General features: G+C 41.1%; 8 protein-coding genes and 1 long non-coding RNA gene across 19 annotated transcripts; 4 read left to right on the plus strand and 5 right to left on the minus strand.

The window, feature by feature from the left end:
* Positions 1-256: 256 nt before the first annotated feature.
* On the minus strand, positions 257-8130 carry LOC105891640 (cAMP-dependent protein kinase type 1-like). The gene is made up of 6 exons (XM_031558814.2): positions 7442-8130; positions 7080-7268; positions 6657-6837; positions 6211-6340; positions 1770-1877; positions 257-1536 (listed from the first exon to the last, which is right to left on the minus strand). Exons 1-6 carry the CDS (start codon positions 8022-8024, stop codon positions 1096-1098), a joined length of 1632 nt encoding a protein of 543 aa, XP_031414674.2. The 5' UTR covers positions 8025-8130; the 3' UTR covers positions 257-1095.
* Positions 8131-9245: 1115 nt separating this feature from the next.
* On the minus strand, positions 9246-44922 carry LOC122128613 (GTPase IMAP family member 8-like). Its single transcript, XM_042702944.1, has 5 exons — positions 44766-44922; positions 33375-33437; positions 10729-11430; positions 9522-10298; positions 9246-9256 (listed from the first exon to the last, which is right to left on the minus strand). The coding sequence occupies exons 1-5, from the start codon at positions 44920-44922 to the stop codon at positions 9246-9248; spliced, it is 1710 nt and encodes a 569-aa protein (XP_042558878.1).
* Positions 44923-49373: 4451 nt separating this feature from the next.
* setdb2 (SET domain bifurcated histone lysine methyltransferase 2) lies at positions 49374-72834 on the plus strand. Of its 5 annotated transcripts, none has more exons than XM_031558730.2 (12): positions 49374-50042; positions 50324-50442; positions 50542-50655; positions 53682-53777; positions 53907-53997; positions 60847-61629; positions 63575-63744; positions 64027-64262; positions 69851-69884; positions 70036-70217; positions 72293-72381; positions 72486-72834. In XM_031558730.2, the coding sequence occupies exons 2-12, from the start codon at positions 50409-50411 to the stop codon at positions 72544-72546; spliced, it is 1890 nt and encodes a 629-aa protein (XP_031414590.1). In that variant the 5' UTR covers positions 49374-50042; positions 50324-50408; the 3' UTR covers positions 72547-72834. The 5 variants fall into 5 exon arrangements, with proteins under 5 accessions (XP_031414590.1, XP_031414593.1, XP_031414592.1 ...); XM_031558733.2 differs by having other exon boundaries at positions 49374-49924; positions 50311-50442; XM_031558732.2 differs by having other exon boundaries at positions 49374-49924.
* Positions 72835-79311: 6477 nt separating this feature from the next.
* Positions 79312-97694, plus strand: dusp27 (dual specificity phosphatase 27). Its single transcript, XM_012823341.2, has 6 exons — positions 79312-79427; positions 86613-86737; positions 87900-88039; positions 89967-90198; positions 91342-91559; positions 94457-97694. Exons 2-6 carry the CDS (start codon positions 86634-86636, stop codon positions 97072-97074), a joined length of 3312 nt encoding a protein of 1103 aa, XP_012678795.2. The 5' UTR covers positions 79312-79427; positions 86613-86633; the 3' UTR covers positions 97075-97694.
* Positions 97695-99764: 2070 nt separating this feature from the next.
* cd247 (CD247 molecule) lies at positions 99765-110585 on the minus strand. Its single transcript, XM_031559066.2, has 8 exons — positions 110375-110585; positions 104511-104611; positions 104357-104404; positions 104128-104199; positions 102622-102657; positions 102350-102403; positions 102057-102089; positions 99765-101910 (listed from the first exon to the last, which is right to left on the minus strand). The coding sequence occupies exons 1-8, from the start codon at positions 110430-110432 to the stop codon at positions 101839-101841; spliced, it is 474 nt and encodes a 157-aa protein (XP_031414926.1). The 5' UTR covers positions 110433-110585; the 3' UTR covers positions 99765-101838.
* Positions 110586-113048: 2463 nt separating this feature from the next.
* creg1 (cellular repressor of E1A-stimulated genes 1) lies at positions 113049-122038 on the minus strand. 4 transcript variants are annotated; one of them, XR_006151502.1, is made up of 6 exons: positions 121675-122038; positions 120250-120369; positions 118845-119046; positions 118587-118604; positions 115374-116376; positions 113049-113257 (listed from the first exon to the last, which is right to left on the minus strand). XR_006151502.1 is itself a non-coding variant. In XM_012823254.3 (5 exons), the coding sequence occupies exons 1-3, from the start codon at positions 121951-121953 to the stop codon at positions 118852-118854; spliced, it is 594 nt and encodes a 197-aa protein (XP_012678708.1). In that variant the 5' UTR covers positions 121954-122036; the 3' UTR covers positions 115590-117985; positions 118587-118604; positions 118845-118851. The 4 variants fall into 4 exon arrangements, 3 of the variants coding, with proteins under 3 accessions (XP_012678708.1, XP_012678707.1, XP_012678710.1); XM_012823254.3 differs by lacking the exon at positions 113049-113257 and having other exon boundaries at positions 115590-117985; positions 121675-122036; XM_012823253.3 differs by lacking the exon at positions 113049-113257 and having other exon boundaries at positions 115590-116376; positions 121675-122033.
* Positions 122039-122075: 37 nt separating this feature from the next.
* Positions 122076-128354, plus strand: LOC105896555. 4 transcript variants are annotated; one of them, XM_031559064.2, is made up of 10 exons: positions 122097-122114; positions 122353-122446; positions 122699-122948; positions 124535-124654; positions 124876-125108; positions 125274-125411; positions 126965-127158; positions 127414-127493; positions 127796-127879; positions 127983-128354. In XM_031559064.2, the coding sequence occupies exons 3-10, from the start codon at positions 122762-122764 to the stop codon at positions 128126-128128; spliced, it is 1182 nt and encodes a 393-aa protein (XP_031414924.1). In that variant the 5' UTR covers positions 122097-122114; positions 122353-122446; positions 122699-122761; the 3' UTR covers positions 128129-128354. The 4 variants fall into 4 exon arrangements, with proteins under 4 accessions (XP_031414925.1, XP_031414923.1, XP_012678776.1 ...); XM_031559065.2 differs by having other exon boundaries at positions 122076-122446; positions 122746-122948; XM_012823322.3 differs by having other exon boundaries at positions 122077-122446.
* A 6529-nt stretch (positions 128355-134883) lies between these two features.
* LOC105896514 (keratin, type I cytoskeletal 13-like) lies at positions 134884-138207 on the plus strand. Its single transcript, XM_042702923.1, has 7 exons — positions 134884-135365; positions 135588-135670; positions 136091-136247; positions 136522-136683; positions 136986-137111; positions 137533-137740; positions 137908-138207. The coding sequence occupies exons 1-7, from the start codon at positions 134895-134897 to the stop codon at positions 138066-138068; spliced, it is 1368 nt and encodes a 455-aa protein (XP_042558857.1). The 5' UTR covers positions 134884-134894; the 3' UTR covers positions 138069-138207.
* Positions 138208-142192: 3985 nt separating this feature from the next.
* Positions 142193-143263, minus strand: LOC122128585. Its single transcript, XR_006151454.1, has 3 exons — positions 143223-143263; positions 142322-142399; positions 142193-142225 (listed from the first exon to the last, which is right to left on the minus strand). It is a non-coding gene; the product is annotated as an uncharacterized LOC122128585 (long non-coding RNA).
* Between the last annotated feature and the right edge of the window lie 470 nt (positions 143264-143733).

Genomic DNA, 143733 nt, shown 5'->3' on the forward strand with positions numbered 1-143733 from the left:
TGTGAAACCAGACATGTATGACAGTATACATTCAGCTCTTTTTACTCAATCATGTTTTGTTTATGTTATTATTGTTTATGTTTTATTATTGTGCTTGTTTACGTATTATTGTTTATAAGACTCGTGCATAATGTTGCTTGATGGGTTAGGTAACCATATTTAGTTTTGGGACTTGTATGATTGTGTGAGTTTGGGACAGTAAGCAGGCTCACAGCGAGATGATTTTCCATAGAATAAAGCAGAGAGCAAACTCACAAAGAATATATATATTTATTTGTCAAATGTAATGGTGAATTTGGAATATCATGAGGAATGGTTTGCTTGAAAGTAGCTGCTTAAGAGGTACTGTACTTTAAAGTTCCGGTGTAAAGATTTGACTTCTGCACATCATGGAAATAATGGTAACATTATTTTCATGTTGGAAACATTTTGTAAAAAATATATTTGTCTGTAAAAGGGAAGGCCTTTGGCATTTGTTTTCAGATTGTGATCTGCTAAACTCCATCAGAATTCCATTGTGCATATTTAATTTACATATACATTTGCTAGACAGTACAGTACTAAACATATACATTTGCTAGACAGTAGAGTACTAAAAATTTACATTTGTGCTACTATCCACTAGCTGCTAAGGTCATCATGATTGTATAGGAAACATGTCTGAAAGACATCATGTTAAAATATATATATACAAAATCTACTCTATCTACGATCATACAAAAAAGCGATATGACACAACCTGACAAGCCCTTTTAATGCTCAGACTTTAAACAGCTGGTATAAAAAGTGGAATCATCTTTTTTGCCTAAACCTGTCAAACACACACAACTAAGTCCTTTCCCTGTCCTATGTGGCATTTGATTGTCCTCATTATTCTCCCTGCTCTGCTTGGTTTGATTTTACTGAATGGAGACATTTGTATTATTCACCATTTACAGAGCCCAGAACACTCACAAAGAGAGACTTTTTCAGAATGCACTTGATTTACATCTGGAGGAACGTCATTTTTATATATATATTCAACAATAATACAATGCTTATACATATCAGATGCAACAGCTTAAAAAGAACTATTGATCCTTCACTCCTGTCTTCCTACCATTTGTACCCATATCTTTTGGTGAGATCAACTTTTGACTTCAACAGAATCACCAGGTCTTTGGCATTCATGCGAGACTTGGGTTCATATTCTATCAATGGTTTCACAATGTCATGAAGAGTAGGCTGTAATCTAGTCAGAGCAAGAGGAGGTTTTTTTTTGTAAAGAAGCTTACGCAGCTCTTGAAGGCTGCTGTTAGACCAGGTCTGAGAGTTGGTGAACATCTCCAGAAGAGTGATGCCAAGAGACCACATGTCTGACATGGTGCTGCAGTTCTTACACTTTACTAGACATTCTCGTGCCATGTAGGATGGAGTTCCTCCCAGTGGACCACAGAGAGCCCCTGATTGACGGCTTCCTGTCGTCATGGACACCGTTTCCTTCAGGTTCGCCAAGCCCCAATCAGTCAGGTAGGCCTTTTGGTTGTCTGCTGCAATCTTGTAAAGATATAATTAGAAAGTATTTTGTAAATGAAATGTAAACTTTTAATTAGAATTAAAATCTGAAACAAAGACTTTCCGATCTGTTTTGCTTCTCAGGTCTAAAACCTTTAGATCTGATATGGCATAATTCTAAAGCTGAATAGTGTTGAGAATAAATATGAATATGAGGTAGAAATTATATAGTATCCCCATCCCTTAAAAAAGGAGGGATGGTTCAAGGTACTAACCATTACATTCGCTGGCTTCAGATCTTGGTGGATGATTGCTTTTCCATGTATGTACTCAACAGCCATGGCAATATCTACAGCCACAAACAGCTTATCCTCATCCTGCAACTTAAAGTGTTATAGAGCAATATTTTTAGGAATTCTTTACTATGTTGTAATATTATTTACAGGAAGAAAGTCTGTGAACCTGAAAATCTGCATAAATGTCACCTAAAATGTGACTTATACTTCATCTAAGTCATCAAAACTGATAAAGAGAAGCCAATGGCATAGTCATCTATAGTGGCACGGTGGCTCAGTTGCTTGCACTGCTTGCACTGCTGCCTCACAGCAAGAAGGCCATGGGTTCGATTCCCGCATGGGGCGCTGTTGGCTCTGGGGGGCAGATCCTCCCCAGAGTGCACAGTGCTCAAGTGGGCTATCTCCCGGGCCTTTCTGTGTGGAGTTTGCATGTTCTCCCCGTGTTCACAAGGGGTTTCCTCCACTAAAAACCCCAACAGTAAAAACATGCAAAATAACAGAACTCATGTCCATCCCTGACCAAAGATGGACAGTTCACTTCACTTGGTCCCCGGGCGCTGCAAAGCTGCCCACTGCTCCTGGGGGGTCCTTGAGGAAGGACGGTCCAGGATGGGAAAAAGCAGAAAATAAATTCACCGCGACCTCAGGCCTACCTGCGTGTGTGTGTGTGTGTGTGTCCTGTGTCGCCTCCATATATGCACGTGTGTGTTCCAGTGTGTCGTGTGTGCCATTAAAAACCTCACAAAGGACAAAGGTCTTAATTATCTACAAAACAATTGTCTACTCATTGATTCCTCTCTTGACCAATCCAACATGAAATCAACATGGTGTGAAAAAGTTTGTGAACCCTCCCTCCAGTATCTGGTGTGAACCCCTTGCACAACAGTGACTATAATCAAACATTTCCATGAGCCATTCAACAGTCCCACACAACAGTTGAAAGTCATTGTCCTTCTGAAAGACTCTTGTTGGAAAATGTCCTGCCGCAATGCCAAAATCATAGTTCTTTCAATGGTGACATGCCCTCAACTCAATTCTCAATTCATCAGTCCACCACCAGGTCGAGACCACAGTAGAAAGTTAGGGCATCCATATGTGGAGTGAACTCAACAGAGGGTGATTTTTTCAGAAAGACAACTCTACACACACAAGTATGTCTACCAAAATGGTTAAGGCCGTTTTGCAATTTGGAAGGACCAGGTCAAAGTCTAGACTCCAACAGAAATGCAGTGATCATGAACACGAGGCAGGGAGGTCCTGCAAGAAAGCCCATTAACATCACGAGTACCTCAGTATGGAAGAACGGTTGTTCACACCAGTTATTGGAAGAAGGGTTCACATACTTTTTCACCCCATGGTCAATTCATGTGGGATCAGTTACTCCTAAAGAAATAATCAAATAGCATGTTTTACATCTATTGTAAATTAATTTTCTAATTGCTTCTCCTTATGTGTTTTAATGTCTTAGATTAAGAACTGATTCCCTCTCCTCTCATATCACTGTTACAAACCAGCTCCGCTGATAGGCAACGAATGAAGCACAAGACGGAATGGGCTCGTTTCTAGGGGGTTTCAATAAACAAAAAGGCGATATAGAACAGAGAATTTCAATTGCAAAATAGAACGACGAGGAAGGCCCGAATAGCGTGTCAGCACGCAGTTGAAGGAGAGCCCTTCTGGACGGCGATCCCGGCCTTAAAACCTACCGGGCTCCGCCCACGGCTGACAGGCAACACCTGCACACAATCAAAATAGTAGGCAAAGTAACAGACATAGAAATAAGGTGAAACAGCAACCCCTAAGACAGGAGGACGTAACAATCACATTGCTAATGCTTATAATAATACTGATAAAATTGCCATATTGCCTACTGTAAATCTACTACCCAAAGGTATCTCCTTATCTGTTTCTGAAATAAATGTCTACTAACAAAAATGTTCTCTCTCCCTTGTAGCATGTTCCAATTGCTGATGGAAGTGGAAACATTGCTCCTCACCCCCACTACTCCTCATCTACGCATATGGACAGCCAAACTCTACCCACTCACTCTGTTCTTTTTCTTTCTCTCCTAATCCAGACTATCTTCGCTATGGGACGTTGCTGTAGTCTCTCCACCCGGTCTACCCGTAGAAACCCTTGGCCAATTGCACCCACCGCCACCGCACTGCCGTACACTTACTCTACCTCATACCCTATGCTAGCATTTATATACAATATATATTATTGCCACCATCAACATGTTTCTCTGTTCCTACTCCCCTTACCCCTGTAACAGTAAACCTTTGAGCACAGTGTATACCCACTAAACTGGTCTTGTCTGTATTATGTATTTACCACCGGATGTCTGTATATATATTATGTACACCTACCAAATGTACAACACCTGTTGTTTCCCCATCCCCTTCTGCCACACAACCCCCTCCCCCCCCCCATCCCCCCCTCCTATCTCCACCCGGCCGACCTCAAGCAGATGGGTCCCCCTTTATGTGCCGTGGTTCTGCTTAAGGTTCCTTCCTGACTAACAGGGAGTTTTTTCTTGCCCGTGTTGCCATTGTGCTTGCACTAAGGGGGTTTCAGGCTCTGGGCTCTGTAAAGCGCCTAGAGACAATTGACCGATCGCCAGGGCCCCGCCCCCTTAGTTACTGTTGCTACGTCCGACACAATTCCCGGAACTGTCAAGCTAAAAGCCATGGCGAGTACGGGGACAAGCGCTATAGCTGTCAGTGTGAGTGATGATTTTTGGAGTAATACCTCCACGATATCCTCCAGATCAAGGCAAAAGGGACTGCAGTATGCAGTGGAAGTATATCCAAAATATTAAGATCAACAACGAAGTGGACACAACAATAATCGAAGCAAAAGTATACAGGTCTCAATAAAAAAAAATGAGAAACCCTACGACCTCTTCATTAAATGCAACCAGCACAAACCTTGTAGACTAGTCATGTTATTTCACCACTGGGTAAGATATGTATATAATATTTCAAGCTAGCTAATAACCTACAAAGATTCTTTATTCTTATTATTTATTCCGTCTCTGGCGAGACACTCTGGTACTGGAGGTATCTATCGATCTAGCTAGCTAGGATGGTGACAATCTAGAGAACAGTACAGTAACGTACCAGTGTGGATCAAGATAGCTGCTAGTGACGTTATTGTTCAAGGGATGTGTGTGCATGTTGCTGAAAGTATTTCACAGTCACTGTAGTGATAACTTCCTTGTAAAATGATGATCCTGATGTAATGCTATGGCTTTGTATCAGATCACCAGGTTATTGCTCTCAGGTTGTGCCTTATGCATACCTTGGGATACTCAGGAGTAGGTTGCCCATTCACAAAATGCCACAAAGATTAAAATAAAACAACTTCATAATGGCCTTTTGTTCAACATTGATACAGTATGTTAAGCTCGAGCTAGTCTCTCCAACTAAAGTGTTAATGTTAAAATCAAAATGTTAATGTTACCGTCTGTAAAATTGCACACTGAGCTATCCTAGCTAGCGATGTTGATGTTACCGTCTGTAAAATTGCACGCTGAGCTATCCTAGCTAGCGATGTTGATGTTACGTCTGTAAAATTGCACGCTGAGCTATCCTGGCCAGAGATAGCAAACGCCAGCAGCATAAATACAAAGTGTTCGTTAAAAGTTCTGTTCAATGTTGTATCAAGCATAAATACAAAGTGTTCGTTAAAAGTTCTGTTCAATGCTGGCGTTTGCTATCGCTAGCTAGGATAGCTCAGAGTGCAATTTTACAGACGGTAACATTAACATTTTGACGGTAACATTTTGATTTTAACATTAACACTTTAGTTGGAGAGACTAGTTATGTACTTGTAGTGGTAATAATACAAGTTGTCATGAACCATAACTGTTTGGGGATGTTCTCTCAACTAGACAGTTAGTTATCATACCTAGCGATAGCGTAGTTCGCTAGATAGATATCATAGCTAGCTGCAAGCAGCTTCATTTACTTTGGAGCAGACATATGTGTGTTTTTCGATATATTGAGGTGGGAGTGGGGTCTCCCACACTGTTTAATCCACCGTCGGCACCTTTCCTCTTGTGTTTTGGGCTTTGGAAATGCGGAAAAAAAACACGCATCCCTCTAATCTCTATGTCAGATCTAAAAGTCCCGTAAGCACACTGCTTCACCATGCTGCTCAGACCTCAAAGTTGTCGGACCTTCTTCTCTTAGTAGCGGTTGCTAAGGTATGATTGGACGAGGGCCGTTCTAGGGAGGAGTTTCGCGATCGGTCAATTGTATTGTTATGGCGCTATATAAATAAAATTGAATTGAATTGAATTGAATTACACTTTAAGTCATATTTATGCAGATTTTCAGGAATCTCTAAGGTGTTCTCTTACTTTCTAGCATCACTGTGTGTATTTCACCAAACACCCAATATGATAATGCACTACCTTGATGGGAGTGTCTTTGTAAAGCACCTCCTGCAAGTTGGCTCCATGGATATACTGATTAGCAATGAGGACGTGTGTCTCACTTCTGGCTACAGCAATCATCCGAACGATGTTGGGGTGAGACAAACGCCTGAAGAAAGAATTGAATCTAAGGCTTTTTTTATGCAATAATACTTTAGGGACAAGAACTGATGGCTAATGATCATTCATACAGCATATCTTCACTGTATCTATCAGAATATTTTGTTGTTCAGATGTCTTAAATCATCTCCAGAATGACTGTGAAATGCGTAACAATCAAAGCTTTAGGTTGATTTTGTATAAACTGTATTCGATTACTGATTACTACTACAACAGAATACATTTTAATGACATAGAGTACAAGTCCCACTTCAATGTAAAACACGAAGGCGTACGTACAAATGTATACACACATCTGGTCTTACCAAGGTATAATGAATTCATTTGTAGTCCTTGGATTGTCTCTTATTTCTATCATCTTTACAGCAGCAGGAGTTCCCTGGTATGATCCTCTGTAAACTGTTCCATAGGAGCCACGTCCGATGCATTCATCATAATTTACAGTTATTGTCGACTCATCCACAAATGGAACTTTTCTTTCAAAGACTAAAAGAAGTGGGTACATGACAACATACAAAGGATTATATTTATAAGAATTAAGGATTATTATTATCAAACATATGTACTGTACCACTTACAACTGCATATGGATTACATATTTTATGTGTAAATGAGTAATTAATCATTTTATGAGGGCTAGATTTGAGCAACTGAATTTTACTGATTTGTATTTGATAATGGAGGATACTTCAACAGAAGGTAACTTGGGGGGAAAAACTAAAACTAACCTTTCCGCTCAGCACATGGTGCTTTTCGATGTTCTGGTCTCAAGGGAGGCTTCTGTTGTCCAAAGCCTTTGGCAGAGCCAGCAGCACTCAGCTGCTTAAAGGTCTTTATGAGCTCAGATTCAAGTCCTGATTTAGCAGAGTCATATCCACTATCTCCCCTTGAGTAGTCATCAGGTAGGCCTTCTCTAACTGTACAGACAGGGGAAATATGGAAATAATAACAGTCAGGCACAGTCAATCAATAGTATAGCACTATGATGAATTTCCATATAATATCTGTATTTCATATTATGTTAAACTTAAATATACATGTATGCAAATCATAAGTGGGGAATTTTCATGACGTGAAAAAATATACTGACAATTAGGACGGCCACCCATACTCCACCCTCCACTGTTTCTTGCCACCATCTCTTCTATCTTCTCCAGCAGCTCTGTCACCTGGCCACCATCGCTCTTGTTATTCTCTACAACATGATACCTGTTCCCACATTTCTCTACAACCCACTGCAGAGCCTTTCCTTCTCTCTGGATGTGCTGCTCAATGGTTGTGCTTCCCAGCCAGTCCTCACAGATGAACAGCACTATAGTGTGACTCCAGACTCCAAAACCCAGAAGCTCCACGTGTTCCTGCACTGCTCTTCTGTCTGTCTCTGTGAATGAGTGGAGCGCATAAATGACCAGCAGTACAGCATGGGGTCCTGGAGGACACAGAGACACACTGAGGACAATCTGTTTTTTATCACGTTTAAGGGTTTCCACTACAGTTTGATTGTGAATCCATCCGGGTGCCTCCACTACAGTGATGTGTCTCCCTGCTGTTTCTCCCTCTCTCTTCACACACTCATCTATTTCTCCTGAGGTATTCAACTCCTCTCTTCCCAGGATGATGTTTCCTGGTGAATTCTTCCAATTCATTCGGCTTCCCAGCAGTACAATCCTCATGTCTGAGATATGTGGAGCACCACCTGGAAACAGACATCATGACACTGCTAAAGACACTGAACATCATGCAACATCATATGAATGCACCTGCCTATGGTTTTACTGTAACAGAATAATCATCCACATTGTCAAATGAACTCTGATCTTGTGTGTGTTTTCATGCATGTAGATGTGTTTTAGGGTTGGTTGTTTTGTGTTTCCTATAGCAATGAGGGAGATCTGGTAGCAGTTGCTTTATGTGTATAAAAGAATATTACAAACATGAATGTGTATTAATGTGTGTGTGTTTGGGGGGGGGGGGTTGCTTGTATGTATGTATTTGTGTTTAAAGAGGGAGAAACAGAAAGATAGATAGATAGATAGATAGAGCGAGAGAGATAGAGAATGAATGAAGTAAATTAGAGCTGTGGTATGTACATTTGTATGTCTGAGAGCTGAACATGTCTCTCACCTGATGATCTGAGAGTCTCTCTGTGCTTCTGCACCTTCCTCTTCCTCTCCTCTGCTCTTCTCTCATCTCTCTTTTTCCTCATCATCAGTTCTTTCAGAATCTTTGCATCAAAGTCAAAGTGATGGCCTCTGTTTCCTGCCACCATCTCTTCTATCTTCTCCAGCAGCTTTGTCACCTGGCCACCATCACTCTTGTTATTCTCTACAACATGATACCTGTTCCCACATTTCTCTACAACCCACTGCAGAGCCTTTCCTTCTCTCTGGATGTGCTGCTCAATGGTTGTGTTTCCCAGCCAGTCCTCACAGATGAACAGCACTATAGTGTGACTCCAGACTCCAAAACCCAGAAGCTCCAGGTGTTCCTGCGCTGATCTTCTGTGTGTCTCTGTGAATGACTCGAGCGCATAAATGACCAGCAGTACAGCATGGGGTCCTGGAGGACACAGAGACACACTGAGGACAATCTCTTGTTTATCACGTTCAGGAGTTTTCACTACAGTTTGATTGTGAAACCATCCGGGTGCCTCCACTATAGTGATGTGTCTCCCTGCTGTTTCTCCCTCTCTCTTCACACACTCAGCTTTTCGTCCTGAGGTATCAAACGCCTCTCTTCCCAGGATGATGTTTCCTGGTGAATTCTTCCAAATCATTCGGTTTCCCATCAGTACAATCCTCATGTCTGAGATATGTGGAGCACCACCTGGAAACAGACATCATGACACTGCTAAAGACACTGAACATCATGCAACATCATATGAATGCACCTGCCTATGGTTTTACTGTAACAGAATAATCATCCACATTGTCAAATGAACTCTGATCTTGTGTGTGTTCATGCATGTATATGTGTTTTAGAGTTGGTTGCTTTGTGTTTCCTAGCAATGAGGGAGATCTGGTAGCAGTTGCTTTATGTGTATAAAAGAATAATACAAACATAAATGTGTATGATTATGTTTGTGTTAGAGGGGGGGGGGTGCTTGTATGTGTGTGTGTGTACTTAAAGAGGGAGAGACAGAAAGATAGATAGATAGATAGAGAGAGTGCGAGAGAGAATGAATGAAGTAAATAAGAGCTGTGGTATGTACATTTGTACGTCTGAGAGCTGAACATTTCTCTCACCTGATGATCTGAGAGTCTCTCTGTGCTTCTGCACCTTCCTCTTCCTCTCCTCTGCTCTTCTCTCGTCTTCCTTTTTCCTCATCATCAGTTCTTTCAGAATCTTTGCATCAAAGTCAAAGTGATGGCCTCTGTTTCCTGCCACCATCTCTTCTATCTTCTCCAGCAGCTCTGTCACCTGGCCATCATCGCTCTTGTGATTCTCTACAACATGATACCTGTTCCCACATTTCTCTACAACCCACTGCAGAGTTCTCCCTTCTCTTTGGATGTGCTGCTCAATGGTTGTGCTTCCCAGCCAGTCCTCACAGATGAACAGCACTATAGTGTGTTTCCAGACTTCAAAACCCAGAAGCTCCAGGTGTTCCTGCACTGATCTTCTGTGTGTCTCTGTGAATGACAGGAACGGATGAATGACCAGCAGTACAGCATGGGGTCCTGGAGGACACAGAGACAGACTGAGGACAATCTCTTGTTTATCACGTTCAGGAGTTTCCACTACAGTTTGATTGCGAAACCATCCGGGTGCCTCCACTACAGTGATGTGTCTCCCTGCTGTTTCTCCCTCTCTCTTCACACACTCAGCTGTTCTTCCTGAGGTATCAAACGCCTCTCTTCCCAGGATGATGTTTCCTGATGAAACCTTCCAATTCATTCGGTGTCCCAGCAGTACAATCCTCATGTCTGAGATATGTGGAGCACCACCTGGAAACAGACATCATGACACTGCTAAAGACACTGAACATCATGCAACATCATATGAATGCACCTGCCTATGGTTTTACTGTAACAGAATAATCATCCACATTGTCAAATGAACTCTGATCTTGTGTGTGTTCATGCATGTAGATGTGTTTCAGGGTTGGTTGCTTTGTGTTTCCTAGCAATGAGGGAGATCTGGTAGCAGTTGCTTTATGTGTATAAAAAATATTACAAACGTAAATGTGTATTAATGTGTATGTGTTTGGGGGGGGGGGGCTTGTACGTATTTGTGTTTAAAGAGGGAGAGACAGAAAGATAGAAAGATAGATAGATAGATAGAGAGAGAGAGTGTGAGAGAGATAGAGAATGAACTAAGTAAATAAGAGCTGTGGTATGTACATTTGTATGTCTGAGAGCTGAACATGTCTCTCACCTGATGATCTGAGAGTCTCTCTGTGATTCTGCACCTTCATCTTCCTCTCCTCTGCTCTTCTCTCGTCTTCCTTTTTCCTCATCATCAGTTCTTTCATAATCTTTGCATCAAAGTCAAAGTGATGGCCTCTGTTTCCTGCCACCATCTCTTCTATCTTCTCCAGCAGCTTTGTCACCTGGCCACCATCACTCTTGTTATTCTCTACAACATGATACCTGTTCCCACATTTCTCTACAACCCACTGCAGAGCCTTTCCTTCTCTCTGGATGTGCTGCTCAATGGTTGTGCTTCCCAGCCAGTCCTCACAGATGAACAGCACTATAGTGTGACTCCAGACTCTCTCACCCAGAAGCTCCAGGTGTTCCTGTGCTGCTCTTCTGTGTGTCTCTGTGAATGAGTGGTGCGCATAAATAACCAGCAGTACAGCATGGGGTCCTGGAGGACACAGAGACACACTGAGGACAATCTCTTGTTTATCACGTTTAAGGGTTTCCACTACAGAATAATTGTGAAACCATCCGGGTGCCTCCACTACAGTGATGTGTCTCCCTGCTGTTTCTCCCTCTCTCTTCACACACTCATCTATTTCTCCTGAGGTATTCAACTCCTCTCTTCCCAGGATGATGTTTCCTGGTGAATTCTTCCAATTCATTCGGCTTCCCAGCAGTACAATCCTCATGTCTGAGATATGTGGAGCACCACCTGGAAACAGACATCATGACACTGCTAAAGACACTGAACATCATGCAACATCATATGAATGCACCTGCCTATGGTTTTACTGTAACAAAATAATCATCCACATTGTCAAATGAACTCTGATCACCAATATAATTCTAGAACACTGCAGCAAATTACTGAGAAACACATTTCTTTTTTTTTGTCATCCTGTAAACAAATAGTTATAGTTAGAAAACAAAATAAAAATGAAAAGTTTGAAAGGGCATAAATAGTTTTTTAATATGATATAAAATATGTCTTAGTGACATCTACAAATATTTAAAATACATAGCTTCACATACACCCTAAAGTTCAAATTCATAACCAGGTCTTTTTTGGACTTAAGTTTAGAACAGTACTGCAAACGTATATATTACATTTAATATGTTCTTAATGTATTTCATTAGTATTTGTTATATATTTTGTAAATAAATATTAAACTATTTGACTTTATTTAAACTATAAATATCAACACTACTAAACCATATAGATAACCAATTTTTTTTGCTAATTCAATTGAAAACACCAACCTCTATGCCTCTTCAAATGCATCCTTGTGCAATACATTTGTGGAGGAGATGAAGGTGTTTGTGGGAATAAACATCCTCATGGGTATCTATCATTTACCCTCTTATCTTGACTACTGTTCATCTGATCCAGCCTTACAAGTGTCCACCATGGCAGACACCATGCCACGAGATAGGTATGAGGAGTTATGCAGATACCTACCCTGTTCAAACCCAGGGATAGCAGACTCTGGTGACAAGCTTCAGAAAGTGAGACCATTACAGTTTATTTCAATCATTTTCACACTTGGTTCAATACCATGTACACTTTCTCAAAACACTTAACACATCCAGCATATCAGTAGACTATGTGAACTAAACTGTGGATACTTTTCCATTGCTTAGATACAAAATGCAGTCAATGACCACTTCTTCCGAAATTCATGGATACCTGTCTCAGTCAATGTTCACCACCAGCAAAACGCTTACTGTAACTACAGCATTTTTTGCAGATATTTAGATACTCTGTTCAAAACAGTTAACTTTCAGTTCAAAACCAGACAAAATTTAGATCACTGTAGATGGAAATATGCTGTATTTTCACAGACAAATTAAATTATACACTTGAAATAAGACAGATTTTGTTTTGCTGATGTATTAAGAAATGTATTTAGTTTCCATCTTTGTTTTGTTTGTTTGCAGCTTTGTTACCACATATACTGCAGTAAGGCATTTGCATTGAAATGTACATGTATGAAGGAAAAATATAGATGTATGTGTCACTGAAAATATTCTCCCACTATTACTGCTGCATATGAAAGTCATGGGCCATCAATGAGACAAAGTGACCCAAAAAGGGAACTACAACAAACACTATCCAAAGTGACTTACATCTTGCATTGGCCAGGAATTGACAACAACCCTAACCACTGTACCACTGATCACACCTGGTAATCTTGCCACACAAAACTGGTATCTACAAACCAACAGAAAAGGTTGTTCTTAGTGTCATGACAAAAGCTTGCCTTGAAATATTTGTGGGATATGGGGGATTTTAGGGGTGGACAAGATGTGCTAAAGTTTTTTTGTAAAGATTCAAGGCAAGGGAGAATGTTGTAGTACTGTAAAAGTTTATAAAAATGTCACCACTGATCAGTATTAGGGCTGCAGGACCCTTCTAGTGGTAGTCTCATGTGTTTTACTTACTGTACTGGGAAAGAAAAGTGTCTGCTCACTTTTATTGTGCTAGTGTACCAAAAATATTAAGCATTGAGGCATATAGCTGAATTTTGTATTTATGGGGGTGGATGCCTTCTGTTAGATTTCATTGAAATCGATATTTGTCATAGATATTTAGGATGCACAAATGGTCAGTCTACAGAGACATCAAAGCTGTCTCTTAATCCCATTAGGTCTGGTTCCTGCCATTTGTCTGAGAGCCATCAGCCCTGCATCCTGGTCCTTTGTTTGAAGCCAGCTAGTTGATTGCCAAACTAGGTGTGGGACAGACATATGTATTAAATTAGGGTGAGAGTCCTAACCAGATTAATTAGCAGTCATCCCTTCAGTTCTGATACCTACCCCCAGACACACCTTTCCCCTCCCATACCTAATGTTATTGTTTACATGTTAATTGTATTGTATAAGAGACGTGAGGCTCGGCTAATACTTTGAAAGATTCCTCTCGTATACCTCGGTATGCGAAGTTGATTGTTCAATTTGCGCTGGAATAAACCATTTCTTGTTGAACACTTTCCCGAGTTCCTGACTATCTGCAAATCCGTAACCTTGGATCTAAGACGAAATTACGAGATCTTTTATTTGGTGTTTCCACCCAGTTTCAAGAAGAAGGAAAAAAATACGGTGAGAGAATATTTTACATTTCTACTTCGCTGAAAAAAAGAACCGAAAGTTGCTGTGTACGTTAGATCCATTGAGCAGATATAAGGACTTGTAAAAATTGGGCCCATAAGTGAACGTGTGTTTTCCGAGACAGATCACGTATGAGTAAGTGGTACATTTATCCGTAATTGTATGCACTTTGGTTTTTGCGGGACAGAATTTCCCGTGTGTTGTATATGTTAAAGGTGCTTGTATGCCCTTTTCGGAAAAAACATACAAAACGTGTAGTCCTGGCGCAAATAGTTTCCAGTATTGATTTTTGCAGGGTGAACGCAGAGTAAGCTGCTCATTATTGGATAGGTTGGATAGCAAGGGTACTACCGTTGTGTTTTTTAACTTAACTAAGTGAAGTGGAAGGCTTCAGCTGTGTTTTTGTGTTAAAGCTCGGTGTTTGGTGATTCCTGACAATTAACTTAATTAATACTTGGAGGTCTTGTAGAATTAAATCGTTTTCCCGTGTTTTACAGTGTGTGAGACTGTGATAGATGAGGTAACTGATTTTGGTTGCATAAAAGAGACGTTTTGTATTGAAGAGGAATAATTTGTCGAAATCAGACGTTTAATTTGAAAATTACGACTGAAATCACAAGCGACCGTCTGTTGGCATAGTGAGGTTCATCAGGAGGAAAGATAATACCCTGAGATCTAGTTTTTCGTGTTGTGGCAAAAGCCAAAATGATTGGAAAGAACGAGAAAGTTAAACAGAGACCCACCGATACTAAGGGTGGGCGAGATGTGCCTGAAATTGATGAAGGAACCATAATTACGTCAGTAAAAGGGTTTCTTAATAACTATTTGAAAGTAGATGTGGTACAAAGGAAGATAGAAACAAAATATGACATTGTGCCTGACGATGATAATCTGTGGCCTATTGACGATGCAAAGCGCGCGTGGGGAAAAATGCAGCGAATGTCGGACAAAAACAAATTGCCGTATGCTTTGATAATTCTGAGTCAAGTTACGCGTAAGCAAAAAGCTGCCCAGAAGGCTGAGACAGAAAGATATTGTCATGAGGAAAAGGAGAAATATGAGGAATTGTCTAAGGAGTTGTCAAAGTTGAAGGCCGAAAAGGCTGAGACGGATAGACAATTACTCGTGGAGAAAAATAAGGTCAGAGCGCTAGCAGAGGATGTGAGATCGCGGAAGGCAGAGAAACTTATATTGACTCAGGCTGCGCGATCTGGGAAAGGGATGAATGTTTCTGATAATATGACGTTACCTGGCGAGACTTTGTATCCTTTTTATGAAATGAGAGAGGCTGCTCAGACAGCAACACGAAAGATGCTGCAGCCAGCCATGGCACCCCACACAGACAGTGATGTGTGTGAGGACAGTGATGATGAAATGGATTTGGATGGTGGACCAGCCAGTTTGCGACCTTTGACAACCAGACATGCTGGTGGAAATGTAGTATACAGTTATAGACCGGCAAAACCCCAGGACATTGATCTATGGTCTAAAGATATGCAGCATCCTCGTAAATCGGGGATGGAGGCGTGGTCTAAAATAAACCGGTTGCGCAACATTTATCGTTTACACCCATTGGATGGCGTAGCGATGATGTGTACTGTTCTCAATGCCTCTGAGACAAACAAAATCAGGCGGGTTGTTGAAAGTGGGCTAGGAGACAGCCAACAGAAGATAGATGAGGGCTGGCAGGCATTACGTGAGTTCATTCAAAGTTCCACTAATGCAAGCACTGATTGGGCAAAGATTGCCGCTTGCAAACAAAAGATTAATGAGGCTGTGGATGATTTTTCTCAAAGATTCATTGAAACGTTTTTAAGACATTCAGGCATGAGTGGTTTGACAGAGGAAAATTTTGGTACAAGCGACAATGGGGCGCTAAAGGCTAACTTGTTGCATAGCCTGAATCCAGAGGTGAAACAGGCTGTTAAGCTGACCACACCTACTTGGGAAGCCACCAGATTCACCTTAGAAATGCTAATCAATGTGGCAAGAAGGGTGGAACGTGGGGTTGAACAAAAGCTCAGATGTGTCAACACCTGGGATTCAGATTTGGAACAGGAGTGTATGTTGAGACTTTTAAATGCACAAGGGCTTAGGAAAGCGCCTGAACATCAACACTACAGATCACAGTACGCACCCAGAAATAGATCATATGATACATGTCATAAGTGTGGAAAACATGGCCATTGGGCAAATCAATGCAACACACAGGGAAGAGGTAGATATACCCCTCGTCTTAACCATCACAAAGAGACCATGACATGGAGAGTGATGATGATGAAAATATATTCAGTAGGTTTGCGAAGTTGACGGATCTTCAGAGACAGACCATCATGTCTGCGGTTCCGGGAAACTAAGTCTGCCCTCCTTACGGTGTCTTACGGCAGCTGAGAGTCAGCGGCTTGACAAAGGTGATGTGTGTGTGACTATTGAGAAAGACGGTCTAGGTTTGTTGCCAGATGGAAAATCCCCAGTTGACAGTGGGCTGTGCCATGTTGAGTGGACAGTGCCAGGTTACTGTGATGGGGTAAGAGAGAAGGCACAGGAAACTGAGGAGCCGCTGGTGCCTGAGGTCAGAACACACATACAACCAGAGTCAGTGGAAGCTGCAGGCGAAGCTTTAGCTGAGGAAGTTATAAAAAGAACTGTAGGTTTGGGGGGCCGAGATGTTTGTTCCTATAATGCTAACCTGAAGTGTGAGAAAACACACAGAGCATTGTCACCTTCCCACGCTGCAGTAACGGTGAATGGGGAACCTGAATGGAACCATTTCACCCACTGCATAAAAAGCATGCCCCCAGAACAACCATCTCTGACGGGGCGCAATGATTACGGGTAAATTCAAGTCATGCCCTTTGTGTTAATCATATCATTACCTTTAGCAATAAAGAGAAAAAAAAAGGGATGTCTAGCTACGGCTCACAGCTTGCAGAAGACAAGTGTTGCCACACGATTGTGGAACAGTAAAGGAATTTTCCCAACGTGGTTTTTCGCCTTTACCTATGAGCTAAGTACTTGACATCCACACCGAAAAGAATAAACACACCATGAGAAAGTTTTGACCACTACACTATAGGAATATTTAACCACTACACTATGAAGACATGTGTGTTTGTTCATGCTAGAACAATGTTTGACTATGTTTAGTTGTATTGTTTATAACTTTTATTGTGATCATAATGTAAGATTGATTGATGATCATAGGAGGGGATTGTTAGATTTCATTGAAATCGATATTTGTCATAGATATTTAGGATGCACAAATGGTCAGTCTACAGAGACATCAAAGCTGTCTCTTAATCCCATTAGGTCTGGTTCCTGCCATTTGTCTGAGAGCCATCAGCCCTGCATCCTGGTCCTTTGTATGAAGCCAGCTAGTTGATTGCCAAACTAGGTGTGGGACAGACATATGTATTAAATTAGGGTGAGAGTCCTAACCAGATTAATTAGCAGTCATCCCTTCAGTTCTGATACCTACCCCCAGACACACCTTTCCCCTCCCATACCTAATGTTATTGTTTACATGTTAATTGTATTGTATAAGAGACGTGAGGCTCGGCTAATACTTTGAAAGATTCCTCTCGTATACCTCGGTATGCGAAGTTGATTGTTGATTTGCGCTGGAATAAACCATTTCTTGTTGAACACTTTCCCGAGTTCCTGACTATCTGCAAAACCGTAACCTTGGATCTAAGACGAAATTACAAGATCTTTCACTTCTTTACATCATGGATAACCGACTACCTGACAGGACGGCCGCAGTTTGTCAGACTGGGGAGCTGTGCCTCTGACATAGTTGTGAGCAGCACTGGCGAGAGCCTTCGGCGACTGGAGCGAGAGGAATGGCCTTCTTCTGAACACCAGCAAGACCAAGGAGTTGGTCATTGACTACCGCAGGACTAAGCCATATCTGCAGCCTATTAACATCCAGGGCAAGGACATCGCGGATGACAAGCTGAACTGGTCGGCTAACGCAAGTGCACTCTACAAAAAGGGTCAGAGCGGGTTGTTCTTCCTGAGGAAACTCAGGTCCTTTGACATATGCAAGGAGATGCTGCTCATGTTCGATCAATCAGTTATGGCGAGCGTGCTCTTCTATGCTGCAGTCTGCTGGGGAGGCAACATGTCAAAGAGGGACACTGGGCGGCTGGACAGGCTGGTCAGAAAGGCGGGCTCAGTGGTGGGGCTGAATCTGGACTCACTGGGGACTGTGGTGGAGAGACGGATGCGGAGCAAGCTCTTGGCCATCATGGGCAATGTTAACCACCCCCTCCACCATATCCTGGCAGGACAGTCCAGTAGCCTCCGTAGCGGGCGGCTCAACACGCTACGCTCTCGGACTGAGCGTCTTAGGAGGTCCTTTGACAAACATACAATACAATACAATACGGTTATGTACAGTGTAGATGGGATGTATAGTGCAAAACGTATAAGGAAAAATGTATAACGTAGTCATATTTAGAGTTTTATGACAGCTAGTGTGTCAAACCATTACGGCGTAGTGTGTTGCCAATGGTTTTCTTGGTGACTGTGGTCCCAGCTGCCTTGAGATCATTCACAAGCTCCCCCTGTGTAGTTCTGGGGTTATTCTGCACCTTTCGGATGATCACCGATACCGCACGAGGGGATATCTTGCATGGAGCCCCAGACCTAGAGTGATTGACAGTTGTTTGGTGTTGCTTCCATTTACGAATAATCGCACCAATAGTTGTCTGCTTCTCACCAAGCTGCTTGCCGATGGTTTTGTAACCCATTCCAGCCTTGTGCAGGTCTACAATCTTATCTCTGACGTCCTTGGTCAACTCTTTGGTCTTGCCCATGGTGATGAGGTTGAAGGTGTGAAGTATGATTCTTTGGATAGGTTTCTTTTATACACGTCACCAGTTGAGATCAGGTGTACCTTGTTAGGCCTAATGAGGACTAATCTGTGTGCTTCTTGGGCACATAACTGGTCATTGGGAGCCAGAATTCTTGCTGTTTGCTTAGGGGTTCAAATACTTATTTTCTGCATCAAATACAAATAAAGTCATAAATGTTATAAAATGCAGTTTTCTGGATTTGTTTGTTGATATTCTATTTCTCACTGTTAAAATACACCTACCATTACAATTATAGATCACACATTTCTTTGGAAGTGGCCAAACTTGCGAAATCGGCAGGGGTTCAAATACTTATTTTCCCCACTGTATATGTATATACATGAAAATAAAAACAATAAAATGAAGTGTTAAAAACAAAGACCTATAGTCATGAATTAAAAGCTGAAGAAAATAAAAGTTTGAATTCCCTTTTTAAAAGAGAGCACTGATTGCGATGACCTTAACTTAAGGTAGGCTATTCCAGAGGGTTGGGGCACAGTAACTGAAGGCACCATGTGCAGCATTGGTGTTTATTCTGGGGGTCGTGAGAAGACATTTACTTGAGAACCTTAAGCAACGCGCTGGATCATACAAATAAATCAAATCGGAAATATAGGGTGGGGCAAGGCCGTTAAGTGATTTATAGACAAGAAGGAGTATTTTGAACTCAATTTTTTGTTTTACAGGGAGCCAGTGAAGTGCCAGTGAAATTTTATTTATATAGCGCCATAACAATACAATTGTCTCTAGGCGCTTTACAGAGCCCAGAGCCTGAACCCCCTTAGTGCAAGCACAATGGCAACACGGGCAAGAAAAAACTCCCTGTTATTCAGGAAGGAACCTTAAGCAGAACCACGGCACATAAGGGGGGACCCATCTGCTTGAGGTCGGCCGGGTGGAGATAGGAAGGGGGGATGGGGGGAGGGTTGTGTGGCAGAAGGGGATGGGAAACAACAGGTGTTGTACATATCCTGCATTTGGTAGATGTACTAATATATATACAGACATCCGGTGGTAAATACATGATACAAACAAGACTAGTTTAGTGGGTATACACTGTGCTGATAGGGTTACTATTACAGGGGTAAGGGGAGTAGGAACAGAGAAACATGTTGATGGTGGCAATAATATATATATAATCAAGAGCTGTACCCTGGAGGCCAACTGAGTGCTAAAGACATTGAAGAAGAATAGCATGATCGACTGTATCAAATGCAGCGCTTAAATCAAGGAGAACGAGAATCGATATTTTTTGATTGTCAGTCGCAATTCGAAGGTCATTTAGGACTGACTAGAGCAGATGTTTTACCCTAAACCCAGATTGATAGGCATCAAATATGGAATTTTGAGACAGATAGGTGCAAAGTTGCTTATAAACAACCTTCTCTAGAATTTTGCCTAAGAAAGGCAAGTTAGAGATAGGCCTATAACTCTCATAAGCCAAGGGGTCAAGCGTAGGTTTTTTTAGAAGTGGTATAACAATGGCATGTTTGAGGCAACCAGGGAATGTTCCAGATAGCAGGGAGGTATTGACAATATGAAGTATGTCAGCAGCCAAGCAGCTGAAGACTTGTTTGAACAGTTTAGTAGGTACAGGGTCGAGGGAGCAAGATAGATAGATAGATGGATAGATGGATACTTTATTAATCCCAAGGGAAATTTAAGTTGACTTGAATAGGGAGAAATTACAGCATAACATGAGGAGAGGGGAGGAGAGAAAAAAAAGGCAACCCCCAGACTATGCTCCTAGAGGAGTACAGTGTGGGAACAGGATGGGGATGGAGATAAACCAGCGCAAACAAGCAGCCATCTGGTCCTGCTGCCATGATAGGCGCACAGACAGCCCCGTCTGTCACACTGGGGGAACGAAGCAGGCAAAGGCGTGGGATGGGGGTCGTGGGGTGGTGAATGCATATCTGTAATGTGTACGTGTGTGTGTATGCATGTAGAAAGTTCGTGTATAAGTAGGCCTGGATTGTCGCCTTCCCCCAGGCCCAATCAGACGGATTCTCAGTTTGCAAGATTGTCGTTGCCATGGAGACAGCCTTGAAAAGGTCCTGGACAGAGACAACAATCCACAGGTGTCTGTGGAAAGGGGGAAGGGAATGCAAGAGAGTCTCACTGCAGCGATCTTCAGGGGAGTTGTTGTTCCAGCAACGGCCTTGGCCAAGGCCCGTGCTGGTTGAGGGGGCCGAAAGCCGATAAGATTGGGGTTGTTTGGTCTTGGGAGTAGGCGCCAATTTGCTCGTCTACTCCTATTCCGTCCGGTCTCCGAGTTGCTCAATCATGTCGGGCAGCCTTAGTGGGCTTTTGACAGCTGTCACCGTTTCATTCATTTTCCGATAAACCAGGGTTCCGCCTAATCCACTCAGCAGAAAGCCTGTAATCATGGTTCCGAATAGGTAGATGTCAATGTCCTCCACGGAAAGGGCCGCCAGGCACACGACTCGCCACTTCTCCCACGCGTCCATCGAGTAGCCAGCTGCGAACGTTCCGGCAGGACAGTCAGGTTCCCCCGAACCCAAGCTTCTCGTCGAGAAGATGGTGTCAATTGCGTTGAGAGACCAGTTGATCAAATCCATGGTTTTTAGTTCGAAGAGCGGTGCGGAGAGAGTCTCTCAAGTATAGGACAAGACAAGACAAGACGATAGGAGCCAAGCAGGGAAGGTCAGGGGGAGGAGAGGGAGAGAAAATGCGACTGCCTTCGAAGAGAGCCAAAGAAGAAGTAAGAACAAGTAGCTGAACCTAATTTTTGGACGACTTCTTCCAACTCAGCAGACTGTGTTGTTAACTATGCAGCAAATTGAATTGCCTTTATCTGGTTATATTTGCATTTTGTCTAATGTGATGATATTGTCTGTTTGAAGGCTTTTTTTGTGTGTTAAAACCAGAAAGCTCTTTATTTTTGGCTTGGGATAGCCTTCTGTTAATTTTGTACAATAGGCTTGACATAATCTGCAGAGGATAAAATAAAATCTGCCTCCAAATTAATTGCACTTTCATGGAGACCAAATCTAAGAAGTATCGGTATCGGTACTCGGTATCGGCAAGTACACAAATAAAAATACTCGTACTCGTATCGGTTTGTAAAAAAGTGGTATCGGTGCATCCCTACTTGTAACCCTTAATAAATAACTTCTTATTATTATATCATAAATTCTGCGTGGCCTCCCCTTTATGTTTCGTGCCTGTGAGATGGGCTCGTTACAATAGGCCTAAACTATCACAAATAAAATCAGTAGAGACATTCAGATTTGGGTTTGCAACAGAGACCTGACTCAGGTCATAATGTGACCCAGCAGCATTACTATAAGCAGTAATAAAAGCCTCCAGAGTGTCTTTCCCAATGTTGCGCCTTAAAAATGTCTTTTGGCCAGATGCATGTGTAGTTGGCCAGGCGACATTGAAGAGGATACAGAGATGATCAGAGATCCCAACATCTAAGGTACTTGTTATGGAAATGTCTAGGCCTTTAGAAATAACAAGGTCTAAAGTGTGACCATGATTGTGAGTTGGTACAGAAATGTGTTGTGTTAGCTCAAACATTGACAACAGATGAGTAAATTGCATAGCATTACAGTCTTCTGTATTATCAATGTGAATATTAAAATCACCACAAATGAGAATACAATCGTAGTTTGTCACAATATTAGATAGAAACTCGCCAAACTCAGAGATGAAGCCTACTCTGTTCTGCGGTGGGTGGTAAATTGTGACCATTAGGCATGAGTTTGGTGGCTTCATTGCAATAGCTAGGTATTCAAAGGTGGTGAAGGTACCAAAAGAGACATCCTTACAGGCTAACACATTGGAAAAAAGAGCTGCCACGCCACCACCTTTCTGACTGGAGCGAAAGCAGTGTGAGAAGGAAAAGTCAGATGGTGATGCTTCAAGAAGTTCATAATTGCCTGAGGCATCCAGCTATGTTTCAGTGAGAAAGATACAGTTCAACTTGTGGGATGTGATGATGTGATTAACAATAAATGTCTTCTTGGAGAGCGATCTAACATTAAAGAGTGCCATCTGTAGGTAGGGAGAAGAACTAGAATTGTCCATGTCAATAAAACAGGGTTGAAGATTGAAGATATCATACAGTGCCCTCCACAATTATTGTCACCCCTAGTGAATATGAGCAAAGCAGGCTATAAAAAAAGTATGTCTTTGCTGTTTATCCTGTTGGTCTTTCACTCAAAATATTCACAAAAATCTTACCTTTTCATTGAAGTAAAATTATTGAAAGAAAAAAAAACTGTTGAGATTAAATAAATATTTTTCCCCAAAACATGTGTGCCACAATTATTGGCACCCCTAGAAAAATCTTATAATCAAAATCTAACTGAAGTATATTTCCAGTCATGTTTTACATTTTTAAGTTCACCTTAAGAGGTCAAACATGACTTCCTGTTCCACTGGCGTACAAATATGAAGTGACACAGGCCAAATTCCATTAGTCATTCATCACTATGGGAAAGACCCAAGAACAACAGTGACGATGTGCGACAAAAAGTTGTTGAGCTGCACAAATCAAGAAATGGACACAAGAAAATCTCTAAACAGTTGAAAATACCCATTTCCACTATCATGGAAATAATTAAGAAGTTTAAAGCGACAGGAGATGTTAAGAATCAGCCTGGAAGAGGACGTGTGTGTACATTGACCCCACGCACCGTGAGGAGGATGGTTCGAATGGCAAAAGAATCTCCAAGGATCACAGCTGGAGAATTGTAGAGGTTAGTTGAGTCTTGGGGTCAGAAAGTCTCCAAAACTACCATCAGACGCCACCTACATCACCACAAGTTGTTTTGGAGGGTTGCCAGAAAAAAGCCCCTGCTGTCAATCAACAACAAACTAAAGTGTTGTTGTAAGTCAGACTTTCAATGGGACCGAGTTATATGGTCAGATGAGACCAAAATGAAGCTTTTTGGCAACAAACATCAAAGGTGGGTTTGGCGTAAACAGAAAGATAGCCATTCAGAAAAGCACCTCATACCCAATGTGAAGTATGGTGGCGGATCTTTGATGTTGTGGGGCTGTGTTCACCAACCTCATCACGCATTATAGGAGAAAACTCAGAGCTGTTATCTTGGCAAAAGGAGGCTGCACAAAACATTAAATTAAGGGGTGCCAATAATTGTGGCACACATGTTTTGGGGAAAAATATTTATTTAATCTCAACAGTTTTTTTTTCTTTCAATAATTCTACTTCAATGAAAAGGTAAGATTTTTGTGAATATTTTGAGTGAATGAGGATAAACAGCAAAGACATATTTTTTCATAGCCTGTTTTGCTCATATTCACTAGGTGTGCCAATAATTGTAGAGGGCACTGTATATAAAGGCTAGAATTCTTACGGCGGAGTCTAGAACTTCCTCACAGGCAGCCGTCTTGCCACATGTCAGCTCGCTCCCCCATAACATTGTGTTGGTAGTTGTATGTACTTTTTAAGTAACCATAACTTGCTCAATTTTCAACCGATTTTTACGGTTTGGTTTGTTATAAACGTCAGAGATGTAGTTATGACACTGCATACTTCTGAATAATTATGTTATGTTCTAAAAAATATCCAAAAAGCATCCAGAATTATAACCACGTTAATAACCAAACCGTTTGTAAGAAACCAAACCATTTGTAAATCCGTCAAGATTTCAGCAAGTTATGGTTATTTAAAAAGAACATACTGATGGAGATAATTTCCAAACACTGTTAATGACTTAAGAATATAATAATCAAGTGCCTTGTATTATGAATTACCTTATATGAATCATTTACTTATGTAAGCAGGAACATGGCTTTTCTGTGTTTCTGCGTGTGTGTAACTTAGAATATTAGGTGCCACTTAGTCTGCACATGTACAAGAGCATGTTTAGACCAGAAGTGATAAGAAGGGTCGAACTGTGCTTCTTCCGACCTTGCAAAACTTCCATCCTTGCCTCGGACATCAGAAATCCACCACGTGATTATCCCTGTTGAACGCTCAACTTCTGTCTATATAAACTGTGGGATATTTTCATATGAATAAGGGATAGTTTTACCAGATACCTGTTGAATGAGTGTAAAGATTAGCTTTGGGTTACATTTCAGATGAGGTAGAGATTTAAAATAAGAGGGCGTAGCTTAGAGTGACCTAAGGTAAAAATGGGTGTGGTATTATATACCATGGAAGTCTTTGATTTGGGTGGGGTCAGAATGGAGAGGTCAGGTTTAATTGGCTGGATTGGTCAACCAAGCAAAACATAGATGGGAGGTGCTAATTACAGGTTTAAAGATGTTGGCGCGAATGTAATGTGGCAGATCTATTTCCGGAATACATTTCTTTGCTGTGGCTTAATGTACTACAGTAAATCCGTTGGAACAACACGTCCTTTGTCTTGACTTTCTGATTGTGAAAATAGTTTAAGACTTAGTATTGGCCACCACAAAACCTTGTGCGATGTGTTTATCATGGCTTCACTTTCAGCCTTGTGCTGGGAGTGAGCCCAATTGCAATTGTTGTTTGTCTAATAAATATACTTATATGCAGCTCCGGAGTCCTGAGGTAACTAGGGTTAAATAATAGTAAATAGGGTTACACCTATCATATTCCACTACTAACACAATGTTATGGGTGAGCGAGCTCACTGTGGCAAGATGGCCGCCATGTGCGGACGTTCGACTCCGTTGGCCGGCAACCCGGACGAGACATCTAGCCTTTATATATGATATCTATGGTTAGCTCTCCCAAAAGTAGCCAGAAGTCGCTAGATGACATAATCAACTAATTTGCATTATATGCAAGTAAGCTAAGCACAGCAGTGCAGTGGCAAAGGGAGTTCAAAGGTCACAAAGTGAGAAGCAGTGATAGGGAAGCTATTTTAAAGGCATAGCTTTTTTAAGCTAGAAGAAGTTGAACTACAGCAAAGCTACCAATTACGTTACACTGGAAGAAGTTGAACTACAGCAAAGCTATCCTAGGGAGAAATCTAGTTTGGTTAACTAAAGCTACTTAGAAAAAGTGGTTCAAACTAAAAAGTATCAAATCGGCAATGTACACGTGTTACATAATTATAACAAAGTATAATACTCAAAAGTCACATGCCAGCTAAAAATCCCCCTCAATTGAGTTTGTTGCAAAATGTGCCTACATGTTCACAAGTCATACATAAACCAAACAAATAAAATATCCTATCATTCATGAGAAAGTGCGAGAAACATCAGCTTTGATTTTGTATAAAATGTCCATGTCCATAAACTAGAGCCCAGATGGGAGTATTGCACAGGCACTACACTAAGGTCAAGTGTGTGGAGGAGGCTGTCTGACGAAGGCATTAGTGGCCTGCTCAAGGGGGGATTAAATTACAGTAGAGAAGTAATGGTACAAATTCATGCCTTTCCTTTTATGGCACAATATTGGTTGTAGATTCAGTAGTTATAAAAGTCATTTAACTACTTGAACCACTATGCAAATATGAATGTAGCTGAACTACCAGCAAGCTACTGCAAAATGTAGTTGAAATAAAAGTGTCATTCCATGTAGCTCACTACTCTCCAACATTGGTGAGAAGAAGTACAAGTTTCATTCCATGTAGCTCACTACTCTCCAACACTGGTGAGAAGAAGTACAAGTTTCATTCCATGTAGGTCACTACTCCCCAACACTGGTGAGAAGTACATTCAGCTTTTAGTAAAAAAAAATTAAAGCACAGCAGTCATTTTAGTGCACAACACAAACCATCCCATCAGTTTTCTGTGCACGAATGAATGTGCTCTTTTCAATATATTGTGGCCCCATACTAACCAAAAATGCACCAATGGTGTTGGTTTTGTCCAGGGCCGGTCTTTCCTACAGTGGGGTTGCCTAGGGCGCCCCTCAGAAACTGCGCCCAGCAAAAAAAAAGGGGGCATTTTATTTTGTGTTTGATGTTTGTTTGTATTTTGCGCCCCCTTCTCTATCTCCAACCAATATTTTGACATTAAAAAAAAAATCTAACAAGGGCAAAATGAGCCAATAATCGAAAGAGGAAGGGGTAGCCTAGTACCTCCTTGGTGTTGTCTGAACATGCTAGCACATTGAGGCGTATGGTTAGAGTGTGTGTGTCCAAGCAACTTCGACGAAAGAAATAAATGAAGAGGCAAAAGCCATCTGGGGCGCAATTCAAGAAGAAAAGAAAGGAAGAAGAAGAGAAACGTGCCAAGGAGAATCCTGTTCTTAGCCAAGAATGAATCCCAAATAAGAAAACTTTAATGAATGCCAGAATTGCCCCGGGCACTTTAGTGGAGTTAAGAAGAAAAGATGCACCTTATCATTGAAAGCCTTCCTACTCCCTGTCACATAGTTCTTTAAGGATTTTACAGAGACGGGTATATCAAAAATAATATGTCCATTTATTATACATTATACAAAAGAGACATAAAATTATTAAAATATTGAGGGCCAGCCAGTCATAAATTACACCAGGGGCACATATATAAAGCCAATAGCTAGTGCAACAACACTAAAAATATCTTACTCGTTGCATAGCACACCCATTAAGGAAAACAAACACGGCAACTTGTCAACGAGGAAGACTGGTGAAAATCCAAGTGTTGTATTGTCAACTTTAGCGAATGGATTGTATGTAATCTTGCTAGCTAACGCTAGCTAGCCAGTGACGTGTGACGTTCCTTGTTATTGCCATTCAGTCGAAACATCAGGCTATCTTTAGCAAAACATAGTGCAAGTTCAGCTGTACCGCAATTTGCATCATTTTCGTTGGGTCATGAAATTGAAATTTGAGTAATTATAACAACTTTAGTTTTGGTGTAGCGAGCTAGCCAGTTTAGTTAGACATGATTCAACTAATCAAGAGCTATGCATCTTGGAATGAAAAAAGTATATCAGGCTGTCCAAATACACCAAAAGGCTTAACCCTTAAGAGGCCCAGGCCTGTTTGACTTTTTTAGGAAGTCTCACATGCCTTGATGTTTTTGTATATTTCCCCTAACTAAAAGTATTGATGCACAAGTGGCATATATGATTATGTTATAAAAGACATCAGCAATAACAACATTAGAGTAAAAGGAATGTAGTAAAATAAAATTGTATTTAAATCAAATGTAAAATCACCCTTACTAAAACCTTCATTCAGAGCTGCTCAGAATTTGTACAAAAAAACATTGAAAAAATGTTCGGACCGAGACTTTTGAACTCTGAACCTTGTAAACATAGGTGTTGGCTATACATATGTGAGTTTAGCATTCAGAAAGTGTGTGTGGTTTCACTACTGCATATTTATAATAGCAGAGTGACCTGTGCCTCTCCAAAATGTGTGTCCCTACAAATGCATATTGATGAGTTACCTGGGACACCTCAGACAGAGCACTGTAAACCTGAACAAGTTCAGAGTACTTAAAACTTTTGATGTAACCGATTACATAATAAAATTTGAGTACATATATTATTATTTTTAAGTAAACTTAACTTAAAAATGATACATCGGCTATACTGATTTATTTTGTTATCGTTTTCAGAATTTTTAAGTTCTCTGAACTTATATTCAAATATTTTTATACTTAAATCTTTTAACCTCTATGTACTAAATTATTTTCACTCAACAACACAAAATAAAATTAAGTTTTAAGCCTTAAAAATCAAGTTCAGTGCACTTAATATTGGTGAAAGAGTTCAACTTAATTATTCTCAGTAAATAATACTTAATAAGCTTACTTTTTTTAGTAGTTAACTCCGCTTGATTATTCTGAGTAGGTAATACTTAAATAGCTAACTTTTTTTAAGTGAGCACTACTTATTTTCAAGTATTGACCACATATACTGATTTTCTGGTTCTGTTTACAAACTGACTTTAAGCTGAAAGTTACTCTACAAGAAACATTGAAATCTATGTAAGATTTCTATTAAAAAGAGTGAGATGAGAAAAACTTAAGAGGTATCACATCATTTATATTTCTTGTAAAACAACTGACAAAATAAAATATTACATCAAAGCTTTAAAGAACAGCGTTACAAAGTTAACAAGTCAATAACAAATCCTTTATTTCAACAAATAATTTTTTAAGGTGAGTAAGGACGGTTTCAGAGGTTTGTTGTCATCCAGACACATAAAAAGGTTCTGTATGAGAAGGTGTGCGTGAGTTTTTGGGGATATTCTAAATTGAAAGCATATGTCAGGCCAAACAACAACATAAATGCCTCAGAAATCCTCTGCACCCAATTCAAAGATGTTCTCGCAGCTGATGGGGTCGGGACCCGATGTAAGGAGAGCAACAGGAGCATCATCAAAATATGGCTTCTCTTCCTCCTGCAAAACACCATCAATACAATTACCAGGAGAGTTTTTTAGATTAGATTCAACTTTATTGTCATTGCACAGAGTACAAGTACTGAGGCAACGAAATTCAGTTTAGCATAGAGAGTTTCAATGGAAACACTTACAAAAAAACTGGCAATTAATAATACATAGTATCAACCAATATTAAAGTTTCATCACTGTTGTGCAGTTAATCCTAGACATACCTGAAGGTCATAAGCCTCGAGGATCACCCGTAGCACCTCTGCTGTCTTGCCAGTCCGTGATGCCTGTACACAAAAATATCTCCTTTGGTTGACTCCTCTTCTTATATGTCTACATCATAGCTTGCTGCTAACACTTTTATCCATCAGATCCATTAAAACACATAGAAGCTAGCTAGCTGCTAAAATGTTACATATAACCTTAGCATGCTGATATGAATTATATGGTGTTTCTGTAGAACATGAGTTGTTTTCAACATAAACAATTGATTGTTGTTTACTTTGCACATGAACATATTTGGGCGGAAATAAACCACTAACTAGCTCTTTAGCTCTTTAGCTTCCTAGCCGCCAGCGCCAACAGTCGTGCAACTGAACTTGCTACTTGACAGCCAAAACGTGATTACTCAATAATAATTACAAAGAGGGAAATTCGCCACTTCTTATCAAAATGTCACTTGCTCCCGCAATTTTGTCGCAACAAACACCTAAAAAAACACTGTTTACTTACCAGATAAGGACGCTTAGCAGCGACAGGATTACAAAAATATCTCCTTTGGTGGGGTGACCAGACGTCCTCTTTTACCCGGACATGCGTCCGGCAGTGATTGCAAAATCGTCCAGGATTTTGCCTCGTCGGATATTTGTGTTTCTCTGGGTCCTTCACAAACTAGTTTTTACGCCCTTACAAGTTTAGGAAAGGGTATATCCCTTACGTTCCACCTTCTAGCGCAAGCGCTGACTGTAGCGAGAACTGTCATTGGTCGACCAGCCTCTCAGTGTTGCCAGATGCACGATAATTATCCTCCAAAGACGATCATTTTGAGCATTTAATACGATACTTCACCATTTCCAATCTGGCAACACTGAGCACCGTGCCGCTTCCACTAGTTGCATTGTTTACAACAGCACATGACATCTGCATGTGGAAAAGGTGTCAAAATTCCGTCGCGGGGGGAGGGGGCGGGGTCCTTTGTATGCTTGTACACACTACCACGCCCCTCCCCGCGACGAAGTGTCCTCTTTTTCACAAACTCAAATATGGTCACCCTACGAAGTTGGTTGACTCCTCTTCTACAGGAGGAACATGCTTATAGAAGTCTAACTGATACTATACAATTATTAAGTCTGCTGTCTCCGTCTCTCATCACAAGATCTCTGATTCTGTTCTGAACTAGTCCTGCAACGACGTTGATGACGTCAGACGTCACGTTTGAATGAAACTAAAAAAATATGAGTTATCAGGCAATGTTTACTCAAACAAATACATTCCAATACAATTCAAACGTCTTCACTTTCTCAGAAAACTAATACATTTAAAGTTGGGTCAACTAAATACCAGGTTTTAAGTACTGAATACATAATGTTAATAAGTTAGTAGAACTGTTTGGGTTTACAGTGAGGCAATGGCCATGGAATGTCTTTGTGGCCCACTACCCCCACAGGTTTTCCCTGGTTTTGGTTTTGATATAGTAGGACCTTTACCTGCAAGTGCCAATGGCTGTGATAACATTGTTCCTCATCACCATAACCATAAGTACATACACACATATAAGGTAACTTAGCTCTGTCCACTCACTTTGTCTCTTTTCTTCCCCTCCTACTCTATTTCCACTGTGAGATGCTGCTGCAGTCTTTCCACCTGATCTACCTGCAGAAACCCTCTGTTTACAGCTGCCCATTCCCACCAAACTATTATGCACAAATTCTCCTCTGCTTATAATACATACTGTATGCCAGCCTATTTACCCACAATATAAACAAATGCCATCATGACATAGTTTTCTGTTTCACTGCTCTGCTTATCCTTATCATAGTACCGTTATGAGCTCACTGTACACCCACTACGCTGTTCAACAACCAATGGGGCGACAGTGGTACAGTAGGTAGAGAAGTCGTTTAGTAATCAGAAGGTTGCTAGTTCGATTCCCTGTCGAAGCGTCCTTGAGCAAGACACTGAACCCCTAATTGCTCCTGATGTGCAGTGTGCCATCAGTGTAAATGTAAATGTGTATACATTGTAAGTCGCACATATGTAAGTCGCTTTGGATAAAAGCGTCTGCTAAATGCAATACTTTCAATGTTGGCTCTCTCCAGCTTTATCTGCTATTAATTCTGTATGTTTCATGTATACAACTTCATCTACGTTTCATGGAATCATGTATGTATCATGTACATATGCCATATGTGTGCCAATATGTTTCATCCTCTGATACTAGATGAATCCGTCTCTATTTCTCTACCTGGGCCGACCCTAAGCAGATGGGTCCCCCCTTTAGCTGAGGTTCTGCTCAAGGTTTAGTGCTCAGGCTCTGTAAATTGCCGAGAGGTAATTTCAATTGAATTGAATGGAATTGAACTGATGAATGAATGCATAGCCACTGTCACTGTAGTACAGAATGCGTTCAGTCTAGAACTAAACTGTTTGTGGGGATCTTTTATTCCATTGTTCTCACTCAGTCTTGACCTCTAATTTCTGGTAAACTCTTCATTTCCCTGTGCTAAAATAGCCTGCTATAGCTGTGTGGTACCACAGCAGCACGTGTCATCAAAGTGCACATCCACATTTCAGTGGATATGATTTGCTCATGTGACACACATTATGCCCTGATACTTGACATGTACCAGACCATAGATACCATGACAGACTTTACACTCCCTATATACTGCCCATCATTATTTCTACTACAGTGTGTGTGTTTAGGCAGGCAACCCAACGTCAAATGGAACAGTCAAGCAGAATAGCTATTTCTGAACTAATTTATAAACTCTAGCACATTAAAGTAGCACAAAGTCTTTGTGGAACAGGTAAAATGGGGGTGTGTCGTTAAATGGCTAGAGGACTGTCCTGAGCTGAGGACAAGGTTTTGAAGTGTCCTTGAGTCCACTGGACCCTGATGTATGAGTTCATGCCATGCATAGCCTCCTCCAGTGTGTGAATGGGTAGATATATCACTACTGGACTGTATAGAAATGCTGTGAGTAGCTATATAATAAATGCTGTGAGTAGCTATATAATAAATGCTGTGAGTAGCTACGTATATAATAAATGCTGTGCGTAGCTATATCATAAATGCTGTGAGTAACTACGTATATAATAAATGCTGTGCGTAGCTATATCATAAATGCTGTGAGTAGCTATATAATAAATGCTGTGAGTAGCTATATAATAAATGCTGTGATGGCTATAAAATAAATGCTATGAGTAGCTATATAATAAATGCTGTGATGGCTATATAATAAATTCTGTGAGGAGCTACGTATGTAATAAATGCTGTGAGTAGCTATATCATAAATGCTGTGAGTAGCTACGTATATAATAAATGCTGTGAGTAGCTACATATATAATAAATGCTGTGAGGAGCTACATAATAAATGCTGTGAGGAGCTACGTATATAATAAATGCTGTGAGGAGCTATATAATAAATGCTGTGAGTAGCTATATAATAAATGCTGTGAGTAGCTATATAATAAATGCTATGAGTAGCTATATAATAAATGCTATGAGTAGCTATATAATAAATGCAGCACAGCCAGGAACAACCACTGAAAGCAGTAATAAGTTCCCAACAAGTGCCTGTTGCTGTCCACATGCTCTGCCGTGGCTACGCTCTACAGTTTCACTGCAATAAGATGGTGGCTTGATCACGGAGGGCCAATCTGGGGCCTGATGGTGTTGAGATTGATGGGATTCCCCATTATGCCACAACTCTGCTGCAGGTTAGAAACATGTCTACATTTGGCTTATTAAATATGAATGCGACTGCAAGACCTGGCATTGTGTGTCAGAGGGATTTATATCCTGGTCTACCCTCTTGAAGGTGTGTCTTCAAATGAGAAATAACAACCGCCAATATACGGAAATATACGAGTTTCCTATACTCTATTTGTCACACATTTATTTAGGCAAGTAGTCATGGACAAAGATAAAGTTAGAGTTTGCTTTACCACGATCATTTTCATTGTTGTTAAGCCAGAATCCTTCACATGATAATGGCAGCTGTTCATGTTTACATGCTTGCCTGCCCATTTGACAAAATGAGATAATATGTTTATTTTGTTCATTCATTGCCTGTGGTAGAAGTGCCAATAGGCAGTTTACCATTATTTACTATGACTTATAGAACGGTGATTGAAACATTGTAACCGGATCTGCTTAACTCGTTCAAGCAAAGTCCCCAGTTGAAAGTACGTTGATTTACCAGATTTTGTAAAAGCGCTCATCTTCAGTGGCAGGAGGTCAGTTTTGCGGTGGTGGTGGTGGTCTGCAGGGAGACAGACCACTCTTCATCAAAGTCACACTTCTTAGAACAATTATGATGGCTTTTTCAGTGTTTACTGAAGCAATATCTAAAATGCCTGTTTCACATTCATTCATTTTCAGTCCTGAACTACAGAACTGTTCATATTCAAATGTTTTTTTAATCTACATTTATTTTCCTCATATTTTAAAAACACAAACACAAATATTGACCTTTTTACCTTTATCTGAATTACGGCAGAAATAGGGATTCACATTCACAGAAGTGCTCTAGAGGAAGAAAGAAATATTGACAGTAAGCCTATATAACATCATAAAATCAGTAAATGTTAACAGTAAAAACAAAAAAAGATAGCATAAATTACAGGACCTAAACATGATGGTAAAATATATGAACGTGGGTGGAAAAAACGGAACTGAGTGTTATCGTGTTAAGTGGTGATTTTTCAGGTTTTCTATTCGCCTTAGACATCTCATGTTGACAGCCGCAGATTCATCCAATTTTCCGATATGAAAGACATGTGTCAAATAAACATACAAAACCACCGAATGTCCATGTTTGAGGGGGTTGCTACGGTGGCCGAGAGGTGTAAACCAACATTACAAAATCTGAAAAACTTTTACAAAGCTTGAGACAAATTTACATTTTAGAAAACATTTTTACATATCATAAAACAAAATTAAATTACCATAACACATTTACAAGTCCCGAAACAAATTTACATTTCAGAAAACAAATTAACATTTCAGAAAACAAATTTACATTTCTGAAAACAAATTAACAAGACGCAAAACACTTTTACAAGTCCCGAAACAAATCTACAAGTGGCGAAACAAATTTACAAATGACATTAACCGGAAAGGGAATGTACCAACTCCGTGATTGACATGGAAGTGATAACGGAAGTGCTCAATTTGAGTTGATGGTGTCGCTACACGATGGTAGTCCTTTGGGGGATCGTAAGTCCCTCACATTGCGCATGCTCAGACACAAACGGTTTACGGCATAAGGCTCAACATCAACATCAACATATCTGGCTTGTCTTAACACATAATGTAGGTTTATTTAACGTAATATTTAATAATGTTGTAAACGGTTTAAACGTCAACATATGGGGCTTGTCTTAACGCATAATGTGGGTATATTTAATGTTATATTTAATTATGTTGTAAACGGCTAACAGCATAAGGCTCTACGTCAACATATGAAACGAAACTAGGGAGATACTTTTTGATCCTCCACCTCATCTGTTTTGTCCACTGTGACATCTTCTTTGTTTTTAAATAAATGGTCATGTTTTCAAAAAACTGGCTTTCGTCGCTTTTCTCCATGATTGAAAATGGATCTGTCGTTGTGACGCATGCGCGCGCGGCTTCGCTGTCGACAGCAGTTGACAGTGTCGCAAAATGACGCATGCGCAATGTGAGGGACTACGATCCCCCAAAGGACTACCATCGTGTAGCGACAGATGGGTGGAGTTCATGGTGAAAAAGCAAACTGAATGATGCACGGTTATATCGCAGAAAGGATTTCTCCTCTACAAACGTCATAATTAGGGCAATACGACTGGAACTTCGTGGACCTAGACAGCTGTTTGGTTACCGCATGATGTGGCAGGTGCTCAAAGAAAAGTACAATCTGCGAGTGAAAAGGGATCATGTAGGCCAGGGGTACTCAATTAGAAACCCAAAAGGTCCACTCGCCAAAATTCCATTCAGGTCAGGGTCCGGGACAGTGACGGTCAAAATCCAAAAACATAACTCCAACAAAAAAGTTCAAACTATGCACAAAAGGTGATGTGGTCTGGCCTTATTTGTGTGAAAGGTGACACCTTTTTGTGCGTTAAACTTGGGCATTAAAGATGTGAAGGCCAGGCGGAGGCACTGATGTAAGTGTTCATTAGTGAGTGTGCTCCTGTACTTGTTTTGCACCATATTCATGGTTGATAAGGCAGACTCACAAACAGTATGTTGAGGTATGCACGCTCTTGTTGTGTGGCTGATCTAACTATTAAACTGCATGTTGCTTGGTATGATGATTGCAGTTGGTTTATTTTTCTGGCCCTTACCTCAGAGATCTGGGGGTAATTTTGTTCGAAGTGTGCATGCTTTGATTCATAGTGACGTTTCACGTTACCACTTTTGACAAGGGCAACCGTCTCGTTGCAGATTAAACATATCGGTGTTGTGCTCCCCACAGGCAGCACAAATGTAAAGGCTTCTTGTCAGTCCACTCTCTTAAATTCGCGATTTTTGGAAACACCTTTTCGTTTTTTGTCGGGTTTAGAGCACGCCATAATTTTTGTTTGCTGATAAACAGATAGCGATACCGTTCACAAATCGATCTGCCCGCGTTGTTGCCATTGACACACACAACCTGCGTGACCCACAGAGCTCGCGGCCAACATTGAGTGAGTGAGTTGTCATAGTGATGTTATTATTACAGCTCCTGATTGGACCTCTGGATTGGACACGGAAGATAGAAACCACATCGAATAGGAAAAAAATATATAGCACGAAATCACGCAACAATGAAAACTCGCTTGGATCATGATTTAAATTAAAATTTTGATTTTGGCTTCGGTCCACATTTGATTGCGTCTGGGTCCGGATCCGGACCGGGGTCCGCCTATTGAGTACCCCTGATGTAGGCTAATGAATTTGCTCTGGGAGCTCAATCCTCGAGGGTGCCAATGCTCAAAAAAATAAAGTCTTTTCAGAGACAAGCTGATGTGTACACCATGTAAACATGACATCATGTCCACGATTACAGCGTACGAGTGTCCCTCATTAAAATATTGTATGCACTGCTGCGGGATATCTGGTCCTTCAGTCTGGTCTGCTCCATTTAAAAACTCTAAAGACCACACGAAAAACAAAATCGCGTTAATCGGCTCATATGGTTGCCACAAAACGGGCAAAACACCACTCTGGCTGTAAATCTTGGGTCACCATGAACTCCATCAACTAAAGTTGAGCGCTTTCGTTATCACTTCCATATAGTGATGTGTCGTTCGTGAACGATTCGTTCATTTTGAACGAATCCTTACAAGGACTCGAGAGTAACGAGTCCTTTCAAAAAAAGATTCGTTCATTTTCTCGTGGCCACGCATTGGGACTTGCATGGGCTCAGCCAAGGAAACAGAAATGATTCGTTGAATGCAGGTCACGTGGGAAATTATCCTTCTGCCAACCAAGTGGTACCAGTGCTGAGCCTATGCAGGTCACGTGAAAAATGAACGATGAACGATGAACGAATCATTGATCTACTCGCTACCAGTGCTGAGCCTATGCAGGTCACGTGAAAAATGAACGATGAACGATGAACGAAAGATTTACCCGAAGACTCGGTTGGCAGATGAACGAAACATTGACCCGAAGACACGGTCGGGAGGTGAACGATTCGTTCATCTGCCGGATACAGATCTTTAGATCATTTTTTCACGTGACCTGCATAGGCTCAGCACTGGTAGCTAGAGAAAACAGAAATGATTCGTTCATTTTGACTGGGTCTTCGGATACGGATCTTTGGATCATCTTTGTGTTATTATTTATTATATGCAAAGAGTCAATTATTAATACATGTAACATGGTGCAATATTGGGATTTTGGGTTATAATAAAAACATTTTACATCACATTTTATTTGGCATTTCATTCAAAGCGACACACTAACTTCTAGATGGCTTGCAGGCATGGCCGGATTAACCATATGGGCAACTGGGCAACTGCCCAGGGGCACCAAGACTCCAGGGGCACCAAGCAACCGATGTATTTTTTATTAAAAAAATATATATAATTTAATTTTTTAATTCTGACCCCACGTCAGCACAATTTCACCTTCTAAACACAATGCACAAACTCAGCGAAAGAGCCGCCAACAGAACGATCAAGATGAAGCGGCAGCAATTTAGCAGTAATGCAAAACGATAGTTGAAAAAAGATAAAGAGTGTAGAAATGCGGACCCTTTGAAACATTTTCGTTTGCAAAGGTTTGAACAGTGTAGATCTGTGTTTTTCAGAAGGCAAAGTGTGTGTGTGCTGTCTGCTCCCAATGGTTCTGAAATGATAGCTCGTTAGTACTAGTTTGAACAGTGTAGGCTACGTGTGTGTCACTAAATGTATAAACCTCCCCGATGTTTTTGATAGCCGTCATCACTTCTTGTTAGTTATTTAAGTTTTGGAAAGCTTTGTGAACTGCAATGCTTATTTGCAGTGCTGTGAGTTGGTTTAATGATAACTGAATCCAACTAACGTTGGATTGCTTTTTGTAATGTCAGACTTCATTGTTTGGTGTGCTATAATTGCCATGAAGATTGATAACTATTCTATGCATTGTTAAGAAAGTGTTATTAATGTCGCCATATACTGGTTGAAAGACGTAGGCTACTTGGCAGGCTTCTGACTTGTTTTTGGGCGAGTTCGATTCAATAAATAAAGCTTGATTTGTTTTGTAGCCTACATGTGCTCATGTTCTCCTTTTCTGTGTAGAGTCTGTATATCCTACTTAAGTACCACAAGTAAAAGTATAAACTTTCTTATGATTTAGACGAATAATATACCTGTTGAGATTAGTAATGATATTTCATTAAGGTCAACAAAAGATACTGTAAAACAATAGTTCTGCACTGTATTAAGTTATGATTTCTAATAACATAAGTTCACATTAAACATAATTTACAGCATATGCATTAATTAGCCTACTTTGGCAAGTTAGCTGTGATATAAGCGGGGTAAAGCAAGTGAGCACAGTGATAACCGCACTTCAGGGGGGTAAAGGTAGCATCCCCCTGTCTACGGTTATTTTCTTATAACTGACTTGCTCCCAGTGCATTATTCCTTACATAGCTAACATCAATGTATGGAAAATGTAGTGGAGCCGTATTAAGCAAAAAGTATATATAAAAAACAATCAACTAAAGTACAGATACTCAGAAATAATACTTGAGTACAGTAAGAAAGTATTTCTACTCAAGGACCAATACACCCCGGTGGATAGGTATGGTTTGTGTTCTGCGGGGTGGGGGTACGTGGGCACCAGAGAGTCACTGTTGCCCAGGGGCACCATGAAGTCTTAATACGGGCATGCTTGCAGGTCACCTAGTGCAAAACTGTGGGGGAGGGTGGAGAAGGGCCACGGTCCCCTTGGAGACAGCCATGACTGACAGCTTTTGTGTGGCAGATCATATTTTTTAAAGAAAACCTCTATTAAATACAGTACAACATGACAGTTTGTATGGTTTTAAATTGTCATTTATTATCACACTGGCATTTAATTATCACGGCAAACAATTACACTGCACTAAACTGTAAGTGTAAATGTAAAGTGAAAATAACAAAACCAGTCATTATGACTTGTGAACGAATATAATTCACGTTTCTATACTAAAAACAGCGGTCACGCGAAAGAGAATAAGGTAACTGTTTCCTCTACTAAACCAATGCAGGTCACGTGAAAAATGATCTAAAGATCTGTATCCGGCATATGAACGAATCGTTCACCTCCCGACCGTGTCTTCGGGTCAATGTTTCGTTCATCTGCCAACCGAGTCTTCGGGTAAATCTTTCGTTCATCGTTCATCGTTCATTTTTCACGTGACCTGCATAGGCTCAGCACTGGTAGCGAGTAGATCAATGATTCGTTCATCGTTCATCGTTCATCGTTCATTTTTCACGTGACCTGCATAGGCTCAGCACTGGTAGAGAAAACAGAAATGATTCGTTCATTTTGACTGGGTCTTCGGATACGGATCTTAGGATCATTTTTCACGTGACCTGCGCTCAGAAGAGGAAACAGAAAGGATTTGTTTACCTCGTTCACTTTCGCGTGGCTAGGTTTAGTAAGACGTGAATGATATTCCTTCACAGGTAATAATTACAGGTTTCGTTATTTTAACTTTTTAGTACTTTACTTAGAGTTCAGCGTAATAGTTATGCCGTGATAATTGAATGCTAGTGTGAAAATAAAGGATCACTTCAAATCATCCAGACTGTCATGATACATTATTTTAATGCAGGAATTTATCTTACCACCACCCCCCGAAAATGAACGAATGACTCGAAAAAAGATTCGTTCATTTTACTGAACGAGATTCAAAGAACCGAGTCGGTAAAATGATCCGAACTTCCCATCACTACTTCCATAGACATTTCTTAATATACTGAAAAACAAAATGGAACATCACATTTGATTTTGAATTAGAATATAGGATTGATTTATCTGCGGCTGTACACATATCCAACAAAATATGGTTATACCACCGAAAAAGTGAGTTAACACGGTAACCAGTTAACTGGAAAACCGACATTTAGTTCTAACAATTCGCTTTTAAAGCTGCTAAACAACAAACACAAACGCAACGTCCATGACTTCTAAAGAAACCAACGCTAACAACCAATTGACTGATTAGATTAGTGAGTGACTTCAATTATTTCAATAAACCGATTCTTAGCACCAAAACAACTCCATGGCACAGGTTAACAAGGACAACATTTGACCTACAAAAACGTGGACTAATGGCTGTGGCTGAGTGTCGCAATTTATGTTATGACGACCTGCCTTCTGAAGCTCTTTTGAAAATGCGCACGCTACAATTTCAGCTGATACCCACTTTTATTCAAATTATTAACACATACAAACTGTTGTCACAGAATTTCCTTTACAGTCACATACATTTAAAAAAGCTTTATAGACTTAAGAAGGTATTGGCCTACTTGTACTACAATAGGCTTACATCCCAAACTAACCGTTATGGATTCATGTTTGGAGGAAAGAGAATGCCATCAATAGTCCACCTGCCTAATAGAAATCAAGTAGAAAACATTTGACCTAAAAAAACGTTGAATAACTTACTATGAAGTGTCGACATTCTAGTTATGGCGACCTGCCTTCTGAAGCTTCTGAGTAAGTGAAAGTAAAAGAAAAAACTTCCTGGTAGCCTATGTTCGTGTTTTAAAGGAACATCTTGTAACAGTTTTTCCTTAAAATAGCAGCTTCAAAATAATTTGGCATTTGCATAATGGGGCTTTAAACATGCACCTGTCGTGCAGGGTGACCACCTCCAAAAAGACAAAAAGTGGGACAAGTAGTATGTTTTGGTGGGGCAAGGTGGGACAGACGCGGCAACTTAAGCATTGATATACATAGCCTATATCTTACCAAGAAATATTTGTATCCTGCCTGTAAACATTTGATAGGCCCTGTGTTTTTCATCCCAAAAACACACCAATGTTGCAAAGTAATGTCTTTATTGAGACATTATCATAGGTCAACTCAACTGTCAAAACAAAAGCACTGACAAAAGCAGTAACTCAGGCCTTTCAACTAACCAAGTAAAGTATGCTCTTCCAAATTACTCCACACTGACACAATCAAACTAAAGGCACAGTGACCCTAACCCACAGTGAAAACTCTGATATCAAATCAATACAAAATTATGTGGAATCAGTGGAAACATTTCTCAAGCTAAAATCTCAAACTGGCAAATAAACAAAGCTAGCTGTAATTTGAAAAAAGAAAAAGATTTCTTTCAGACTGTCTTTTCTCTTGCCAATCAAGCAGGTAGGCAAACAGCCTCTTCCAGTACCATGGATAGCACATTGCTGAAACACAGGAGTAACAACACACCAAACAAATATTACTACCTAGCAAGATAGGATGCTATTGCTTACACAATTTTATATTTATTCTACATTTTAGACAATGGAATAGTGGGCATCATTTTTCGAACGCAGTTAAGAAAAAGTTAAGAAGAAATTTGTTCTTGACTTGAAACTCACTCTTGATAAGATGCCTCATCGCTATCCTCATAAAAGTCAAGCACATTTGTTTGCAACCCCAGCTCTGGTGTCTTAATGCCAATGGAAAAAGTCTGACACTGCCTTGATTTAAGGCATCTGAGGCCACTGAGAACAATAGTGTGTGCTTGTGCTTGTCACCTGGGAGTGTGGGAAATCAATTCCCTTATGCATTTCTCTACTGACACAGTGGCAAGGACGTTTGTGACGATGCACGCCGACTTTGAGCGGCCACAAGACACATTTTCTTTGCGATATCTGAGTCCGTGAAAATGACAGAGGCCAGCTTGTTACTGCAGTCAGTGGTTCTATATGAATGTGCATGTTGCACTGAATGATAGACGCTGGTAACTTCAGCTGCTGTGACTGTCTGACTTACTGTCATGCTTTGGATTTAAGAGAAACGACTGCATAGATTTTGACGTTTCTTGTTATGGCATTATTTAATAACTGAATTGGTTGCCATGGCGCAGCAAGTTGCAGCCTGTTTTAGCAGCCTGTTTTAGCAGCTCTCCTGCTAAAAAAAAAAAAAAGCTCTCCTGCTAAAAAGGAGTTTTCATAGTATTGCTTGGCCAGTTAGACGTAATTTTTGAATCCGGACAGAAAAACGGTACGACCAGCATTGTTTAAGAACTTAATTGGTTGCCATAGTGCCGCCGCGAGTGGCAGCCTGTTTTAGCAGTTCTCCTGCAGGTGGACCATGTGTGGCATGACAATATGGGAAGTGGAGCTAGGACTAACCAGAGCACATGAATGACTACGCCACCCTGGGAGTTTCGCCCAGGGAAATAGTTAAGATGGAAACAAACAGGGGCACACAGGTTTGTGAACTGAGGAAGCTGGAGACGTGATTCCATAAATAATAAATATGTTTTATTTAAATACACCAATGTAAAGTACAAAACACACAAATTGGTAGCGGGAGGGGACAGACAAGGGACAACACAGATACATGAACAAAACACAAGCTGGACTGAGGCTTACCAGTCAGGCAGGGTTATTAGGAAGCGGGGTATTACCTCCAGGAGGTCACATCAAACGTGCGGTGCTCACACAAAATGCACACACACAAACCTAGTGAAAGGTGAATCCACACATAAATTGATCAAAACACACACAGGAGATACTACCACCACTAGGGGAGGAAGGATGGACTACCTAGCCTTGGGCACCCAGCACAGGCAATATATAGAAACAAAACAAACAGAGTCAAAACAAAAGCAGCCAACTAAAGGTGGATACAAATAAGCAGAAAAGCACGAAACAGCAACAATAACACACACACACACACACACACACAAGCAGCAGCAGCGCTTGTTGATAGCAGCTGCTTGGAAAGGGGACAAGACGTGAAGTAAGACGCACAAAGCTAACACCAAAACAGCTACAAGTAAAACAGTTACAAGCAAAACAGCAGCGTTGTAAAACCGCCCAGGCCAGTGTTTCCCAAACTATTTATATTCCCCTTATATTCCCCCCTTATGTTTTTATATTCCCGTACCCCTTCAGACATTCAATCTCCAGCTACGTATCAGCCCCCAAACCCCCCGCACTCACATTTTTAGTTTTTTTGTTTTGTTTGTACGAGAATATTTGTATCATTAACAATTACGTTTCACATGTATAGTCATGATTCTACGAGGCACCGTGATGTCATGAAATAAATAAAAGGACTAGCCTACACCAGAATGCTGCGCTCGTCTAGTGAGCGTCGTTTCAGACTATTTTCATTTGTAGTTCCACGTTGGTGGAACGAACTGCCTAGCACTACCAGAGCAGGGGCGTCCCTCTCTACCTTTTAAGAAGCTTTTAAAGACCCAACTCTTCAGAGAGCACCTCCCTTCCTAACTGGCACTTCGACTAGTGCTTAACTTGCACTTACAGCAGTTACTATTCCTGCACTTCGTTTTTATTTTCTATTTCGTTTTTCTATTTCTGATGTAAAGTAGTATTTATTGTTACACTAAGTCTCTATTGCTCGTAGCTTGACTGTTCTCTCCCTTGTAAGTCGCTTTGGACAAAAGCGTCTGCTAAATGACTAAATGTAAATGTGAATGTACACGAACACTGCAAATGTAAGTGAATAAATAAATAAGCACTAAACTCAATCACGTTGATATACCTATAGTGGAATAGAATGGACACATCTACATCCTGCAACGGTCCACCTCTGCACCGTTGAAGTTAGATCTGCGTTTACTCGACGGTGCTCGCTTTCCGCTTTGACGTGACTCGTTTACGAGTTGCTTTCGTGTAGATTCAGTCGATTCCGACTGCACACGTCATTACGGTTGCGTGCCCTTATAAGGAGCTGGCGGGGCGTGTATGTATGCAAATTCAGGAGCACGAGAACGCGCTTTCAATTTAAGAAAACTCTTCCGGTGGAGCACAGCTCAGAACACTTCTGCTGCGTAGGAACACATTTTCTAGCGTTCATGAATTTGTCGGATGTCTTTTTCTTACGTTGTTTTTCCGAAGCCCGTAAGAAATATTTCAGAAGAAACTTCAGAAAATGTTCAAGAATGAGGCCCAATGTCATTACAGTCCCTGTTGGTGTAATGGTCAGGCGTCCAAATACTTTTGTCCATATAGTGTATCTTCCTGCTCCTTCGTCAAGCTCCGGACTCCTAGCTTCCCGTGTTTGTTCCAGCTCCTTCGCCAAGCTCATGGTTTAGTTCATTCTGGTTTTCCTAAGTTTAATTCCTATCATGGACTGTTTTTCTGTTTACCCTAAAGATCTTCTGTGCGTTGTGCATTTAGTTCCTAATTACGGTTTAGTGCTATCTTCTGTGCGTTGTGCATTTAGTTCCTAATTACGGCTTAGTGCTATCTTCTGTGCGTTGTGTATTCTGTTTCTTGTTCGTTTGAGTGCCATCTCCAGTCTGTTCAGTTTATCTTCAGTTTTCTTTTTGCCTGTTATCTGTCTCTGGCTCAGTCTGTGTCTAGCCTGATATCCGTGACATTTTGAATTTTCAGATTCCCTATACTTTCATAGTAGATCTTGGATTTCAGACAAAAATATCAATCAGTGTATGCGATTTATTTTCATCTGTTAAGAAAGTTTCACTTGAATTATAGACATGTCTCCCTTCTTCCCTTTTCGTCAAAGATTCTTGAAAAGGTTGTCTTTAAGCAGGTTTCTGATTTCAAAGATTCTTGAAAAGGTTGTCTTTAAGCAGGTTTCTGATTTCCTGCCTCGGCCTTTCTGGTTTTAAGAGTGGTCATTCTACTGAAACCGCTCTATTACCTGTGACTGAAGCAGCAAAGGCCAATGCTCAGTCATCAGTTCTGATTTTAAGAGTGGTCATTCTACTGAAACCGCTCTATTACCTGTGACTGAAGCATTTAAAGTAGCAAAGGCCAATGTTCAGTCATCAGTTCTGATTTTAAGAGTGGTCATTCTACTGAAACCGCTCTATTACCTGTGACTGAAGCATTTAAAGAGTGGTCATTCTACTGAAACCACTCTATTACCTGTGACTGAAGCATTTAAACTGGTTTTAAGAGTGGTAATTCTACTGAAACCGCCCTATTACCTGTGACTGAAGCATTTAAAGTAGCAAAGGCCAATGCGCAGTCATCAGTTCTGGTTTTACTCGACTTGTCAGCAGCCTTTGACACAGTGAACCATGACTTCCTCCTCTCTATGCTGTCCAAATGGTTCTTGTCCTTCTCCCTGGATGACGCCACCATATCTGCTTGAACTTCTGCATGCCTCAGTGATATTTTACTTGGATGAGGGACCTAACTCTTTCAAATACTGAGCACCTGGTATTCCCAGTCAATCTGGCTATCCCACAAAATATTAACATCCAACTTGGTTCATCTTCATTGAATCTAACTAAAACTTAATAAAACTTGACTGTTATGATTGATGACCAACTTCATTTCTCTGAGTGTGTACCTTCTGTCTCAAGGTCTTGTCGGTTCACACTATAATATTCAGAAGATCAGACCCTATCGCATATAATATCTTACACAACTTCTTGTGCAGGCCCTGGTTATTTCTAAACTAGTCTATTGCAATGCAATTTTAACAGGCCGGCCTGCATGTGTAGTGAAACTGTTGCAAATGATTCAGAATGCAGCAGTGCATTTGGTCTTTGATAAGCCACGGAGGACACATGGAACTCCTCTGCACGTTGCCCTTACTTGGCTCCTTGTAGATGCTAGACTTCAATTTGAATTTCTCACTCTCGCCTACAGGACAGCCACTGGATCAACACCTGCCTATTTAAATGCTATAATTCAGCTCTACTCTCCCTTTCGATCACTTCTCTCTTCCGAAGAGTGTTTTTGTCTCCTCTCAGCCTCAAGAGACTGCAGACAAGACTGAGTGATAACTCAGTGGTGGATTGATCTACCTAATGTTGTCCATACCAGCGACAGCCTTGGTACATTCGAAAAGCATTTAAAAACTCACCTTTTGAAACAGCATTTGACCAATTATATTATAATTATAATTATTATATATAATATAATTATATTATATATAGATATATATATATATATATATATATATTATTATTATTATAGCAACAATTGATGTTTACTTTAAATTATATTAATAATGATAATGTTTTATGGATTTAATTTCATAATGCTTATTACTGTAATGTTTTGAAAGTCAGTTTGGATGAAAATATCTGCTAAATACCTTAACCATAACCATAACTATAATAACTGATGAGCTCCATTTAAACTCTTTGATCAGACATTACTGTCAAAATTCTAGAATTCATCTGCATCACTCATGACATCATCGGCTGAGAGCTCTACTTTGAGAATTCTACTTTGAACACTCTACTTTGCACATTCTACTTTCACTCACTTTGACTTGACTGACAAAGATACAACATTGGAGAGCGCTTTCTGCCTGCTATTGCTACCATTTAACATTGATTCACTGTTTGGAAATACCATTTTGAATTTTGAACCTCGTGATTTTGTGTTTTAACATCTGGTGAGGCACAAAAGAGTACATTTTGTAACAGTGAGAGTAAGAGGAATATATTGAGTTCATTAAACTGCTGAAGATGGAGTCGCGTTGTTGTTTCGTGGATGCCCTGAGGGCTGTATTTTCCAGCATCAGGGACAAGATCCGTAAAAGAGGAGTGAAACAGAGACGGAGAAACTACCGTATCAGTAAGATGCAGGCCATAGAGAAGATGGACCAGGAGAGGGGCAGAGGACTGAAGGCGACACTGAGACCTGAGGTGGAGGTGGTGAAGTTTAGAGCAAAAACCAACCAGAGAAGATCTCGACTTGTGGCCTCAGGATGGAAGCCAAGGGGGGGAGAGGGAGAGGTGACAAAGAGCAAAGTCCAGGAGAAAATGGACACCACCCTCCAGGCTTTCCAGCCCCAGAGAGTCCAGCTAAGAGCCCAGAGACAAAAACATCTGGATGACACCAAGAAATTGCTTAAGGAGGACATGACTGCTGAAGTCCTACAGGTTCAAGTCGAGGCACCAGTAGACACAAGCAGCGGTCGTGGGAACACAAAGACCAATACCCTGTGTAAGAACATGGAGAACACATAGTAGAAGGAAGTACTGTAATTCAGTAGTGATTGAAAGGGTGACTGATCATATTTTTCCTTTACCCTTTCTGCAGCCTGCTTACCCCTGAGAGGCAAGAAGGCCTGTAGCCAGAAATGGCAAGATACGGTCCTGGAAGGGATAGCAGTGGTCCAGGACAACATGGGGAAGCGTAAGTGAAATGGAGTACAATAGTAGAGTAGAGTGCATATATCTATGGCTGACCATATTTTCCTTTCACTTTTTCAGAGGGCTAATCTATGATTGATAATATCTTTGTTTGACCTTTGTCTGTAGGCTGCGTACCTGTAGACTGCACCCTGACAGGCAAGAAGGCCTGTAGCCAGACATGGCAGGACGTAGTCCTGGAAAAGACACCAGTGGTCCAGGAAAAAATGGGGAAGCGTATGTAAACTTGAGAAAATGAGTAAAAATAGAATATACTATCATGTAGAATACAGTAGGGTGATGTGGCAATATAATCAACACATGCTTTAAGCCATAATCTATGATTGATCATATCTTTGTTTGACCTTTGTCTGTAGGCTGCGTACCTGTAGACTGTATCCTGACAGGCATGAAGGCCTGTAGCCAGACATGGCAGGACGTAATCCTGGAAGGGACACCAGTGGTCCAGGACAACATGGGGAAGCGTAAGTGAAATAGAGAATACACAAATTTGCCAAAAATACATTTTTATTTTAGTTACATGATAATGATTATCAGTTATCAAATGATCAAGTTACACTTCTCAGCTGCCTTTATATGATTAAACCAGTATTTATAATTTTGGGGGATTAACACTAGGACATTAATTGTACATGACTGCTCCGATAATGAAATATATTTGACATTCATCAGAGAGCTCTGTCTGTGATGGTGAGGAAGAACGTATGGAGAAGAGGGAGCAGGAGATGAGCCTGGCTGAGCAAGAGGAACCTGTGGAAATAAGTGAGTTTAGAACAGAGATTGAAGGAAGAACTGATTTGGCAAATGAGTTGTTCGGATAGAAAGAGAGACAAGGGTGTTCTTAGTCAGCCATTTGTGAAAGCAGTCTTACATACATGTACAGGAAACACACTAGTCTGTCACTGAGTCTTGTTTCATATGAGTGGTAATTATACAGGCAAGAAGTTTAGTTGTTTAATTAATTAAGTTTACAGGCAAGATGTTTGGTTGTTTAACTGAGGATTTATGTGAACCAAGCTGTGCCGTGAAATGTATTTTGAATGAATGTCTTGTGTTTATGAAAGGCACTGACTCAAGCAGCCCAACACTGTCACAAGTGCAAACTGGAAACACGGATCGGGGAGAGGCCCAAGGCATGACCTTGTTCGACCTAGCAGAAACTCACTGCAACAACTCTGATCGCAGTGAGTCAATCAGAATGATTACAAGAAGCCCAACATTTTCTTCCCCAACCCAGGGTGCAGCACTTTGACTGCAACTAAGTGACACTCTGACCATTTTTCCGATGTCTTGAAAATGTAACAGGGTGGCTGGGCCCTGTCAATATGGACGGGTTGGCAGAGAGAAGGCTGTCTGATCTTACCTATGAGCAAATTAACGACTACCTCAGCTACAATAACATGGGTAAGTAAAAAAATACAAGTCATTGCAAGTATAAAAAAATTGAAATAATTAGTTCTACAGATGTAGCATACATTGTGTCTTTTTTTTAGAGAGAGAGAGAGAGAGAGAGAGATCAGTGAGTTGAATTAATGCATGTACTCTTTGACATTATGGCACAGAGTATGATGCTGATGATGGACATCTGTCTCCATACGCCACACTGGATGACTGCAGTGAGGCAACGGGAGGCTACTCCTACATCTATTCAACTTTCACATCTTTCAAATGAATTTGTGAATAAAAACAGAAAGGGGATGGACAGTGATGGGGACAAAATGCTATTATTATTATTATTATTATTGGATTATTTTTGTTGGATTATTATTATTATTGGATTGTTATTATTTTCATCACTAATAGCTCAAATAAAGTATTTTATCCAATAAAAATATTTTGGCATTGCACTCTTTATTCAAACAGTCACACTTGTGTATGTGTTATACCCCTGAAATGAGTAGAAATAATAACAAAGTGATACAGAGATTCTCATCAAAATGGATTTACAATACCAGTGTGTCTCAGGCTGACTGAAAGTTAGGGTTCACAAGGAGGCAATGCTCGACAGTCCATAGTTGCACCTTGCCAGTGTGTAAACGGTCCATAGATACAGTCCATCAATGGTGACTGGCTACAGTAATGGCAATGATGATTGAGTTCATTCGGATTCAGCCAGAGACAGATAACAGGCAAACGGAATCACAAGGTAAACTTAACAGACTAACAGATTGCACTTAACTTTACAGGGAACTAAATACTCGAAGCTCAGAAGATCTGATAGAATAAACAGACAGTCCATGGTAGGGATCAAACTAAGGAACTGCTTGTACAAGGTGCAAATGTAAACGTGTGTAGGAGTTGCAAAGTCAACAAAACAGCAGATGGCGCTACAGGTGGCATCTGCCTTCCATTCAGCTTATCATATGGCTGGTGAATCGTGTGACTAGAGAACAAGAAAGTTGATTTTCTCTCACTTTTATATTAGTCAGAAACGATTTGAATTCGGTTGTTTAATTTTCTGTACATCTTAGTTATCATGTATGATTATAGATAGCTCTATCTTCCACATTAAGCCTCCCAGAGTTATATGTTTAGGTATGGACATGGTTCATACACCACGAGGTTTTGTAGCTTTTTTGGCCTTTCTCGGACACCACACTTTGTACTAACGCGAGTTGGGGATAGGATGTCAGAGAGGATATGAAATTCTATTCATAACGTCAACTAAGGCTAAATGTTTGCCGCCATCGGGAACAACTATTAGAGAGTTATCTAAGGTAGCAGACAGTCCGTCTCTAAATGCTGAACCAGTCCACATCCTGTCTACGGTTTTTAAAAATTAACTACGTATACAGTCTCTTAAGATATACAGTCAAGACAAGTTAACTTAGTGATGCTTGCAGTTGTTATTGGAATGTTACGTTAGCTGACGTTAACTAGGTAGATAGATAGATTGTCCTTGGTGTGCAAATGCTAACGTGGACGTAACGTGAAACTAGTTCGCTGGGAACGAATTACAGCATTAAACAGTAATTAACATACATTTTGAGAACAACGAATAGCTTTGGCTAAATTAGTTATTGGTTGCTAGCTGGTGGATAAACTAGCTCAGAGCTTTGCACCATATGAATTACAGTTTTTAAATGGGTGAGTGTATGGTTATTGTAGCCGAATTATTTGTAAAGTAGTCTCATTACACATTTGGAGATGTATTTACACATCTACAAATCAGATTACACACACGCAGATTGTGAATGCACATTTGCAGATTCCTGTACCCAGTTGCACAACTCTCAACACATGTGCAAATAATTCTGCTACAATAATAATCCCCATATAAGTGGCATTTGTTAGCTAATGTTAGCCATCAATAACAGTTTAACACCTGACATTTGGTAAGATAACTGAAGTGTAGTTTTTACTGACAGTTGATGCTCTGCAAGACCAGTAACACTACGTCGAACTACATAAACGAAAGGTGATCAACAAAAAGTCGAGCTTCTTTCCCAAACAATGGGTGAGGGGGAAATAGCATTACTTAAAATCGGTGAGGCAAATACATTTGTTCATGTTTAAATGTTGAAACATTTAGTACAGACTTTATACCAACAAGCCATCGCCTTTTATTTCAACATTTGCATTGCAGAGAAAGCGAAAGCCTTTTGGAGAAATGTGGACGTGGACAATGTGTTTGAGATGTTACTGCAATACCTGGTACACCTTAGAGAGTTAATCAAGGGGAACACTGCATCAGACAAAGGTAAGCACAAGGCATAGCTTTCGAGATATATCTATTGTACATGTGTTTTTTTGTATGTGGGTAATTGACAAATATGCAGTAGAAAATGTTTTTTTTTTGTGAAGAAATAATTCAGGCTATTCAATGTTGTGTGAAGTCTGACCTTTGGGAAAATATAAGGGGTCACTAACTTTGTCACCGCTTTCCGTGTGTTTCTTTATTTAACGTAACTTTATTTAACTGCACCGTAAATGTGTCCTATGGTGTGCCAAAACAAATACAAAAGTATGTATACAAATAGTGTTGAGAGGGATTCATCTTCATTGGTAAGACACTTCACATAATTCACACAGTTAATATAATGGTATTTATTTAATATAAAATTGATTGTGAATAACGCTATGTTTCCTCATGACTTGAACTTTTTCAATAAATACAAGTCAAACCTTTCTGTCATCCTTTTAAAACTGTTATATACCAGTACACCAATTTAAGATGAGTGATAATATCTCCCATAATGCAGTACCCAACGATGTATTTATAGATATTTGAGCTAAAAACAAATGTTTAGTTCTTTTATGTGTCACTCCATAGGACACTGTCACACTAGATAGAAGAGGTACATGACATGACATGCATACTTGTGTCTGATTTTATTATTTTCTTTTTAAATAATTTAAATAAATTTATGACATGTACCAGTTTATGCTATTAAACCTGTTAAATTTGAATACATTTTCAGTGAACTATAATAATGTAAAGCCTATTCTTTAATGTTTTGGCTACTCAAAACACAAAAATCTATGGTGGCACAACCCTCCGTGCAAAAGTATTAAAAGTGATGTTATAATACATTCAAAATAAAGTTCTGTGGTATGATTTTATGTTTGAAACCTTTCAAATAAACCAAATTTAAAATACTAATAGTTTTAAAGTTGAAATTGAAAAACGGCACAACCGTAAACATGGGACTTTTAGTCTGAAGTGAAGAGGTAATAACAGTAAACAGGATATTCCATCATCCAGAGGACCCCAAGTGACCTTTATCAGATGGTTCAGGAACTGAGTCCCAGCAGAGCTTCAGCCTAACCTCCAAACATTGATAGATTGAAAATGGTCAGTTGAGATGCACATCAACCCAGAGCATCCTCAACACCACAGAGAGGACCAAGCTGCAACATGAAATGAGAGGAAGCTAAATTGTGCGGTAAAATGCACCAAATGAAAAGAGAAATGGAAGCGGCCAAAAGAGAATCTGAAAAAATACGAAAATGCATAGAAAGATTAAGGGGAAAAGAATTTAAGAACAAAACAAAACATACAACTGAAGGGAACAGATCAGGGAAAGCAAAGAACCCGCCATCCAGAGAAAAGACAAAGTTGTTGACTTACTCGAAAAAAAAAAATCCTCTCCTGAGAAAAGTTTTACAATTCTTGCAGCTAAATTTTTCACGCAGTCTGGCACAGAAATCGTAAGCCATGATGTGCAAGGCCCGTTGTCTGGCTGACTCGCATGAACATTACCCATCCATTGTACCATACTGCTTGTCGATGTGAACACCTTTATACACACTGACACGGTACATGTAGGCCTACATTCCCATAAACACACATTGATTAAGGAGAAAACGTTTATGATATTTTAGAGACAGAAAGTACATTTCATGTGAACAGCACATTGTTTGAATGTCAGAAAACACAACACCAGCCTGTTTGGTAATCCAAGGAAGGCCTGTAAAGAGTGCTGTCTGGGAAATATGAAAGTTGAGTCTCAACGATTCATTCCCTTTACCCTTGCTCTGCTGGCTGGTAGGCTCCGGCGGCTCCTCTTAAACTGTGTTGAAGCTTTACTTGCGATTGGGAATTTTAGAAAACGCATAATGTCCATAACTGCTGATTGTATAACAGAAAGATAGCTAGCTGAATCACTGAATGCACAAAAGAGAGGGAACTTGTTGCATGTCACATGACACGAGTGCTCAAAAATGAATTTATTACAAAACCAAACATAATATAGTTCAGATATGGTGGATGTATTTGAAGTAATTTGCAGTCATTGGTGGGATTTTTGAGTGTTCAATAATACGTTATGCAACATGATCTTAAGCTGGAATTTTGATACGTGCATTCTGATGTAGTCTGCCTTCTGCTGAATGAAAAGCATTAATCTCAACACCTCAAACAGGTCCTCATAAATTAAAAAAGTAAAAATAAATGTGTAATTTGGTGCGAAGTACGTGGGCAAGCAACCGAAATGTGTGTAACTGGAGGCACGCTAAAAAGGACTTTACCGTGAATGGAAGAATATGGCCCAGTCACCAAAACAGGGTTTAAAAGTGAGTTTCAAATTAGTGATCTGAAAAAGGTCATCTGTTTTCTTGGTTGTAGTACTGGTTCAGTGTGCGTTCCTTCTTTTTCCTCTTCATACACATAACGCAGAAGTCATTGCTTACCCTTGAGCCACACTTCCACAAGGGTTGGCAGCGAGGGAGTGGATGACTGAGTTCTTGTTTAAATATATTAGCCAACCAGAGTGGAGCTAATTACATATTTAATATTTGAAACCAAACTAAATGGCCGCTGACCTAGTCACCTACTCTACCACTTGCATCTCCAGTTCAGGGGAGAAAACCTGCCAGGATTTTGATTAGTCAACACATGTGACAACTTGCTCCCTGGTCACCGTGACAACTTGCCCTAACTTGCATTTCTGCTAATTATTTTTGGATTAAGTTTTTTTTTAATAAAATGTTGTGTGCCATATTTCTGGGTCTCCTCAGTTTAGGGTAACCTTGATTTAAAGGTAAACTCAGAGTGGTGTGTCACATAAAGTAGTGATTTCAGTTTTCTGATAGTGCCCTTAGTTTTGGAGGAATTAACAGTTTGACAACTTAGCCGTGTGACAACTTGCCTTGCTCTCCCCTCTTTGGGCACTCACCCCCAGAAAGTATTGAATATGCACTGATCCACTTTTGAAATTGATGTTTGCCTTGTTTCTACCGTCCATACTTCATGTTCATGTGTTGTGCTTAATGTGTTTCTTGTAGAATATGTCCAGGGCATGAATGTACTTCAAGACCTCGAAATGAAGGATAAATTGAACATGAAACATTATGCAATTGAGGAAGTTGTCATCGGCGAAGGTGTGCCCTCCAAATATTTCTACATATCTTGAATGACATCTGCTCTGTCTCAATAAGCAATTGATATTCATTGGTTTGTTGACATGAAGCAGAAACTAGTTAAACACAATGTTGCTTTTTGGTTGACAGAATTATTAACAAAGTCTGATTTGGGCTGTTCACAACTGACGTTCAAGGAATCAAGGCAGTTGGAGGATATACTTCCTGAACAGAATATAAGGTATTATTTTTTACAATATTTGGAAGAATTATTATGTAAATGACTATGACTCCTCACTCCTCACTTGTTAAAGGTTGGCAACACGTTTGGCACAGTGTAGACAGGGTGGTAAATTCCCCAAAAATTAGTTTTTGGTTTTATGTTTACCTCCGCCCAAGGAGATTATGTTTCGGTTTGGTTTTTACACAAAAACTAACAGGCAGATTTTCATGAAACTTGGTGGATGGGGTGGAGCATGGGCCATCATAGGGCGGATCCAGGATGTTTTCTTCACTTTCTTTAACACTGCGAGAGAGAGGCGTTAGCAGAGGTCTGCGTTCTCCATGCTACCAACCACACAAACACGCAGACAACTCAAAAGAAATGAGTCAGCAGCTCATACTTTGTAGTAATTCTGTGCATGGCCAGTAATAAGTATGTTTTCTTAGTTTGCTGTATGTTCTGGTATGAGCCATTTACTGTATGCCTACTGCTTCCACCTCCTGCTCTCAAGCGAGTAGGAGGCTTTTTGCACTGCTCCAGCATGAGATTTCCTTTCCTGTCATTTCCATTCTTCCTGGATTCTTCTATTTAAATTTGAGTTACCAGAGTTAGTGAAACTGGCAGGTATTGATATTGGACCTCATTCTCGAACCCAGTTAAGAAAAGATGTCTTAACTCCACTTATGAAGTTCCTGGGACAATTCTGGCATTCATGAAAGTTTTGTCATCTGGGATTCGTTCTTAACTTAGAACAGAATTTAAGAACGCTAAATAGCAGTTGTAAATCGGCCAGTTTGGAGTGCGCCCATGTTCTTAAGGGCTGAATTTGTGAGAAATCGTTGGTGATTGCGTTCACATCAATTCTGCAGACATCCTCAGATTTAAATAATAATAATAAATACGAGAATATTTGTTTCATTAACAATTACGTTTCACATTTATAGTCATGATTCTACAAGGCATCGTGATGTCCTAAAATAAATAAAAGCACTACACGAACACTGCAAATGTCAGTGCATAAATGAAGAGGTACTAAACTCAATCGTGTGGATATATCCATTGTGGAATAGAATGGTCACATCTACATTCTGCAACAGTACCTCCACCTCTGCACCAGTGAAGAAGGTCTGCGTTTACTGGCCGGGGCACCACCTGTGTTAGCTTTCCGTTTTGACATGATTTTGTCTCAAGTTGCTTTCGCGTTGCCTGTGGATTCTGTTTTGCGCGCAGCTCTGTGGTTGCATGCCCTTAAACAATCAAACTAAATGTATTCCTTCACCCAAAGATCCAGCCACTGCGGCAGAGCTCTGAGCTACTACAGAGGAAAACTATTTTGGAATCAAAGATCAATGCCATTTTTTCAAAGAGGGATGAGCTACAGCAACATATCTCTCAGGGAATGCAGATGAATGTGTTCTGACAAGCTGATATCACTGCTGATGGAGCAGCTGAATGCAGAGAATGTGTTCTGACGAGCTGATATCACTGCTGATGGAGCAGCTGAATGCATCGACCTACCCAAGCCTAATGGCAGTACTTATTGGAGACACAGACCCAAACACCCCAGATGCTAAGAGGTTATTTATTACCTCAACACTGGTGAACTCAAATGTAGCACAGCACCTGAAAGGTAGGGACAAATAAGAAGCGGCTCCTACCACCTGTTCAATCCACGAACCGAATTCTTTGTGACTCCACTGTCAGACATGTAGATGGAGAAGAGACGATTACATGCTGCCTTCCAAAGGCAGCCATCTCTGATTTTAGGTTCCCTAAATGAGCTAGGAATGCAAACTTTATCAGTGGTGCACTTCCAGCACAGGGAAGTTTTGTGTTTTCCCAGCTGCTCAGCCTAAACATCTTGCTTGCAAACACATGTTTTTCAACTGGGATGAATCTCAGAGACAGTTTCAAACTATTCTGAAGTAGCAGAGAACATTTCAGACCAAGTAGAACAGAACTCATTTGGATGGGGACCAAGGTCTTTTCTCCCTCCACTCCCAACTACATGGAAACCCTCTGATGCGCACTCGGCAGCTGTACAGAGTGAACATGAAGAAAACAACAAGAGATCTGTGGAACCAATATCTGCCCCAACACGCTGAAACAGAGGTGGGCCAACCATGCAAGAGGGTGACAACAAGGACATTGCTGGAAGGATGCAAAGCCAATCATGAGCTCCAAACCCCCCAGGATCTCAAATGGAGATTGGGAGCACACAGAAACCGATAGCATTGGTGTATAGTAGCTGTCATTATCGCCTCCTAACGGCCGGTTTCCATTACAGGCGAAATTCGCTTCACTCTCATTGGGGTTGAATGGGAGGCGAAATTCGCTTCACTCTCATTGGGGTTGAATGGGAGGCGAAATTCACTTCACTCTCATTGGGGTTGAATGGGAGGCGAAATTCGCCCCCTTATTTGGCAAAATGAGAGCGAGTTGGCCTTGGCAGGTGAATCAAAGTTGGCAAATCTTTAACTTTATGCAAATGAGAACCACCTGAAAGCCAATCAATTCGGCGTGTGTATTATTTGGAAGCCTACGTTGTTCACAGGGGCGGGAGTAATATAAAAAAATCGAAAACAAGATGGCGGAGTCTCGGGAGTCTGTTACTGGGAAATATTTTATGTGAATAAAGGTGTCTACACCACTTTTTACATGTCTACATCGACTAGGTTTGTTTATATGCTACACGAATGATGTCAGGGCAAACAGAATATTGCAGGTCTTAACTGAAGCAATCAACCATTATTGTTAGCTTGCTGCTAACACTTTAACCGAAGATCCATTAGAACACATAGTAGCTAGCTAGCTGCTAATAAGTTACATATAACGTTAGCATGCTGATATGAATTATATGGTGTTTCTGTCCCAGACCGGGTCATTTAAAAATGGAGGAAAAACTCATAACCGCCATGGCTTCGTTCCCAATCGTGTATGATGCCTCGCTGTCTGGCTACAAGGACACTTTGAAGAGGTCGGATGCGTGGAAGAAGGTTGCAGAGATTGTTGGTTCTGATGGTGGGTTTGATTTTTTTTTTATGCATGCATTAACCAAAAGGAGTCTCTGCTTTAACATAGCAGGCTATGTTGGTCGTCGTTGATGTCATGGAATGGCTTTTGCATTAAGTGTGTTTGAAATGTTTGAAATGAAGATTTGAAATGAGAAAAGTTGCAGTGTGTAGGTTTGTGTTCAGATTTATTCCTTCATTTGGCGGATGGCCAGTGCTCATTGTTAAACCCTACCCTGACTGCATAACAATAGAGGTCTATGGTCTGACCACATGAGCACACAATGACCAACTGTAGTTACATTAGATTAGATTGTTGTCATTGCACAAAGTAAGGGAAACCAGTCCAACGAAATGCAGTTTAACATCTAACCAGTAGTGCCATCGTAATAACGTGCTCACTTGACAGTACTTAGTCATATACATACTAATGCGATTTCTACAGTAAAAATGATAAATTAGGCAATACATAAGCAAGCATTATTCTTGACAAAGTGCATTGTGGCTTGAGGTAGTCAGACAGTCCATAGTCCATGTGTAAGAGAAGGACAGAATGATGGATGAGGGATGTGAGGCATATTGATTTAATATTTCTTCCCTCTCTCTCCCCCTCTGTGTGTGTGTGTGTGTGTGTGTGTACATATTTTCTCATAGCTAAACAGTGTGTGAAAAAATGGAAGGGTCTTCGTGACTCTTACATGAAGGAAAGAAAGAAAGAAAAGGAGAGGACCAGGAGTGGCGCGGGGCGGACTGACCAAAAGCCATGGAAACATTATGCGGCCATGGGTTTCCTGGCTCCCTTTGTTGAACACAGGCTCACCTCAGGTCATCTTAAAGGGCTCTGCCTAGGAGGAAGCCGATCCTGTGGCAGCCAGGCAGCATCCCCTTTCACTCCAGGCCCACAGGAGAGCCAGGATGGGGAGGAACACACATCGGCGGATGAGGCAGAGGCAGTTGAGGCTAGTAATTCCCCACTGATGGCCCAGGTGCCCCCCAGACCCCCGAGTGAGGTCTTTGGTACCTTCAGCACCCCCCCAGGACCACCTGGTACCTCCAGCACCCCCACTGAGCCACCGAGGAAGAGGAGCAGAGGATCCAGGGAGTGGAGCAACACCTCCTCTGAGGACAGGGAACGGACTGCAGCTGAGAGGCAGACAACCCCAACCCCAACCCCCCCTCTTGATGATGATGATGAACTGACTGCAGCTGAGAGGCAGACAACCCCAACCCTTCCTCTTGATGATGATGAACTGTTCTTCAAAAGCCTAATTCCTGCACTGGAACGCTTGCCACGACCCAAACAGTCAGAGCTTAAATTTGCCTTTCATAGAATGATCTATGAGGCTGAGCAGGCGCTTGAGGCAGGGCTCTGGTCACAGTGACTGGGGCACCAAACTGCATCTTTAGTTGGCAGCGCTCTGGTCACAGTGAATGGGGCACCAAACTGCATCTTTAGTTGGCAGCGCTCTAGTCACAGTGACTGTGGCACCATACCGCATCTTTAGTTGGCAGGGCTCTGGTCACAGTGACTGTGGCACCATACCGCATCTTTAGTTGGCAGGGCTCTGGTCACAGTGACTGGGGCACCAAACTGCATCTTTAGTTGGCAGCGCTCTGGTCACAGTGAATGGGGCACCAAACTGCATCTTTAGTTGGCAGCGCTCTAGTCACAGTGACTGTGGCACCATACCGCATCTTTAGTTGGCAGGGCTCTGGTCACAGTGAATGGGGCACCAAACTGCACCTTTAGTTGGTGTCAGTTGCCTTTACCTGCGTTCAGTTCAGTTATGTTGGGTTGGGTTGGGTTTTGTATGTTGTGATGTTTTCTGACGTGGCAAAAACAAACATTATGTTAATGTTAATAATAATGTTCATATACTGTTGTGATATTGTTCTGGAGTATGCATGGCACTGGCAGAATGGATTTTCTTCCGAGACTCAACAGTTTCAGTGAGCGAGCCTGACGTACACTTTTTTATAAGATGAATATTTCGAAATAAAAAGACGTTAAAGATAATCAAACTAATGTCTTTCTATCATTTACTTATTATAATTAGCAGTTACTGTTCTCTTGCCTACATGGCCTTACGTGTGATGTACCCCTTTAGAAGAATTCATATTCAAATTCTGAGGAAAGCATAATATACTATTGTTGTACAAGTCCATGGTTCACATTACGGTGTTATTATACTATGAAATATATGTGTTATTACACTATAAAATCTTTGAACTGACCAGAACCTTGTAGACCAAGTACATATCTGTCCCCATAAGGTAAATTACAGGTATACAACATTTTTAAGTAGCCTTTTTAAACCCGTACTTGCTCTATGATTTAAAACATATGTTTGTGCTTGCTGTGAACACATGAATAGGCTGTTATGACTGTAAGCAACACACCTCAACTATACTCAGCATTAATGAGAACTATCAGAGTGTAAATAAACCTGTACACCATGGCAGCCAACAAGCCTCCCTGGCATACACCTCTGCGCATGACAGAGGTTTAAATGAGAGATTGGATTGGAACTCAGGTGTCTCCATCTCTCAGGCTGGACCAGGGCCGTGGTCCAAACGGACTCAGTCCTGGAATGGGACAGGGCCAAATCGGGCCTGAACTAGGGACTTTTGGAATGGAATACAATGAAACAATAAAAACAGCTTAGGTTACCTAGCAAAATAAATGACTTGGCTAGTATTTGTAAAATAAAAACTCAAAACTTTGAGGACACTGTTTCCAACTATTTAATTTGATGTTTTAATATTGAGGACCGGACCTAAGCTGTGTTGTGTAGCGGTATATTGATGTTTTAATATTGAGGACCAGACCTAGGCTGCGTTGTGTAGTGGTATATGGGCTGGTTGTTTTAATATTGAGGACAGGACCTAAGCTGCGTTGTGTAGTGGTATATGGGCTGGTTGTTTTAATATTGAGGACAGGACCTAAGCTGCGTTGTGTAGCGGTATATGGGCTGGTTGATGTTTTAATATTGAGGACTTATATCACTTATCTCCCAACGTGAGGCCATTTCAAGCGTCAGTTCTTTTCACAATTCAGTTTTTGTAGTGGTTTCCAAAACACAAAGAAATAATCCCATATTCCAGGGTTTTGCGGACTCACAACGCGATGATGCCGGAGCAGCTGTGCTTTACCAATTAGCCACAGGTAATAACATCACTTAAGAAGCCCTGCCTGTCAGTGAGCACTTCCCCTACCATGTGACCTAACCTATCCTAAGAGTTGTTTTAATTGATTTGATCTGTGTACTTGTGCAACTGTTGCTGAGCACTGTCAACAAGTTTCTAGTGTTGACGTTCTTTGTTTACAAATGTCCCCAATATTGTAACTTGTAATGCAGACAGAAAGACCACCTGTGCTTAAGTCTGAGGTAAAGCCTTAAATGGAAAAAGGCTGTGAAACTTTAAATGTTAAAGGAGCGCACTGCAATTCTAATCCAATTTTTTTTTTTGTCAAATTCAGCATTTTCATGATCCTCTAGCGGTCAGCTCTGTGTGTGCCCTCATACAGATTTGTGTTCGTGCACAGTCCTGGTTCTGTAAATGAGAAAACAAAGTGGCTTAGATTGAGCTTTACGCTTTTGCATTGTAACTAGAGCTTATTTCCACTCTTTTGAACACTACACTGCCCTTCCTCTGAGGTGGTTGAAGTAGAGTCTGCAACATGTCATTTGAGGCTGTTTCAACAGAGGTTCCCTCGAAACCTGATGTCTGTGACCTTTGACCTGAACACTGAACACTGCTTTAAGGTTTGGTTTCAGGAGTCGTTTAACCCCTTATTTAAAATATTGAAAACATTCTTCTTTCTAAGTGTGTTGCTGGTTTTATTTCTTCCCAGTTATGATGACAGCCGAGAGTTGGAGCCTGTTGTCCTGGACCACAGAGACCCTCTTACCCCACTGTCACCCCATCAAGACATGTTTGACCTGGTGCTCCTCTCACCTTCACCATACAACATAGAGAATGCCCTGGGTCATTTTTGTTCCTCACAATCCATGTTTGAGCCCCACGACTGCAGCCCTGCCTGCCTGGCTGTCTTACCCCCCCACCCTGACCACTTCCTGGGCCAGAACCCGCTCAGAGCACCCCTGTTGTGTCAGTTCCGACGCCAATGCTCTAGCAAGACCCAGTTTTCTACCGCAGATGATGTTGCCATTACCACACAAATCACTGAGGAGGAGAATGAGGATGTGTTTTACAAGACACCGTGTGGGCGTGAACTGCACACTTTTGAGGAGGTGATGCATTATCTACGGCAGACTGAGGCATTTGGGGTGCTTCAGCCATGGAACTTCAGCTTTCATCCACTGGTGCAGCCAGAACTCCCCCCCATGATGACCACTCTCAGCAGGAGGGACATGAGTCGGGGGATTGAGTCTGTTGCAGTGCAGCTGTGCAATGAGGTGGATTCAGCTCAGCCTACAGAGTTCCGGTACCGGAGAGAGCGCTGGCCACATGGTTGCTTCCTTAGTGCTGGAGAACTCTTCTCTGCCTGTTGCGATTGCACTGATGGTTGCTCAGACAGTCGCTCCTGCGCATGTCTGCAGCTCGCTCGGAAGGCTGCAGGGGGTCCAGTGCAGTTCTACACTCACCAGAGGCTGCAACAACCTGCGCCCACAGGGTGAGTAACATACACATCATTATAGGCTGCAACAACCTGCGCCCACAGGGTGAGTAACATACACATCATTATAGGCTTACTCTGTAGACCTGCTTGTTTGACAGCGAGCAGGAACCCCTGCAGAAACGGTTAGTACAGCTCATAAAATATGTACTAACCATGTATCCAATTTGTATATAGATATATATACACTTTGAGTTTTATTATATGTTTAAACCCGGTTGGCTGACTAATGTTGTCTTGATATTTTTCTGAACTGAAAAAGCACCATCCTTAGAAACTCTGAAAGGTCTGCTTACACTTGTAGTCTACTGAGTGTTGAGTTATGTGGGGGATATTACAGACTCAGAAATCAGTGGTCGTTATTGGTTCAAGGTCTCCTGTAAACACAAACATTTTGAAGTAGATCTACAATGAACACAGAATAAGGAATATGAGAACATGGGACTGGTTTTCTGCTGATGGCTTTTTAAGCAACCAACCAGCTGTAGCAGTCATTTTTCACAACGAGACGCTATGGAACACGAACCTTTGCAAGAGTTGTCATTTAACCTGGCTATGAACTATCCTAGCTATCTCTAGCTTTGGGAAACATCTTAACAGTTTGTAGTTGCTAGCGTTTGTAATATGAACTTTACTTTAATATAAAGCTGCACATTTGTAGCAGTCTTTAATTTCTCAAAATCAGCTCGCCAATAAAAGGCAGTCTTGGGTCGAAGTGATTACAACCACTTGTGGGTGATGTTAATTCAATTCAATTTTATTTATATAGTCTCAAGGTGCTTTACAGAGCGCAGAGCCTGGACCCCCTTAGTGCAAGCACAATGGCAACGGAGGCAAGGAAAAACTCCCTGTTAGTCAGGGAGGAACCTTAATCAGAACCACGGCACATAAGGGGGAACCCATCTGCTTGAGGTCGGCTGGGTGGAGATAAGAAGGGAGGATGGGGGGAGGGTTGTGTGGCAGGAGGGGAAGGGAAACAACAAGTGTTGTACACAGCATGCATTTGGTAGATGTACATAATATATATACAAACATCATATGGTATATACATGATGCATACAAAAACAGCCTAGTGGGTATACACTGTGCTCATAGGGTTACTGTTCCAGGGGTAAGGAGAGTAGGAACAGAAAAAACATGTCAGTGAAAAAAAGAAGACAGAGTGAGTGGGTAGAGTTTGGCTGTCCATATGTAGATGAGGAGTAGTGGTGGTGAGGAGCAATGTTTCCACATCCATCAGCAATTGGATCATGCTATAAGGGAGAGAGAACATTTTTGTTAGAAGATATCAAGTTGGGAAACAGATAAGGAGGTACTTTTAGGTAGTCAATTAACAGTAGGCAATATGGCCATTTTATCATTATTAATATAGGCATTAGCAATGTGATATAAAAGGAGAGAGAGAGGCTGCCTGGGTAGGTGTATGGGAATATTATTTAGCATTTAGTTTTGTTATGTTTAGTTATGTTGGCTGGCATGGCGCATGCAGATTTGAGTTAGGATGGCAGGATACACAACAGTGCCTAAATGGCTGGAGACAGCCGCAACACGCGCCATATGCTGTACCCGGGATCCGTAAAGGCCCTCCTTCATGATACAACATACACTGTATGTAGCCCAGTTTTATTGATTTGGGGGATTTTGTTTGTGTTATGTTGTGATGAGTTATGTTTAGTTATGTTGGCTGGCCTGGTGCAGGGGGAGTTTTAAGTATAATAAGGGTGGCAGGGTACACAACAGTGCCCAATTGGCTGGTGACAGCCGCAACACGTTCCGTATGCTGTTAAAGGGTTTTATTGGTTGAAAATGGCTCAACACGTCACATCCAAGGCCGATGCTGCCGTAGAGTCAACTGTTTGGGACTTATCTAGATAGAGTAAACTCTCTCCCCCCCCCCCCCCCCAATAATAATAATGATATGATGATCCGTGTGTCTGTATAGGCTCTATGAGTGCAGTCCGTGGTGTGGGTGTGATCCGTATCACTGTCTGAACCGTGTGGTCCAGCATGGTGTACGCGTTCGTCTGCAGGTGTTTCGCAGATGTGACCAGGGCTGGGGAGTTCGTTGTCGTGACGACCTTGATGTCGGGACCTTCGTTTGCACATATGCAGGTGAGAGGGGAGTGCCATGTGTTTCATAACTTGCTTCTGGGAAAGCTGATATGTTTTTGTCAGCTGCATTTCAACGGCTTAGACGCAAACTGATACACAATGGTGCTCTACATCATTTGACCTTTAGAAGCAAACTGATACACAATGGTGCTCTACATCATTTGACCTTTAGAAGCAAACTGATACACAATGGTGCTCTACATCATTTGACCTCTGACCTCCCCAAATGACTCCTAACCGTTTGGAACAGAGGCACACTGAATGAAACCCTTTTCTTCTCAGGTGTGGTTCTAAGAACAGAGCAGAACTCAGAGGAGTCCCCTGTGGTAAAGTGTGCTCGGGAGGAGGCCGTCTCAGATGATGAGGTGGAGGTGGTTGAAGAGTGGACTCTTCCAATGACAGGATCGTCTGCAACGACAACAGATCCTTGTTCTCCGTCCCACATTCCTGTCATTCAGAGACCCACAGACCACACACTTCCAGCAACAGATGGAGATGAAGACTCTGTCAGGAGAGAGGCAAGTTCCAGAATGTTACTCTTGGGTGTCCATTTGGATATGTACGCTGGGCATCTCAATTCGACATGGTTGAATGGTTATAGGAATAGTATTTAGCAGACGCTTTTGTCCAATGCAACCTACTAAACATTACAAGTAGACATTAGACATTTAGATTTAAAAAAAGTAATAAAAACAAGCCTAATGACAAAAAAAAAATCAAGAAACAGTACTAGGTATCAATTAATAATAATAATAATAAATACCAAATGATTAAATACCAAAACTATGACTATAGTGTAGGCCTCAAGCAAATGAACAAATTAGACAGATGATATTACTTAACCCAGTATGCCACCCAGCTGCTGGTACAAACCTTGGTGATTTCCCGCTTTGACTAATGTAACGCCCTCCTAACGGGTCTGCTGGCATGCGTGGTGAAACCACTACAGATGATCCAGAATGCGGCGGCCCGTCTGGTGTTTAACCAACCGAAGAGGGCACACGTCACCCCACTACTTATTGAGCTCCACTGGCTGCCTGTAGCTTCTTGCATTAAGTATACCGTAAATCCTCAAATAGTGGCCGGGGCTTTTATTTACTTAGGCTGCCCAGCGCACCGGCCTGTATTTGGGGCCGGCTTGTATTAGGGGCAGGCCTTTATTTCTTACTTATTATACGGCTCTTCAGAATGTTCCAAAAAGTTCTGTTGATTTGAATAGGGCACCCCAACGTTAGCAGGTCTGTAATTTCTTGATTTTCACCACTGCGAAAAGTCAATGACCGCTGTCATTGGCAACGGGTTTTGTGCTTCTAATTCACATCTTTCATATCATTCCGCAAGAAGTCTGGTCATTTAACGTAGCGGAAAGTCATTGTAACTTGAAGTCAGCAAGTAATGAGTTGCTACGCAACACCTGTAACATTAAAGTTCTATTAGCCTGAAGAAAAACATTTTCTTAGCGGAAATCACGAAACGGCAACAAAATCATTGAAAAGAGGTATTTTGGAAGAATGTCTTCTATCGTTTAGGCAAGTAACTGTATAATAACAAATTCGCCTTGTAGGCTGAAACATTTCTTTTTTTATTGCAAACTGCCATGAAATTAGCCAACAACATTAAGCATGAGGAGAACATGTATTTATGAAATGCATTCAATTAAATTGTGATGTCTGCTTTGTGCTGATGGACTGATGCTGGTAGGCTACAGTAAAATAGGCTACGGGTACCTTTTGATTGAGAACTGATGATTGAGTATTATTTTGTATATGTTTATGTTACATGATGATGCATTTGAAGTGAAATTCTCAGTTGGTGGATGCTGAAGTAGGTAGGGAGTCAATTAAAACGTTATATCTAGAAAGCAAATATCTAGAGACGATGTTTCTAATGACTGGTCTCAAGCAGTCGTTCCAACCACCCAACTTTGCAACCATGTTTGCGATTTATCGTTGGGATTACGCTTCTGAAAAACACCAAATCCTTGAACAGTGGTTGTAACTATGGAGATGGCTACAGTGGCTGGACATTTTATAGAAAAGCACCCCTGGTTGGTGTTAATGGCAAATGTTTGATCAGACAAGCTACTGTTACATTTACATTTACATTTAGTCATTTAGCAGACGCTTTTGTCCAAAGCGACGTACAAGGGAGAGAACAGTCAAGCTAAGAGCAATAAAAAGCATGGTGTAACAATAAATACTACCTTACATGAGAATTAGAAAAACAACGACCTAGAAAAAAGGAAAAAGAAGTGCAGGAATGTAGCTGCTGAAGTGCAAGTTAAGCGCTAGTCAGGTGCCAGTTAGGAGGGGAGGTGCTCTCTGAAGAGTTGGGTCTTCAAAAGATTCTTGAAGGTAGAGAGGGACGCCCCTGCTCTGGTAGTACTAGGCAGTTCGTTCCACCAACGTGGAACTACAAATGAAAATAGTCTGGATTGCCGTGCTTGCACGGACGGCAGTGCCAAACGACGCTCACTAGACGAGCGCAGCGTCCTGGGTGTAACATTTGCCCTTACAAGAGCATTTAGGTAGGTGGGAGCAGAACCAGCAAGCACTCTGTAGGCAAGCATAAGTGACTTGAACTTAATGCGAGCAGCTACTGGCAGCCAGTGGAGCTCAATGAGTAGCGGGGTGATGTGTGCCCTTTTCGGTTGGTTGAACACCAGACGCGCCGCCGCGTTCTGGATCATCTGTAGTGGTTTCACCACGCAAGCCGGCAGGCCCGTTAGGAGGGCGTTGCAGTAGTCAAGGCGGGAGCTCACCAAGGTTTGCACCAGCAGCTGGGTGGCATACTGGGTTAGGTACGGCCTGATTTTGCGGATGTTGTATAGCTCAAAGCGGCACGACCTGGAGACAGAGGCGATGTGGGCCGTGAAGGTCAGTTGGTCATCAATAATGACCCCGAGGTTTCTTGCTGTTTTGGATGGAGCAAGAGATAAAGAGTCAGTATTGATATTGATGTTGTGGTGGATGACCTGATGACCTGTTAGATGTGTAGAGCATGCCTGCTACTGTTAGATGTGTAGATGTGTGGAGCATGCCTGCTGGAACAATGCAAGTCAGATTTCTTTCCTGCTTTCCTGTGGATTTGGTAGTTATATGTTGTCCACCAGACCGCAGCTGGGCAGTTTTGTGGATGGGCTGGACATTCTGTTGTCTGATCCTTGATATATGGAATATTCATGTGGACAATTCTCTTTCAGCACCCCTTCTTGTCCTTACTGTTTGAAGATGTAGTTGGATGGGCAGGAGGGAGTACAGTCATGGGTGTAGAGAGTGTATAATAGTGGGCTGAGCACGCAACCTTGCTGGGCGCCAGTGCTGATAGTCAGATTTGAAGAGTGGTGCTTCCCCAGTTGTATTGTCTGTGTGCGATTGGTCAGGAAGTCCAATACCCAGTTACACAGTGTGGCATTGAGATTTAAGTCTTGAAGTTTGGAGATAAGTTTGCCTGGAAGGATTGTGTTGAGAGTGGAACTGTAGTCTATGAAGAGAATGCGGATGTATGTGTTCTCCAGTGCAGTGTGAAGCAGCAGGCCTACTGCATCCTCTGTAGACCTGTTCGCTTTGTAGGTAAACTGCTATTTGCTGTAAGCTATAAGAAGAAGCTAGCGCTGTATTCTCTGTATAGACATCATGGCAGAGACGACGAAGAACCTGAGAAGAGAGAGTAACCGAGCAAGAGGCCGAACAAGAATCGGTCTCGGACTGGCTTTTACTCGTTGGCGAGAGCTAAAAGAGACAAGAGTGAAGAAGAATCGGTCTCAGACTGGCTTTGACTCGTTGGCGAGAGCTAAAGGAGACAAGAGGCCGAACAAGAATCGGTCTCAGACTGGCTTTGACTCGTTGGCGAGAGCTAAAAGAGACAAAAGGATGCAAGTCAGATGCCGAGCTGGCCTTCTTTCGGTTGGACTAGTCAGTAATAACTTATTAGCTGTCTTGCTATTTATTGTGTTGTCCTTGCTTGATGTTTCCTTCAGCTTGTCAACAAACACACATGTACCACTGTCCAATAGGGGGTCTCTTGCACATTAGTCACGAGAGCAGAGCAGGAGCATTTAGGAATACAAGAATTGGGAATATAAATTCAGTCAGTATTCAAATTCATGAAAGCTTGTGACAATCTGTACTGTAAGTCACTTTGGATAAAAGCTTCTGTTAAATGAGTAACTAGTGTAAATGTATTTTCCTTTCTTTTAACCCTGAGCCATTGCTTAAAACATGCATGTGTATGTGCAGTCAACACTTAAAACATGCATGTGTATGTGCAGTCAGCACTTAAAACATGCATGTGTATGTGCAGTCAACACTTAAAACATGCATGTGTATGTGCAGTCAACAGTCACAGGTCTGCGTGACCATGCTGAGGATGACATTTGCAACACATGCACTGCACAAATCAGAATGTTCCATGGCTAGAATATTTGGGCCTTTGTCTTGTAAGGGCACCCAATTTCAAATGAAACATAAAATCAGATGTTCATAAAAGATTCATAAAAAGCTATGTAAAATTAAGTAATGTTTGTAATTTGGCAAGACCTTTAGAAATGGCATTGGAAATGGAAGATTGGAGCTTTAATGATTCTGCCAAAAAGAATGGGAGAAATTTCCAAAAGAAAGGGGTGCCAAGCTTCAATGGCTCAAAGACATTTTGTAGAGGCCACTGCCAAAATAAATGCATAAATGTGCCAACTGAACAATGTATTCATTTGGAACACAGATCATTATGGGATCTAATCTTATTCCAATGTGATTGTTTAAGCTAATCATTCTGGGTCAACATAGGTGAATGATCATTTTGACACCCCTAATACTTATTGGAGTGTGAATAAAACAATGGACCTGATGCATTGTTGTGTTACTAGTACTGCACAGTCTTTCATGTTGCCTCATGCTATGATCTTACACTGACAGTGAATGTGTTTTTAATGTTTCTGTGCTATGTGTTTGTTTCTGTCCTATGTGTTTGTGTGTTTCTGTGCTATGTGTTTGTATGTTTCTGTGCTATGTGTTTCTGTGCTATGTGTTTGTTTCTGTCCTATGTGTTTGTATGTGTTTGTATGTTTCTGTGCTATGTGTTTGTGTGTTTCTGTGCTATGTGTTTGTATGTGTTTGTATGTTTCTGTGCTATGTGTTTCTGTGCTATGTGTTTGTTTCTGTCCTATGTGTTTGTATGTGTTTGTATGTTTCTGTGCTATGTGTTTGTATGTTTCTGTGCTGTGTGTTTGTATGTTTGTGTGCTATGTGTTTATGTTTCTGTGCTATGTGTTTGTATGTTTCTGTGCTGTGTGTTTGTATGTTTGTGTGCTGTGTGTTTGTATGTTTCTGTGCTATGTGTTTGTATGTTTGTGTGCTGTGTGTTTGTATGTTTCTGTGTTATGTGTTTGTATGTTTCTGTGCTGTGTGTTTGTATGTTTGTGTGCTGTGTGTTTGTATGTTTCTGTGCTGTGTGTTTGTATGTTTCTGTGCTATGTGTTTGTATGTTTCTGTGCTGTGTGTTTGTATGTTTCTGTGTTTGTATGTTTCTGTGCTATGTGTGTTTGTATGTTTCTGTGTTTGTGTGTTTGTATGTTTGTGTGCTATGTGTGTTTAATGTTTCTGTGCTATGTGTTTGTATGTTTCTGTGCTATGTGTTTGTGTGCTTCTGTCCTATGTGTCTATGTTTCTGTGCTGTGTGTTTGTATGTTTGTGTGCTGTGTGTTTTTAATGTTTCTGTGCTGTGTGTTTGTATGTGTTTGTATGTTTCTGTGCTATGTGTTTGTATGTTTATGTGTTTGTATATTTGTGTGCTATGTGTTTGTATGTTTGTGTGCTATGTGTTTGTGTGTTTGTGTGCTGTGTGTTTGTATGTTGTTGTGCTATGTGTTTCTGTGCTATGTGTTTTTAATGTTTCTGTGCTATGTGTTTGTATGTTTCTGTGCTATGTGTTTCTGTGCTATGTGTTTGTATGTTTCTGTGCTATGTGTTTCTGTGCTATGTGTTTGTATGTTTCTGTGCTATGTGTTTGTATGTTTCTGTGCTATGTGTTTGTATGTTTGTGTTCTATGTGTTTGTATGTTTCTGTGTTTTTTATCGTTTTGTCCCTCTGATCTCATTTTTATTGTCAGGATCAAGAGAGAATCCTGTCAGTTGGAAAAGTAGGTAAGCTTACATCGTGAAATTCCTACTATTTTCTTGTTACTTGTTGGAATACATGCATTTAATTTCTTTGTCATTTACATCTTTGAATCTTTATGACCTCTTGGAAATATGAGGAGAGTATTCATGTTGAAATGTTGTGTTGTTTGGTTAGCTCCGGTGACGGTGGCGGTGAGGGGTGAAGAGAAGACGGGGATAGAGGAGGAACCCCAGCTGAAGGAGAAAGACTCCCGAAAGAGGACAGGCACTCAAGAGGAGGTCTGGAGATCCAGTAACACAAAGCAGAATTATTACCTTGATGCCACAAAAGAGGGAAATGTCGGCCGGTTCATCAAGGTAAGAATGTATTATAAACTCAAGGAATAAACACAACCGTTTGGGTTTCTTTTTTTGTCATTTAAGTTTTTATATTTAACATTACCTTTATACATAAATACAGCTGATACAGATGTGATATAAGAGGATTCACAGTCAATTAACAAACAAACAAACAAAAAAGTTTTTAAAAGAACGCTGAAAAATGTCAGTATTGTGGAGATAAAATAAAAGTGTACTGCAAGTCTATATCTAGGGGTTTGTATTCAAACAGAAAACAGAAAACGACGGTGAGAATATCCCCTCTGACTGGCAAAACCAAGGCCTTCATATGCTCCTGTACATTAGAGGCCAAAGCCTTCATATGCTCCTGTACATTAGAGGCCAAAGCCTTCATATGCTCCTGTACATTAGTGAGGCCAAAGCCTTCATATGCTCCTGTACATTAGAGGCCTTCATATGCTCCTGTACATTAGAGGCCAAGGCCTTCATATGCTCCTGTACATTAGAGGCCAAAGCCTTCATATGCTCCTGTACATTAGAGGCCAAGGCCTTCATATGCTCCTGTACATTAGAGGCCAAGGCCAAGGCCTTCATATGCTCCTGTACATTAGTGAGGCCAAAGCCTTCATATGCTCCTGTACATTAGTGAGGCCAAAGCCTTCATATGCTCCTGTACATTAGAGGCCAAAGCCTTCATATGCTCCTGTACATTAGTGAGGCCAAAGCCTTCATATGCTCCTGTACATTAGAGTCCAAGGCCTTCATATGCTCCTGTACATTAGTGAGGCCAAAGCCTTCATATGCTCCTGTACATTAGTGAGGCCAAAGCCTTCATATGCTCCTGTACATTAGTGAGGCCAAAGCCTTCATATGCTCCTGTACATTAGAGTCCAAGGCCTTCATATGCTCCTGTACATTAGTGAGGCCAAAGCCTTCATATGCTCCTGTACATTAGTGAGGCCAAGGCCTTCATATGCTCCTGTACATTAGTGAGGCCAAGGCCTTCATATGCTCCTGTACATTAGAGGCTGTTCATAGGGCATGGAGAAACCCTAACCCTTCAAGGCTGTTCAGCCCCCTAGGACAGTCCCATAGGGCATGGAGAAATGGGCCCACGTCTGTGCTTCATTTCCAACATTTATTTTCCTGGGTTTAGCCCATTTAAACAATTTCATGTGTATAAAATAATATATATATATATATATATAATGGATACACTTAATTCTTGCATCCCATTTCCTATAAAATATTGAGTATGAGGAGAATTTATTTAGAAACTCTTAAACTTTTTCCTCTTCCTTTTTCAGTACAAAGACAGATCCCATGCTGCTTCTCAGGTGTAAGGACTGTCATCAGTTAGATAACATTTTAGGTTACATCTGTAAGGTTCTCAAATGACATAAATGAGCGATCTCTGAAAAGATCATTGACAACACGTATCCCTTTTGCCAACCATGTATTCCATTAAATACCCCTTTCCCTATACAGATTGAGGGGTTCTTCTTTGTTCGTATTGTGAAACCCCCAAAACCTTGTGTACCCTTGCCCATGGCCACTGGGAATGTTGTAAAATGAGGTTTCCTTCCACTGTCTGCTTTGCTATCTTCACCTGTCATAACAGTTCCACAACACCAGATGGAGCTGCAAGCTTCCCCTCCACCTGTACCCACCCAGGGTTAGACTCCTAATTTGCCAAACGTCTGGCTAGCTTATTCATTTTTAAATGCTTTTTTATATAATTCCTCATTTGGGAGTGTCAAGGCCATCTCTTAAGGCTAAGAGTTTTTTTCAGACTGATTCTGTTTTTTTTTCCAATCCATAAAAACTCCTTAATCAGTTAAACAGTATTGTTGGAAGATTCCATTGCTGTCACAGGGAGTTATCGAGTTGTGGAGCAACCACCATCTGCATATGTGTGTGTTTGTTACCCTATTGTTTGAGAATGAAGTGTAACCCTGATGGATTTGTGTGTGTTTGTTACCCTCTTGTTTAAGAATGTAGTGTAACCCTGATGCATGTGTGTGTGTGTGTTTGTTACCCTATTGTTTGAGAATGAAGTGTAACCTGATGCGTGTATGTGTGTTTGTCAACAGCACAGTTGTAGCCCCAACCTGTTTGTACAGAATGTCTTCATCGACACCCATGACCCCCAGTTTCCCGTCATGGCTTTCTTCACAAGCAGGTATGCAACACACCTACTAGCCTGGCATTTACTTTAAATGTGTAACTGATTAATCACCAAGCTGAAATCTGTCCATACTTCCAATACGGCTTTCTCTTGAACAGGACAGTGAAGGCAGGAACCGAGCTGACCTGGAACTACTCCCACGACGTCAGTAGTGACTGAACAAGGACGCTGACAGTAGGAATGTCAGCTGGCAGCGTGATGGAATGCAGCTCAGGGATGAAGAGGAGAAACAAAAGATTAATGATCACAGCACTTTTACACAGCTGGATTGGAGAGAAGAACTGTAAAAAACGTGTTTGTTTTTTCAGATGGTTGATTCAGGGCCCCTACCATCTTATGACTCCAAAGGATTATTCAACCTTTGTGTTGGTCAAACTCCACTGATTGGGGCTCTGATGAGCTCCAGATACTCTTCACTTTCTAAAATAAAGTTAGTCACCATGACAATATCATTGTCAGTTTCTTTCTTCCTGTGATACAAAACTGGGGTGAATGAAAAACCCTAATTGAGCTAGTAGTACTTAATTACTGGTTACTGGTTTAATAAATAGTATAACAGTAAATAGTATTTTTTGAAAAATACTTGGCCCTGATCCCCCAAGCAAATAATGTATTGCAAATCCCCAGCTGTGATGCATATATGCAGAGAAAAATTCCATCCAAAACTGTAGGTGAAATACATGCTTATGCTAGTCCGGTCCAAATAGAGCTTTGAGTACAAGACTAACAGATACACACTGATCTGATGTTCTGTCCTTGAGAATGTGATAAACCAAGCCAATACATGTTCAAAGTTTAGACTTCATCACCTCAAAAGAAGCTATATATTTGGAATGCAGTGTTCAGAATAACATTAGCAATAGTGTGGTGGCAGCAAATCATACTGAGTGTCACATTTCATGTCAATCGATCGGGAGTCACTGTAAGTAGACCACAATTGTAATGTTTTAACACTCTCCCCAGCTAGAATTAAAGTTGCTTAAATTAGACTTTCACATTCTTCCTATAGATGTGTCCTCAAATGTAGTGGGAGACTTCTTCACCAGTTCCATACAATCCACAGCTCAGCAGCAAAGATCAATACATACTCCAAATCAACCAACACCTCTGATCAATACATACTCCAAATCAATCAACAACACAACACCTCTGATCAATACATACTCCAAATCAATCAACAACACCTCTGATCAATACATACTCCACATCAACACCTCTGATCAATACATACTCCACATCAACACATCAACACCTCTGATCAATACATACTCCACATCAACACCTCTGATCAATACATACTCCAAATCAATCAACAACACAACACCTCTGATCAATACATACTCCACATCAACACATCAACACCTCTGATCAATACATACTCCACATCAACACCTCTGATCAATACATACTCCACATCAACACCTCTGATCCAGTGTTAATTTTGGCAGCTATTTTCGATTTAGTCTTAGTCTTAGTCTTTAGACGAAAATGCATATTAGTTTTAGTCACTTTTAGTCATTTATATCCTCCTTAGTTTTAGTCTAGTTTTCGTCGACGAAAACTCAGAACATTTTAGTCTAGTTTTAGTCGACGAAGTCTCATTACATTTTAGTCTAGTTTTAGTCACATTTAAAAGTCCATCTTATAGCCACATTAAACTCCTTTCCTTCCCTTCTCAGGCCCGGGGACCCCTTGTGTAGTGTCTACAACTGCATAATAGTCAAGCTTGCAGTACTTAAACTGTGGATGCAATTAGTCTCTAAGATACAGATCTCCTAGTATATGCCTACAGCTGAATTCCAATGAATTCAATGTAAATAATAATTTTAAGGCAATACTTAATTAACAGTATTGTTATTAAAATATAAGAGAATATCGAGTCTAGATTTTGAAGATTCAAATTATGTGATAACACAATACAACTACTATGCCTACCTGGCCTTAGTTAAATCAACCACATATCCTCCATATGAATTGCTGTGCAATCTGATAACCTACATATTTAGCTAGACGGATAGTTTGAGAGTTGAAAGTAGTGCAACAAATCACATATTCATTTATTTTCTCTTGATTAATGTCATGCGTGGCCTGTCCTATAGTCCATTCTGCAATGCGTTTACTAGCTAGTTATCGATAGCTAGTATAACTTAGCTAGCTATCGATAGCTAGTATAACTTAGCTATGCTACCTCATAGTTAGCTAACGTTAGCTAGCTAAACGTTTTGGAACTCATTTGCCAAGCCAAACGGGAGGTTTCAATCGAAAATGACTAGCTAGTTATCCAAGCTGACACAACCTATACACTCGACTGCCCCTTTGAAGTTAACTTAACGTTGGCTAATATATTCTAATAACTAGTTAACATTAGCTAATTATCATTGACAGTTACTAGCTAATTTACCTTGGCATAAATTGCAGGGTTGTATTGTGCGCTTTCAGGTGCCTCTTGTTGTGTTCTTCCCACCTATTTTGAAGCCACAAGGTTTCTCGCCGGTTATTGCGGTGCATTGTGTTTTATTTTCTGTCAAGTTATAATTAAAGACTGTCCAGATATCTATTCTTATTTTTCTTCCAGTAGCCTACCGAGTGCCTGAACTTCAGCCATCATGACGTTTGTTAGGGCGTCACTTTCATGTCTGTCTGGGCATCTCAGGGAGTGGAGGAGGGATAGATACAGGACCGGGCAACATTCAACCAATGATGTGCATACAAGTTTAGAAAAAAAAAACAATTGTGACTTAGTCAACCACCAACATTTTCGTCTCGTCTCGTCTCGTCAACGAGAGTTAAAATAGATTTAGTCATAGTTTTTATTTTTAAAGATCCATTTTCGTCACGTCTTAGTCTCGTTTTAGTCACGGGAAAAAGGTCGTTAACGAATATTTTTCGTCATAGTTTTTGGAGTATGATCAATACATACTCCAAATCAATCAACAACACAACACCTCTGATCAATACATACTCCACATCAACACATCAACACCTCTGATCAATACATACTCCAAATCAACCAGTAGAACAACACCTCTGCTCATCCAACCCCACTGGCTTCCTGTATTCTACCTAATTGAATTGATTTACGCTACATAGCTATGGATCCCCTTACCGCACCAATCTCTGATCTCAATGTCTAGCCACTCAAAGGAAGGTATGGATTTCTTTTTTGTTTGAAGTTCATGGTAGGGATCTTTATTGTGTTCAAAATGTCGTAATTATGATATCCAGATCTAGAGGAAAGAGATCAGGATCTAAACATGATGAGAGAAAGTAACGGTGGTTGTCAATCATCAGCACTTGATAGGGCAGAGATGATGGTGATACCTGATTACATCCACCGTTATATTCTTCTTGGTTTGACACACTGGGACATATTAATGTCATTGTGTAATGTTGATGGTATTACACTGTGCAATCATCTAAAGTCCTTGGGCTTGTTCAGGTGGAAACAGACCACAAAGGCATGGAATTGGAAAAAAACATGCATTAAAAAACAAAATAGATAACCAGGACCAGGACTTTCCACCACCTTCACCTCTGATGAAGGGAGAGCTTACTGTCACCAGATAAAACAGTCAGCTGTGTTAAACTGTTACTCACACACGTAAACATGGCTGTGGCTGTTTATTGAGATTACAACACAAACACATTTGTGAACTGGAATGATTTCCTATTCTAATGGCAGCACAGAAGGGCAGGCCGTTAGACATCAGGCTTCTAGTCCACACCTTATGAAAGCATGCCTTGGTTCGAAACCCGCAGTGGCTATTTTCATTACGTTTTAATTATGTTGTTTTGAAGGCATCATTCATGTTGCAGTTTATAGGCACCGGCTACATATAATCAGTGTTGTGCACGTTCACACCTCTCATGAACTAGTTCAAAGTTCAGTTCATACAAGTAAACATGAATCGTTCACGTTCATAGTTCACCATTTAAATTCTGAACTAGTTCATAGTTCAGTTTCATTTTTTTTTTTTATTATTATTGCTAATTTTTCAGGAGGACATAATTTGCACAGAAAGGTGAGATTTTCACTGTCGGAAACTTTATTAGATAGTGTGTAAAAATCCTGCACATAATAATAAGCTGGATCGGATGTACTCGCTGAGTCTGCGTCTCTGTTTTCGCTTTCACTTGCCATTTTTATATTGAGACCGAGAGCTGTTGCCTTGGAATACGTTGCTTGTTTGGTATACATGTGTGTGCGATGATTCATGGGCAATGTAGGGCGAAGTCGAGTTAGTTGAGTTAGTTGGTTTAGGTATCGCAGAAATTATACGGGTAGGCCTACTGTTATAGAGGGGGTGTCGCTACACGATGGTAGTCCTTTGGGGGATCGTAGTCCCTCACATTGCGCATGCTCAGACACAAACGGTTTACGGCATAAGGCTCAACATCAACATATCTGGCTTGTCTTAACGCATAATGTAGGTTTATTTAACGTAATATTTAATAATGTTGTAAACGGTTTAAACGTCAACATATGGGGCTTGTCTTAACGCATAATGTGGGTATATTTAATGTTATATTGAATTATGTTGTAAACGGCTAACAGCATAAGGCTCTACGTCAACATATGAAACGAAACTGGGGAGAGACTTTTTGATCCTCCACCTCATCTGTTTTGTCCACTGTGACATCTTCTTTGTTTTTAAATAAATGGTCATGGCTTTCGTCGCTTTTCTCCATGATTGAAAACGGATCTGTCGTTGTGATGCATGCGCGCGCGGCTTCGCTGTCGAAAGCAGTCGACAGTGTCGCAAAATGACGCATGCGCAATGTGAGGGACTACGATCCCCCAAAGGACTACCATCGTGTAGCGACAGGGGGTTCGGGAAATGTGTAATCACTGAGGGTCATCCGATTAGAATGGAAAATAATGGAGACTTGGATATTCAGTTTGATTCTTCACTCTTTGTATTGCATTAACAACAATGAATGGGATAAATTGTAGGTGGGTGTATGTTTGTGTGTGTGTGTGTGTGTGTGCGTGTGTCTATGAAAGTAAAGTACAAACAGAAAATATACATTAATACACAGCCCTGTAGTACCATTTAAATAATGAATTATACAGGGAACTAATAATAATAACAGGGTAATAATTTAACCTCTTCAGCAATTACATGCTACTGGCTTAATCTCAGATCAACAAGGGCATGTACACTAAATGAAAGACTGCTCAAAGGTTAGCATAGGTAAACCCTGTAACACTCGTATTTGTACATTAGCAGCTTATGCTAAGCGAGTTCACGAACAGTGCATCATGCTAGATCAATTAAGTGACAGTGCTCGTAACAATTATGAGAAAGCTAAACTATAACAAACACATAATGACAAGGTAGGCTACAAAGTCAAACTCACGTATACATGGACGCACACAACTTCAACAAAGTGCAACGTTCAATTATGTGAAGATATGCCCGAAGTTAACTGCTACTCCATCTAAATATGCCGTGAAGCGATGTCAAAACATTGCGACGTGAGAAGTGGAGTCACATGACCAACGCAATTACCAAAACCAAATACCGAAACATGGTCTGTCTGGGCAATTTAACAAATAATTACTGGCCTTTTTAACAGGTACTGAGCAACGACATGGTACAAGCATTCGATTTAGACTGCGTCTTTCCTCAGCAGAAGGAAAACATTCCGTAATGTTTTAGCTAGACCTCAGTGGCGCTGGACCTCAGATAATATGAACGTGTTCACCGTTCAAATTCATTATTTGTCATGAAGTTGCGTTCAGTTCATCGTTCTCATAAAAATGAACGTGTTCAATGAACGCGTTCTTTTGAACGCGTTCATGCACAACACTGCATATAATCTGACCATTCAAAAACTGACACAAAACATATTTGCCAACAAAGGTGTCTGCGGCCATGCACATCTGCCACAGAGGGAGGTAACACCAGCTAACATGATTTAACCATTAAACTGAAACACAGCAAAGCAGTTCTATCCAGAGCTATGAAGAAAGAGAGTAGAACTGGAACTGTTATCCAATGGTTGCAGCTAAACCTAGGCTACAGTAGCCCCTATATTTGAGTTCATTCAATTAGAATAATAGTTTCTCATTTATCACAGACAGGATCACTTGTGTGGAACTACTTGGCAATCCAACTCTTTCCATACAGCAAGGAGTTTATCATCTCACCCCCTCCACCCACTGGACCATACAACTTGTGTTCAGTCATCTCACCCACTGGAGCATACAACTTGTGTTCAGTCATCTCACCCCCTGGAGCATACAACTTGTGTTCAGTCATCTCACCCCCTGGACCATACAACTTGTGTTCAGTCATCTCACCCACTGGACCATACAACTTGTGTTCAGTCATCTCACCCCCTCCACCCACTGGACCATACAACTTGTGTTCAGTCATCTCACCCCCTCCACCCCCTGGAGCATACAACTTGTGTTCAGTCATCTCACCCCCTGGAGCATACAACATGTCACGTGTCACGCTCTGCCATCGCTACATCTACAATGGAGAAATAGTTCAGCTGCAGTGCTTTATGATGAAACATACAAACCTGTTTTGCATAGTAAACTGGTTTAATTACACCCAGAATCGATGGAAGAAAAGATGGGGTCCTGTATATTTAAGGCATGTGGTGGTAAACCACAAGAAGAATGATCTGCCCAGCCCTGTCAATTCATTTCTAATTGCTCCATCCAGCCAGAAGCGCCAGAAGAATCCATCTCTCAGAACTCTTAAAAATGGGGACTTCATTTTGAACACTAATGATTAATTGTGAGCGTAAAGTAAATCCCAACACACACATGTATCCTCAGTACAGCAGACCTGTATGTGCGTGAGCTCTGTTAACTTATCTCAACTTATTGTTCTTAGTTCTTTAAGTAACACCCAGCCTTTTTTGAACCCTTGTGAGAGCCCTGATGTCACGGCGGTGTCGTGTGTCAGAGGGCGGGTCCATGAGCGAGGTCTCTTCAGTGTGAGGACATATCTGGCTCCTGCTAAACGCCACCCTCCATGTCCTGCATTCAGAACCTAGAGGAACTCAACACATATTAACAGGTAAGTGTATGTGGGGGTACTCTATGAAGACACTCATCTGTGAGGATGACAACATTTGGGTTGACGCTTTAGATTGAGGTGCTAAAGTAAAGTCTTACTGCTCTCTTTTTCCTCTCACTATCAGTCACTCTTTCAGCTGTCACTCTGGTGTTCCTGAAGGCTCTTCACAGCTGGGTCTGAGGCTATGTATAGATACACAGGCAGGAGTGCAGTTACAAAAACAAAATGGAGGCACACAGAAAATAGAAGTATTCAGAGTGGTATTCTATGACAATAGTTTTTAAGGGTGTAGGATGTTAAATTTAAATAGATTATTGCTTAAAAGTTGAATTTCAAAGTGTGCCATCATTGGGTTTCAAACTTTGTCTTCTGATGTCCAAAATGATGCGGTAGGCTAGCCTATTGACGGAGCTCTAATGAATTGATGGGTATTGATTGAATGTTTGTGTATGGTGCTCTTTAACAACAAACATGGTTCATAGCCTGATGGCCTCCTGCATGTATTCCAGTGGGCACACTTGCAGTTATCAGTGAATCAAAACAGGATGTTTTCTGTGTTCATTTAATATTTGTTATTTCATTTAATACTAATAGGCTACTTAAAGCTAGGGATGCCCCGATACCATTTTATCTGATCGGGTACAAGTACTGAGTAGGCCATTTTGAGTAAGCTATTCACCAATACCATTAGCCTACCTGATGCCTGCGAGAGACCTACTGTTAATACATTTGCATTATATAACCTGCCAGGAACTGTTGTAAACACATTAACATGTTTAAAAGTTTAAATTGATGTTTATTGGCTATCAAGAAAAAGAAATGCTCTCTAAAGCGTACAATGCCTATCAACATAGGATGTACTAATGCACTAGTTTAAACTCAACCAAACCTGCACCAGAGGCGGGTTGTCTACCGCTCTCAGCACTCACTACCCTTGGGGGGCTTTCTTTCTCTCCAGGACTGCGTAGAGGCTTGGTCATGCACACACAGCCCACACATAGTTGTTGCCGGAAGCTTGTGTGAAGTCTTGATATGGGCCTACTCATTATTAGGGTGCTTTTAAAGATGTCTAATTAAGTTGCTAGCTGGCTTGAAGCCTCTTCTTGATAAACTCTCAGAGCACATTCCACAGCTGATGTCCTCTTTGTTAATAATATCGCCGTGACCAAATAAGCACTTACTGGTAGCGTTGTGTGGCTGGTGGCTGGTGACCAACATGTTTGATGAAGCAACTCCATTCACCCAAGCCCCCACCACACACACACACACACACACACACACACACACACACACACACACACACACACACACACACACACACACACACACACACACACACACACACACAGACACACACACAGACACACACACACACAAATACCTCACCCCCTCATTCTCGAGTGGTAGGCCTAGATTTTCTTTTGATTTGTTGACTTGCTAAAACTGTTGAAAAGAAAAGTCAAAGAAAACAAACAGAAAATAAAACCTTTGGCTTTGTGAGGTGAATCGAGTTCGTCCTTTGATTCAGAATCTGACGCAACAGCTTCCTTTAGGTCATTCAGTGATGGTGCTTAGACACCTGCCTTATTAAACCTAGGTTCTGCATTTCTGCCTTCTGGGAGAATTCAAAGAATCCAAGTTTATGCATCATTCCTGTTAATGAGCAACTGAACTTTGAAAGATGATGTCTCCCTGTGTTGCTTATGAGTTGGCAGCTGGACCAAAAAAAAGCTGGAGGCTTGCACATCTGGACACTGCAATTTTACTCCATTCTTCTTTGCAAAACTGCTCAAGCTCTGTCAGGTTGCGTGGGGATCGGGCGTGAACAGCCCCTTTTCAAGTCCAGCCAGAAATTCTCTATTGGATTTAGGTCTGGGCTTTGACTCGGCCACTCCAGAACATTCACCTTGTTGTCTTTAAACCATTTCTGTGTAGCTTCCGTTGTATGCTTCGTTGTATGGTCCTGGCCAACCTCAAGCAGATGGGTCCCCCCTTCGTGTGCCGTGGTTCTGCTTAAGATTCCTTCCTGACTAACAGGGAGTTTTTTTTTTGCCCATGTTGCCATTGTGCTTGCACTAAGGGGGTTCAGGCTCAGGGCTCTGTAAAGCGCCTTGAGACAATTGTATTGTTATGGCGCTATATAAATACAATTTAATTGAATTGAATTGAATTGCTGGAAAAAAATATTCTCCCATGCCGTAGTTCTCTTGCAGACTTGCAGAATTAGATTGTCCTTCAGGATTTCTCTATATTTTGCTGCATTCATTTTACCCTCTATCTTTACAAGCCTTCTAGGGCCGGCTGCCGAGATGCATCCCCACAGCATGATGATGCCACCACCATGCTTCACAGTGGGGATGGTGCATTTGTGGTGATGTGCAGTGTTTGCTGTCCGCCAAACATAGCGTCTTGTCTGATGGCCAAAAAGCTCCACTTTGGTCTCATCAGACCACAGAGCTTTCTTCCACTTGACCATGGAGACTCCCACATGCCTTTTGGTGAACTCTAGTTGATATTTAATATGAGTTTTCTTCAACAGTGGCTCTCTTCCATAAAGCTTTGATTGGTGAAGAACCCGGGCAACAGTTGTTGTATGCAGAGTCTCTCCCATCTCAGCTGCTGAAGCTTGTAACTCCTTCAGAGTAGTCATAGGTGTCTTGGTGGCCTCTCTCACTAGTCTCCTTCTTGCACGGTCACTCAGTTTGTGAGGACGGCCTGCTCTTAGCAGATTTACACATGTGCCATATTCCTTCCATTTCTTGATGATGGATTTAACAGAACTCCAGGCATGGACGGATTAAAAAACCACGGGCCCCTGGGCCTGGACATGTTAAAGCCCCCCCCCCCCTTCGCGAGAAAAATAATTGTGCGCTTGCAATATATATATATTTGACCAACAATGTGTTGGATTTAACGGTCGAATTAGATACTTTGGCTATTGTATTGGGAAAGTAAACAGGTCCAACAATAGCAGGGCAATGCACTGAAGGTGGATGTTACGGAGTACCGTAACATCCACCTTCAGTGCATTGCCCTGCTATTGTTTCTGACATTACATGTGACAGGGCAGCAGCCGAGTGATTCTTTTCCTAATTGAAACTGATTAAGACCTACCTGAGCAGCATGGGGCAGGAGAGGCTGAATGGGCTGGCTATCCTGTCCATTGAAAGAGCAAATCATGCATTACCACTTTTATGTTTGAAAGGCATCGTTCGGCAAGTGTACCGTACTGTGCTCAGTCAGCTTGTAGGTCTTGACGTTCAGATTCTGCGCCAAAATGAGCTATATCGTATCGTCTCGTCACATGATCAAATAGAGACTTGACATTGGCGAACAAGATACATATTACCCAGCGATCATCATTGCATATCTGTGTATGACAAAAATAACAAATTAAATAAGAGATTATTCATTTAATTGAATCGTTTTTTTAATAGTTTCTATAGTGTATGCACGATAAGCATATAAATTGTGTTATAGATTGCTACTGATGATTTCCCCTAAAAATTATGAAAACCATGACAGAGTTTGCCATTTTGAGGGGATATATAGCATAAGGGATCTTTACTGATCCAAATATAAATTGTCCTTGATCGCTGTCACATTAAACTAGCGACGCTTTAGCATTCAAATGTTTGGTAAAATGTAGAATGCAGGGTCTGCTCTGCCTACGAACCTTCCACGCTGGCTGCATTGTCTATAGTTACGCCCCTGGCGCACATGCACATTTTCTAACACAGCACAGGTATACTCAATTAAAGCCATTAGCAAATGAACAAAATACACCTTTTTCAACCACAAATAAGAGATACATAACAGCGACTTCACGCAGAGGCTCTGGCTTAGGGGCCCCCTGAGCTCATGGGCCCCTGGGCCTGGGCCCGGGCCCGGTAGGCCCGTTCGTTAATCCATCCCTGACTCCAGGGGATGTTTAGTGCCTTGGACATTATTTGGTATCCTTCCCCTGACTTATACTTTTCAATAACCCTTTCTCTGAGTTGCTTGGATTGTTATTTTGTCTTCATGGTGTAACGGTAGCCAGGAATACTGATTAACTAGTGAATGGACCTTCCAGACACAGTTGTCGTTATACTACAATCACTTGAGACACATTCACTGCACACTGATCCCCATTTCACTAATTGTGAGACTTCTAGCACCAATTGGCTGGACCTCTGTTGAATTAGGTCAGTCACTTTAAAGGGGGTGAATACTTATGCAATCACTTATTTTACATTTCATATTTTTATTTAATTGACATAACTGTGTAGAAATCTGTTTTTTCTTTGACATTGTAGAGGGCTTTTTTGTCAAATAAATTGTCAAAAAAGCCAACTTGTATTGACCATGATTGATTTATAAAAGCAATAAAAGGGTAAAACATCCAAGGGGGTGAATACATATGCAAGGCACTGTATCTTATATAGATTGCTGTACTGCATTTTAATTAGGCACATAGAATTGTATGTTGAATAATGTGAAGGCCATGGCAATGATTACACTTTAGTGGTTTGAACTGTGCTGGGCTGTTATCAAATCAAAGTCACATACGTATTTAATCATTTCACAATGACAGTTTAACAGTTTAGATATTTCATAACATGCATTGATGTCTGTTGAACTAAAGGAGTGATAAGTGACTCTTCAACACATCAGAATTCTTCTTCAAAAAAGACACAAATCCAATGACACATCCCCATTCTATTTTGTACCCCCATGTTCACGCATGTTTTTGCTGTAGCCTATTTCTGAGTGGGGATATGACGATGAGTAGTAATACGCAACATAACTATAAACACAATTTGTAGTGTTACATAGCAAGTCTATGTGAGCGCTAGGCTATTGTATGCCTACTCATACAGTAACGTGTTTGGACGGTTCAGGAGTGTAATGTGTGCCAAAATGTGCATGTGCCCTTCTGTTGGTACCTTTGATACTACAATGACAAGGTAATTAATGTTAGATGGCCATGTATTTGTCCATATGAATGGAGTGACACATTTGAATGCTAACAGCATACTCAAGACCTTACAGCATACTCAAGACCTTAGAGACACGCACGCTGCATGGACTTAATTTCACAATCCAATTATATTGGTTAATGTATACATTTAAACATGTTGTAAGTAATGTATACTTTTTGCAGAATTTGATGTACAGTGCCAGTGCCTATTCAACGACCCTGAAAGTCATCAAATACAAAAGACAATTACACATATTTACACATATATAATACCAAATCAGTATTTTTATTGGGAACATCTATGCTCAAGTATATGAGCAAAATGTTTACTGGCTTTAAAAATAAATGAAGACACGAAGCATACTACTTGCAGATGTATTCAACCCCTAGTGCTTTTGAATTACAGATTCAACAATGTATTCACAATTGATACAGAGGTTTCAGCATAACTAGCCATAATGAGACCATAATGAGGTAAAGTTCTTTAATCAGTGTAAGTGTTATTATTATCCAGGTTGTGACACAGTAGAGAAAAGGAAGGCTAAAGAGTACACCACCGAAGTGTGAGAGTAGCAGGAGATGACACAAGGGCACCACATGAAAGGTCAAAGGTCATGTGATAACTCCTTTTACTTGCCAAGTCAAAGCAGGAGCAACAAACAGGGTACACCAGAGTATGCACATGAAACAACATGATCTGACAAAGATGCACGGACAGAGCAGGGTATAAGTACACAGAGCAGTGTATAAGTACACAGAGCAGGGTATAAGTACACACAACGAGAAACACAATGGGAAACAGGTGGAAACTGGAGGGAAACCAACAATGACAGGAAGTGACAGGTGTGGGGCGGAGTCAACACATGGAACAACAGCAGCACGTGTCACAATTTAACAGAAGCACACAGCAGAAATGTAAACACAGAGCACATGGAGAACAAAATCAGTTTATTTGAATGGAAGGTGAAAAACTACAAGAAAATGTCCAAGTGTTCAGATGTCCAATTGAACAGCACTGGAAAGATTTGTAAATGCAACATGATTGATACTAAGCTGTCACTGGGAATTACAGTACAACTCAACATCTATTTATGTTGAGGCTGTTGCTGTTGTAGTATCCCACCAGCAGTACATATTTATATTTAGGACACATAAATCTCACCATCCACACACCCTCACCATCTGTATAAAGCCAAAGGAAAACAAACAAAGGAAGCATAAAAGTCGATCAAGCTCATTCACTCTCCAATGGAAATAAAAGAACCTCCCGGAGGCCAGGGGCTACGTGTTATTTACGGCCCTAGCATGTTGGCACGGTGGGTGTGTACATGGCCGGTGCCACAGCTAAGAGCCATTCTTCTTGCATCCATCAACGGGGCGGTGATAGCAGGCAGGTGAAGCGCAGGTGGTAAGCATACAGTATGCCAAGGTTGAATATTGAGTGTCTCTATTCACTCTGTTGATTACCTTGTTAAAACTGAGTTTTCAATTAAATTACCTGGATTTGTAGTATCCTCTACACGGGTACCCTGGACTGAACCCAGCAGGCCTCTGCAAGCAGGGTTCAGTCTCAGCAAGTTCAGGATTTTGCCTAGATTTCAAGGTCTGAACCACCTGGAGCACAGAGGCGACTGTGGCAGGGAAAAGTCCCTTTTAACAGGAAGAACCCTTAAGCAAAAGACCCTTGAGCATGCTAATTCTCACTAATGTTTATTCATGCTAGGCAAAGCTAAACTCATTACTCCATAAAATACAAAGAGAACAGATACAAGTTGACTAAACTATTTGGACTATGAGTATTTGGAGTTATTAACCCTCTCAATTAGATGCTAACCATTAGGTCATTGAAACAAAGATATCTAATAGGTTCAACGTTGAGCTTCAATTCTGTAGGCTTCTTCCTGTGTGGTTTACCACTGTATGTTTATGGAAAAAGAAGTGCTCGTGAAAATACAATTAATGAAGAAAACACATTCCCCATGTTTGTTGAAAAGGGTAATTTACAAAAATATGGGTTGATTGACTTTAGTCCACTGCATTTTGTAATATCTGAATGTGGACAATCAGGAATTTTATTGTGGCAATTTGTGGGTTGTTGATGATGATTCTACCCACATATTACTGATCTGTAAAGTGCTAACACATTTTCTTGTATAGTTACTTTTCAAGACATGCTCGACTATTTGTTTGCTGATTGGTATTGGAAATGTCTTTGTGGTCAGGTGACATAGACCAGCTACACCATGGCAACCGCAGACAAGGATGAGCAGGCGGTGTCAGAGGAAGAGCAGGAGGAGAGAGTGAAGAGTGTCCAGTCTCACTACCTACGTTGTCCCTCTCCCAGCAGGTACTGTATGAGCACATTTCACCTGTTCTAGTATCCAACAGACACAGGCCTGTCAGATCATACACTTGTTGTCTAGCCCTAAACACACTATCAATCACAGATCACACACTGATGTTGTCTAGCCCTAAAACACACCATCAATCACAGATCATACACTGATGTTGTCTAGCTCTAAAACACACTATCAATCACAGATCAGGCACATGTTGTCTAGCTCTAAAACACACTATCAATCACAGATCACACACTGATGCTGTCTAGCTCTAAAACACACTATCCATCACAGATTCAGTTGATTTCCAGTTTTCCTTCAACTCCTCACAGATATGACAGTGGTCACATTCAGCACATATGAGCTATGACAGTGGTCACATTCAGCACATATGAGATATAACAGTGGTCACATTCAGCACATGTGAGCTATGACAGTGGTCACATTCAGCACATATGAGATATAACAGTGGTCACATTCAGCACATATGAGATATAACAGTGGTCACATTCAGCACATATGAGATATGACAGTGGTCACGTTAATATTCTGTAGACAGGCAAAGTATGGTTTCACAGAAAAATTTGTTTTGCGAGTCGTGCGTTTGTGTCCAGCACATCACCACTCCTCCGTTTCAGTCTCACAGTGATCTGTAGTTTTTCCAGACGCCCAAAGTCCTCAACCTCAGTCCTGTCTAAGGCTAGCTTCCAAATAAATTCAATCATGTCAAAAAGTTTGATCAGTCTTTGTCAATCGCACACCAATACGCCTTGGAGGTTTGCAACCTTGAAAACCTAGCTCAGCTAGCTTTTAATACATTACACGGTCCAATGTATATTAAGCATGTCGCCAACAACATTTCATTAGATTACACATACTCCACATTCAAACGCTTAGAAACCAGTAGCGAGCAATATTCCAGAAAAACTATATTTAACTTTTTTGTTATTCTTTGGTTATGTCAGCGTTAATCTCAGATGTCACAATAAATAAAACTATGCAGAGTAATTTGTGCAAAATCTTGTGATATTACTCTACCGTGACAATCCAGAACACAACCTTTTTGCTGAATTTTACATTGAAGAAATAATGATATATAACCTGCAATGGATGTTCTGCAAAATGAAGAGTGTCTGACCTTCTCTACCCATTCCCTTCTACCATCCACAGGCTCTCCACGGCCTCAGACCGTTTCTCCACCATGAGTGACAGGTTCTCCATGATCTCAGGGTTCTCCAACTCTGAGAGTATCTTCATGGAGCCCATCAACCTCTCCGCTTCAATAGCTGCCAAAATAATAATCAACGAGGGTGAGTTATCTATTCCTGACCTTATCTTAAGTCATGGGAGAAACTTGCCCTACCCTGAGACGTAGAGGTGGCCTCTTTCTGTTCTGTAAACTATTTTTATATATAACAATCCAATCCTGAGGCTGATAGGTACATACTAATGTGCACATCATCATCAAACTAATCTATCAGAGAACTTTTGTCTTTTTGTAAAAACAAATATGACATTAAATGGAAAATCTCATAATGGAATAGTATGCATCTCATAAAATAGCTTGAGGATCACTAAGAGGTGCTAGTATGACAAAGGTGGTGTGCAATATAAACCTCACTTCCCAACACCCCAAGAGATGTGCTTGCAATAAACACTATTATAGAAATGTTTTACAAATTGCCTTCGGGAATTTCCAGAAAGTTTTTGTGCTTTTGTGTTTTTGTAGACCCTAACATCCAACCACTTATACAGCCCAAAACATGTATGCTATCTCCACATCAAAATTGCACAATGGAAAAAATAGGCACTATTATTGCAACACAGTCTGGCCAACAGTCTATCCATCCAATAAGCCTGCCACTGAGTGGGGCACAATGACTTATGGGCTCACAGGGCATCATAGAGTGCCATTAATCATGTTCATGAATTATTTTTCTATACTTAATTAATCGAAATGAGCACATACTTACATTAATTGATGTTATTTTGACAACCCTATTTGAAAAATGTCCTTTTCTATTTAATAATATAACAGAAGCCTAATATTGTTAGGTGAAAATTCACTCAAGTTACTTCGGACTCCAGGGTTGTGTATAAGTATAACTGTGTTTAATATGGATATCGGGCTCACTCATGTCCTGGCAGACAAGAGAGAGGCCCGGGCTCACTCCCAGACTGCAGCAGCCGAGAGAGAAGCAGAGTTAAACACATCACACAAGGTTTATATAGAATAATGTAAGCGTTCTCTGACGCCAAAGCACTATGTCAGCCGAGATAACCATGTGGTGGGTCTCCCACATCCAAGGTCATCTTGCTATGCTTTTTGCAATGTAATGCATCAGCAAGGCAGAAAAGGAGGACTACTACGTCAGAGCAGAATACAAGTATATTGTTTTTACATAAACGTCAAAGCACAATACATGTATATTGTTTTTACATAAACGGCAGAGCAAACTACATGTTTATGGTTTTTACATAAACATCAGATCAGAATACATGTTTATGGTTTTTACATAAACGTCAGAGTAGAATACATGTATATGGTTTTTACATAAACGTCAGAGTAGAATACATGTATATGGTTTTTACATAAACGTCAGAGTAGAATACATGTATATGGTTTTTACATAAACGTCAGATCAGAATACATGTTTATGGTTTGTACATAAATATCAGATCAGAATACATGTTTATGTTTTTTTCATAAACATCCAGGTTGTGGGTTTGCTCCGCCCAAAACACATAACTGCCTTCATTTTCATCAAATCATGGAGTCCCATGGGTAATGTAGTGTATGACACTATACCTCAAAACTCAGTTTACACTTATAAAATAGAGCAATTCCACTATAGTGTTCATTCCAGTTGTTATGAAGCTTTTATGAATTGATTTCTGTATCAGGGAGAATTGGTTTTCTATTTATCTAATGCCTCTCTCCTTGCTACCATGCGACAGACACTAAACCTTTATTTTATTCTCAGTAGTCGGTAGGAGGTTAGAAATAGCAGAAATATCTGCTGGTATTGATTTTGCCAACAGAGCACCCACATAACAGAAAAATGTTATGGACACTACTAGCCTACAGTAGAGCAATAGTAAAAAGTTCAGTACAGTTTTCCTGAATTATTTTGTACTGTTGCACAGATCCAATGCTTTCAGTTGATTTCTGAAGGTGCTGTCAGTGAATGATTGTTGCCCCAAACTGTAACATATTCAGCTGTTTTCTCTACGCAGAGTTGCCAAGAAAAGAGGTGAAGATTACCCCTGTTCCTGAGTCCATGCTGGAGAGTGCTGAGCAGCTGATGGTTGAAGACTTGTACAACCGTGTGAAGGACATGATTGATGACCGCAGTCCGTATAACACGCCGTGTGTGCTGGACATCCAGAGGGCGCTGGTGAGGGATCACCTGGAGGCTCCCCTCAATGCTGTCGATGAGGTGTGGCCAAACATCTTCATAGGAGAGAAGTGAGTCATACTCAAAACATCTAGTCAGTGCATCTTAGGTACCACTGTGTGTACATTCTGTTGTGTTGAGGTCCCTCCTGTTCTGTCCACTTCAACACATGACTTTAATGACTTATGGACCACTGTTTTAGATATTATTGTGCCCTTCAAAACAAAGATCAAACTAATTGTGAACAGATGCCCTTGGACAGGACAATAATGAATTCCACACCCGTAATCATTTGTGCAGGAGAACTGAATCAAAAAGTGGAAAAGAACTTACTGCTTTCCGTCGCCAGTTGAAAGAGCTTTTGACCCCATCGATCACAACATAAATGAGTGTGATTGTGTCAGCGAGGCCCACGTTCTTGACAAACTTGCTCGACCTCTGCCCTTTAATTCAAACTGTAAATCCTTCTCCCATATATAAAACCTTGATTTACATTTTTTCTTTGAACTACAGCTACACAGAGAAGATTATCCATGCTTTTATTTCTTCACACCTGTGCATATATGAGCGCATATGTGTAATAACATTTCCGGTGGGGGTGGGGGTTGGGTTGCGAACAAGCTAGTTACCTAGCCAGCAGGCCAAGATGAACCCTTCTTCTTCATGGGGGAAATGGGAGCTAGTTTTAGCCAGTGCTAGACAAAGTCCATTCGTTGTGTCTTGTATGCACACAAGGTGGTTATTGCCAATATTATCCAAGAGAGGGCAAGCGAAGCTCACCAGTAGCCACCTGTAATCTGCAATCTACTGTAGCCTACTCGCTTATAGAATTTTACACATTCACCGCCATGCTTGGAATCGTATGTATTCTCCAGGAAATGGATACATTTGTTGTACTGCCGTAAAATTAACAATATATCTGTTTTTGGCTCTATACTTCACCTCCATATCAAACATTTTATACCCTGTATGGCTTTATGTGAAAATGAGGAAACCTGTTTATTTGCTCTGCTCAATAGATATGGTGTTCATGAATTCATCTTATCTATGTTATAATTTATACTTATTTGTCCTCTCTTAAGCCCCAATATGACAGGGAAAGGGCCTCCTAAGGGTCAAGTCCCAATATGACAGGGAAAGGGCCTCCTAAGGGTTAATCCCCAATATGACAGGGAAAGGGAACAACTGATGACATGTTCCTTCCTGCTGTGCAGGTCCGTGGCAGTCAACAAGTCCCGGCTGAAGCGTATGGGTATCACCCACATCCTGAATGCTGCCCACGGAACGGGTGTGTACACGGGCCAGGTGTTCTACTCAGGGATGAACATCACCTACATGGGCATCGAGGTGGATGACTTCGCTGAAGCAGACATCTCACCTCACTTCCGCTCAGCAGCAGAGTTTCTGGATGAAGCTTTACTGACACACAGGGGTAAGAGAAGATCTATACTCTAGTGGGGTGTGCAACAGGCATATGCACCATTTTCTATATACATTATATGGCCAATACTAATTCCTCCTTACCATTATTGTCCTAATTATGTTTGCAGAAATGGTGGGCATATTGGTTCTCTTATCCACAGCGCTTTCACTGAATCCTTAGACAGTCATCACTGAATCCTTACAGTCATCACTGAATCCTTACAGTCATCACTGAATCATTAGTCATCACTGAATCCTTAGTCATCACTGAATCATTAGTCATCACTGAATCCTTACAGTCATCACTGAATCCTTACAGTCATCACTGAATCATTAGTCATCACTGAATCCTTACAGTCATCACTGAATCCTTAGACAGTCATCACTGAATCCTTAGACAGTCATCACTGAATCCTTAGACAGTCATCACTGAATCCTTACAGTCATCACTGAATCATCACTGAATCCTCAGACAGTCATCACTGAATCATCACTGAATCCTCAGACAGTCATCACTGAATCCTTACAGTCATCACTGAATCCTTAGACAGTCATCACTGAATCCTTACAGTCATCACTGAATCCTTACACAGTCATCACTGAATCCTTAGACAGTCATCACTGAATCCTTAGACAGTCATCTCCAAGGTTGTCTGAGCCCATTTCAATTCCTCATTAGCAACTCCAAAATCTCTTTGCCCATGGGCATTTCCTTATTGTTTTATTGATAACATTCTCAAATCGTTCTACTGGTGCAGTGGCAGTCTTAAAGCTGCCTTATGCATAGCTACGCTCCAAACTGTAGACGCAATTTAATTTGACCAGGCAAAAAGGTCTTATCAATAGCAGTGATGGCATTCACATTGTCTTTTCTAAGCTTAGCCACTTGGATTGGTGGATGTTGAAAACTACCCCGTGATGGCAATCACAAAGCCATTTGGGAATGTGCATAGTAGGCTTGAAGTAGCTTATTAAAAGTATAAGACGATTTGTATGCCCAATGTGTAAGTTTGCAGCGTGCTATCCGAAGGAATTAAATCAAGCCAGTTCAAAAGAAAACAACTTACTGATAGAAGCGCACACCCTTAGGCTTACATGCTGGTGAATTAGAGTGCACATCCTTAGGCTTACATGCTGGTGAATTAGAGTGCACATCCTTAGGCTACATGCTGGTGAATTAGAGTGCACATCCTTAGGCTCCATGCAGGTGAATTAGAGTGCACACCCTTAGGCTCCATGCAGGTGAATTAGAGTGCACATCCTTAGGCTCCATGCAGGTGAATTAGAGTGCACATCCTTAGGCTCCATGCAGGTGAATTAGAGTGCACATCCTTAGGCTACATGCAGGTGAATTAGAGTGCACATCCTTAGGCTCCATGCAGGTGAATTAGAGCACACACCCTTAGGCAGGTGAATTAGAGTGCACACCCTTAGGCAGGTGAATTAGAGTGCACACCCTTAGGCAGGTGAATTAGAGTGCACACCCTTAGGCTCCATGCAGGTGAATTAGAGTACACACCCTTAGGCAGGTGAATTAGAGTGCACACCCTTAGGCAGGTGAATTAGAGTGCACACCCTTAGGCAGGTGAATTAGAGTGCACACGCTTAGGCTACATGCAGATGAATTAGAGTGCACACCCTTAGGCTACATGCAGGTGAATTAGAGTGCACATCCTTAGGCTCCATGCAGGTGAATTAGAGTGCACACCCTTAGGCAGGTGAATTAGAGTGCACACCCTTAGGCTACATGCAGGTGAATTAGAGTGCACATCCTTAGGCTCCATGCAGGTGAATTAGAGTGCAATCAGCAGCGAAGCCTTTGAACTGTTATAGGACAGAGATTCTACTCCAAAAACACTGTCCATGAATCAATGCAGTCACACAGCGAGCTGCAGAAGCTATAGGCTACCACTTCTATTTATAGCCCACAAGAAGCACAGGCTGTTGCATAGATCTTTCACATACAGTAATTCGAAAAAGAAAATTCCACGCATTTGAAATCAAGAATTATTGATATTGTACAGAACACAACAATAATAATGTTAATAGGTGCTAATGAAGGAGGCTGTTTAACTTCCGGAGATATGCTCAAATACATTTCTTCATTCAAAGTCATAATCGTATCACCTGATACCACATATAAACAACATGACACCATTTAATGACATTGTTTTATTGCCTCCCATACGTCCTATATATAACAAACACAGGTCTATCTCTGTTGAGATCCTTTCTATGTAGTCAAAGTCTTAATAATTACATTATGAGCCTGTCAGTGGCGGAAAAAAAACAATATTACACACAGGGTGTTTATCAAGTAAACAAATCCTTTGATAGTTAGAATAGCAATTCATATATAACTAGATTTGCATTTCTTGAAGGAAATACTAGTGCTCGTCATAAACAGAATCCTCAATGGTATGTATCTGTGAGTTTGCTGTCCTGTTCCGCAGTCCCAGATTCTCCTGGATATGTAGCAGGGTTGGGGGCCTGCCTGGAGCCTTCTCATATCTCAATTAAAAAACGTTTCAACAGCCATCGAAAGTCCTCAAGGTCTGCATTCAATCTCAATTATGAAAGTCCTCAAGCATCGACAGTCCTCAAGGTCTGCATTCAATCTCAATTCTCGAAGGTCTTAGGCTGGGGCCTGCTGTTCCCACTATTGTTTACGATCACAAATACCTCCATTCATAACTTTTCAATCAGCATCAAAAGTCCAAAAGTATGTATCAAATTGTGCAAAAAGCATACATTTAACATAAGTATCTAAACTCTAAAAATAATTCAATTCATAATGTACCCTGTGCTTCTTCCGGAAATTCCTCATCAGTATATGGACCACCGCATCATTCATTCATAAAATGAAACAGAGTTAACCCATTCATTGTGTGTTTGTGTGTCTTTTAGGTAAAGTATTGGTGGACTCCATGATGGGTGTGAGTCGTTCAGCAGTCCTTGTGGTTGCCTACCTCATGATTTTCCAGGACATGACCATCATGGAAGCTTTGATGGAGCTCAGAAAGAAGCGAGCCATTAACCCCAACGAGGGCTTCATTAAACAGCTGCGCCAACTGAACGAAAATCTTCTAGAGGAGCGTGATGATGAAGAAAATGAGACACTAAGTCAGTGCTCTGTCATTGACACTCGTGCCCACATGGATGAGGAAGAAAGTGTCATGGGAGTCAAGGCCCACTCCATCATGATGGAAGAGGAGGAAGACTGTGCCAGTGTGATGAGTAGTGTGGCATCATCAGCAGCAGCACTAAGAGCAGGCATTCAGGCAGGTCTCAATGGAGTCGATGCAAGCAGGTCAAGAGATAACCCTGAACTGCCAGGGAAAGGAGGAGAGGATGAGGATGATGATGATGACATTAATTCAGTGATCCGGGAGTGGCAGAAACGGAATGAGAAGTATCAAAGTGAAGACTGGTGGGAGGCACAGCTGATGAGTGAGTGTGGAGATGATGGGGAGTCCCTCGCGCATGAAGGGAAGCTTCCGTTGAAGCCAGAAGACCTAGAGAGTGTGACCAGCGAGGATGTTCGTGTCATGAAAGAAATACTGAAGAAACGTTCACGGGGCCCTGCCTCTGATTCCGTATCCACAGCGAGTTGCAGCAGCTACTCAGAAATGTGGAAGCAGCATCTGAAAGAAGTTGAGGAGCAAGCTGCTGTTGGATACGAGGCCAGAGACAAGGAGGAGTCTGGTGATACAGAAGGGGAAAAAAGGGCTAAAAACAGCAAACAAAAAATTGATGATGATCTGGAGAGTTTAATGTCAGACTCTAGCTCCCTCTATAACTTCTGCAAGAAAAATAAAGAGACGCTGACACCCTTAGAGCGCTGGAGGGTCAAACGTCTTCAGTATGGCTGGAATAAAAAAGAAAGCGAGTCTGACACGGGGAGTGTAATGAGTGGTGGTGGGCCACCAGAGGGCAACGGGGAAGCACCAGCACCTTCCCTTGAGGATGTGAACGTGACAGCCTATCAAACCTGGAAGTTGAAGCAGCAGAAAAAGTATGGTGAGGAGAATAAGGATGAGCTCTTGGAGATGTGCCGTGGTGAAGACTCGTCCACAGCTAAGCGGAGGCAGCGTCGGGAAGAACTACTTGAACGCTCACGGAAGACTCTGGAAGAGAGTCAGTCTGTCTGTGGCTGGGACACGGCGAGTGGGAGCAGCATTCCACTTTCTGCCTTCTGCGCGGGAGATTTCCCTGCTTCAAGTGCCGCTGGTGATGACAATATCTCCATGCTCAGTGGAAGATCATCCCTCCAGTCACAGGCACGCAGTTTGCATTCTCAAGCACCAGTCCAGCCAGCTCAGCATCCCCCCATGCCTCCCATAACCACCCAAGATGGAGAGCCCATGGTGAACCTCGCTGGCATCCAGAACTGGATTTCCAATGTTGTGCTTGAGACCCTTATGCAGAAACAAGGAGACATGATGGAGGGCAGTGTTCTTTCCTTTCCAGCTGGCTCAGCACTCAGCATGGGCACAAGGTCACGCCTCGGCTCTGTACGAGGTCTCGATGACGACAAGGCATCAATGCTGAGTGGAGCATCCTACTCAAGTGTTCAGTCTCGCAGCGGCAGGGCAGAGTCCATCCTGTCTGCAGGAAGAGCGTCCAGGCCCTCATCAGAGTATGGGAATGTTTCCTCCAGGAACAAGATCACCACCACCAGCGTGCCATTGTACAGTCTCTTCCAGGACCAGGTCAACCTGCACAAGCTGGACTCCATGGACAAGGAGATGAAGCTGGGGATGAGAAATACGATGGCGTCTTACGAGAAGAAGAAGATAGCAGAGGACAACAAGCGCAGCACGCTATTCAAAAAGAAAAAGGCGAAAGAGGAAGATGAAGAGGAAGACCAGGGAGAGGATGATGCTGCTTTTCAATCACATAGATACAGTTCTCCTACTACGACTCGTCCTAAAATAAAACGTGATTACGGACTCTCAGGACATCTCAACATCTCGGGAATAGAAAGAGACAAGGCCAGCAGTATAGACGATTGGTTAAGAAATGTAAGACCACCTGCAAAGAAGACAGAGTCTGTGGAGGAAGAGGAAGCCAGTGAAGTGAGAAACACGGATGAGTCCTCAGCATTCGATGACCTCTCCAGACACAGGTTCTCTCACACCAGTGATGACGCTGAGGTGGAGTACAGCACTTCTAGGCGCTCCGCTAACTCGAACTACTCGGATCTCGGCAGAAGTGCAAGTCCACAACTGCAATACCAACCAAGACCAGAGGCTGTCTACAGTCACCAAAGCAAGAGGTCCTACACAGAGTCGACTACGAGAGGCGAGCACACTCATCACTCGCTCACTGACACTGAGGTGACTGGGAATGGCATGAGCAGAGACATAGATGACGAAGAAGAAAACTTGAATGACTTCATCAGTCAAATCCGGCAACGGTGTCGTGAAAGAGTGCAAAGAGAGCTAGAAGAGAAAGAGGATGAAGTCCTGGCTGCATGGAGAAGCCAAGAGGAGTCCAAATCAAAGTCTGTGCCACACAATTAAAGCAAGAGAACTCTTCATCTTTAAATGAGGTCTGTTTAAGGGCTGTCCTTCTACAGTCAGCTGCATTCAGAACAAACTATTACGGAAGACATGAGACATTTCAAGTAAATCATTAAATGAGTACATTCTATGGATACTTTGTTACAGCTTCATAAATGCTACCCCAGCTGAAGGAATACAAATTATGAATGTGTATTTTTCACCTTAAGAAATTATAATATTTCAAAATACATTGGCCAGCAGATACCACAACACCATCACACACATGCTTAGTTACAGCACGCAATGCTTGCACTCAATGGTGTCCCCCGATGTTGACAGACATTGAAGGTGGACTCATATTGGATTGACATAGTTTAAAAGCAAGTTGAAATCTCTGGAAATCACAACTTAAACGTAGTCATTACAGACCCAGATACTTCACTCTGCTGAGAGTACTGGTGCTTGAACTATGCAAAAGAAATAAATGTGTCCTTACGTAAAGTATTATTTTGTTAACTTTTTTGACAAGAAAGCTTAATTTCCTCTTAGTGACTATTGCTAAGTCTTCACTTTGGGATATGCGAGTGGTAAATCCATAATTATAATGTTTGTGTATTAAACATTTATGAAATCTTTGATATTTCTCTCTTCATTTACATTTCATTAAATCACAGTGACTGTATTAGCCTAACCTACCTTGTTGTTTTATTTTATTTTCCTGGAAAATGATCCAATCAATCACGTTTGAGTATCGCTCCAAAGACCCCCAACACTCTTCAGTCCAATCCAGTCCAGTCCAGTGGGAGGGGACATGAATCTCTGGGTCACATTGGTCTATTGATTTCATTTGTCCATGGGAGAGCGATGACTTGCACATGTTATATGTGTCTTTTTTTATTCTGCTGCTTACTGGCATCATACATTCAAGTCATCTTTACTTACAGATCACTGAGTGTGCAACACAGATTAGAGAGTGTGCAACACAGCATCCTTTGGAAGAAATATATATAGAAAAATAATAATGTTAATGTTACCAGTGATAATTGGGGAACTGCAAGTTGATGGTCAACAGCGTTACTGTAACAAATTCACAGATTATTATTTTTTGAATGGATTATCGACACAGGCGTAAAGACCCATTTTCTACCACCATCTCTCCTATGTTTCAATCACACATTATGTTGGCTAATCATAAATGATCATGTTTAAAAGGGCAATTCGTTGTTAGAAAACCGTTTGTGTGGCGGAAAACTATTGTACTGTAAAAGCAATAAAAGCAGCCTGCTTTGGGCTACCTGAGGATCTGGAACTTGATCAATTGGAACTGGAATTGATTGTGGTCTAGAAATGGTCTGAAAGAAAGAGCTTTCTTCAGATGCTGCGCCAAAAAACGATTGGAATAACAATACAAAATATTAAAAACTAAAGATGCATTTCCGCAACAAAATGTAAAGTGTGATTGCTCAACAGTAGCATATAGGGCTGCAGATATTGATTATTTTAGTAATACAGTATTCTATCGATTATTCCTTCGATTTATTGGATAAAAAATACATTTGCCTTATTACAGAGTAAAGCGCATATACAATAAAAAGACTGGGCTCTTGAAATGACTACTTGGATTTCTTTTTTGAAGAATCACATTTTCATCGCTTCAAACTCTAACTGCCACATAATTCTATAATACTGTACCCCCTCACGGCCAGACAAATATGGTAGAACTACATTCTAAATTAAAAAGAAAAAATCTGGATGTTGTTAAACACTGTATAAAGTAGTTTTTTTCTTGTTTTACAAAATTTTCTTTTAGTTCCTGACTATTAACCACAGTTTATACATTGATATTGTAGAATTTCTGCTGCCCGCAGTTAACATTCGGGTGTGGTCTGTACACATTGTTTTTGCCTGCAATCCGGTGGTCGCCAGGGGGTCTAATAATGATTCGACTTAAACATTTAGTGTGGATTCCGACACATCACGCAACACTAAATAAACACTTAATAAATGCATGGTTTTCACTGAGTGGGAATGAGGTAGCCTATATGTGTTTGTGAGTACGTGCGAGGAGAGGGTGTAGCATTTTAGCTTGACATTTTTAAATGAATAGTAGCGCTCGCACCACAACTGCATGGCATTTAGTTTTATGTGACAGGATGATGTAATATTTGAAGGGTCTAAGGTCGATGTTAGAGTCATGCTGTTTGTATTTGCAAATTGCTAAACAATTAAAATAGATAAATAAACTACCACCACCAAGCTTAACCAGATGTCTGCCAGCCTGCCAGATGGCTAGTGCAAAATGTCCTTAAAGGGTTATTTTTACGCTTCTGGGTTCTTTACCTTGTTGGTGGTGCGTCCTGTCACACTGCAGCTTTGAGGCTCGTTTCAGGCACCTTCATGCAATAGAAAGTCAATGGAGAGCTATGAAATGTGTTCTCCCCCAGAAGGTGAGGTGTTCAGAGTGTGGCGTGTTGTGCCTCTGTCTGTGTCTCTGTGAAGAACATATATGTCTTGCCCCTCTCATCAAACACTCCCCTTTCCATGCTAAAACTGAGAGAGTAAGTTGACATTGAAAAGTACCGACATCAAAGGAAAGACTTACAACGTAAAAAAACAAATCTGCACTGAAAAAGGCTTGTTTCTGTTCTAGCTCCTTGGATTACCAGTCATGGTGTTAAAGTAGCATTTTAGAAGAAAAAACAGAAACCTTTCATGGTTAAGCTTTTATTCAGCTGAAGGTTTAATTATTAAGGTAAAAACAAGGGACCAGATTTTTCCAACACAATACACACAACTTAAGGTATTACATCAGTCCCAGAAAAGAAAAGCCTCGAGTTAAGACAATACTTGCGCAGGGTTTACATGAAATTTAGGCTTCACTTAAAGATATATTTCAGCAATATACTTGCTGACATCAAAGTTGACACCTCTAACTACAAAGCTGTGTAAGCTGTTTGTGGAATTTACAACCCAGAATACAAACCTATTTATTGAATATAGTGGATGACTAGCTGGAACAACATGGGTTGAACACATCTGTACTTCACATGACCATATGCCACCAAGATGAATTTTAGGATGTTATAAAACCAAGTTACTTACAAAAACACACAAAAAAGATAAAAGCCTGCATAATGTCCCTTTACTATCCTGACTGAAAAACACTGAACTGTGAATAAATGGTGACAGTGGTTGGCTGCCCAGAGAGGTTGGATGGGGGGGGTTTTCATCCCCTTTCCTTAATACAAAATATATTTTGTGTCCTGTTTTGTTTTGTGACTGTGATGCATTGGCCAAAGGTACTTAACCTATTCTGCTCAGTGGATACTAGATATATTCAATGATTACTATTATACTATTATATTAGATTCAACTCCTTCACTTTTTATTGTACTAGCTACATCTGTGAAGCTATTGGATTGCCAATGGTGTGAATGCACACAATACATATAATGTTAAATTATGGATCTGTCTGTTAATTAAACCATGCTAGCTGTAGCCAGCTATTTCTTCTCAGCAGGTCATCCTTTTCATTTAGTGTGTGTGCCAGCTAGATAGTCCAGCCTTTACATAAACATTAACATTAATTACATTTTCATTAGGCATACGCAGAAAACAAAAACTTAAGTACAGTCTTGTTCCAAAAATTGCCTGGAGGTTTTTGCCCTTTTTGCCCCGTAAAGCGGAGGAGTATTTCTTTTAGAGATGATGCTACGCTATGGGCTACTTGAACACCAGGTCATTTAATCCACAGATATCAAGTATGCTTTTCAAACGCTCAAAATGTCTGAACAATTGAGAATGATCACATCCACTGAAAATTATACTCTTTGAATCAACAATAACAATAACATGTTGTGTGGCCTACTCTGTGAGATTTCAAACCGTTGTATTACAAAAACAAATTGTTGACACAACATCTGAATCTACTGCTCCAATTATGGCCTCATACAACATGAGTGGCACGGCTCCCTATTGGTTCAGCACTGGCAGTGAAGGAGGCTCTGTAGAGGTTTACAATATCAGACATTATGGAATAAATGAGTATGTTCACCTGCATACTTCATTATTTCAAAGATAAGATGACTAGCCTACTGGTAAGTTAATTTCAAGATCAACTCTGTCAGCTACATTTGAGTGCAGTTAACCCACATTTTTCTGTATGGCAACTGACAAAACTAACTGACCAAACTAACTGTAATAAGCATTAAGCAAATAAGCAATAAGCATCTTTTAACATGACTGTGAGTTGCCATTAAACAAGCAAAGTGATCGTCCATTATTTTGAACTTGTCTATTGTATATGTATGGGATTGTTTCCATAGTTCTAAATTCTTCAGTAAAGCTTTGTCGCTTCTCAGGAACTGTCAGATATGAGTCCTACATAACCCGTGTCAAGGCCACAGACCCATCCCAAAGTAGCATGTATGCTTCAAGGCCACAGACCCATCCCAAAGTAGCATGTATGCTTGTTTGAAACCCTCGAAACAGAATGAAATGGATTACATGTGGATTTAGATTTAGATTTAGTTCGCTTCTTTGTGGTCGCCTTTCTGCAGGTTCTGCAGGCACTGAGAAGCTACTGTAATTAGTTTTTTTGTTGGTTAGTTTTTGTTTCAAATTAGAACAAGAGTTTCATTTGTGAACTAGCCACTAGTATGTACGACGAGAGACTTGAGAATTGAAGTGAGGGGGCAAACTGAAGCACCAGTGGGTAAGTCATTGGTTTGGTATATTGAATGAAGGGAAACACAGAATCTCATATCAGTTGAGCTGCTCATCTTAGTGCGAGGGTTTGTGGCGTGGCTGCATGTGCAGGCTGTCATACGTGTCTTTAGTGCCCGTGCTCAAGCCCTGGGGGAGGGGAAGACACAGGCAGGCACACAGTTATTGCAGATTCACAGGGGAAAGAACACATCATTATGCTTGCATCTAGTTGAGGTTTTTCTGACTATGCTCAGATGGAAACTAATTTAAAAATAGAGAATTGGAGCTTTTACCTGGTACACCTGGTCATCTCTCTGACGTCGACGCTGTGGAGACAACAACGATGCAACCAGCAGAGATCATTCAGTGCAAATATATTCATGGTCAATATGAGCTAAGCTTACTATATGCTTACGATATATATCTTTCACTTCTATAAAAATAGTAAAATTAGTAAAGATGCAATATTTACAATACAGCTACATTTTATTTTGATGCCTAATTCAACTCTGAAGAATCTTGTATAAGGGGGATTGTACTGATGTACCTTGACTACAGTACATTTAGATAAGAATAATCATCTTACTTCTTTCTGCGCATGGATCTTCCCGTAAGGGTCCTCTGTGCGGTTCACCAAGCCCTGATTTAATTAAATTATAAATAAATTATAAAAAGCCAGTATAAAAACAGTGTTAGGTAATATTGCTTTATTTAGAAAAATGCAAATGATCAAGTGTGATATTATACTTTTATATTATCGATAGGATATTGTATTGCAAAAATAGTTAAGTCAGATGTAAAGTTGTGTGTTCTGCTGTAAAACACAAGCAGTGTTGTATAAGTTTATGAGATCTTTACCGAGTAGGTGCTGTCGTCAGTTTGCTGCTTACGTGTCTAGGACCAAGGAAACAGGGCAGCACACTTATCAGTTACACACAGTCTCACTTATCAGTTACACACAGTCACATTTTCCTCCTGCTTTTTAAAAATGTGTGATGACAGGATCTTTTTTTTTTTGCTAATAGAACTAGATGTGTTTCCTGAAGGAAATATTGGTGCTTCCAAAGCAGCTAAAAAGGATCAGTTAACTAATTGATTTCTAATAGTTGACACTAAAAGTTGCCTATCCATCCTGTATTTGTAAAACCATCTATGTTGTTGTTACAGAAATGAACTGTTAAATATCCTTCAGCCAAATTGCTGTAATAATAACATAAGAACATAATACTACTTGTAATAATAATACTTCTACTACTACTACTACTAATAAAATTAAAATAATAATAATTATTATTATTATTATTATTATTACCATTATCATTATTATTATTATATAAGTTGCACTATTATATTTTGTGTCTCTGAACCCCAAACATTGGTGGGGCTGTGTTCATGTCTAAGTTCTAGTCCACGTTTAGTGAAGGTCTGATGTTTGAAAGTAAATAAACATAATTCTTTAGGGTATCTGCAAATGAACATGCTCTGCTACTGTGGTCACTCTTCAGTATGGCACATGCTCCAAAAAGTCAACTGTGTGAGTTTACTACAGTCATCACATTTTAAAAAGTGTACATATTTTTTTTAAAGAAATGACATTCATATGGTAAAACAATACTGCATTGTAGAGATTTCAATATAGCACAGGGTGAACAGAATTTGCAAATCACTCCTTTTTGTTTCATTAGCATTTTCCATATTGTCCCAACTGTTCAGGAAATGGGGTTGTAGTCACTTTGTGGATCCGGGATTAAGGTTTACTCACTACACAGCTCTGGACAAGAGCAATGGCTGATGGCTTCAGTGTGTCTGATAGTGTTTCTCAAAAAGGTTGAAATTGTCTTCAGGTTTGACAAACATCTGTCTGACACACCAGTTGTCTTGGTGTGGTGAGAGAATTCAAAGGAACTTCAAAGTTTCTGGACATAAATAACTCACATGCTCATCATCGTTACTGGCGTGAGCTAACATGGGATCTAATATGTTCTGATGGAATAGGCGACAGTCCTGCAACATTCAGCTTGTATATGAGGGCAGACTCATTTCTTTGTCTATTAGGGCTTGTTGTAATTCTGTATTTTGACCTATTTCTATGTCTGCAAACACTCTGTTGAACGCTATTCAAATAACAAAGTAAAAAAATTGTTTCACAGTATTTCTGTTTTGTTCAAATCTTGTTCAAAGTTCACAGTAAATAGCTGAATTCTGAATTCCCTTAAGCCAACCAGTTTCCTTTTTTAATCAGAATGGATCAGATTAATCACAGAAAAGCTTTGATTTGCAGGCTCTGTAATGATGGATAGTTGTGAAACAGAAATAGATATGTTTATATATAAATAGATTATATTAGTGTACTTAAATACTTACTCGGTTCTGCCCACTCTCCACATCTTTACGTTGTATTTCTCCATAACTATTATCACCTTTCTGCCCTAGGGTCTTTAAACACACAAAACACATACATGATTACAAGTACTGTAGCCTCCCATTGTAGTGTGCACTAGAACTATAACTTACTTTAAACACACGAAACACATACATGATTACAAGTATACTGTAGCCTCCCATTCTAGTGTGCACTAGAACTATAACTTACTTGGTACGTCGGGTCATCTTGTCCTTCGGGGGTCTTTGGCCTGAAACACTGAGAACATAAATATAGATCATTAAAAGCAGAGACAATAGGAGGTCGAGTAAAAAGGGACACAATATGAATGGGGACATTTTTCACAGAGTACCATAAAACTCACCTTCTCTCGAATCAGGAGGGCTGTAATTGCGACGCCGTAGAACATGAGAAAGCCATCAAGCACGTAACAGATCCTGGGGTCATACAGGTCCAATGCTGCCTCTGTGGGAGACCATAGACCAGGAAAGACACATCAAATCATCAAAGTTCAAAAAATATTATGGACAGCCAAACTCTACCGACTCACTCTGTCTTTTTTTTATTATATATATTTTTGCCACCACCGACATGTTTTTCTGTTGGTACTCTCCTTAGCCCTGTAACAGTAACCCTACCCCAGGCTCTGGGCTCTGTAAAGCGCCTTGAGACAATTTTATTGTCATGGTGCTATTTAAATAAAATTTTATTTAATTGAATTCAGTCCTCGCAAATGTTCTTATCTTCTCAAATTTTGGCACAGATGATTGTCAGACTAGGCTTGGCCTCACAAAAGTTATCAGATGGATCTGTCATTTTCAAGTGTGTTACAGCAGTTTGTAACAGAGAATCAAATTCAGTGGCTTTGACAGCAAACAGGAAGTGAAGCCATATCTCAGCGATGCTTTGTGTATCAACACCAGACTGGGTGGAGGATCCTGGGACCCTGTCCTGAGAATGTCAAATAAACTCCATGTCATTCTTTCACTATGCACAAACACAGCTTGTCACCCTCAGGTCATGCTAAGTGGCCCCAGTAGGGCTCACATTTGTATTCCAGTTGTACACAGGAAAAGATGTTCAATTGGTTGTGCTATTGCTTGGGGAATTCCCATAGCGGCCAGTCCTCTCACCGTCACATGCAAGTACTCATAGCAAGCAACCTAACCACGTAAAAACTGCCCAATCATAGATACAAGAAGAACGCTGAAGAACTGGCTGGAGACAGCTGGAACACACACTGCATGTTGCACCAGCAATCCATAAAGGCCTTCCTTCACAGTACGACATGCACACTGTAGCCCACAAGAGCTCAAACCAACATCACAGCCCAACCATAGAACCTGAGCAGCAGGATACAACAACAACAACATCAAAGCTGCTTTCATGAGCATTTCACTGGGGTTTTCAGTTTGTAGGTAAATCATTTGACTACAGTTATAAGCATGGTTAGTGACAATGTACTGTAATGTGACTTTACATCCCAATGCTACAGGTGCTCTGATTGAAATTTTTACTATCTGTAATATCCATTGACTGACAGTCATCTGCACCAATTATTTTTCAACATTGAAAACTTACATGCTGAAGGATTAAAGTAATTCTTATGTGTGCTGATTTCTTGGGAGACCCTAAGATCAACACATATAAACCTGGGCTGAAACAGTTCATGTATTTGTATCAAACTGTTCAGTACAGGCCTGTTGGTTGTACACACAGCTATCTGACTACTACAGTTTGCGTATTGCAGAAGAGGAAGATAGCACTAACACAATACCGACTGTCTGTACAACAAATGTGAAATACATCCATCCTGCCAACAACTAACGAATAAAATAAAATGTTATGGCATTACAACACACCCCTTTCTGCTGACCAGCATTGTCCTCCCTTTTGCTTAATTCTTCCCCTTTTGTTCCCTGCCTTACCCCAGATGGCAAAGGATTGACTTAAACCCACTTGTACGGTGGAAGATTAATAAATTAACCTTTATTTCCGCTTTCATCTTAATAAATGACCTTTTATCTTGCCATGCTGGTGAAATAGTACGTAGGCCTACTTCAGTCCCCTCAATTGCTTCTTTAGCTCCTATTCCATGCAACGTTAACAGAGAGTGTTCAGTTCATGTTACTATTTTTTGTATTTATGAGGAGAATCTTTTCAGTTTTATGTAAACTTCTTATTTAACTTTTTTATTTTCTAATAGTTGTGGTCCAAATAAATGGAAATAAATGGAGACATTTGCATTGTTTTTCCCCCTGCTGTGCCAAAAACGTTACCAAGCCGTGACCCTCAAACCGAGGTACATACCAAACCATGAATTCAGTGAACTGTTTCAGGTCTAATGGAAACGCACTTTGGAGTTTAAACACGTTTAAATTCAGATAACGCAGCGAATGTCACGAGGTTAAAGGACCAGTGTGGAGGATTTAGGGGGATCTAATAGGCAGAAATGAAATATATTATTCATAATTATGTTTTCATTAGTGTATATTCACCTGTAACCATGAATTGTTGTCTTTTTGTTAGCTGAGAATGAGCCCTTTGTATGTACATAAGTAGCGGATCCTCTTCCATCAGGGTACGAGCAACAGGGCTAGAGTTTACTAATGCATTTGCACTGTAACCGATGGCAAATGTCACCGCCATTGAGACATTCCATGGACTGACAAACAAAACAGAGCAAAGATAGTTACCTCAGGCTCTGCTGCATGAATGTAAAGCATTTAAAAATAGTGAGTGACTTTTCTTCATAGGAATTGTGAAACTGATGCTTATATTAATGACACTTCACCTTAGTCTTTTGTGCCATTTCACATGACACAAATTATGTTTAATTTCAAGTCCACAGATTCCAGACTAAAAAGGACTAGGTTCAAGTGCCTATTCAACTGTTTCCAAGTCCCAAGATAGCAGAGAAAGAGTCGCCTCTTTAGGGCCTTGAGTCTTCGCCTTGCTTCCTTAGAAAAATCATTTTAGCAATTTCCCGTCAGAGGGAGAAAAAACTCAACCTGTTACTAGGGGCTGCCACTACAGAACCCTTAAAGATGGCCTATGATGCTTATTTTCAATGTTCATCATTTTATTTTTGGGGTCTACTACAAAAGATTTACATGCTTCAATGTTCCAAAATCACATTATATACATTCACCCTATGTCTGAAACACAATAAGAATCAATAAGAATAAAGAAGTCAGTCTGCATGGGAACTCCAAGGATGAACCCACCAGAAGAGGTGCTATGTCTGAGACAAAGGGCATGTGAGGCCAGTATCATTATCCAGAATTACAAATGAAAATTGTTTTACAAATGAAAATGATATATTAACAAGTAGACATTCATTTGTACAATTCATTTTCTAAATGAGAGCTTAAAAGTAAGGAGTTTTTTTGTTTGTGGATAGCAAAGTACAGTTGTAAATCATTGAATATGTGTGGATCCACAAACATAGAGCAACATGCTGATTAAATCCAGACATGGTGGGCCCACCTTACTCAACTGTTGTAAACCATTTTGAACCATATCAATTGAAGTGTCGTAAATGCTTAAGTAAGATGGCCACCCTCCCCAAAACAATATTTGATAGAAGACCCAAATATTGCTTTCTCTTTAAATGACTGAATTTAAACGTAAGCCGATGTCTTCCACCTGCGGAGCTGCACAGGTCATTGCTGTTCCAAAAGTGGCCTTCACTGTGCAATCCATGTGTCTGTATGTACTGTTGTTAGTATAGTTCCCTCTCAGCTCAATGCAGTGACACCCTTGCTGTGCTTAGTATCATTCCATCAGACCATGCCAACAAGCACCACATCCTGATAGGCCCAAAACAGTCAGGTTTATGTGAGTATATGAGACCTAATACAAATTCATTCACACCCGGTTTTGATATTGTCAGCAGTAGCAATAGCCACTATAAATGTCATAACTGAGTGGTTGGTCCAGTATTTCTGCTAGTACGATGTCACCCTTTTGAATGCAGATGAAATTAGTTCTAAAAGCATGTCAACTGTGTGTCAGTGCAATGACAACCTTTCAGATGTCTCACTTGCAAACCACCTGTGCCGTTCTAAAAACTACACTATTCAAACAGCCAAACCACAAGCATGCTGATGTGATGAAAGAGATATGAAGCACAGGAAACTAAACCATGTCGCATAAATGTGACTGAACCTTCACTATATCAGTCTCAGGGAGATGGAGCATAAGTTGATCAGCTGGGGAGATAGCACTAGGCACTGAAATCACTATTGCTAGGCCTCACTAGGAGCATGGAAGCTGGAGCACGGCTCTCCTTCAAATCAAAATAGAAACATTTTTCAGAAACGTGTCATATGGGTTAGAAAAGAAAAGTAACTTTAGTAAAAAGTTACTTTAGTGAGCGTTATCAGATTGCATGCAAAAATTAAAATTAAATAAAAATATCTAGAATACATTTCTTGCCTCAAAAACATAACATCTGAATCAAATAGGGTGAAAAGGTTAGTAACATTTTCTGAAGTTCAAGGTGTTTGGATTGCATCAATTGGTTTGTCTGAATTTATTTCACCATAAAGTTTAAAAGGTAGTTTTCCACTGAAAGTAATTTGTCTGTGACAACAAATGACATTCTTTACAGATAAAATGACAAATTGCTCCGCTTACCGTTACACTTTTTAGGCTTTCATGCATACAAGTAAATGCAACTGCCAAATTAACTAATGGAAATGAATAACTGATAGAGAAAGTAGAAATATTTGAAGTCACCAACTATCGCAAAAGTATAATTAAGCTTTAAATTCATTGTAATATAATTGTATTACCATATTTCACATTTCAAGCCTAAATCTTTGTTGATGTTAATTGTCCTTTTACACAGCTTTTACACAATTTGGTGTGAAAATGGAGGCAAAAAATCTTTCCTTCAGTTTCAGCCAGAAAAGCAGTTTGTTGAAACATTATTCTGGCAGATAACAGCACACACTTCAGTTGATTAATTCTGATATATTGATACTCATTAACATTGTTTTTTATTTCTGTCCACCTTAAAACCAACACACCAACCATGAGAAGTTTACTATTCAGGTTTCAGAAAACAATGAGTGTAAAATGGTGGACTGCTGACAGCCCTAGGATGGGAGTCATTTTAGAACTGCAGCTCAGCGGAAATATAAACATCCTCCCCATGACAGTCTTCATGTCAGCCAGGCCTAATCTAATCTGCTAGTCATCCCTTGTACTCTCGTTCAGACACACTACCCACACACACCACTTCTACATTTAAATTGCACATAAAAACACCCTACTCTCGCTTCAAACTTCTCAGATTATATAAACTGCGTCAGATATACGTTTCCACTGACAAGTGTAGTTGCACTACGTGATAATTACATTTTCTCATGGATACCATGACGATCATGAAACATCAACATTGAACAAATGAAGAGAGAAGTTTCCATCCTCTTTCTCAAATACAAACTATATACTCATTTCAGTTTTACTGATGAGTAATACAAAAACATAACATCACAGGAATTTAATATTATTCTCTTCATTTTAAATTAAGCAAGAATATTCATGAGAAATGGAATGCCACTGTCTTTATAAATCCATATGTATTCAGTATATTGATAATGCTATCAAAAATTTGAATCAGGAAAGGAGGAATCAGGGCGGATGATCTTGCTTTAAGTTGGGCACTTTATGATAACTACAAATGACTAATACCTGTTTATTGTTATTAAACTACAGGAAAAGATCAAATGACGGAGATGATAATAACTAATACTTGTTTATTGTTATTAAACTACAGGAAAAGATCAATTGACTGAGATGATAATAACTAATACCTGTTTTTTGGTTTTAAACTACAGGAAAAGGGTTATTGAAACTGGAGATGATCATAATTAATATTGACACACATTCACCAGTAATTGCATTGTTTGTTTTTACTACACTTTTGTACATTTCTTTCTTAATTTTGTATAACTTCTACATTTTTTAAACTGGAAAATGCAGAGCAAATAGACATGTAGGCCTTGCTCTTCCAGTCACTCTTGGCATACACCTCATTTGCGTTCCGCCAGAGCTAATGTGAAAGGACAAATACATTTGAAGATCTCACAAAACACAAATTACTTATTTCTCTGCAAAAAAGACTGCATGTGAAAAGAAAAAAATAAATGTCAGGTCACTGTCAGAAAGGTGTTGAGGTCAACTAATTACACACTCAGGATATATTAATATTCTCACCTGCAGAAGGGATCACCAAGACCATAAGAAGAATTGCGCCAGTTGTTTGCCAGGCCATGTCGGCTTTCTAAATTGAGCTCGATTTGTTCCCTTCTAGGGCTGGTAATGATCGTTGCTGGCCTTGCAGGAACGCCTGAACGTCTGAACACAGTGTCTCCAAAAGTGAAGGAGTCACATAGTTGCGAGAAGATTTCTGCTGTTGCTCTCAGTCGCACAGGAAGTAGGTCAACCACACTCCACCTGTGACACATTTGCCCCGCCTACAAAGCCTTACGGGCCATTACCCCTTTAGCTTTCCCAGAACTAACAGATTCAACCAGCTGCACATGTCATACACACATACACACATCCATAAACACAGACACACAGGCAAACATTTGAACTCCATCCTAAAAGTGCTAAAGGTAGCACTGATTGTGTCCTCAGCTAATTCAAAACAATAATCTGGAAACTCTGGAAGGATTTTTACAGTAAATCCCATGGGAGTAAGTGCTATACAGATACGGTTAAATACAATACAGATACATATGTTGTGTTCTCTGAAATGGCTGTCAATAGTACATGAACTCAAAGATGACTTGCATGTTCGGTACTCCATCTCCATCATAACCCATAATATAAATTGAAAGAAAATAAATTAAAGTGGCGTTTAATGGGTTACAAGCAGATTTGTGCAAGTAACAACAGTTGGTAGGATTAATGATGTTTTATGACTTTTAACTATGTAGTAGCACACTATGACTAACCCTTGAGGCTTTGAAGCTTGTATCAAAAACTCAAAGCATTTCCCATCTGAGCGCCGTATCGAGGCTTGTATCGTTTTGGCTAAATGACGTCAACTGCCAAGCCTCGTTTAACCGCTGGTTTTGGTTATGATTTTTTTAATAATCTTGAAACGCTTTGACTATATCTCTGGAGTGCAAGCAGTCTAATATTCATGTTGTCATTTCATGCGCTCACAGATCATTTTGCAATAGATTATATAGGCAGGCACGGCCAAAGTCCTTGCATTTCTATGAAGAGACATACATTAACCTTTTACATTTCTTTACATTTCTGATAGCAGTTAGAGGACTGTGAGAAGCAATTGACTGAATTTGACCAAAAAATGATTTGATTACTATCATAGACTGCACCTTTAGTAAATACCTTTGCACATTGTTCTGCAGTGTCTCCCTCAATGTTCTTGGTAGTATTTAAATAGATCATAGGTTAGTGGGATGGTGCTTCTGGACTGTAGTGCCCCAGATTCCCAGTAGGATAATGATCAGGGCTTTGACTCGACCATTCTAGAACATTCACTTTACTGTTTTTGAGTCACTGCAGTGTTGCTTTAATGCCTTGTGCCTAGGATAACTGTCCTGCCGGTTGGTGAATCCTCTTCCAAGCCTTAGATTTACAACAGATTATCTTGCGATATTGTGTAGATTTTTTTTATTCAATTCACCCTCAATTCTAAAATTTCCCAGTCCATGTTAAATCAGAACGTTCTGTAACGAAGAGAAAAAAACAACCATCCAACCAAAAGCAACCATAAAAGCATCAGGGCACTGTGCGTTTTACATTTGGGTCTATAATTTGACTAATAATTGTCATTGAGGTGGCAGGAAGTGGCAGGAAAACCCATTAGGGGCTACCAGGAGTGTGACCCCGTTTTTGGTAAATGCACACTTTAAGCATTTCACATAAAAGGACAACCCAAATGCATTATTTATTGTTGCCAGATGTACTGTTGAAGCATATTTCTTGAATAGCCAATACCCTATTCAAGTAATAATAAACCCAAAGAAGGCCTCGTAGTATGCATAATAAACCCAGAGAAGGCCTCGTAGTATGCATAATAAACCCAAAGAAGGCCTCGTAGTATGCATAATAAACACAGTCACACGGGCTGGTGCTTGACCACCAACAGCGTTAAATTGAATCAAAGATTTATTATGGTGATAACTGTTCTAATTTAATATGGTGAAACCACTGCCAACCATCAGTCTCAGTCATCAAATACATAGCCTTGTTAAGGTTTAACCCCACACGGTCTGGGAAGCAATGTCCATAGGATAATGGTCTGCAGGTGTTCAGAATGGGTGTTTGTTGAAGACTGTGTCCCTCCCCACTGCCTGGGTGGCACAGAAGTGGTATGTGGGGTACCTTCATTGCTTCCTATGTAAGCAGGACACACGCAACTCCCCTGCCCTCAATTCAAGGGCCGTGAACGACTTCAGGCTGTGATCAGGATTGAATACAAAAACACAATGCAATACAATCCTATAATATTCTTTTGTATACCAAGTTCATAATGGCAGCGCATGCAAGATGGTAGCCTACTTAGACACCTTCTGGTGTCCACTGTTGGGTGATGGACCAGTAGACGATTCAGAAGTAAACATAGGTGGCCAATTAAAAACACATATTCAAAACTTGGATTAATGGTGGTGAAGATGTGTTTTACCTGTTGCACCCCTTTCTGATGTAAGCAACACAAATGGCTTACCTCCACGAAATGACATCAGGATTCCATACACTTTATTTAGGCATTCTGGGGCAGGCCATTCATTTCCGTGGCTCATTTCGATCAAGCCGTTTGACATCAAAATTCTTTAACAATATTAGTATGGTTTGGAGAGAAGGTGAGTAAATCAACATACACTTTTGGAGGCGATTTCTACCAGTCGGGTTTGGTTGTTGTAGCCTTAACATTTTTTTATTTTATAATAATGACATTTTATGGATACACATTACACACCATCAATTTCCAACTGCTTTGGTGCATGAAACCCTAGTAAAGAAGAATGATCATAACATAAGCATAAATCAAACATGTATGTGCAGCACCTTTCAGAGTGTTTGAAGAATGATCTTAAGTCAAACATGTGTGTGCAGCACCTTTCAGAGTGTTTGAAGAATGATCTTAAGTCAAACATGTACTGTATGTGCATCACCTTTCAGAGTGTTTGAAGAATGATCTTAAGTCAAACATGTATGTACAGCACCTTTCAGAGTGTTTGAATAATGATCATAAATCAAACATGTCTGTGCAGCACCTTTCAGAGTGTTTGAATAATGATCATAAGTATAAGTCAAACATGTATGTACAGCACCTTTCAGAGTGTTTGAATGTGTGCCACAATTATTGGCACCCCTTAATTTAATGTTTTGTGCAGCCTCCCTTTGCCAAGATAACAGCTCTGAGTCTTCTCCTATAATGCGTGATGAGGTTGGTGAACACATGGCACGGGATCTGAGACCATTCCTTCATGCAGTATCTCTCCAGATCCTTCAGATTCTGAGTTCAACGTTTGTAGACTCGGCTTCAGCTCATCCCACAGATTTTCTATGGGGTTTAGGTCGGGGGACTGTGATGGCCATGGCAAAACCTTTATTCTGCGGTCAGTGAACCATTTTTGTGTTGATTTTGAGGTGTGCTTCGGATCATTGACCTGCTGGAAGGTCCAACCACAGCCCATTTTAAGCTTACTGGAGGGGGCTGTTAGGTTTTCATTTAATATCTGCTGGTATTTGATGGAGTCCATGATACCATGTATCCTAACAAGATGTCCAGGGCCTTTGGAAGAAAAACAGCCCCACAACATCAAAGATCCGCCACCATACTTCACATTGGGTATGGGGGTCTTTTCTGTATGGCTATCTTTCTGTCTACGCCAAACCTGCCAAAAAGCTTTATTTTGGTCTCATCTCACCATATAACTCGGCCCCATTGAAAGTCTGACTTACATTTGGCAAACTGTAGGCGCTTTAGTTTGTAGTTGATTGACAGCAGAGGCTTTTTTCTGGCAACCCTCCAAAACAACTTGTGGTGATGTAGGTGGTGTCTGATGGTAGTTTTGGAGACTTTCTGACCCCAAGACTCAACTCACCTCTACAATTCTCCAGCTGTGATCCTTGGAGATTCTTTTTCCAGTCGAACCATCCTCCTCACGGTGCGTGGGGTCAATGTACACACACGTCCTCTTCCAGGCTAATTCTTAACATCTCCTGTCGCTTTAAACTTCTTAATTATTTCCATGATAGTGGTAATGGGTATTTTCAACTCTTTAAAGATTTTCTTGTATCCATTTCTTGATTTGTGCAGCTCCACAACTTTCCGTCGCACATCTTCACTGTGTTCTTGGGTCTTTCCCATAGTGATGAATGACTAATGGAATTTGGCCTTGTCACCTCATATTTGTACGCCAGTGGAACAGGAAGTCATGGTTGACCTCTTAAGAGTTCCTTATCAAACAGGTGAACTTAAAAATGTAAAACATGACTGGAAATATACTTCAGTTAGATTTTAATTATAAGATTTTTCTAGGGGTGCCAATAATTGTGGCACACACGTGAAAATATTTATTTAATGTCAACAGTTTTTTTTTCTTTCAATAATTTTACTTCAATAAAAAGGTAAGATTTTTGTGAATATTTTGAGTGAAAGACCAAGAGGATAAACAGCAAAGACATATTTTTTTATAGCCTGTTTTGCTCATATTCACTAGGGGTGCCAATAATTGTGGAGGGCACTGTATGTGCAGCACCTTTCAGAGTGTTTGAAGAATGATCTTAAGTCAAACATGTATGTGCAGCACCTTTCAGAGTGTTTGAAGAATGACCTTAAGTCAAACATGTATGTGCAGCACCTTTCAGAGTGTTTGAATAATGATCATAACATAAGCATCAGTCAAACATGTATGTGCAGCACCTTTCAGAGTGTTTGAAGAATGATCAGAAGTATAAGTCAAACATGTATGTGCATCACCTTTCAGAGTGTTTGAAGAATGATCTTAAGTCAAACATATATGTGCAGCACCTTTCAGAGTGTTTGAAGAATGATCTTAAGTCAAACATGTATGTACAGCACCTTTCAGAGTGTTTGAAGAAGTCAAACATGTGTGTGCAGCACCTTTCAGAGTGTTTGAAGAATGATCTTAAGTCAAACATGTATGTGCAGCACCTTTCAGAGTGTTTGAAGAATGATCTTAAGTCAAACATGTGTGTGCAGCACCTTTCAGAGTGTTTGCAGGTGGTGGCTGTGGCTTCCCTCATACCCCATTTATTATTGCAGATTTACAATAACAAGAAAGTCTAAGCATCCTCTGTGCTGGACACTTACACTCACCATGATCACAATAGGCTTCCCTCTATGGACCCCAAATATTTACAATACAGCTCAAACCGTTTCACTGCTTTGCTCCTAAAATAAATGAAAAGAAGAACAGTGGCCGTTTTGAATGTCAATTTTATTTCATATAGTGCACCCACAGTCAAATTAGACACATTCAAAGAAGCTGACAAAATGTCAGAATTAAATCAGAATATATGAATGTCAGAATTAAATGTAAATATACTTTATTTTACAAAAATATCGCTTTCAAAAGCTATACTTTGCATTCAAATAACAAATACCTTAACTAAAGCGAGCTTTGATGGAGAACCCATCCAACCATCAGACTGTTGATTTAAAATACTCTGGTTTGCATTATATACAAATATATTTATATACCCTAAGTGTGCTTTACCTTGGTGTTTAAACTAGCCAGTTCAAATGGTTGATGACATGATGGTATAACAAACTTGAAAAAGGTAAAAATTGTAGTACCTGCTATTTCCATTCATTTTTTTCCAACATCACATTTGTAAGATATTACAGAATGTTCTGGTGTTTTCTGCTAAAAATAACGTTTTGTTAATATGCTGTGATGAAGTGTTTAAAATTAAATATAAATTTGAGGGAGAATTATTTTGCAGATTTATGGATTTTTTTTCTCTACTTATTAATAATACATACAATTATCAAACATAACCATGTTTGAGGTACATAGACATAGACCCACATACATGTGGGTAGTCTCAAACTTTCCCTGATTTCATTTCATAACATTTTCACTCATAGGCAAGCCTTTTATCTTGTAAAAGCCATGTCATATGAAAAATGGATTCCAATTCAAAGCCCAGTAGAAGGTAAACAAGGACACTGATCCAATGTCTGTCACTCAGGAAGGAGTTTTCTGTGAACAAAGCAAAGTTTTTACTGCCAAACTCAGACCAGAGTGATACTAATGATACAACATAAATCCTCTATACACACTCCACATCAAATGAATGCATTACATTTATAACAAGAACATTATTTCATGTATTGATGTTGAAATACAATTCAATTGTTTGTTTGTTTGTTTGTTTATTTATTTACTTTTTGTGTGTACGACCAATTTTCTGATATTCTGTTTGTAACCTATCTCAGTTCTCTCCCATATAGTAGGGCCTTTACCTGCAATGCTGGTGGCTGTAATAACATTGTTCCTGATCTCCATAACATTGTTCCTCATCACCATAACCTATCATTACATATCCAAAGATAAGGCAGCCCAGCTCTGTCCACTCACTATGTCTCTTTTCTTCTCCTCCTACTCCAGGTACATGCAAACAGTACTGGCAAATGAGGCAAAGCGCAGGATTGGGGATTGCTGGCTGATCTTCAAGTTCCACAGTGTATTGTTGTGACTGCTATGAGACCAGACATGGTGAAGCGAGGCAACGAGGTTGGCAAGCACACACAAGACCAGTGGAAATAGGTGTTAGGAGGCTTTGTAGCTTAATCGACCACAGCACTTCTGTTGGCTTTGGTTCTGGTCACTCAAAGGAGCTTTAAAGGCCGCTAAAAAGGTGTGCCAGTGGTGGCCAATGAGGTGTTCGCAGACTACTTGAGGTCGTGAACTGACCTGAACGAACACATAGATTTTTGAAATGTTGTTGAGGTGTATCTGTTTTCTCTTGTAGTGACATGTGTCCTAACCCAGTATGAGTATGGAGGGGGTTCTGGGACGCCAGATACCACTGCTGAACCTTCTGCAAGAAGCACCGATGAAGGAAAGTACCTGCTTGAAAACCCCAGTTAAATGTTGCTGTTGTTGTTGTTGTATCCTGCCGCTCAGATTTTATGGTTGGGCAGTCATGTTGTTGTGTACTACAGTTGTGGACTACAGACTGTACGGCCTTTACGGATCCCGGGTAAAACATGCGGTGCGTGTTGCGGCTCTCACCAGCCAGTTGTGCATTGTTGTTGTATCCTGCTGCTCTGGATCATTGGTTGGGCAATTGTCATATTTGTTAGGTTAGGTTGCTGGGTATGTGGCAATGAGATGATTGGCTGCTGTGGGAGGTCCCCAACCGATAGCTCAAGGAATTTAAAAAATGTTCCTGATTATTACTAAAATGCCTTGTCTAGAGTACCTAGTGACTGCTGTGAATAGGACAGCTGACAACAAGGGAAAGACAACTGGCATGACGGAATAGACCCCCAACTGTAGCAGATAAAACCAAGTAGATGCACCCTGGTAGGCTACAGAAGAACAAACCAGAGGATGGGAGAACAGGGGTGGAAGATGACTCGCAGGCAGACCACATGGCTTCGACTCTGAGAGAGGGGGATCAACACAGATATGGGCAGTTTGGGAAATAAGGGGAAAGCTCTTTAAGTTTTTGTGTATGTGGATGGAGGAAGAAAACTTCACTGGCTTCAGGATTTACAGCGAAGGAAGAAAGGCCTGGATGAAGGTGTACAGGGCAGGTTGAGTCAGTCAGTTCAAGTCCAGCGGTGGGCTGAGAACCAAAGACCTGGAAAGAGGAGCAGGCAGAGGACCAGGCGGGTTAACTACATGTGGAGACACACTAAGGTTTTAAAACCATTTGCGTGTTTGTTTGAGAATAAAAGAGTTGAGGTGAACTCTTTGCTGGTTAATGACAGGGACAGTAGATTTCCTTTTGTGCGAGAGCGGCAGAAAAGTGGTTACCAGGCACGAACAAACCGTACGGAATTAGAGACTGCTGACTGATGTCGGTAGACAACTTCAAGTTCCACAGTTCATTGTTGTGACTGCTACGAGACCAGACATGGTGTTGTATTTGGAGTGTAAGTGCATTTTTAACTTTATTGAATTAAAGATACGATTGAGGAAGCCCTTAAAAGGAAGATGTTAAAGTATGCAGAACCGATAACAAGAGCAAGGGACCAAGGCTGGGCAAGGCTGGGGAATATTACTTGAAGGTTTCAATTGAATTGACTATGAAATATGTGTCCAGGTTTAAGGTCTTTCAACTGGCATAACATTTTCACCCTTATGATGCATTGTTTGCAATCATTATGAGAAAAAACTAAAGGTGTGATAACATACTCGCTCTCCCCCATTACATTCTAAAGGTTTCAATTTGTACTTACCATCAGATACGGGGGTACCTGCAATACAATTAAGGCAGAGACTTAAACTGAGGTGTGCATGTGTTCTGATTATGTCATGTTAGAGCACAAATAAGTATATTGCAATTGATAACATGACAGCAGGTTGTTGAGAGAATTACCTTTCTTTTTATGCTAGACACAAGTAGGGACCTATGTCTATATCTGTCTCCCAAGTCTTTTTAGTGAAATGACATAAATCTGTCTAAAAAATAGGAACGAAAGACTGTTCAAACTTACGGTGTTTCTAGTAGGGTGTGGCCTTGAAGTATGCCTCCGGGGTGACTGTCTTCACCCCCCCAAAGTAGTCTAGGACCCACACCTGAGTGATGTTCATCTTGGCAAAGAACCAGTTGTGATCAGTTGGCCAGTCCAGCATTTCTGGGTGGCGGCTGAACAAGGCCTTTTTAGCCACAGAGGCCTCTACTGTACTGTTCTGTACCTGCACACAGCAAGAGAAAAATATGTATTTAGCAGTTTACTGAAACGTGTCATCAGACAGCTGACTTCTGTTTCATAATTAGGACTTCTATGGACTCACTCAAGGCTTTGAATATTACTGTTCAGGTTGTAAATGTACACAAAAGCGCATTACATTAGATGTTTCTAAGCCATGAAGACCATGGCTAAAAGTATGAGGTAAACATATTTAAAACATAGGTAAACACATGCTGTAAAACTCAAATAAATGTTTGGGCACCCTTGTGCAAATGACCAATGCAAATTTTGTTGAAGTGAAAATAAGTAAATAGCAGAAAGCATGGATCATCTTGAAACGGAAGCTGAGAAATATGAAGTATGTGAAAGATTCTTTGCAGGGATGGTGGCAGTCAAGCAGGATCCATGCATACACCCCAGAGGATGTGAGCTGTGAGGCGTATCCTAGCCACTAGACTCAACCAAAGCACAGAGCATCCTCTGAAGATAAGGCAAAAGAGTTTCGAAAAGAGGAAACATGATGAGCAGTAAGATGAAGTGTCTATTACATGGACTACCAATCTTGACCTGGGTGCGAGCTGGAAGAAAAGTTTGGGAGAGTGCCACAGAGACGGGATAAGGTTAAGGTACGGCTCCATAGAGAGAGGGGGCAATGAGGAGGCAGGTGGACAGCTGAAACTAGAGTAGACGTGGACAGACTGGAAGAGACACAGGCCTCTGCTGTGACAGACTGGAAGATACACAGGCCTCTGCTGTGACAGACTGGAAGAGACACAGGCCTCTGCTGTGACAGACTGGAAGATACACAGGCCTCTGCTGTGACAGACTGGAAGATACACAGGCCTCTGCTGTGACAGACTGGAAGATACACAGGCCTCTGCTGTGACAGACTGGAAGAGACACAGGCCTCTGCTGTGACAGACTGGAAGATACACAGGCCTCTGCTGTGACAGACTGGAAGAGACACAGGCCTCTGCTGTGACAGACTGGAAGAGACACAGGCCTCTGCTGTGACAGACTGGAAGAGACACAGGCCTCTGCTGAAGCTAGAGTACACGTGGACAGACTGGAAGATGTAGACTTTAACACTTTAGATGTAAGGTGTATAGTTGTTAGAGATCCATTTGCTTCTAAAGTACAGTTTAGCTGCTTTGCAAGCAGCGAGTTCTCCTTCAGGAAATGATATCTAGTCTATTAATATTCTTACCTCCACCACAGACCCTGAGAGGATGATGTGAGCACACAGTGGACTTTGGGGGTCATAGCCTTGTTTCTTACAGAAATCCGTTTGAGCCAAAGACACGCAGAGTGATGCCTGGGGATTCACCTGCCAAAGACATTAACACAGATATTAAAACCACTACTGGATTGATTGAAGGTTGATCAAAAATTCAAGACCAAAGCCCATTAGAATTGAGTTTATCTTTATGCATTGTCCCTGTTTCCTACCATACAAGCGCTATCAATTATTTCTGCCTTTTCCCATCCCATAATGAGTGGTATGGGAAAAGGCATAAATAATTGATAAAATGAAGTCAAGTGGAACACTAGGAAGCAAGAACATGGCAATGTGAGAAATCAATCAAACAATGTTGAGACAATAAAAAAAAAACAGCTTTGTTTTTGTTTTACATTAGTGTATTTTCTCTTCTACTTCACATTACCTCACATTTATTTATGTAATCGATTCCACTTCACAGTACAGTGTTTATCAGTTTGTCAAAATCGAGACTAGTGCTTCCTCTGCTGTCACTCAAACGCCTTTCGCCAGCACTTCTCTAGAGTTACCATAGAGTCAATCAATGTTTTTTTTTAAGCTATGTTGACAAACATAACCTTGGCCTACTGTCTATGTCGAGTGCTGTAAAACTATAAACTGTACTTCTGTCTGGTTGCTGTCCCGTCATTTGACTGTTTTGTTTTGCATGTCATCCTGATGTGTCTCCTTATCTGAAACTTCAGTTTTTTAAATGATGGCGTCCACAGCACACTAATTTATTTCTAAAAATGTATTTTTTTCCCCCAATGTTATGGACGATTCACCAATTTAATAGTTCTTTTTTTGTCTACATGAACTCAAAACATGATTAAAAAAAGTATGCCATATCCCAGTAACTACAGCTATGTGGGCCTTATTGCCCTGCCCTAGGCAGCACATATATCGTAAATTCATTTTGACGATAAACAGTCATGTGAAAGAGCGATAAACAGTCATGTGAAAGGGTGATAAACAATCATGTGAAAGAGCGATAAACACGACTGTTTGACACACCAAGACCCATGTAGTTTTGTGGGGCACAAACTCCGCACAAACACAAAACTATAACACTGCCCATTTTACAGCACAATGTAATACAATATTTTGTCAAATTACATGGTTTAGAATGCTGCTAGTTTTTATCAATGACAGATGATGCCGATACTTTTTGATGTTTGCAAGGCAAGTCTGTTGGCTGTTGCGTAGCCTATCTGTGCACATGTCTGGATATCGTCATACACAGCTGACTCGAAGCACGGACTTGCAGCGACACTTGGCAGCTAAACTGCGTAACACATGTCAAACATTCACACAAACAAAACAGTGGCCTCATGTTACAACAAAAGACAGCATATATTCACTGGCGATTCCTACCTCCAAATCCTTCACGGATATCTCCATGCGAGTCAAATACATATACGGAATCCCTGTCCCGTAACTCACTGGGCCATCGCTTATAGAAAATACGTTGGAGAAAGGTTGTCCTTTCACTGGGTCATGAGTTGAGATAGTAGCCATTGAAGCCCACTCGCATTGGTTAACAACAAATCGTGCAACCCGTGCTATCTCTTCATGAGGAGGAATTCTAGGTTGCCCAGTCGCGATACAGGTGAGGTCCAACACCAAAACGAAGGCAAACAGCAGAACACTCATGTTTAGACACTCTCTTGAGGCTTTTCCAAATGTGCGCTCCACCGTTCGTAGCTTCGTGTCACCTGATCACATTCCGATCATGTGACTATTGTTTATGACCGATCTCTTTAAACACGCCTCTCATCATTATCTAGTATCTTCAGATGTCCTTAACACAAATGGTAACGTTAGCACTTCAATGATAGTTTGCATGGATATTGGGGGCCCGTGAAGTGGAATATAATCTGTCCTTTCTTACCGAGCAGAATAACTCCGTTCACATTTCTAGTGCTGGAAAATAGTGTCTCCTTTTCTGTGAAATGTTTCAAACAATGCCGGCGTCCACGTGTATGTTGTTTGCATTCCACAGACTTCCGGTAAAGTTTTGTAACATCGCCATTGAACAATTACATCATTCAGGTACATAACGCTTACTAATGGGAACCAGTCCCTGCTAGCTGCCGCATGACATTGACGTGACAATTTTATGTAAGGCTCCGTCCGACCTTCATGGGTAAGCTACCGATTTTGTAAGTTATCTTAGCTAAATAAAGAATTGAGCAAACTTGAGCTTGTTACAAATCAGCTCAGTCATATTTACCGCTTTGGCTACGAGTCATCAATATATTCACTATGGACAGAAGGCTAACTTTATTCCATATTACGATTTGCTGTTGACGTTTGGTAAATTAAATAACACTGGGCATAATTGTAAAAGTTATACGTTGTGACTCTGTACGAAGCAGTGTGTTACTGTGTTTTATAGGGATAAGCATCTTTAACTGGTAATGTAACAGTGCTGTATCGAAACAGCGAATTCTTGACTGCGATGAATCCGATGCAGCGGTTAAGAGGCGAGGCGCTCTGGGGAATGTGCGCCGCTGATGCCATGTCCATGCCGGTCCATTGGTACTACAGTGTGCGAGACATCAAGAAAGATTTCGACGGCTGGATAACTTGTTTCAACCAGCCCAAAGATAAACACCCTACGAGCATCCTCACTCTCTCCAACGCAGGTATTGGCTGGTTATATTTGCTATATTATGAACACTTAAATATTATAATATAAACACTAGCCTACACTTTGGAATCACCCAGAAAATGACACGTTTTCTAAGAAAACACATATATTTATCCATCAAATAAGGTGAACAATTAATCGAAAATAAAGGCAAATCATTGACAAAAAGAAAATGATTTCTGCTTGAAATAGTAATTTTGTACTTTTAAAATGAGCTTTCATCAAAGAATCCTCCATTTGCAGCAATTAGCCGAAATAGGCCTGGAATTAATAGGCCGAATTTTGAGCCATGCTTTGGGTCTCTGTTTTGTTTTTAAAATTGGCTCCAGCCAGGTGTCGTCCACAGGGTATGGGTTATGTTCCTTGTTAAAGATTCCTTATACTCTGCAGAAATGACATACTTTAGCAGCACCAGAGGACCCCCAGACCATCACATGTCCTCCACTTTGCTTGAGGGATGTCAAGCCACACCTCCAACATCTTTTCATTTGTTCTGTGGCTCATGAAGTTTTTTTGTTTTGTTGTGATTCTAAACACCTTAGATTTGTCTGTCTATTTTTTATTTTTTTTATACTCATCTGGAAGACTAAAATTGGCCATTTTAGTCTTTTCCTTTTTTATTTTGCCGGTTTTTGGAAATTGCTTTTTCTTCAAAACTCTTCCTAGAAGGCCAGCATTTCAGAGCCTCTTCACTGCTGATGATGAGACTGGTGTTTTATGAGTACTATTTACTAAATACAGCTGCCAGCTAGATATTCTGATGTTCTTATCTACCTGGACAGTTATGCGCTGGGGCCTCCTTAGTTCAATATCTTCAGCCTCTTGCCAATTGCGGTTATTACTCCATCACTATAACACTCACTGTCAACAGTCAACTCTCACTGCTACAGTCTGCAGCTGTCTGTCTTTCTCTCTCTCACTCCTCATCTATCACTCCAACCATCCATCTATCTCTCTCTACTCTACTTTCTATCTGTCCATCTACTCCATCAATCTAGCACTATCACACTTAAAGTCTATTATTATCACGCTAGCACTATCTGACTATTTTTTCACTATCACTCTCATATTGTGTTTTATTTAAAGGGGACATATTATTTTAGTGCTTCTACACATTGATTTGGGTATCTGGCATGTCTACCAACCTAAAAACGCTCAAAAAGACATTGTTATGGTTTCTCTATGTCAGAAAAGAAATGCTTCCGCCAGCACTTCAGATTAGGTGCTGCTTGTGACGTCCCAAGAGGAGCTTATTAGTATTAGACCGCGCCCAGAGCCATGTAGTGTGTGTGTGTGTGTGTGTGTGTGTCTGGGGAGTCTCTCTACACCACCCCCATCCTACTCGATCCACCCACTACTAATTTTGCAAATGTACGCCATTTACTGTGCATTTTAAATTGATACTTTTGTTTTTTGTGTAATGTTTTCTAATGTTCTGTAAGTCGCTTTGGACAAATGTGTAAACACAGCTATCATATATGAGTCACTTGTGTTTATAGGTGTAACCAGATAGTCTAAAAATCAGACACAGGTAAAAATGTACTGTACTGTAAGTTAAATGTGTTTTGTTCTCATTTGTAGCTGGAAGTGGGCGCAATGGCTGGTCAAAAGGCAGCAAACCTCCAGTGGTTGGTAACATCATCCTCCATGACAAGATGAAATACTGGACGACACCTGGAGGCAATGTCCACTATCATCAAGGTGGCTGAGGCATCATTTGATATGAAGGATTCAATGATTTATGGTGTATTCTGAAATCCCTTCTCAGGGTTTTTTTTTAAGCCAGTGTTCAAAGGCTACAAAGGGCTACACAAGTACTCCAACATGCTCACACACAGTGAGTTTCTTTCACACTTAGATCTGTGCTCTGTATTAGAAAGAAGAGAATTCCTTCTTATCCAAATTCGTCCTGTTCTCCGCAGGTCTGAAGGCAGGACAGAACACTCTGAATACTCTGTGTGCCCTTGGTGTGGGGAGGAGTCTCACCTCGGGGAGATTTAGCAGCATGACCGAACCGCTAGCACAAGCTGCGGTCCTCGCTGACTATGTGAAGTTTATGACTACACCTGGTAGCCATGACGACACCTATGCAGAGTCATTCCACAGGTCTTTCTTCTCTGATTGGCAGGAGTCACGACCAACTTCACCAAGCAAGGTGAACAGACTGATAGAAATAGTGTTTCCTTTAGGCTTGACAAGAGATTGCCCCAAAAAATGATCCAGGTTATAGCAGTTATTAAATGACCTTGAGTTATTTTACAATCTGATTCTATATTGTATGGAATCTAAGTCACCTATGCATTTAATTTTTTTAATACAGGTCCTTGAGTTTGCAGAAAAGCGATATAAGCAGAAGATGAATGCACATCCCCCTGATAGCCAGTTGGATTCTATCGGGTGCCTTCCAATGACCATCCCTTTCATCCTGTTATCAGCTTCAGACGATGAAGAGAAAGCTGTGAGTACTTCAACCAGAAATAGCATACTCTTAGAAAGGTGTCAACTCTTTGTGGGGTCCTTTATCAGTTCTGATGATGAAAAAGGAATGGGTGTATTTTACCCTAGCAGTTGTGTCCCTAACAAAGCATAGGCAGATAGTGAACAGGAATGAATGATAATATGTATGATATAACACAAGTGATAATATGTATGATATTTCTGTAGAATACGTGAAAACAACACTTACGGGCATATCTGCTCCAAGGATCAGAATGGGAAGAACAACTACTCTACACAGCTTGAATAGCAAGACAACTGAACTTCATGTAAAGTAATAATATGTTGTTAGTACTCAGTTCCACCACTAGATATCACTCATGTCATAGCGACAGTTGTTACACGAGTGAGAGGATAGGAAGGATAGGTAATCACAGCCGTATATCCTTCACTAACCCCACAACAACCAATGTCATATTACAACAGTTCCACTACTAACTAATTGAGTTTGAAGACACCAAATTGTGATTTGTTTAGTGTGTTTCGATTTTGTTTATTCATTTTCCCCCAAAAATATTAGTTTCAACTGGAGCTTTCAGCATTTAGAGTTGTCAAACAACGAATAATGTCACTGCGCAGCCAAGTCATGTAAGAGAGGCTTAGTTGTACACGTTCATTTGGAATTACACACCATTTGCATTTGGAAAGGCAAGTAATATAGCCACTTCATAAGGATCAACTTAAAATGTTCAGACACTGGACTGAATTGCCTTGACAGTCCTGAGATGCTTACTGAGTTGCATTACAAGAAACAAATATGTGAAGTTAAACTTTTTAGTTTATTTATGATTTGCTGTCTGCATTAGAAGGCCAAACAATAAAATCAAACTATCTGTTTTGTACCATATTGAATTGCATAGCATTATATTCTTTTGCATCACACCATATAGCATTGAATCGTATTAGTAGTTGGTTCATAGTATGCATCTTTAATATATTGGATCGTAGGTAATGCATGGAGATGTATTTTGCACATCCCTAGCTACCAGTCATGGTTGTTTTTTTTGCTGAATCCAAAGTTGAAGTATTTTTCTTTGTTGTTTCACTGAATAAAATATACCCTCTTAGTAGGTGTTTGTTACTTGCATTAGGCAAAGTGATCACCTAACAGGGTGTGTATACTATATTTTGCAATTTCTAGTTTTGGAGGGAAGTTTACCGTCAAATTGAGTTTCAGGATGACAAAAAAAAAAACTAGCACACTAGTACAATCTACATGCAAAATACTGGGACTTAAGGGGTTGGCACTTTGGATGTGTTTATTTTACATACAAACATTTTGGAAATTGAGATGGTAAACTGATTTTGGTCAATCAACATGGGAATGAGATGAGAATCTGTTTTTTTTTCATGTTGACTATAAATATTTGATTCCAGTGTTAACATCATATTATTTAAATTGAAACCATGTATCTTCACTCTTCACCACTAAACGTTGCCTTCTCACATTCCTGTGGTCATTCGTTTCAAACTCTGATTTGAACTGGCACCACTCCTCTCTCTCCTCTACATCAGGTGACTGCATCACTTCAGTTCGTGCGGCTCACTCACCCACACCCAAGACTGGAGACATTTGTGGCACTTTATGCACGAGCACTGCATGCTACACTGAACGGAGCATGTCTGAAGCAGCAGGCCGAGGCGGCACTGAAATCTCCCATACTGGATGTCTGGGATGTCTGCCAGAGCTTCATGCGCAGGGCAGCCAGGTACAAATCAGCCCTCCTATCTGGCTCCACCAACAGTAGTGTCAGACTGCTGTTTTAGATTTGTCTTGTCAGCCTCTGGACTATTCTCAGTACTGGTTGATGTTGGTTAACTAAGTGATTGTTTGATCGATTGATGCATCTGCCACCTACATTTGTTGGTTGGTTGATTTACTGACTTCAGGTGGATTGACTGATTTGTTTTGTGGGCAGGTTGATTGATACATCATTGATTGAACTCCTCTAAATTCAATGTAGGTTCCCTGTGGGTTCCGAGGAGAGATTGAAGGTACATCAGAGTGCTATAGAGATGCTTGGCCTTGCCTGCTACACTAAAGGTAGGACCTCTGTCCATCATATCCATTGCTCTTTTTCACTCTTTCATGACAGAAGTCTGCAATACCTTGCATTAAAGGACTCACTTTTGATATGCATTTCGAGTCATTAGATCATGATAAGATAGAAATTCACCACATTAAAAAACAGGGGGAATGTTGAGTGGAAGAACTGCATATGAATGGAGTCAGGACAGAATTCTAGCCACATTCATTCTATCAAAACAAAAGCGTTGTATGTATCTATATGGAGCTACGTCAGTGCTATGCATGTGCACATCAATAATGTTGCATTCATTTTGTAGGTGCCCTGTGCAGTTTGTTTTACCTGGCCCATGAGTTTCATAGTGATCTCCATGGAGGGATCTTGGCAAACACTAACTGTGGAGGTAAGTTTATGTTATATAAGAGTTCTGTCACTTGATATTTCTATGTGCTTACCTAATGTGTGTTTGTCTGTACTCGCTCATGTTTGTGTACTTGTGTCCACAGGAGAGAACTGTAACAGGGGGGCAGCGCTCGGTGCTCTGCTGGGCTCTCAGGCAGGCCACTTGGGGAAATGTGTCCGTCAGGAGTGGAAAGATGGCCTTCAAAATGCTAAAGAACACATTCCAGACATACTTCAGAACCTATTGTAACATTATTTGTCTCCGACTCCCATGATTGTCTTTCACTCGCACAAATGAGTGTTTTGAGCCACCCTTAACTTGCGAGAGCCTGTATCTTCACCTTCTGTTCCCAATTGCTGCTCATGATTTAGGATATTATGCCATGGACCATCATATCCTTACCAGTTATGTACTGTGCCTGTGCAATGCTTTTGTATCAGTAAATCTGCCTCAGTTGAAAGGTATTGCTTGAGAATGTGTTGTAGGAGTTTCCACAAGCAGTTTTCATTCTCAAACTAGGGAAATGAATCATACTCCTGCATTACCCATATCAACAGGAGTATGAGTGCATTTTCAGAATATTTATCCTAAAGGGGAGTCTTCTGAAAGATGATGCACTAAATCTTAAATAATATTGGGCCAATTTTACCAATGGTGTTTTTATCTAAAGCTGCCGTTATGGATCTACTGCTTTGTCTCGCAATTGCTTTGACGGAGTCGTGAACATTTATAGTTCTCCGTTGGTTGGTGGGTGTCGCAAAGCAAAAAAAGATGTCCAATCTCCGTAGATGGTCGTATTTGTACATAAAAGTTGCTTCTTTGACTTTTTTTTGCCTAGATGTTTTTTTAAAGTTACAGAGAAATAGACACTGTTCAATGTAAAAAAAAAACACGTCTGAGGGGATTTGCGTGGTGTCTGAACCAGCTATCTAATGTTAGCATGCTACTGCCCACAAGATAAACAGCAATGGGTTGGACCAATCACAGCCCTGCGGCTTGCGTCGCCTTATCGGATAGTTACAAAATTTGGGAGACGCACGCAAGAGATGCTCGGAAGGGTTTTCGCAACGACGCAAGGGGCTCTTGCGTGCCCGCGTAAAAGGCCGACCATAAATTAAGCTTAACTTGGCTAATAGCACGATGATCAGTTGTGAATAATTAAGCCTGAAATCAGGAAGGGTGATTATCTGGTCAAGTCATCTGTGATTAAATGTAATGGAAAAGTTTATACATCCATGGGGAATTACGGGATTGCGAATACTTGACGCTTGAAGAGTTTGATGACAAAAATGTCATAACAATGTAGAATTACGAAGGAATGATTTTGCTGACTTATAAAAGTGCGAAAAACTGCCAGCAGTGAAATGGTGCATCCAGCCATGATGCCAATTTCCAAATGCTGCCAGGAGGTAGCTGCTTGTATTTAAGCACAACTGACCCCTCCATTTCCATGTGTGTACGACCTGCACATTACAGCCTTCCAAATACACCATATTGTGTGAGTACATTTCGAAGGGTAGCCTGTTTGAGACATTGCCAACATGTCCAAGAATAAACAGTGAGAATGTTACTTTATTGATATTTGCGTGGGGCGCAAAAAGCTTTAAATCTTGAATTTCTTGAATGTTCCGAAAAGTAAAAAGTTTAGAGCTTAGAAACCTTCATATTGCATATATAAATCCGGTCATTTTGAGACCAAATTCAAGTGTCTACGACCTTCAGAAGCTGAGATACAGATGCGCTGGATGGACATGTGCTAAAAGGGCTCGGCAAAATCTCGATGTTCGTTCGGTTACAGTAAACAACAGCACCCTAGTTTTGTTCCTCATGGTCAAATTAGCCAGAAAACGAGAAAAGTCGTGGCGCTCATAATGCTTACTGAACTTGAGCCTGCTAGTGGAGTACTTTTTGTGCCCCACGCGATTTCCAAAAAACGAATTCTTGAATATCTCGAAACGTAAAGGTTTTAGAGCTTAGAAACCTACATAGTGCATATATGAACATGTGTATTCCGGTCATTTTGAGACCAAATTCACGTGTGTACGACCTTCAGAGGCTGATACCCCGTTTACACGATGGGAAAACGTATATATTTTCATGCGTTTTGGCCTTTCATTTACACGAAAACGGAGGTTTTATCACGGAAAACGATCATTTCTAAAAACTCCGGCCAAAGTGGAGATTTCTGAAAACTCCGTTTTTGTGTTTGCGTGTGAACTAGGTCAAACGGAGTTTTAGGTTCTCAAACGTCACAGTATGCGACTAAAAATGCATCACATCATGTGAGCGTCCTATGTTTACAGTTAGTTTGCTTACTGATCATGGATGCTGTTAAGGTAGTGCTCATTTATACGTTAATGCAAACGCCTGTTTGTATTTACAAACACAACTGCTTTTCTATGGAGGAGCAGAGGCGAAGAACTGCACGGAGGTCAGCAGTCTTTCTACTGCTTTCACTCCCAAGACATAGGGAATATACGTTTCTGTAAATACCCCGGCTATGTGTAAATGTGGTCTGAGATACAGATGCGCTGGACGCGTGCTAAAAGGGTGTGGCAAAATCTCGATGTTCGCTCGGGTAACAGTAAACAACAGTTTAGTTTAGTTCCTCATGGTCAAATTAGCTAGCCTGGATACCATCCGAACTTAGCCCCGCCCACAACATTTGAGGTCTGGAAGTTCAGTCCGGCATTGCTCCATTGGGGAGAAACTATCTCCTCACAAAAATGTGTTTTGACCAATCAAATTGTCAGGGCGGGATTTATACGATGATGGACAGATGATCAACAGTAACGTTATCCACCACGTCACCAACACACGGGTTGAATTCGTTTTCAACAAACATGGCTGCCGCTGGAGAGCTGAAATGTATAGATTCGAGTCCATTACGCCATTGACAGTGCATTCATTTTGAAAGAGGAACAGAGAAACGCGTTCAAGGCATTTGTCAATCGACCATTGAGAAAACTTGTGCCGCTCATAATCCATACTCAACCTCTAGCCTGCTACTGGAGTATAGAGAAATATTAATATTTATTTTATTTTATAGTTATTTGTTTGGTGAGGTGAGGCCTCCCCTGCCCGCACGTCCCTGGCAGGCAATACGTTGGCTCTAGATGTAAGAGTAAAGGCAGGTGCCGGTAAGCATTCATGGGTCTTCTACCTTCATGGTAATGCAATGTGACCTACTGGTTGTAAGGTCTTGGCTCTGAAGTGCTTGACTACGTCACCTGGGGCCTTTCACACCAAGATATACAGAAATGTCTAATTGTACCTTAACAGAGACAAGCGGGCTCTCACACAGGTACGCTCCAGTAATGACAGAGACGCGGTATTTTTATTAAAAAATAAATATTTATTAATACATAAAATTGCAACAAAATACGGAAAAAAGACCACTCGCAGCTGGGCTAGAACCACGTCAGGCCACCACAACATAAGTAGCCATCAGGCAAGAGGGATGGTAATGGCTGGGGTTGATTCTGGTGCCTACTCAGACGTCCACACACACACAAGCACACCTGCACACAACCCACCTAGGCACAGACACTGCAAAAAGGGATCACAGCAAATGGTGAGGTGCACGTTACCATTGGAATACAGCATGCAGTGCGCGAAGAAAAATGACTCAGATCAGGCGACCTGCCCCGTGGAACGGCTGCAACACTCTCTGTACTGTTGTAAAGAGGAGAGGGAAAGAGGAGTTGGGGTTAAGCCTAACTGAATGTGACAGGGCAGAGTTCAATCTTTTAGGGGGGTTCCTCCAACCGGTGAAGAACACGGGCAGCCAATACCGCACCTAATATTGCCTTAGCAGCGTGGAGGGGAGGGGACAACAATGAAGGCAGTTAGTGGCACACTAGGCCCTGATCACGCCTAGGCCTATGCTTTGTCAAACAAATAAATACAAAACAAAAATACTGAGGCAAAACAAAAAACACTGAGGCAAAAGCTGAAATTATACTAAATTCACACTTAGCAAAGCAGCAGTGGACAAATCTTCCTGAAGGAAAAAACATAATGAGCATGTCTCAAATGTATCATGAATACATCAACGTTGCATCATGTTACCTTTATGCATCACTGACAGAACAAACACTGAAAATAGGGCTCCCTGGCGTCTTCTAAAACCTAGATGAGCACGCAAACAGATTTCAAATACATGTTACACAGACATTAAGATCAGCTTACACACAAGCATTCCACTCCATTAACAAGAGCTACGCGAGGAAAGTTTACCTCGACCCGTCTTCCTATATACCACAGCGGGGTGTGCTCGCTCAGTGTCTTCCAACCAAGACCTTCAGTAGCGAACCAGCATGTCACCCGGACACGTTTGGTGAACTATAGACACCTGTGGCCAAACAATTAACTTAGATACGAATGGTCAAACAGCTGCACGCTAACCGTGGGAATGAAACAAGTTCAGCAGTAAAAGCACGGAGAGCAAGAATGTGGACACCCAGAGACCCGAACTTTCCTACCAGTTGAGCCTGTTATGTGAGCGGCACTTGAAAGCATTTCCATAGGCGTGTTTCTAACCACTATACTGGAATGATAAGCAGGAGAAAGGAATTTCAGTCAGTCAAAGCTTATCAGTGCATAGAAGATTAGCCCTATGACCTCATATTTCATTACAACTCAAAGGGCAAGGGCAGAGACAGACGCTAATACACGAGACTAAAATGACAGGTGAAATCAGAAATCTAAATCTCACTTGTCAAAGTCAAAAGTCAAAAAAGTCAAAGTCAAGTCTAAGTGTTTATTGTCGCATGCACCAAATTGCTTCAGCGCAGCTTGGCCGGCAACATCTACGCAATAGACGGCATACAGATAACAAAGTAACACATACCAAATATAACACTATAACATATAACATTAACAAGTAACAACAATTTAAGTACAAGAAGGGCTAACAGCAGTTTAAAGTGTGAAGAAGCGAGGAATATTAAATTAAATTAAATTAAATTAAATTAAATTAAATTAAAAATTGTGCAAATATATGTAGGAAGTGTAGTTGTATGAGTTGGGGAGCAGAAAGTAAATGGTGATGGCGACTGTTCAGTGAATCAAAGTTGCTGATTCAGAAGCCTTACAGCCTGGGGGGAAAAAGCTGTTTGTAAGTCTGGTAGTCCGTGTTCGGATGCTCCGGTAGCGTCTACCAAACGGCAGCAATGTGGCTGTGGTCCTTTACAATGTTCTGTGCTTTTCTCAGGCATCTAGTGTTATAGATGCCTTGCACGGTGGGGAGATGGCTGCCGGTGATACGCTCCGCTGTCTTCACCACCCTCTGCAGGGCCTTGCGATCGGCAGCGGAGCAGCTACCATACCAGGCAGTGATGCAGCCTGAGAGGATGCTCTCGATGGTGCATCTATAGAAGTTTTTTTAGAGTTTTAGCAGACATGCCAAACTTCTTGAGTCTCCTCAAGAAGTATAGCCCCTTTTGGGCAGTTTTGACTGCCGAGCCTGCTTGCATGGGCCAGGTAAGGTCATCCTTGATGTATACACAGAGGAATTTGAAGTTGGAGACTCTCTCCACTGCAGCTCCCTCGATGTGTATGGGGTCGTGCCCCCCCCCCCCCCTGCAGCTCCAAGATCATCTCCTTGGTTTTGCAGACGTTGAGAGACAGGTTGTTGTCTTGGCACCATGCTACCAAGCCCCTTACCTCATCTCTATAGGCGGTCTCATCGTTGTTAGAGACGAGACCCAGGATGGTAGTGTCGTCTGCAAACTTCAGGATGATGTTAGAACTGTGTGTTGCCACACAGTCCTGCGTGTACAGGGAGTACAGGAGGGGACTGAATACGCAGCCCTGGGGGCCCCCGGTACTCAGGGTCAGTGAGGAGGAGGTGTGGTTGCCCATTCTCACCACCTGGGGTCTGCTCGTCAGGAAGTCCAGGATCCAGTTGCACAGGGGTGTTTTAAGACCCAGGCTCCTGAGCTTCGGGACGAGCTTGGCAGGCACAATAGTGTTGAATGCTGAGCTTTAATTTACGAACAGCATCCTCACATATATGTTGCCCTTTTCCAGGTGGGAGAGGGTGGTGTGCGTTGTTAGGGCAATGGCATCATCTGTTGATCTGTTTGGGCGGTATGCAGACTGAAAGGGGTCCACGGTGTTCGGAAGGGTAGAGCAGATGTGGGTTCTGACCAGCCGCTCAAAGCACTTCATAATGGTGGAGGTCAGTGCTACAGGGATGGTTTCTTAGGTATGGGGATGATGGTGGCCTGCTTGAAGCAGGTGGGGACTTCAGACAGATGTAGTGAGAGGTTGAATATGGAGGTGAATACCTCCGCAAGCTGGTCGGCGCACCCCCTGAAGACGCGGCCTGGAACTCCATCGGGCCCAGATGACTTCCGTGGGTTCACCCTTTGGTTACCTGCACGTTTTATGCTACAGTGGCTGGCCAATGCCAGAAAACCTCTAATTTTCCCGAGAACCATGATGTGCAGTAGCACCTGATGCAGAAATAGATCATGCCCTAATCTCGCAAAGATTCACAGCAAAGGTGCAGTCTGTTTTATGTTGTGAAAGAAAATAAATACTTCTAGATGTACAATCATGACACAAATCTGAAAGATAATCACTGACAGTGTTCTGAGTATGTTGTTTTTTTGTTTGAGGTGTTGTCTTATACATTTGTTCAGAATAGAGGGTATAAAACTGTCTAGAACAGAGAAACAAAATGTGTCAGATGGAAATTCCCGTGCCTTTAGAGTTACAGCATCATCGTAAACCCAGAGACATTTTCATTTTTGACAACATATCCCCTACAAAGCGCCTAAGGTTTTTAAGGATTATAGCAACCCCTGAGTGAAAATGTCTCACTAATGCAAACTGACCTTTAAAAACGCCTGTGGCAATACTGCAACACCCGAGGCCGAATTACTGGAATATTTTCGAAGCCATGCCAGTGTACCCTACGGCTTTTGCATTTGTATAAAAAGGCTCAGTGTCCGTCTTCTCATCACTCCTGAGCAGCTCGAAGAAGCATCAGCAGCCTCAACTCACAATGGCAACAACCTTCTCCAGCCGTGTGTCCATGTCCTCCGGATCATCCATCGCAGGGGGTTCGTCTGGGCTCTCCCTGTCCGGAGGTGGAGCTCGCTTGAGTGTCATGCGGGCTGGTAGTGTCTACGGCGGTGCAGGAGGATCCGGAGTTCGCATCTCCAGCGCTTTTGGAGCAGGCGGTGGTGGTGGCGCAGGGTTCGGGTTCGCTGCTGGCGGTGGTGGCGGTGGTGGCGGTGGCGGTTTCAGCATGGCCAGCGGTGGTGGAGCTTTCGAGGCCGTCATTGGCAATGGGAAATTCACCATGCAGAACCTGAACGACCGTCTGGCCTCCTACCTGGCCAAGGTGCACACCCTGGAAACGGCCAACGCCGAGCTGGAGCTGAAGATCAGACAGTTTCTGGCGGCTAAGATCTCCCCTGCCGCCCATGACTTCTCTGGCTTCATGGTCACCATCAGCGACCTCCAGGCCAGGGTGAGTGTTGCTAGGCGCCCAGTGTCAGTGCAGAAATTCAGTTCTTTAAAGTTAAAGGGTTCTTCTATGACTTCGTATATGGCTTTACGTAGTCTTTGTAAGATGTATGGACTAGCTTAATTATTCTACAGTTCATGTGATTGTAAAACCATAACAAGTATTTAGCCTCATTTCACTGCCTGTGGTACAAGATCTAAATTCTTTTTCGTTTTTTACTTTTAGATTATGGCCATCATCAGTGTTAAAGGAGCAGCTGTGCTGGGTATTGACAACGCCAAACTGGCTGCCGATGACTATAGAGTCAAGTAAGTTTAAGCCCTTGTCTACTCTTGGAACATCATTTGATTCAATTGGTTATCAGCAAAGAGCTTCCCCAGAGAGGCACTTCAGAAAAGAGGAAGGTTTAGGTAGTGCACAATGCCCTCTACTGGAATATATAAGTATGCATGCAGAAACACATGCAACCCAGACACTCATCCTAGCACAGTATCCTGCACTCATCATAGCACAGTATCTTGCCCTCATAGCACAGTATCCTGCACGTATCCTAGCACAGCATCTTGCACTCATAGCACAGTATCTTGCACGTATCCTAGCACAGCATCTTGCACTCATCCTAGCACAGGATCTTGCACTCATAGCACAGTATTTTGCACTCATCCTAGCACAGTATCCTGTCCTTTTTCTGTTGACATGTTTATTTTAAATGCTTTTTTAAATTTCAGATATGAGGCAGAGCTGGCCATGCGCCTCTCTGTTGAGGCTGACATCGCTGGACTCAGGAGGGTGCTGGATGACCTCACCCTCTCCAAATCCGACCTGGCCATGCAGATCACAGGCATCCAGGAGGAGGTCGCCTTCCTGAAGAATAACCACCAGGAGGTTTGCCTTTTTTTTTTTTACTCATTCATATGTCTCTGTAGTCTTTGTTGTTGCAGTTTTTATTTCTTTTTGTAGCTGTTTGACCTACACACTTTCATGAAAAGTGGTGCACGTATAAAGTTAATTATTATACAGCTCCTCAAAATGCTGCGGAATGCCCCACTGCACGTCGGGTTCCTGTTCATCGTGACAGATGTTTTTTGCGATACTGACAGGCGGACTATACATGATCCCTTACATATCATCATCATCATCATTATTATGTCTTCCTTAGGATCTCCTGGTTCTGCGGGCACAAATCGGCGGCACAGTAAACGTGGAGGTGGACGCTGCTCCTCAGGAGGACCTCACTATCGTCCTGGCCGGCATCCGTGAGCACTACGAGACTGTGGCCACCAAGAACAGAAGGGAGCTGGAGGTCTGGTTCCAGGCAAAGGTGAGTAGGCTACATCAGCCATCCCACAGAGCTGCTAACCTTGGAACAAATTCACTCCAGGTCAGGACAGAAACTAATGTCTGGTGTTTATAGTATTAGAGTTAGTAAACCATGGAAAGCCACTAACAAAAAAGTAAGTACCCAAATATTAATACAGCAGTTGTTACGGCACAATGGGGTTAGGCCATTAACAGTTTTCATACAAACTCAAAATGACAAGAACATATTTACAACCACAAGAGATGCACTAAAGCAACTTGTCACACGTCAACATTGTTGCATCTTCTCCTCAATGTCTGTAGACCGAAGCGCTCAGCAAAGAAGTCCTGACAAGCACAGCCACCCTCCAGACGTCCACATCAGAAGTCACATCCATCAGGACCACTGCACAGGCACTCCAGATCGAGCTCCAAGGCCTCATCAGCATGGTGAGTGCAGAATAAAACGGTGCCATACAGTGAAGGGACTGAACGAACAGCGCTTTGCCCTCCCTCAACATACACGGCTGAAGTGCCCTTGAGCAAGGCACCTAAACCCCAACTGCTCCACAATTATAATTATCTGCAATATATATATATATCAGTACCTTCACAATGTTGCAATCCTATTTTTGCTGTCTATTATAGTTATTGTTGAATTGAGCAATAATGATCTTGCTTTAGATATCTAGGCGAATTACGAATTATTATCTCTACCTGTCCTTATGTGTTTGACCTCTGCATAAACAAAGATAAAAAAGCTATTACTTCCACAGACGTAACTCCTAGATGTCTGAAACCAGATCATTATTGCTCAAATCACCAATCAATATGAGACTATCTGACTTGTCTTCCTCTGTTTGTGTCTCAGAAAGCGTCCATGGAAGCCACTCTGGCTGAGACACAGACCCGCTATGCTGGCATGCTGGCCAGCTTCCAGATGCAGGTGAGCAGCTTGGAGGGGCAGCTTGGCGCTCTCCGCGGAGGCCTTGAGCACCAGGGCCACCAATACGCAATCCTGCTCGACATCAAGACCAGACTGGAGCTGGAGATCGCCGAGTACAGGAGACTGCTCGACGGTGGAGCATACACTCACAGTCACATCTCGTAAGTACCAAGCTTGAACTGGGAGATTGAGCAACACGAACATTTGTTGAAATTCGATGATTAATCTCGTGTTCATACATCGTCTCTCCCCTTTCTGCCAGGAGCGCGTCGTCATTTTCAGCGTCAACTGTGTCGGCAGCGGCAGTGTCGGCAGCGGCTGTGTCAGCAGTGGTTGAGTCAGCGGTAGTTGTAGCAGCGCCAACGTCCAGCACTAGAACCAGAGTGGTGACAGTGACTGAAGAGCTGGTTGATGGACAGGTGGTGTCTTCTTCCACTTCCTCCTCCGTCATCGGTTCCTAAGGAGGTGCCGTCACTGAAGTGGAACCCCTGACCCAAGACTTACCTGTTGCTGATTCACCTGAGCACAAGGCAGGTTTAACCCTGCAGTTTGCCACAGGTTATCTGTGATATCTAGTCACAAACACTTCCAATAAAGCAAGTCCACTAAAATCTACTTTCTGTTTGAGCTTCATTATTTATGTGGAGTTGGTGAGAAAAAAACAAAACAATCACCCTGCTTCAAATGGTCCTCGGTTAGACTGTATTATTCCAGTCTTTAATCTCTTGTGATCAGGTTATCATTAATGAAAAGGTGCAGTACAATGAACTTAAACCACAGAGCATTGTGGGATGTGGAGACATGCCATTAAACCTCAGGTCTATAATATTAGCAAGGTGAGTGCAAGTAAACAGAAGGTGTTATAAGAGTTGTTTTGTTAACATTGATGGTTCTGTCACCAGTCAGGTATCCGTATACTCACATCTGTCTCTACATGATTAGTGAGCCTTCTAGTGGTGGTTTATGTCTATTACCACACCCTGAGAAGAAACTTGTCCACCTAGTGGCTCCGTTCTTTCAGTGCCGCTAGACACAGACCTGTGTCGCCACTCGTTGTCTAACTCGATGTTCATATTAGGCTAGTGTATAGTAAGTGATTCCCCCTCGGCGGAGTAAAAAGCCTGCCGCTCAAACGACTCTTTGCTATAAAATATCAGACATCCTGAAATCTGAAGCGTTGACAAAGTGCATGAATTTTAGTAAGTCATAGCTTCCCAGTGCATAGAAGAGGCCAATGCTCTCATTTTTCACGGAACAGGACCATACAAATAACTCCAAGAAAACAATGTTTTATAGTGACATACGTGAATCTAACTGGGCCTACACTATATAAAAATAAAGAGGAGTCCAATGATTTTAATTCATTTTGATGCTATGTGTATGGTGTGTGGCCTAACAGATATCACGTCAATTTTGTTATTATGAATTCACTATTTAGTAACCTAGGCTATGTGTCACTGTTACAACGACATTGTTTTACAGTCATAGATGTCAACCCACTGTGCTGCTCAAAGTACGCCGGAGCTGCCGCCAGCTGCATTCCTTATCAACACCGACTACAGGACAAACTGCTAGCATCCCAAAATCACTTAATTGAATGATTTCACCGCAACCACCATGTGCCCAGGCTGACCATCGGGAACGATAGACCGAGCATCACACTTACAGTAGCGATATGTAGGCAATATGTTGGCCCTAGATGTAAGAGTAAAGGCCGGTAAGCATTCATGGGTATTCTACCTTCATGGTAATGCAAGATATTACTCAAGTATGCTGCCAGAAACTGTTGAGAATTTGAAGGAGCAACATTTAGTTTTTGTCTTTACATATGCTTGAAAAATGAAAGCATTTCCATAAGCGCATTTCTTACCACTATACTAGAATGCTGGTGAAATGTTAGTGTTTATCGTCTTTACAGATTATTGAAGACACGCGTCAAATCAACATCCATGAACTCATGGCACAATTTAGTATGAAAGAGTATTCTGCTTTTATAACAGTTGTCTAACTTGTCGTTGTCTAACTCGATGTTCATATTAGGCTATTGTATAGTATGTGATTCTACTTCGGCTGAATAAAAAGCTCAAATGACATCCTGACATCTGAAGCGTTGACAAAGTACATGCATTTCAGTCAGTCAAAGCTTATCAGTGCATAGAAGATTAGGCCTATGCCTTCATATTTAAATTCAACTCACAGGGCAAGGGCAGTTGAAATCTGAGATCTAAAACTCACTTGTCATTACCTGAACGTTTTATGATTCAGTGGCTGGCCAACGACAGAAAACCTCTCATTTCCTTGGGAACCATGATGTGCAGTAGCACCTGATTTAGAAATAGATCACGCTCTAATCTCGCAAAGATTCACAGCAACAAGTCTGCAGTCTGTTTTAGCCTATGATGTGAAATAAAATAAATGCTTCTAGACGTACAATCAAGAACATTCATTTGGTCATTTAATACAAGATGCGCACCCACCTAAGCCCCTTCGAGGGCGGACTGCATGATGACGCCTCATTTCCAGGGTGTTGGATGGAAACTGTTTTGAAGAAGGCGTTCTGCCACTTCCATCTTTGAAATGTAACCTGCATCTAGGTTTTCAACGACTGGCAGGTGCATCTTATCGAATCTCTACCCAGTTTGACACCATAACATTGATCACTTACTTACTAAATTGACCAATCATTGAACTCACCACAATATGTTACAAATGGCTATGTCGGCTATGCCACTGCGCTAAAACAATCCAGTGGCCTATCATTCATCGGGGCCTTACTAACGGTCATTCCTCAAAGGTACAGTACATCCTACGAGGGCCTTGCCACTTAAACTCCAGGTAGGTAGAAGCCTGAGTGCTGCAATGAAATTCAATCACATCTTCTCTCTGCATGTGGTCAATTCCCGAAGACGCGGGTTGTAGTGTGAGCCTCCAAGCCTATCATCACTAACACTGTGGGCATCCCTCCACCACACTGCCAATGTGTCGTGTGTCTGTGGTGGCAGCCCATTATGAGTCCCCCTACCACATGTGAAGCCCTTTTAGGTAATCTAAACAGGTACATAGTTAGGTGTAAAGGTGTGTTCATATAAGTGCATTCACTTATTCATTGATTCACTCATTCCTCCATCCATTCATGAGCCTGAAGGGACTAGGAATTAAGAGTTAGTTTATTAAATATATTCCATAGTCAATAGTTCAATAGATCTCATTCCTAGTGGTAAGTTTAGTGTACTTGGAAAACATGAGAAGTGGGAAGCTTCTCGTGTATTTTGAATCTGACCACGTCTCTGAGCTTTCCTCAGCCTCATGTAGAGATATTGAGTCTTTGATCATGACACCCCTGTGTTGTCTGAGACCCGGTGACTCCCAAGTAATAGTTAGCATTTAGGGATCTAGTTATGTGATAAAGTAAAGGTAGGCTTCCACAAAAGGATACCACACGTCTAATGGTATTTTCAGCTCTGTGTTAAAAAGTTAAGTACATACTGTCATTTATATAGCTGTTACATTGATGCGAAGTAAAACACTAATCAGAATTGCTCCAAAAATAAAAGGCCGACCATCGTTATATACTTGGATAGGTTTGTATTAAACATTAACAAAAGACTTAAAGTTTTGATATTTCTATTTTGATTGTATATGGTCCTGTGAACGAGAGATTCCCACTACCCATCCTGGATATGCACTTGGTCCCTGCTGCTCTGGGACTAAATACCCCATGAAACGCATTAACAGCACAACATTGTAAACTGTATTGCCAAGACAACACAATGTCAAGGTTCCCTCAGCCGCAACTAGGCTGTTAGTGTTTGAATGCCTTTCAGGGGGTTAGCCTACTAAGGCCAGTACTCCCTTAGTAGGGACGGACATCGGTTTACCAATTACCACGCAAATTCACTTGAGATTACTGTACTGTTTGACATGTACGAGATTTTTGAAATGCCACAAGCAGTTCACCATTATAGTGCATCACTACCAGTTCAACCATTTTACAAACTTAGACACAACTAGATGCTTTTAAATTGTAGAGTCATTAAAGGCCTTGTTGCATGAAGCAAATAGTAAAACCACTACAGGAAATACGTTAGGAAAGAGGCTTCATAGTCATCTCCACCACCAAAACAGGATAAGGCCTCAATATGAAAAAGGCAAGACAAACATTTGATTCAAAAAACAAATCTGTCCTTTATTGCAGTCAACATGTAGAGGCAAAAAGTCCAGACAGTGACTCAGGTCATCGTGACCAGAGGAGCAGTCGAATCAGACTTCAGTCGTATGGGATACTACAGGGAGAAGAAACAAAAACCTTTTTAATTGGGTGAAATCCTACGGTATGCCACTGCTCCAGGCAGAGCTGTTCAAATTCAACCAAACAAACATTTGTGACTACAGGTATAGATTTGTTAGAGACCTGCCAGGCTGCATTTTTAAACATTAACGAGTGGCCATGCCAAACCACAACACTCAAAGTTCCTAGACCCTTGCACTGAATCAGATTCCTTGTAAATACATTTTTAAGAGCAAACAGTTTGAACCAACCAAGTGGTTCCTTGTATAATCAGAACTCCCTTACCAGTAGTTCCAGTTTGGGCAGCCACAGCACTCTCACTTGAATCATCTTGCGATTACACACAAATAGAAAGTGACACTGTCAAAAGGGGGGTGCAAACATTCAAAGTGTTCCATCAAAACAGACATGCACTGATGTCCTTACCGGTAGCTGCAGTGTGGTCAGATGTAGTTGGGGGATTTGGTGTTGGGGTGGTAGCCACAGCAGCTTCACCTGCTCCATCTTAGGATAACCATACAAAAGTGAACATTTAACCAACACAATCAAGACTCAACAGAACCCATAAATATCGTTAAAAGGAAACCACACCACCAGCTTCAGTATGGGCAGATGTGGTCTGGTTGTGGGGATCGGGTGTTGTGGCGACAACCACATCATCACTTTGGCGGTCCACAGCATCTTCACTGGCTCCATCTTGGGATTCCACATGAGTGAGGGGGCCAAAGAGAAGCCAAGGGACACACTTGATACAAAACAAACTTGCAGAAAACCACACAAAAACTAAAAAGAAACACCCTACCAGTAACTTCAGAAGCTGTCTGGTTGTGTGGATTAGGTGCTGGGGTAGTAGCCACAGCATCTTCACTTGCACCACCTTAGGATAAACATACAAGAGTCAACATTTAACCAACACAAGACTCAACAGAACCCATACATTTCACAAAAGAAAACCTCACCACCAGCTTCAGTATGGGCAGATGTGGTCTGGTTGTGGGGATCGGGTGTTGTGGCGACAACCACATCATCACTTTGGCGGTCCACAGCATCTTCACTGGCTCCATCTTGGGATTCCACATGAGTGAGGGGGCCAAAGAGAAGCCAAGGGACACACTTGATACAAAACAAACTTGCAGAAAACCACACAAAAACTAAAAAGAAACACCCTACCAGTAACTTCAGAAGCTGTCTGGTTGTGTGGATTAGGTGCTGGGGTAGTAGCCACAGCATCTTCACTTGCACCACCTTAGGATAAACATACAAGAGTCAACATTTAACCAACACAAGACTCAACAGAACCCATACATTTCACAAAAGAAAACCTCACCACCAGCTTCAGTATGGGCAGATGTGGTCTGGTTGTGGGGAACGGGTGTTGTGGTGACAACCACATCATCACTTTGGCTGTCAACTGCAGAGGCCTTAAAGTTCACATCTCTCTTCGGAAAACAGAATGCTGTTCAAAGGAAGACAAAACGAGTGACTATTTGACAGAATTTCAAGATAAAACAACTAACAGAAAGAAGGGGAAAACTTACCATTACAGACACAAGCAATGAGGAGACACACAACAACCTTTGCAAATGACGCCATGTTCGACAAGCAATAAAAAAAAACAACGGAAGGGATAACTCCACGGAAACATTAACGCAGTCTTATAAAGGCACGACGCCCTCGTTCTCGTTTCAATAATAATCAGGGTCACGTGTTACAGGTGTGCATCGTTTAGCGAGGCAGCCTGTTTTCTCTGCACAACAGCGAAGCATAGCTAATGAGGTCATGGTTTCGCCTATTATCTTTCAAAGCAGCTGTTTATCACCATCAATTCGGCTTCATTT

This window comes from Clupea harengus, chromosome 21 (genome assembly GCF_900700415.2).
Source record: "Clupea harengus chromosome 21, Ch_v2.0.2, whole genome shotgun sequence".
NCBI lineage: Eukaryota > Metazoa > Chordata > Actinopteri > Clupeiformes > Clupeidae > Clupea > Clupea harengus.

What these genes read in the sequence shown, in the direction of transcription:
- creg1 (XM_012823256.3), bottom strand. Translation starts at nt 121,953, where the DNA reads ATGAGTGTTCTGCTGTTTGCCTTCGTTTTGGTGTTGGACCTCACCTGT. An exon ending in TATCCGTGAAGGATTTGGAG is followed by an intron (nt 120,370 to 121,674) that starts GTAGGAATCGCC and finishes TGTCTTTGGCAG; the next exon opens with GTGAATCCCCAGGCATCACT. An exon ending in TCTCAGGGTCTGTGGTGGAG is followed by an intron (nt 119,047 to 120,249) that starts GTAAGAATATTA and finishes TGCTGTGTGCAG; the next exon opens with GTACAGAACAGTACAGTAGA.
- LOC122128613 (XM_042702944.1), bottom strand. Translation starts at nt 44,922, where the DNA reads ATGGTGGCGTCATCCAGGGAGAAGGACAAGAACCATTTGGACAGCATA. An exon ending in TTTAAATGCTTCAGTCACAG is followed by an intron (nt 33,438 to 44,765) that starts GTAATAGGGCGG and finishes GTCTCCCTGCAG; the next exon opens with ACCACCACCACCACCGCAAA. An exon ending in GAGCGCTTTTACAAAATCTG is followed by an intron (nt 11,431 to 33,374) that starts GTAAATCAACGT and finishes GTCTGTTTCCAG; the next exon opens with GTGGTGCTCCACATATCTCA.
- LOC105896514 (XM_042702923.1), top strand. Translation starts at nt 134,895, where the DNA reads ATGGCAACAACCTTCTCCAGCCGTGTGTCCATGTCCTCCGGATCATCC. An exon ending in GCCGATGACTATAGAGTCAA is followed by an intron (nt 135,671 to 136,090) that starts GTAAGTTTAAGC and finishes TTTAAATTTCAG; the next exon opens with ATATGAGGCAGAGCTGGCCA. An exon ending in GTACAGGAGACTGCTCGACG is followed by an intron (nt 137,741 to 137,907) that starts GTGGAGCATACA and finishes CTGTGTCGGCAG; the next exon opens with CGGCAGTGTCGGCAGCGGCT.
- setdb2 (XM_031558730.2), top strand. Translation starts at nt 50,409, where the DNA reads ATGGGTGAGGGGGAAATAGCATTACTTAAAATCG. An exon ending in AATAGCATTACTTAAAATCG is followed by an intron (nt 50,443 to 50,541) that starts GTGAGGCAAATA and finishes TTTGCATTGCAG; the next exon opens with AGAAAGCGAAAGCCTTTTGG. An exon ending in CAACAACCTGCGCCCACAGG is followed by an intron (nt 61,630 to 63,574) that starts GTGAGTAACATA and finishes GTGTCTGTATAG; the next exon opens with GCTCTATGAGTGCAGTCCGT.
- dusp27 (XM_012823341.2), top strand. Translation starts at nt 86,634, where the DNA reads ATGGCAACCGCAGACAAGGATGAGCAGGCGGTGTCAGAGGAAGAGCAG. An exon ending in CGTTGTCCCTCTCCCAGCAG is followed by an intron (nt 86,738 to 87,899) that starts GTACTGTATGAG and finishes TACCATCCACAG; the next exon opens with GCTCTCCACGGCCTCAGACC. An exon ending in AACATCTTCATAGGAGAGAA is followed by an intron (nt 90,199 to 91,341) that starts GTGAGTCATACT and finishes CCTGCTGTGCAG; the next exon opens with GTCCGTGGCAGTCAACAAGT.
- LOC105891640 (XM_031558814.2), bottom strand. Translation starts at nt 8,024, where the DNA reads ATGAGGATTGTACTGCTGGGAAGCCGAATGAATTGGAAGAATTCACCA. An exon ending in TATGGGTGGCCGTCCTAATT is followed by an intron (nt 7,269 to 7,441) that starts GTCAGTATATTT and finishes CTGTCTGTACAG; the next exon opens with TTAGAGAAGGCCTACCTGAT. An exon ending in ACAAAGACACTCCCATCAAG is followed by an intron (nt 1,878 to 6,210) that starts GTAGTGCATTAT and finishes TAACACTTTAAG; the next exon opens with TTGCAGGATGAGGATAAGCT.
- LOC105896555 (XM_031559063.2), top strand. Translation starts at nt 122,762, where the DNA reads ATGAATCCGATGCAGCGGTTAAGAGGCGAGGCGCTCTGGGGAATGTGC. An exon ending in GACCAACTTCACCAAGCAAG is followed by an intron (nt 125,109 to 125,273) that starts GTGAACAGACTG and finishes TTTTTAATACAG; the next exon opens with GTCCTTGAGTTTGCAGAAAA. An exon ending in CCTTGCCTGCTACACTAAAG is followed by an intron (nt 127,494 to 127,795) that starts GTAGGACCTCTG and finishes TTCATTTTGTAG; the next exon opens with GTGCCCTGTGCAGTTTGTTT.
- cd247 (XM_031559066.2), bottom strand. Translation starts at nt 110,432, where the DNA reads ATGGCCTGGCAAACAACTGGCGCAATTCTTCTTATGGTCTTGGTGATC. An exon ending in TGGAGAGTGGGCAGAACCGA is followed by an intron (nt 102,658 to 104,127) that starts GTAAGTATTTAA and finishes CCTTGGTCCTAG; the next exon opens with ACACGTAAGCAGCAAACTGA. An exon ending in CTGACGACAGCACCTACTCG is followed by an intron (nt 102,404 to 102,621) that starts GTAAAGATCTCA and finishes TAATTAAATCAG; the next exon opens with GGCTTGGTGAACCGCACAGA.